The sequence below is a fragment of the Panthera uncia genome, assembly GCF_023721935.1.
Source record: "Panthera uncia isolate 11264 chromosome D3 unlocalized genomic scaffold, Puncia_PCG_1.0 HiC_scaffold_8, whole genome shotgun sequence".
NCBI lineage: Eukaryota > Metazoa > Chordata > Mammalia > Carnivora > Felidae > Panthera > Panthera uncia.
Genome location: NW_026057586.1, coordinates 45,370,653 through 45,514,831, shown reverse-complemented (window position 1 = coordinate 45,514,831; position 144,179 = coordinate 45,370,653). Strand labels below are relative to the sequence as shown.

Genomic DNA, 144,179 nt, shown 5'->3' with positions numbered 1-144,179 from the left:
AATGGATGGATTTTCCTATATTTACTTTCCAATGGAATGAGATATCATAGGTCACTATATATCATTGTCAGTTGCCCTATGTTCTTGCCAATATCTTTGCTCAAAATCCTTGTGAGTACATTTCTAAGTTCTGAGAGCAATAGATAAACACTAATTCTATTTAATATGGTTCAAAAGGGAAAATGTAAATGTAGGAATCCGTCTACATGTATATAAATGCATTGCACTTTACGTTGCAAGAGACAATGTTAATCACATAATTTGATGTTCTTCCACATCTTTTCATTTTTTTTCTGACCCCTCTCTCCTGAGTTGATTCCTTGGCCTTATAATGAGAATGACTCCTGGTGAATACTAGCCATTTGATTCTTTTTTAAAAATATCACTCAATTGCCCTCCTTGGGACTAATAGCATCTTTCCCTACAAATGACTGCTGCAGGTTATTAGGTCATACTTTCTTGGAATATTCTATCCTTCATTTATAACTTTTAAATTAACCCAATTATTTCTAATGGCGAGTTGGAGTATCTTGAACAGCAAAAAAAAAAAAAGAAAGAAAGAAAGAAAAGAAAAGAAAATGTGTTGTTATGTGACTCCATTCATTGTTGAAAGGAGATGGGAAAACTTGCTTCAGTGGAAATTGATCATTAAATCAACACATCCTCCGTGCCCTTTACAGCACCTCCTCCCAAAGGAGGCGTCACCACGCAGAGACTGCCAGGGCCTCCAGCACCCTCTTGCTTCTGCACATCTAACTGAGAAAATGACCACGCAAAAAAGGAACTCAATTTTTAAAAACGTCAATCAACTGATATTACTTCCAATGTAATATGTTCACCCGCACTGCATTAAAAATATATATGCACTAAACCTCCCGTCAGCTAGAAAAGAGGCTAACGAAGTTTCACTCTATTTCAATAAGAGTGAGTCAATTTAGGGGCCTTTGTTGTGTCTAGAGGCAAGATTTTTCTCTTGGGTTATCACAATACCGTGGGTGTCAATCAAAGAGCCACCGTCGGAGGACCAAGAGAATATCAGATGAGATCCATCACCAGGCTGAATTTTGGGCTGTATTTGTAAATGATTTCCTCGGCTGGGTCATCAATCACAAAGTCATCTGCATGGAGAGGATACTTCATTATTGTTCTATGGGGCTCCAATTAAGTAGGACATGACAAACAGCTATCAAGTTGACAACTCATCCAAGTATTCAGCAATTACCACAGCCCGTGGCCATGAGAGAAACGTGGGTCTCTCTGCTTCCTTCTCAGGTGAAGGTTGACGGGAGTGAAAGATTTACTTCAAATAGCCTTCTGAGTGTCTTGCTCCTAACCAAGAAGTCTCCTTGCAAAAGGCCCCTGACTCAACTTCTCATGTGGAATCATCACGAGTGAACGTCAATTTTAAATTCCTCTACGCATGCAGATAGTTTGACACGAACGCAATGACTTCCCGTGCAAAAAGGATAATGATATATTTTCATTCATTCCCAGAGTTCCCATGAAGCTGTAGGCATTGCATCCGAAAGGTAACCAAGTTTAAGTACTGTACTTAGTAGAAGTACAAACCATTGACTTGATTTTCATATTTATGCAGAAGTGTTTAGTCTCTACCACACCACTCCATAGGAATGATAGGTGTTTTCAGATCTTCAGGGGGAACAGCATAGTGGCATTTAAGCTGCCTTTGATTGACTAAGGTGATTTGATTTCCACTAATAACTCACAAGAGCTGTTAGGAAAATTGGATGGTATTTATAATTCTAATTTGTTTTACTCTGTAACTCTAGGAAACATCATTGTGGTAAATAGATTGAAATGTCAGGGTTATCACTTGCCACACAAAGTTTATTTTATTTTTTCCCCACTGAACAAATGCCAGCATCGCGGCCTGCTGAGACCAAGCTTATGTGAACTAGTGATCCAGGCAGCCTTTGGCAGTTCCGAGTGGCCATTTGGCCCGCCGGAGCTTACGCTGCATAGATTCCCCGGGACGGCCTCCAACTTCAGGGTAGTCAGAGACTTCTCAACGCTGCTGGGGCCCCCGTGTCATCCCGCAGCAGCAGGCTGCTTCCTAAGAAGCTGGCTCCTCTCGCCGTTCCAAGAGGGAAACTTGAATGCTGTTTTGGCAGCTTTGCAGCGCCGTTCACTCTCTCCCCGTGGCTGAAGAAACTTTTCGAAAGTGCTAGGAGCACGGTTTGGAATCTTCGTCCAGAACGACTTGGAGGAAAGCTGCTGTGAAAGTTGGGACTGGCTTCTTTGGCGAGCTCTGCTGAGGAGCCAGATGCCATTTTTGTGTGTGATACATGCATACGGGGAACATGGCTCCGAGGACAATGTCCAAGGCGTGACAGCGCTGAGGCTCCAAGAGCTTCGTCATCAACAGACCTTCAGTCCCGTGAGTGTAAATCCGTCTTCCACAAAACGCGGCGATCGGTTTCAGGAATCCTAAATTGCCCTTCACAGTTTGTTTGTTTGTTTGTTTTTTCTCATTCCCCAGTAAATCTGACCAGATGACTTAAGTACATCTTAAAAAGATGTCTTTTTTAAATTGTGTTACCGTTGACTTTGTTAAGGATTCATGTCACATACCTGCGAGACGCCCATTTTCCAAATAAAGAAAGGAGATGCGATGAGAGCAGGTTGGTGAACCAACCAAGATAGAAGAGCAAATCAGATCGTGCCTCTGGCATCATGTTCCATGAGCCAGAAATCAGCTCCCGATGCCTCAGTTTCTGGGTCTGCACAAATGAAGTTTGTAATACCATCTCCTGGCTTGAGTTCATCTGCTTCGTGAGGAATACATTTTTTTAATTCACTTGTTTCATTTTGCTTTTGATTTGGAGGGCTTGCTAGTTTCACTTTGACTTAATTCTGTTTGTTGATTATGTAAAACATATACGTAGATCAAAAGTCAATGCCACAAAACACTGATCCCATCCCCCTGATCTTACACCATCTCCCTAGGGGTAACCATTTTTATTAGCCTTCGGTTTATCCTTTCATTATTTAAGCATAAACTGATATATTCATATCTGCTTACCCTACACCTTTCTTGGATATGAGATAGTTTATCAGACACATTGTTCTGCACTTTGGCGTTTTCATTTAACCAGGAGATCACTTCAAAGCAGTGTATGCATAGACACTCCACATTTATTTTCACAGGTGCATGGTACTCCACTGCGTAATTGTGTAATTGTTCTTTCACCTGAACCCTTGTGGATAGACAGTATAGGTTATTTCTAGTCTTTTGAAATTAAAAGTAGTGCTACAATAAATAGCTTTGTGCACATATGTTCTAATATTTTTGTCAGTTTATTTTGGGGGCAGATTCCTAGAAAGGGGACTTCTAGTCAATGGAAATGTGCACATGATTTAGTTAGCTATTACACAATCCCATCCATTGGGTTTATACCATTTTTTCTTCCTACCAGCAATGTATGAGAATGTCCTATTTCCCCTCAGACTCACCAAGAGAATATTTTCAACATTTTGGATTTTTGCCCATGTGACGTCAGTCTCCCATGTCCTGATTATCAGACCTAGCTCCATATTTTCTGTAAGAAACAATTTATTTCACCATGTGCTCACTTCGGAACGCGGCTTGATGATATTATTATTACTAACCTGGACTCCCTCTTTCATCAAAAGAGCACTTCTTCTCTTGGAATGAAGGGAAGAAAACCCCCCTTCAATGAGTTCAGGTGATAAAAAGGATTGTGAGGCCACACATCCTATTCATTCAACCAAGATTTGCCAGGTACCTACCCTGAACCTACTAGATGCTACTAAAGCATTCAGGGACTGGAATATAGGCCTGTAATGTGGTAAAGTTCTAGAAAAAATGTCTAATGTGCCAATATACAAGCAAAACCATAATAGGTCTCAAGTAATCCCAGGCAAACGTGAGATCCAGTCCTTGCCTAATGGTCTGTGAATAACAACATGATGCTATTTGCTCAACTCTGACATTCTGTGCTGCCCCATCAGAAAGGAAAATGAGGGAATTTTATGGATATGAGAGTTAGATGAAAGAAAAAGAGAAGGGGAAAGGCCAGGTAAATAAGCATGAGATTTCTCCTTCTACTGGGTAGAAGGCTGATTCAACCATATATTGCCATTAGTACCCAGAAGCATCTCGCACATAGAAATTCACCAGTAAATGTTTGTAGTGTGGGGATCAATTTTGTAAAATAGTATTTGTGCATGCTTATTGACACCAAAAGAGAAATATCTCAACTCTTCTTCCTTTAAGCCCCATGACATGAAGCACTTTGCTGATTTTAGTCTTCCAGTTTGAAAAAGGTTCTTCCCATTAATCAACTTCTAGAAATAATAATAGCTGACCTTTGTTGAATGGTTTCTATGTGGGATCACTTCTAAGCCCATAACGTGTGTTATCTCATTTTATCTTCTAAACAACCCTGTGAGGTAAACACAATTATTTCTCCCATTGTACAGATGGGGAAAGTGAGGCACAAAAAGGTTAAGTAACCTACCCACAGAGTTCAGTTCTTATGAGTTCCAAGAATGAGGATCTAGAAATAGCACACTCTTCAATTCACTTGTAAACTGAGACCTGCAAAAGAATCCCTTTGAGAATTTAGAGTTACTATACATAGACTGACCTTCTTATTCCTAAATGGGACTGTCACACCATAGCCAAGTCCCATCATCCTCCTCCTGCTACATCTCCAGGAAGTAACCCCACCCCCTACCCATTCTGTGTGGGTCTTATTCTGAGTTCCCTCTCTGCCTCAGACTTTTGCTTCAACTTGATTTTTTTTTTCATTGTGAAAGGATTCTCTGTCTCCTCTAGTTAATTAACACATCTATCACTTCATGTACTTATCTTTTTTTTTTTTATTTTGGTGAAAACATTTAAGTTCTACTCTCTTAGCAAATTTCAACTACACAACACAGTGTTATCTATTATACTTAATGACGTTTTGCATTAGATTCCTTTTCTCAAACTCTCCCTATTTCTCCTACCCCTCAGCCCCAGGCAACCACTTTTCTACACAGTCCATCTAGTATTTGTCTTTCTCTTTCTGGCTTATTTCACTTAGCACAGTGATAATGTCCTCAAGGTTCATCCATGTTATCACAAATGGCAGGATTTCATTCTTTCCCATGGCTGACTAATATCCCACCGCATACATATGCCACATTTTCTTCATTCATTCATTCACTGATAGATACTTAGGTGCTTTCTATATCTTGGCTATTGTGAATAATGCTGAAATGAAAATGGGCATGCAGATAACTCTTCAATATCCTGTTTTCATTTCCTTTAGATATATACCCAGAAATAGGATTGCTGGATCATATACATGGTAGAGTTCTATATTCAATTTTTTGAGAAACCTCCATACTATTTTCCATAGTGGGTGCACCAATTTCCATTTCCACCAAAAGTATACAAGGGTTCTATTTTCTCCCTGTGGTAGCACTTGGTATCTCTTCTTTTTTTGATAATGGCCATTCTAAAAGGTATGAGGTGATATCTCATTGTGGTTTTGATTTGCATTTTCTTGATGATTAGCGATGTTGAGGACCTTTTCATGTACCTGTTGGCCAGTTAAATATCTTCTTTGGAAAAATGTCTGTGTGGGTTTTGCCCATTTTTTTAAATTGGGTTATTGGGCTTTTTGCTCTTAAATTGTACGAGTGTTTTATGTATTTTGGATGTGAATTCCTTATAGGATATGTAGTTTACAAATATTTTCTTCCATTCCATAGGCTGCCCTTTAATTTCGCTGATGGTTTCCTTTGCTGCTCAGAAGCTTTTTAGTCTGATGTAGTCCTACTTATTTATTTTGGCCTTTGTTGCCTTTGCTTTTGATGTCAAATCCAAAATGATCATTGCCAAGATTGATGCCAAGGAGATTACTCCTTATGTTTTCTTCTAGGAGTTTTAGAATTTCAGGTCTTATGTTCAGGTCTTTAATCCATAAAGTGAGTTGATTCTTAATCTTATTTCTATGCATCCAATTAGTCTATTCACCACTTCCCAGAAGCCTAGGCCTGGGTTTATAGTTTAAAATTCTTCACTATATATTAATAGAAATTACACTGCTCAGCCTTTCAGCTGTTTAAATCACTGTGATGATTTTCCAGGACCCAGCTGTCATTTGCCTTCTCCATATGCCATCTAAGGAGAGATGAGTTGCAAGGTTCTATTGCTGGACCTCCTGCCTTACAATTTGATATCAGTTATGGCATTTGGGTAATGCTGTCAAACAATGATCAAGAAGCTCAGCGTAATATTTATAGGCAAATTACTATTCTTGTTTCTTAATAAGTTGCTCTAAAATATGAGGTCAGGAAAGGGCCACATCATCTTAACCTTTCCAGAAAACATACTGAGTTCTTGATTCTATTTTATTTTACTTTTTTGTGTGAATAATTATCTAATGAAAACCACTGCAGAAACTTTCAACTATATATTCACTCACACTGGTTCTAGAAGAAAAAAAATCAGCCTGATCTCCAACAAAGTTGGTCTAAAGAACTATGCTGATTTTACAGAATAATCTGAAACCTCTTGTGTGATCATGTGCTGTTATTGGCTGCATAACTGTAGCCTTGATACAACGGTTGCAGTAACTACCTGGTCATTTAACATAATCATATTATGGATGTGATACAAAGACACTAAACCTATGCATATAGAAATGATTAAGATATAGATCCTGCCTTAAAATATCTCACTTTCATAGGAGACCTGGCACAAAATCAAAAAGTCATCATATAACAGTTAAATGTTATTAGAAAGTAATGCACAACATTTGTCTCACCATTTTCTACTTGATCATATATGGTTTTTGTAATTGAAAAGTCATTTTCCTTACTTTAAAAAAGCCTTCAGACTTTAATGTGTGCCTCTTGCCCCAGCACTGACTGTCTGGAACTCCAGAAACTTGGTGTCTGAAGTTGAGGGCAGGGCTCATTCATCCTTGCCTGCTCAAGTGGGATAAAAATGCTATTTCCCTTTGAAGTTTGCAACTCTGAGTGCTTGCATCTTCTTATCCTCAAGGCAAAGCAAAAACAAATGAACACAAAGGAAAGGAAGGTTTACATTAACACTGCTGGGCAAAAGTGTGAATCCTTGTAACTGCATGTTTATAATACCACCTAAACACAGCAGTTACATGGACACTGAACGGTGCTGTGGTTTCTTTCACTTATTGAAGGCTTTTATGCCAGGTCATGGGCTGAGGACTTGAGGAAGAGAAGCAGCTCACTTAGCACTGAGGGATAAACAGTTCACCAGAGAGGACCTCTGCCATAAACCCCTAACAGAAAATATTTCTTTTGTTAAAAACATTCTGGCATTCAAAAATCCAAATCCAACATGACCAATTGGGGATGAGGAATAAATCCAAGATGGTGCCATCAACTGTAACATAATTGAATAGCTCATCACCCAATACTTGCTCCAGCATTGTGATGAACTCTTCCAGATAGACTTCATTTTTCACGTATTCTCAGCAAAAACTAAAATCCAGCATAAACCTAGAAAGATTTACAATATTATCTTCTTTTCTCATTTTTCCAGAGAATACTATTTGGCACAGATATTGAGAAAAGTGTGAGTTGCAGAGGCTGGTTTGACAGTTGGTATATGGAAGAGTCTCAAAGAATAAAGTATTTTGATGTAACTGAAGTCACATGAAACTGAATCAACTTCTGGAGTCAGCCTCTTTAATATGGAACTATGGGGTGCCTGGGTGGCTCAGTTGGTTGAGTGTCCAACTTCAGCTCAGGTCATGATCTCATGGTTCGTGAGTTCAAGCCCCATATTGGGCTCTGTGCTGACAGCACAGAGCCTGGAGCCTGCTTCAAGTTCTCTGTCTCTGTCTCTCCCTGTCTCTCAAAAATGAATAAATGTTAAAAAAAATTTTTTAATAAAGAAAATAAAATGTAACTACACGGGATCCTATGCAACAAGTTTTTCCATCAGAAAATTAAAGTAAGCCTTTCATTATGAGCAATGTCCACCAACGTACCCATGAAAGATGATTATTCAACCTCAGTTTGTTGTTGAATCTCCAAATCTATCTCAGAATATATAATGTCCCTCTTCTATCAAATCAGATAGTTTGCTTATCCCATGTTAAATGTTATTTGACATCTAATTTCTCTTCAGATACAAGGAAAGATCCAAACATATATTTCTATTCCAAACAAAAATATATAAGAAATACCTCTTTTTTTCCCAATGGCTATTCTCAGCTCTTTTCTAATCCATATTTGATTCATGCTTCTATTATTATGAATTAGAAATGCACAATCAAATGTATTTAAATTTTATTTTCTATAAACCACTTCAGGCCACAAATTCCAGTGGATCCATGACTATAAAACTCCAATTCTAGGGCAGAGATATCAGAGAAACAGTGGTAGTCAAGACCAGAACTAGACCTAAGATATACATTGCTCTTCTTTGGTGATATAACAGATTGAATCAAAATTAGTCAAATTATTCAAGTAATATTCATTTATTCAATCAATAAATAGTAATTGAACATCTTCTAGTGCAAAGATCTGAGTGAGGGGCTTGGTATAGGACTGTAAATAAGAAGTCGTAATTGTTCAACTTCAAGACATGTATATTCTGCCTGGGAATTCAGATGTTGAATAACTGGTTGCACAATATATTATTTAATTATATTTGAGATTTGGGTCACCAAGAAGAGATACAAAATTTTTAACTGGGGAAACAGACCTAGTTCAAGGCAAAGTAGAAGGTTTTATGTAAGATTCTCTGAAAAACTACTTTGAGCTAAATTTTAGAAGTGAATTAACTAGGAAAAATGAAGGAAAACACATTCCAAGTAGAAGGAGTACCAGGTGCAAAGGGCCTGGGGCAGAAAGGATGATGTACTACTCCAGGATATGAAATAAAGTCAGAGAAATGTGTGCAAGTATTCTACATTATTAAGTTGAAATAAAGAGTATTTTCTTTGGATAAATATTAAGTAAATATGATCATAATGTAGAAATATGATATCTATGCCATCTGGAAGTTTTAGGCCTCTTATTTAGAAATCCAAACCCCAGTTGGTAAAAACAAACAGACAGACAGACAGACAAACCAGGAAAACCATAACTATGGTTTGGAAACAGAACAGATTAATACAAAAATAACTTTATTGAATGCCACTGAATTTTCCTTAGCTCTGCAAAGGCATGTTCCTAACAGAAAACGTCAGAAATCAATCTCTGAGATTGACTTCAAGGTCATAGCTAGATGGCAATATAAACACACTACAGAAGAATAGGTTTTTATTTTCATAAGCATTTAACTGCAAAATGTCCTCAGAGCACTGTAGGTTCAGGGAGAAAAAAGAGATCAACCGTATGTTCCTATTAGGATTCAATGGAGGTTATGCCTTCATTGGGTCCTTTAGCCTCCTGGTGGTTCCTCTCTATTATCAGAGAGGGGGCCTAGCTAAGCCCATATGTAAGTTGTTATCTATGACCATGTGACACCCATAAAAACCAGGCCCCAAGATAAGAATTGTATAATGCTGACTGGAATAATTAGGAATAAACAGCAACCCTCTCATCCCTTGCTTCCAAGAGTATTTGGGGCAAAGTTTTCTAAATTATTGCTCATGTATCAACTTGCCTATGTATATTTCACTCATTCAAGCCAAATGGAGTAGCAGCTATACATTTAGAAGTTTACACACAGTTGAGAGAATTCAAAATTGTTTTATGGAAAAGATAAACATTGAAGCATTGTGTCTTGCCTTACAGCTTTCGGAAACTTCTATGAGACCTTTCCTTTCACCTAATGGTTCACAAGGACACCTGCTGTAGTAGCTCTGTCTCCTAGCAATTTCACATACAATGGCTATAGCTCTCCCACACTGTGCTTCAGGGCTACACTAGAGAGCCCCTAAAACCTTCGGCAGATCTGGTTCCAGCAGGTTACAGGCCCAGAAGAGAAAAACACACAGGCTTAGTCCTTTCCAATCAAAACCCAAATCCACAGCTTCTGCACAATACCATAAAAGCAAGACCATCACACTTGTGAAAAAGTAGAGAATATTGTAATGGGATCATTAAGATCAACCCTAAAGTATGTTCACAAATATCATGACAGCATTGTGGATGCTAATTGCTGTCTGAAAACACCACTCCAGTCTAAGTGCTGGTATTAGACAAGGGTGCATTCTGTCAAATGTTGTTTGGCCCATAATTGAAAGGGTCATTAAAAATTTACTGAAAGGGATACTGGAAACACCATAGAGGACAAAAGGTATGTTGGAAGCTCCAGTCACTGTCAATGATGCCACATCAAGTGACAAGCACCAGGGGTCTAGATATGGAAGAATGGATTTGAAGGCCATGGTGCAGAGTGGTGGTTTTTTGTTGTTGTTTTTTTTTAAATGAATACCAAGCCCAAGGCTGCCTGCCTTTGAGCTCTTCAGCCACACCATGATGAAGCTTCAGTGGTCTCATGCACTGCCCATCTAAGATGGACCTACTGATCTACATCTTATGAATATTTCATCCAGCTACAAATTTGAAAAAAAATCACTAGTCTCTGAATTATTTAATTGTTTTGTGCCAAAGCCTTAAATTATTTTTCCCGTAATAAAATAAAATGTATTGGGTGGGAAACAAGAGTCCAAAGAAACAAAACCAACTCCAGCCCTCACAGCTGAGGTTCCAGCCGTGCTGATTTTCTTTACGACATAAGTGGTCTACTTGGCTGATAGCAACAGAGACTTGGGTCAATACTGTCATTCCCGCCTGCCAGCACTGCAGACTTCAAGCGTTCTCCTTTGAATTAACTTGACCACAGGCTATTTCTTGTAGGTTATAATGAAGAAATTGGCCAAAGTTCCTGCAAGAGATATAATGTTGACATGAATTCTTTAAAACACATAAACAAGCCTTGAAGACTAGAAAGGTCATGGTGAAAGAAGCAAATTTCCTTCCTTTAATATTTATGGGAAGAAAAGAATTCAAATCTGGAAAGTGACTTATGATCATTAGCAATAGGTCAAGAGCAGACTGTTGCATGTGACCATGGGGACCAGACTGGTGACAAGTCTTTGGGAAGGGCTGTGAAGAGATGCTATAAGGTGCTATACTCTGTGTGTGTGTGTGTGTGTGTGTGTGTGTGTGCACCTGCGCTAAAATAGTGATATGGAAGAATTGTAACAAAAAGAACTTATTATATGCTGAAAGTTCACAGAAGGATAGCAGGCTTAAAAGTAGAAAAAGAGGGAGCCAAAAAATCTTTAATCAGAAACAGCCAGCAGGTATTTTCATGATAGTTGCAGAGGATGTTGACAAGGAAAATCCTCAGAGAACTGTAAAGGTCATAGAGATATCCAAAAGAATGGATGCTGTGCCAGACAGACTCTAAAAACAGTCTCCATTGTTCCACCTCCTGGTATTCATGCCTGTGGCATCCTCCCACCATGTGCACAGAGCATTGTGACTTGCTACTAACCAACAGACTCTGGTAAAAGTGATGGCACGTCCATGGCTCCGTGCATGTGATTATGTTATGTAAGATTGTCATGCTTGCCTTGAGAAGAGAGCCTCTCCTTTGCCAGTTTGAAGGAAACCATGCTGGAAAGGCCAATGTGGCAAGGAATGAAAGCAACCTCCAGTGACAGGCAGCAAGAACCTTGGGCCCTCCAGCTAGCAGCCTGCAAGGCACTCAATGCTGGTAGTAGATCATTCCCCAGTCAAGCCACAGATGAGTCTACACCCCAGATGACACCTTGAGAGCAGCCTTGAGAGAGACCCTGAAGCAGAGGATCCAGCTAAATTGTGCTCAGACCCCTGATGTATTGGAACTGTGACATAATAAATCTGTGTTGTTGTAAGAGCCTAAGTTCGTGGTGATATTGTTATGTAGCAACAAATAAATAATACACACCCCTAGGACTTTGACTAGGTTCTTTTATTCCTAAGGGCTCCTCCTTTTTTACCATGTGGTCATCAATTACAAGTGCTACAAAAAGTAAAGATTACTAGAAAGATACAGGGAACCAAATTATATGTGAAAATATCATTGAGGAGACCAATGTGATACATGGTAGAAACTACAGCTCTGGTGCATGTGGATCCCATTTACTCTCCAAGGAGGATGAATTCTGACCTTCGAAAGAAGTGATAGTAATCCATAATCCATGAGACATAAAACAGCATACAGACGTGTCAGCAAATTAGCCTGTGGTACATTAGAAAAAGCTTTGGAGTCAGACAGAGCCAGGCTCAGATCCCAGTTTTGCTCTTTACTAATCTCCATTTCCTCATTGGAACAACTGAAATCATCAAACTAACCCCAAACAGTGCTGAGAAAATGAATAAGGTACATAATATTGGGATGGAAGACAGTAAGCACTCAATAAATACTCATTCTCTTCTCCTTTCTTTTTTTTTTTAACTTTTTAAAATTTTATTTATTTATTTTGAGAGAGAGAGAGAGAGAAAGCACGAGCGGGAGAAGCAGAGAGAAAGGGAGAGACAGAGAATCCCAAAGAGGCCCCTCACTGCCAGCTCAGAGCCCAACCCAGGGCTCGAACTCACGAGCCATGAGATCACAGACTGAGCTGAAATCAAGTGTCGGATGCCTAACCAACTGAGCCACCCAGGCTCCCCTCTTCTTCTTTCTTTATGGCATAAAATTAGTGCATCCTAGATTTTTAGAAAAGAATATTTTTTAATTAGGAAAACTACAACACTAAAATAAAATGTGGACAAAGCAGTATTGGAGGCACTAAAAATCAAAGTCTGATTATATAATAAGGAATAATATTAACAAAAGGGAAACATCCTGAGGAACCAAGGTAATTGCTTAGAGGATCCTCCAATAAGTTCATTTTTAAATAAATCATGTGAATAAAAAAGAAATAAGAGTTATATAATCAGTGATTCAGAGGAGGAAGAAGAGGAGACAATGAAACCAGATGAAGAATGTCACAAAGTCCACACAGGCCAGAAGCTGACTTGGTCTGGTGAAAAGTACAAAGACAAAAAAAGCATTCGTCATACTTGTTTGTACAAAGAGATGAAAAACAAAAAGGATGATGTTTCTGTTTGGGAAGATGGTGCAATATTATCAGGTGATATGAAAAAAATAACTACTTTTACCCTGAAATCATCTTCACTAAGGAGGGGGATCACCAAACAGAGAAGTGAAAAATAAACATAATTAAGACACGACCAAAGAGTAGGATTGTGGAGATGATAGGAAAATTGTATCCTGGCTCAGATAATTACTCCCAGGAGTAAGGGCTTGCAAATGCAACTGGAGAACCACTGTTGGTAATGTTTGAAAAATCCTTTAGAACCAGAGAGGCCAAGGGAAAAAAAAAACTACAAGTAGGCAAAATTTTTAACTTTTAAATAGTAAACACTTCAGAATAAATCTTGAAACTGACACCCAACTAAATTCTCTAATGGACAATTAACTAGGTGGCTTGTAAAGCACTTTGAGAGGAAAACAGGATTACCACTAGGAGCCCAAATGGGTTCACTAAGAAGACGTCAAGCCAAACAAATTTCATTTATTTTCTCACAACATTATAGAATTGGCAAATTAGAAGATCCTGCAGGCATACTTATGAGGTCTGGAAATGATAATTGAAAAAAATATTTTATATTTAGCTTAAAGGGCTTGAGGGGAATGTTGTCTTCATGGGTTTCAAAGACTACCTACCACACAGGGTTAGATCTCAGCTGCATTCTTCAGCCCTCAGCTTAGATGGCTCTTGAGGAAGCTCTATGATCACTGGTTCAGCTTTTAGATCGTCCTATACATTGCTATAGCACACCTGTATTTCCACTATCACAATACTTGTGAGAAGGTATTATGATTGTTCAATTAATTGCCTACCTCTCCAGTGGACTGTGAGATCAATAAAGTCAAGGAAAAGTCTGCCTTTTTTATTATTTTCTCTCCCAAGTCTAGCACTGCACCTGATAAATGGTGGGTGCTCTATAAATACTTGCTACAGGAATAAATGGAGTGAGTAAATAAATGAATAAAAAGTATTTGTATGTTGGGGCTCCTGGGTGGCTCAGTTGGTTAAGCGTCCTACTTCAGCTCAGATCACGATCTTATGGTTTGTGGGTTCAAGCCCCACGTCAGCACAGAGCTTGGAGCCTGCTTCGGATTCTGTGTCTCCCTCTCTCTCTCTGTCCCTCCCCGACTCGTTCTCTCTCTGTCTCTCTCTCTGTCTCTCTCTCTCTCAAAAATAAATAAAAAATGTAAAAAAATATTTGTATGTCACAGACATTATTTTCATCTCAGCATAAGGAAGGACTTCCTTATACTTAGGAATCTTTAAGATTTCTTTATAAATCCCTTATTGTGAAAGTGTTCAAGAATAACCTAAAAAAACAATCATCCATGTGGTATGTGTACAAAGAATGGAAATTCAATTAGAGGATTCTATACTCCCTTCTAACTCTACACTCAAAGCCATATCACTTTTTTTTATAACATAGAGTCAGTCCTCAAGAAAAATCAAAACCTACAACCCCCAAATTCCAGGGGTAAAATAGACATGCAAAACACGAGCTCCTATTCCTTCAGTGTCTGCTATCTGTCCTACAGCAGGGCTTTGCCCAAGCCGACAGTTAAATTCTTGATAAATAAATGGTTACAATATGTATGGATTCTTTCTCAAGTGAAAAGAAGGATTAGATATTCAGTCTGACCACATCATTTCACAAAAAGGAAGTGCAGTCCTAATGGTTTCAGTGACTTCTCAAGAGTCACAAAGCTGTCTGAGGTAAAGCCAAAATATGAACTAGTTTACTGCTATTTCCATTTCTCTGGGTTGCCTTGGAGCTCTTTCCAGAAACAACTGAAGAAAAGAAACCCTGGATCTCAAGAAAACTAGGCCATTTTGAAACATGGTAAACATGTTTATAGTCAAAAACCAAGAGGTTTAATCATCACTGTAATGACTCCAGGAGGGATGTTGCCCAGGACCAGAAGACACAACACAGAGCCGAAGGAAAAGTCAATCACCTTTCATCTCAGTCACTAAGCATCTATCATGGCATTTCCTAAAGTACCTTATGGAAAGACAAAATAATATAATAGTGATAATCATGTCATATTTGAAGGTTCTGTGGCAGTATGTAACCCAAGAATACGGCCCTGTGTGTACTGAAAGATCTGAGTTAACTCAGTGTCTGTCATTCCACAACAGAAGAGAGAGTGGACAAGAAACCATTACTTCGTTACCTTGGCCTAAAAGAATATTAATGTAGATGGTAATAATGGGGATTTTCTGGCCTGGTTCTCCTCTCTGCCTTCATTATATATATACATTCGTTATATATATGCATTATATATATTCATTATATATAGTCATTACACATATTTATTATATATTCATTTTATATATATTCATTGTATGTATGTGTTTATATTATGCAAGTTAGCAATAAGTTTTGGGGGCCTTTCTTTTTTCTATTGGTGGTCTGTATCGATCTAAATCACCACAAAATTGTCAAATCCTCATGCAACTTTATACTCTGTAGCTACAGTCCACAAGTCCAGAGTCAACCAAAAAGATTTATTGAGCAATGACAGGCATTTCGTTTTCTTTTGTTGAACTATTTCATGAGATGAGAGTTGAAGGCTGCATTTGTCCATTCAAAGAATATTCCTGGAGTGCCCATGGCCTGGTTGCCACTGTGATTATATTATGTTGTAAGGTGTGGCCTCTGCCCTCAAGGAGACCATCAGGTACTATGGTATGGCTTCCTTAGACTTCTGTCAGGTTCTGTGGAAGTCCCAACGAGGACACCTAGCTCAGCCTGAGGGAAGCGAGGCCTCCAGAGGAGCTAGTGCTGGAGGTGCCTCTTGAAATAAAATAGAAATTAGCTGGTTGGAAAAGGGGTCAGCAGTTTCTAAGTAGCACTTGCCAAGGCAGGAACTGCGAAGGGTCTCGTGTGGCTGGTTTGGGGCCCATGTTAAAGGAGGGGCTTTAACAACTCTGGTCATTGTGTCGAGACAGAGACAGATGTCAAGGACTTCTTTCTCCCCTTTACCCTATGGCCATTGCCTTGTTTCAGGCTGTCACTGCCTCTCTCTAGAGATATTATAATTTCTTTCTAACAGCTCTCCCTTCTGCCAACCTTTCTTTCCACTTTGCAGTTCATTCTCCACACTTGAGAAGAGGTAGCTTTCCAAAACACAAATCCAAACAGGTCATTCTCCAGCTTCGCCTTTGCCTATGAGATAAAGTCAAATTTCCTAACACAGCACATCAACAATTTACACTCCAGCCTCTTGCCTTTCTAGCTGAATCTCCTGTCTCCTCCCTCCTCATGATTTAAAATGCAGCTAACATGTAAGTACTCAACATACCCTCCCGCGCCATGTCCCCCACACTTCTGACCTTTGTGCATGCATGGTATTTCCTCTGCCCAGAGTGCCTTTTCCTGTAGCAGCCTCCAGCTCACCTTTCAAGGTGCTCTTCAGTAAAGCCTTTCCCAACTTGTTTAGGAAGTTGTCCCTCCATTTTTCCATAGTCCTTTGCACGTATTTCTACTATATCAATTTGCATCCTGTATCGAACCTTTTTCTATATAACTTCCCCACCCACAGGAGTAACCATATCTCAGTTTTCTTTGTTTTATCATTACCCTTCAGAATTAGCCAGTACGGGGGCGCCTGGGTGGCTCAGTTGGTTAAGCGTCTGACTCTTGATTTCAGCTCAGGTCATGTTCTCACGTTTTGTGAGTTCAAGCCCCACGTCGGGCTCTGCACGGGTGGTGCAGAGCCTGCTTGGGGTTCTCTCCCTCTCCCTCTATCTCTGCCTCTCCCCTGCTCATGTGCTATCTCTCTCTCTCTCTCTCTCTCAAAATAAGATAAATATTAAAAAAAAAAAAAAAAAAAAAAAAAAAAAAAAAAAAAAAAAAAAAAAGAATTAGTACCTGGAAAACAACAGGTACTCAGTGTACCTGTTTCCTCATTAAAATTCAAAACCTTCATTAGTTTGACTCTTTATTGAGACCTATCAGCACCATATGTCTGAATGTGGAAAACATGTCTCACCTCTCCCCTTTGACTTACACTTCTGGCAGGCACTGCCCTGTCAGCTACCCATTTATTCCAAACTTTCTTTCCAAAAGCAACAGACAGGCCTCCAGTGCTGTCAAGACTCACGAACCGGGTGAAACACCCTACTGATATGGAGTTACAGACACCTTTGTCAGAAATAATCTGTATGTGTTTTAAACATCTGATGAAATCCGAGTGTGCAAACGAAGGTGACTAATTTGACACATCCTACAATGTTACCACAAATACAAAAAAAGTGCCTTGGGTCAAAGGCCTAAAGTAAGTCCTTCTTACCCTGGGATGAAGCAACGTGTGTAAATGAAAAAAACCCAGGAGGAGTCTTTACACTGTTGTTCCCCAGGAGGAAGGGAAGGGACACTAGTCCCCTCTGTGGGGGATCAGCAAGACTAGCTCACACTGGAGTTCATTCCTGTTCCTTCATGTGAACTGGCTCATAATCCCTTTATCACTCAAAGGAGCATATTTACATGTGATTCGTGTCATAAAAGTTAATTCCAAAGTTCAAATCTTAACTCCAGAATGTGGAAAAACCCTTTGAGATGCTGGTGGTCCAAAAGAATGATGGCTTCTGTAAAAGGTAGAATCAATATTATGAAGAAGAAAAAAAAAATATATATATATATATTATATATATATATGTATATATACGAAGTGAAAATTAATGTACTATTTAAAGGTAATCAGCCTTTCTACAATTATTTCATGGTCATGGATTTTGTGTTGATGCTGGCTAATTAGCCAACTATGAATTATATATGTATATTTTAAGTAAGCGTGTGTGCACGCTAAAGGCTTTTTTCCCCTTTATTTCATTGTGAAGCAAATCATTTGATGTGGCTCTGCATAAAGCTCTAATACACATCAAAAAGCAATCAACAAACTCTTTGAGTACATCAAGCAGGATAATTTAGATGGTTTTTAATCATGATTATGAAAATATAATTAGGTGGTTTCATGTTTGTTGCTGAGTATATGTAGAGGAAAGTGATTCTCCAAATAGAAAATGCGGGCAATATTACACAGAAACCACAAGAGAACGGTAGGCATGAGGCACACGCACGCACGCGCATGCACACACACAGAGAAACCACTGTTTTCTGCTTTCAACATATCAGCAGCTCTTTATATTTAAAAAGAATATCACTTCTTTCAAGGTGCCAAAAGCAATCTTATTTAATAAACTGATTACATAGCAGTAGTTTTAAAAAATGCCTCCCTTTAATATCATCATAAACTTTAGCTGTTGCCTGCAATTGAAAACAAATCCTCCCTGCCATGGCCCCTACACAAAAAGAGGCGGGAGACTCATCAGTGCTCAAGCAGCTCGTGTGTCATTAGTGACCGCTGGGAGTAGGTACAGTCATGGGTCTGCACAGCTAAATGATTGTGCACTCATGGCCTTTCCTAATCCATTCGAAATAAATCTGATATTTATCTATCTCCAATTGCCCAGTTTAGAAGTTGAAAGGATCCGTGAGTCCTCGTGCAGGAGGGTGAATCACACTCAAGCACACACTATTTCATGAGAACCTATCCACGCACCCCCACCTGGACAGGACAGATGACAAGAGGGATTCCACTCCCCCCCCACCCCCCGCCACATGAACTCCCTTCCCCGACTTCCCTGGTGGACGCGCCCAAGCCACATTTCATTTTTTCCCCTGCATGGCCAGAGTTGATTACTGGCTCCATTAGAAAAACCCATCCTTCCTAGACCATTTCGGAAATCACGTACAAGAGCCTCGGGTTGCACTTGGAAGAATTTGGTCACCAGCAAGCCGGCCCCTTTTGTTGAGAAATTCAAAGAGTCACATCACCATGACTTTAACGAAGCCACAATTAGGGTGGCTTTCTTCCAGCACCACGTGTAATCTGTTTTACCACAAAAATGCGAAGTTGCTGTCTGTGCACACAATTTTAGCATTTCTGGTTTTTATGCCATCTTACTTACAAGAAACTCCCAGCTGTTATAATTTGTCTCATCCATCGCTCTCTTGTAGAACCAGCCTTTGTTCCTTTTTTTCAGTGCCAGGGACTTGCTGCGTTTCACCTGATGTGATTTGTCCAGGCATTAATAATGCATCTTCAAGATGCAAGATGCATGAATTCCTTTAGTAACAGATCTGCTGGCAGAGGGCTGTATTATATTGTACAGCTTTGCTGCATAAAGGAAAGGCAAAGGGACAAAGGGAAGGTCATCAGCCTCAGGAGTGAGAAATATTGGTTATTTCAGAACATCATTCCAACCAGCTCATGGTAAGGACATGCTGAGGACGATGAATATTAGACCAACAATTCTTAAAAAAAAAAAAAAAAAAAAATAAAAAAAAAAAAAAAAGCTGTTGCCGAATCTTCAATTTGTCCCCATAGAGGACACTGAGTTGCACAGTTGCGCACACAGATGACAGCTCAGGAAGTCCAGGGTATCTGGCTGTTCTCATATCTGGCTTGGTACACATCAAGGGATATTTCCTATTCATAGGTCCTTACTCTCCCTCAGACCTCAGGGCACACTCCCAACTACCTTCTCAGTGGCCTTGATGCAACTGTCGTTACTGTTACTCGCATGAATTTTTCATCACCTTGCATTTGTGAAGAGCGTGTATTTTCAAGCTGCTTTATAGTCATTAATAAGTTATTTCTCACAATTATCCTGAAAAGTAGGACAGGAATTCTTTTCTCAATCTTACAGTTAAGGGAAAAGTAGTGTGGATGGGTTACAGGCGAGAAGTTCGCAGGGAGTCTGCTTTCCAGAGTTGGAATGAGGACGCGTTTAGAGATCCACCCTGTCTCCTAAACAAAATAGCTGCCTCTGGAGTGGTAATGTGAACAATTTAAGGCAGAATTTAAGGACTCGATTAGGAATAATCAGGTGCTTAGTGGACGCAGCCATAAACTCTACAGGAAAATAACCTTTCTTCAGATGATCGGATTTTGAACTCAAGGCTTTGCAATGCCACCTGACTCCTACATCTTAGATTTTCTTAAGAAACAACGACTCTAGGGGCACCTGGTGGCTCAGTCGGTTAAGCGTCCGACTTTGGCTCAGGTCATGATCTCACAGTTTGTGAGTTCGAGCCCCGCGTTGGGCTCTGTGCTGACAGCTCAGAGCCTGGAGCCTGCTTTGGATTCTGTGTCTCCCTCTCTCTCTGCCCCTCCCCTGTTCATGCTCTGTCTCTCTCTATCTCAAAAATAAATTAAAAAAAAAAAAACATTAAAAAAAAAAGAAACAATGACTTTATCATGTAACGCTGAAATCCAAAAGTTCAGCCAAGGAAACGGGCGCTTGTGCAGGTGACCATTTAAACTTCTGGTGTCCGTGAGGACTTCCGGCAAGATTTGTCAATATACAACCAAACCACGATCTTCGGACCGTCATTACAGTGGGTTCACCTGCCTCCTACATCCACGCTCATCACTGCCGGCAACCCACCCCCCCCAAAAAAAATCTCATTTAATCAATAACATTTGCTTTCAGGGCAGCTCTCCTTTACTGCTGTTCCATCTCTGTCTGGGTTACCATAGCAACTACTCTCAGAGCAGTGTGATACCCAGTTTATACATTTCAGCCCTGTCACATGACTGACTACCTGCTTCTACTTTAATCGTTGCTGGAGGGAATGCTCAAAAAGTGGCTGCTTCCTGCTTCCTGTTGTAGTCCACCAAACTGCCGTCATGTTTTCCATTTCCTCTCACAACCTAGAAAACACGTGTTAATTGTGCTGACTCCCAAAGGAGAAGGGGGGACAGCTCCAGCGGTAGGTGACAGAGCCCCAACGGCAAGAATTAGCAGAGCCTTCCAGGCCCTCACAGCCAAGTTCTTTTTCCCTACAGAGATGCTCTCAGAAGTAGCAGGCCTCCTTTTTAAGATCTTAATTGCAGAATAAAAGATGTTTCTGACCTCATCCTAGCCTGAGATCCATCATCCAGTGGCCCCGTGACCTCCGCACACTCATCCCCATTCATGTAGCCATTTCGTGGGCCCCCTGCAAGACAGCGCCTGGAACTTGGGACTCTGAGGAGCCTCCCTTGTTGCAGCTTTGAGGGGTCCGTTTAAATCACATTATAAACCTAATGAAACACAGCTAATGAAGCACAGATGTCCTATCAGATTTGGAGCTTTGACTCCCTGTAAAAGCCCAGTAAAAATAAATGAAAGGAGCCTTGTATCCATGGAAATGGGCAGCTCACATGTTAATCCTTCCCCCTCACCCATTTATGAGTTCATTACCATTTCTAATTCCAGGGCTTCTGAAAGCATTTGTGGCTTCTGGGTCAGTCATTTCCTGGAAGCTCACATCCCTAGCCTGACCTCTTTGTTCAGAGACATGGGAAAGTAAGCAGGTGCATATTGCTTATCAGTTGCACAAGCTCCTGGCTAGTTTTTTCTGTTTTGAGATGTTGAGATGAATCTAGAGTCCCGTGTCCTCCTGCGACCTAGAAGCTGGCCTTTCATGGACCAGGCTTCCATGTCAGTTGAGAATAACACTAGGGAACTGGAACAAGAATGATCTAATACCAGAGAGTTCTTCTGTCACGGCATGGCTCATGGCCAATATTCATTCCTCCTTTAGATTAAGACACAAATGTTCCCTCATCAGATGGAGATACTTTCAGCCATTGTTACGGTATCTACTATTACTTGCTAAGGTCATGAGGGAAAATGGCAAAAGAGGGGTAAATTCTGTTGGGAAATAAGATTACACTGAATCCAGAGTTCGAGGCACTCCCAGGACAGCAGGCCGAGGCAGGACACTTAACTGAGCTGAGAAACACCATGAGGGCATCAGCTGCCCAGTGGCCAGGAGGTCCATGAGAAGAGAAGACACATTACAAAAAGAAGAAAAGCCAAGTAGGGCACCTTCAGAAATGAAACTTGTCTCCCTTATAGATTCAGCTTGATAAGAATAACGAAGGGGTATAGAACAAGGGACAATGCCCTCTCTGCCCATCAGCAGCCTTGTTTCTTCTTTTGGTTTTTGGTTACTGGGTAACATTCATTCTCTTTCCTCAGGTATTGGCTTTTAGAAACAACCAGTTCATGTGGGAGCCAAAGTGGCTCTCGCAGGGACATTCTTTGGGGACAGCTCTGGGCATCCTTCATTTTTTTAGATTATAGTTTTGAGTTCTTAAATTTTCAAAGATGTCTTCTGAAGGATAAAGTACATATTCTCAACTGAAAAGTAGATATCTGAGCATCAGTTAGTAATACTTTGCATTAACGTATCTTCTTAAAGAGACAGATTTTACATGTCTGTCACTTGATCTGTCCTGGACACGGGGGATGAGAGATGTTATTAGATGAGGAAACTGAGGCACAAAGCAACAGACAGATCTTCCTGGGGCCATGCATTAGTGTCAGCAACAGAACTGAAGCTTCTAATAATAAATTTCAGACCCCAAGTAAGAAAGCATTACAAGCCCTAGACATTGTTTTCAAAACAATCAATTTTGCCCGTCCTAATAGCTGAAAAATGAATGCTTCCTAAAAATGGTCCAAGAAATTAAAGCTTAGGCTTGTGATTATTACAGCGATTTGTCAGTGGTAGTGTATGATTTTTTGGAAGAGTACCAGCTGTATTAGCAAGAGGATAAGAGTGCAGTTCATTTTTCATTTGCCTAATATAGATATCCTTGCCTCGCCAAAGAAAGAGCTAAAAAGAAGTGATAAAGCATCAATGATGCAGCAACATAAGCGACTTCACGGAAAATGATTTAAACCTTCCGCTGCCCGCTAACATGAGAGATTTTTACCACTGATTTATGTGAAGAACTGTCAGAAACAGAAACAAGCCCGAGCAGGAAAAGGGGGGGAAGTTATGGGGGCAGCTAAGACCATTTACCTACTCTCTACCACATGACTCGGTAACTGTGAGGGGTGACATGTGTCACAAAAACCCAACACGGTGACCTGGATGTTGACAGGGAGGGTGTTGAAAGAGCCATCTGCTTATAATGACACAAGGTGAGCGTGTGTCAACAACCTGTTGCTTCAATGCTTCCTTGTCCCAGTTAAGACCAAGTGGCTGGACTGGAGCAGGAAACTCGGCTGCCAGGGGGAGCTGGCGACCAGCTGTCCCAACTTTCTTCGGTTAGCACTATCTCTCCTTCCTCCTCAGCCCTCTTCTCTTCTTCTTTGGGCTTTTATTCAACCCACCCACCCCTGTGACACATTTTGGAGTACATGAGCTCAGCTTCATAAAACATCTTAGAAATTTAAGATGCTTAAATTAGGGCAATTTTCCGTCAACAATTTCCAAAACCACATAAAGACCGAAAGAGTCAGAATTCTTTTTAAGCAACTTTAAGGAATTGTTGACGCTGCAGATTGAGACACTGCCACTACTCGACAGTGGATGCTTTGAAGCGAAGGAGCAGAGGATTTTCAGTTTTGGAGGCCCAAGAATGCACTTTTGCTGTCACGGACGGCCCCAGCCAGAGGGCAGGCACGTGACAAGGAGCCGACAGACTGGGAGCAGAAACCCCCAGTCTTGCATCATTCCCTTTTCCTCATCAACTCTCTCTCCAAAGTTAACAACAGCTGCAAAGCCTTATCTTTGGGGGGGGACGTCTGTAAAGAAGGTAATGCTTGGCGTTTGGGGGGTAAAGTCCCCAGGAATACATCTTAAGTTACTAGCTCTGCATCTTAACATACACACAGGAATGCAATTCGATTCTGTAGAGAAAGTATGTTTCAAAGCACTTTGGCATGTCTTTGCTCATGTGCGTCTTCATGATCCTACAGGGGAAAGAAAACATTTCACAGATGAGCTCCCAGAGCTGAGTGGAGCTTGACGGCCCCACAGAAGCTAGGGGCAGAGGCAGACGAGGACCCATTGCTTAATCCCTGCTCTCAACTCTGCGCTGCCACTTTTTTTCTAAAATTGCATACTCAAATAATAAATCAGTTTTATACTTTGGCCGGGTGTCCCTACTTCTGAAAACTCACAACTAATATATAAGCAAGTAACTAAAATAGCAAACTTCCACACTCCCTATCTTGAAAATGTAGTACTTTATTCCTGGATTAGAACTAAAGCTATTTCTTGCTTTACTCAAAAGTTGTAAATAAATGTTTACCATCATATAATTTTAATAACTATGAATAATTTAACTCAAATTACTAGATCACCATGGGATCACCATCACCATGTCCTGGACTGGAGGCTCTGATATTCAGTCTTGATTTTAGCACCAGGTGATCTCCAGGTACTAATGTTTTCCTTTGTAAAATAAAGAGATTAAACCAATTTATTTGCAAGGTACTTTTCTTGAAGTCTAGATTTTATGAAGCTGAAATCCATCTATTTTTTAGGGCACTAGGTTATCTTCAAAAACGCTATATTGATACGGATCCTGCCTCATTTTCTCCACTAAGAAAACAAGTGGTCTTTCTCCTCTGCTCCTGTTCACAGGACACAGTGTGGAGGAAACTTCAGGTAAGATTGTGGGCATGTGGCCCTATCTATTCTGACAACCCAGAGGCCCCAAACGGAGGCCAGCCAAAGCAGGACTGGGGAGAAGTAAGTGCCTAAAAAGGAGTGGAAATTCACCCACCCAGCAACCCTCCCTTGGAGCATTGTTGTGCCCTTCCCCAAGGCAATCCCTCCCTATTGGCAGCCAGGGGACCACTGGCCTCTAGGCAAAGACCCTGCTTTTTAAATGGACAAAGGACTGTGAACAGAGAGAGGATCTACTCAGCTCTGCACTGGGAAGAACAGCTTTCTGGACACAGAGCCCAGAAGAAAATTATGCCCCAGCACGTACCATTTCATAGAAATAATGAGGGAAATAACAAGTTAGGCTTCAAAGATGACATGAGCTCCTATACCTCCAAAAGTGCTCTCCAATAGTCTGGTGGTGGTGCACTACTCAACAGCAATATCAATAGATACCAACCAATATTCATAGAACGAATCAAGGAAGTGGTTTATCAAGCAAAACTACTAAAGTATATCTGGCAAAATGATTACTTCCATCCTTACGTTTGCCCTGATAAACCCACTCACTCCAAACTACTAGCATCAGATCATTCCTAAAGAAAATACATTTGAATGTGCTCTCTCATTCATTTCTCTCATGTATTAATTTATTCAACAAATGTACACATCACCATCTGTGTGCCAGGCACTATGTTAAGAATGAAAGAAGGAAAGAAGAAATGAGGGTGTCAGCCCTTAGAGGCCATATGGTCCAAGGGAACAAGTGACACCAGCATCGGTACAAGTGCCAAGTACTACAAAGTACAGAGACAACCTAGGAGAAGACAGTTGCTAGAGGTACCTTTGAGAGAGAGGGGAATAAAGAAAAAACCAGCTGCCATTTAGAAGATAAACTGACTTAACCTTATTCCTAGTAAATGGTTTACAGGAAGGAGGAAATGGCTGATTATGAGGAAAAGACCATCAAAAATAATATGGACATGGAAAACTTCAGGTGTCACAGTCTGGCATGTTTAGAGAGGCAGGTGCACAGAAGGTCTGCCATCATGTCGTAATGAGACACTGAGGGAAACTTGAGTTATGGTCATCCTGAATTCACTTATAGAGGAAAATCCTTATCTTTCCATAGTGCACTTACTTGCTTTGTGAGAGCTGAAAATTGGCAGAACATTTAAAGCATTCTGTGATGTGTTCTATGAGTAGTCCGCCTCTGTGGCAGACGGGTGGAGGGTGTGGGCCAAATGGACTCTAGAAAGGAAAATCTGCTGATAACTCCAGGGCTGATTAGGTGGCCGACTTGCACATCCAGTCTTAAGCATACAAGCTACTCTCCCACACCCAGACATTCATGGCCCATGGGTAACATTTGTTGGAGTGGTAATGACGTTTTAGTAGGGCACTGTCACTACTTAGACTAGCACACAGTTGCCAGCAGCGTGTTGGGAAAGCTTTCCTGTTAAAGCTTTATCTACCATTCCTCCTCAGTGTTGATGCATGAAGATGCCCACCATAACCATCCTTACCCATTGTCCACCCTCCATGTCCCCTTCTTCCTGCCACATGTGTCCTTTCTTCCACCCAAAAGGGAAGTTGTTTCTACTGCGGTCTGGGAAGACACATCCTCTGCTGCTTTTGTCTTGCTTTGCTTTTGCTTCCCCTCTCCTAGCTTTTCTCTCCCTCTTTTTCATTCCATTTTTCTTACACTTTATCCCTCATACTTCCTCCCTCTTTTCTCCCCATATCACTGTACCAAGGAGAACTCTTTTTGAAGACCTATTCTTATTCTTTATACCAACACGCAATCTACTGCCTGCATATATTGTTTTAAAAGCAAGGAAGGGGGGTTTAAGTCATAAAAAAAAAATCTAAAACTCTATTTATACATAGCCAAAACAAGTTAAGTAAGGAGCAAAATAAAACCTCTTCTATTTAAATCAAAGTCAGGACAAGAAATTCTGCCAGCAATTATGACCATCACACTGGTGGGCATAGCCAGAGCAAGAAGTATAGAAAAGAAATGAGATGGGGGTCGGGGCAAAGGGGAGCACCTGGGTGGCTCAGTTGGTTAAGCATCCAACTTAAGCTCAGGTCGTGATCTCACAGTTTGTGAGTTCGAGCCCCGTGTCAGGCTCTGTGCTGACAGCTCAGAGCCTGGAGCCTGGTTTGGATTAGGTATCTCCCTCTCTCTCTGCCCTTACCCTCTGTTCATGCTCTCTCTCTCAAAAATAAATAAATATTTTTAAAAATTAAAGAAAAAAAAAAGAAACGAGATGGGAAAACTGAAAGAGAGAGAAAGAAAACTATTTGTGTATGATATGATTATCTAACAGAAATCTAAAAGAATCAACTGGAAAATTATCGTAACTAATGTATGAGATACATAAGATCACCAGATATAAGATCAACATACAGAAACCACTGGTATTTTTATTTATCAACAACGTTCACTTAAAAATATAATGAACAAAAGATCTTACCATGGCAATAACAAAACACTAAGATTAAGCCTAATAATAAATGTGCTAAAAAAGTCAATATTTTGTATGTAAAAATCTCTCCAAATTAATCTAGATATTAAAAATAATCTAGGGGTGGGCACCTAAGTGGTGCAGTCAGTTAAGCATCCAATTCTTTGATCTCGCCTCAGGTCATGATCTCACAGTTTGTGGGTTTGAGCCCCGCATTGGGATCTGTGACATCAGTGCAGAGCCTAATTGGGATTCTGTCTTTCCTTCTCTCTGCCCCTCCCCCACTTGTGCACGCACGTGTGTGTGTGTGTGTGTGTGTGTACTCTCTCTCAAAATAAATAAACTTAAAAAAAATTCTTAAACTAATCTAAATGAACTTGACTTACTTGATTACAAAGTTCACATAAAAGAGAAAAAACTAAAAATATTCAAGAAACCTTAGCAAAAAAATTAAAATGTGAACTTGCACAAATATTAAATACACTATGTAGCTATGTAAATTAAAATGGTGTGGCATTTATGCTTCCAGAGCAACACAAAAGAGTAAACAGGGAGGAATGAATGGAAAAGTCTCACATATATGTGAATCTAATACATAAAATTAATCAAACATTTAAAAACTTTTTTAATGTTTATTTCTGAGACAGAGAGAGACAGAGCATGAGTGGGGGAGGGGCAGAGAGAGAGAGGGAGACACAGAATCAGAAGCAGGATCCAGGCTCTGAGCTGTCAACACAGAGCCTGACACGGGGCTCGAACTCACGGACCGCAAGATCGTGACCTGAGCCGAAGTCGGCCGCTCAACCGACTGAGCCACCCAGGCGTCCTAAGCATTTTAAGTCAGTAAAGAAAGGGCGGGTGCCTGGGTGGCTCAGTTGCTTAAGCATCTGACTCTTGATTTCGGCTCAGGTCATGGTGTCACAGTTCAGGAGTTCTAGCCCGGCGTTAGGCTCTGTGCTGACAGTGCAAAGCCTGCTTGGGATTCTCTCTTTCTACCCCTCCCCTACTCGCTCTCTCTCTCTCTTTCAAAAAAAATAAATAAACATAGATAAATAAACAAATAAATACATAAATAAATCCATAAAGAAAGGGAAGAATATATGCAATTAATAGCACTGGGAAAGTCATTTCTGTACTTTGGAAGAAAACTCTGATTCCTACATCACTCCATATACAAAAATAAATTCCAAGGTAATTCAAGAGCTACACACACACACACACACACACACACACACACACATGCACGCACAAATTAATATAGAGGAAGAAAATATGGAAGACTTTTATAACCTTGGGATTAGGAATATCTTTCTGAGCAAGAAAATAATATTATGTATGTTCTATATAAAGCTCTATAAAGAAAAAGATAAGTAGATTAGAAATTTTTCAATTCTTTTAGATGAAATACACTACAAGCAAAGCTCAAAGGCAAACAAGTAGGAGAAAAAAATTTGCAACATTTGCAATACATGTGTTTCAGACAACAGATGACTTTCTATAATATATAAAGAACTTTTGCAAATCAAAAAAACAAAGCAACCTAAGAGAAAAAAAAAGCGGACAAGGATTAGGTAACATTGACCAAGAGGATATTATTGCCAAGCAATAACCTAAGTGCTTCACATATAGAAACTCAACTAATTTGCATAATGACCCTTCAATCAGATGCTATTAGTGTCTCCATTTTATAGGCAAAAAAACTGAGGTACAGAGAAATTTCATAACTTGCCCTAAGTTTTACAGTTAGTAACCGCTAGAGTCAGTGTTCAAATTTTAAAATTCTGACACCAGAAAAAAATTCACAGAAAACACACACACACACACAAATAGCAGATAGATTTAAGAAAAGCTGTTCAACTTTCAGATCAGTGAAATGCAAACACTAAAACACAAAAAGGTATTTCTATTGGCCAGCTAAAAATTAATCAAATGGGCTAAAAGAACCAACATGGTGAAGAATGTAGGGAAACAGTTACTCATACTGTTACTGGGATGTCCCTTGGTATAACGTTTTCAAGATTAAAATGTTAAATAGGCATTTAGCAGTGTCCCTCAAACTTAAAAGGGCTTACCCTTTGATCCAATAACTCCATTTCTATCCCTTGGAAATACTTGGACATGTGCCCAGAGATGCACATACTGAAAAACTGAAAACAACCTTTATGTCCAACAGTAAGGGAATGGTTAATAAGATGATTACACATCCAATCACTGACTGAATGGAATAGAGTGAAAAAAAAAAGTGATGCATTGTATCTGTATGAACACAATACAACAACAACAAAACTAACACCTGCTACATGCCAGGAACTGTTCTAATCAGTAGAGATAAAGTGGTAACCAAACAGATAGAGTCTCTCCTAATGTTTATGTTTGGGTGGGCAGGTAGACAATAAACAAGCACACCAATGAAGAGCAAAATAATCTGACAGTGTGCTAGTTTTCTATTGCTGCTATAACAAATTACCGCACACCTAGAGGCTTAAATAACACAAATGTATTATCTCGCAGCTCTGTAGGTTACAAGCCCAACCTGAGTCTTGCCCAGAAAGGGCTGCATTTCTTTCCGGAGGCTAAAGGGAAGGATCTGTTTCTTAGGTCATTCAAGTTGTTGGCAGAATTCAGTTCTTGTGATTGTAGGACTGAGGTCCCCATTTCTCTGCCAGCTGTTATCTGAAGGTGATTCCTAGCTTCTAGAAGCCACCTGTATTCCTTGGCAGATGGCCTCTTCCTCCATTTACAAAGCCAACAAACACAGTCAAGTCTCCCTCACACTATGAATCTCTTGTCCTTCTTCTCGCTTACCCAGCCTTCACTTTTAAGGACTTAACGGAATTAGATCGGGTCCCCCAAACATAATGCAGAATAATCTCCCTATCTCAAGGTCTACACCTTTAATCACATCACATTGAGTCCTCTTCGCTATGGAAGGTAACATATTCACAGGTTCCAGGGAGTAGGGTATGAACACCTTTGGAGGGGAAGAGGGCATTATTCTGCCTATTACAAATGGTAATAAACGCTATGAAGAAAACCAAAAGGGTATTATATAAAAGGCGGCATGGGGTAGGGCAGAGCTCATTTAAACTGTTTCACCAAAGAAGACCTCCCTCTGGAAATGGCATCTGAACTAGAAAAGACAGTCATGTGATCACCTGGGGGCAGAGCATTCCAAGTATATATTTAAATATACAGAAAGAGGCACAAAGAGCTACATATGGAACTGTTCACTGGCTACCTCCTGAGAGCAATGGAATTCAGGGGTGACAGAAGATAACAGATTTTACTCATTAATCTATATCCTGATCATTTGTTTGAATGTTTAACTTATGTAATTTTTTAAATTATTAATGTTTGTAAAGACTTAGAAACAAATATATATAGATATAGATATATCTATATCTAGAGAGAGAGAGAGAGATCTTTCTCTTAGACCCAGTTGAAACTAAGACAGTTTAAGATTTAAGTATTGGTAATTAAGTTAAGTAATTCTTTAACATACATATGTAGAAAATAAAAATAAAACCTTGTTGTAGATTCTATGAAAGAAGCAGTTCCGAAAGGGAGTAATAAACGATGCCCTCCCACTCCTGAGTCTAAGGAGGGTATGCTTGCCAATTAGACATTTTCACACATCAGCAACCTTGGAAACTTCTCATGGCTCTAACCTCTTTCTTTTGCTTCTAAGTCCTTCATGTGGTGCTCATTTGCTGAGCGAGAACCCTAGCTACTGCACATTGTCTCGTGTGGTTTTCCAAGGAGATCACTAAAAGCTTCTCTGAGAGGAAGGCAGGCAGAAGAAGTTACTTGAATGGGCTCTAGAGTGTGGCAATCTGTCACAACAAAAAAGTAAGACTGCTGTAGCCCATTCCCACTACTCAAGAAACGAGGGAGAGATCACAGGAGCACATGAGGAAACTCCTATCCAGGAAAGAAGTGGGGTAACCCCTTGGAGTGAAGACTGAAGACCAAAGGGCTCTCCTAGGACACAGGAAGGCAAAGCTTCCAGCAATTTGCTATAATTTCAAGATCCTGGGATACAACTGCAGAAAACAGACTTCTTGGTGGTGGTGGTGGTGGTGGTGTGTGTGTGTGTGTGTGTGTGTGCGCGCGCGCATGAGTACACATGTGGTCATCAAAATTACAATTCACGTAGAGCAAAGGTATTATACTCAGAAGCAGTAAAAAAACAAACTGGTTACAGCTACAAATTCAGGAGTTCATATTTATGGACTAATCACATAGATTTGTTTGTTTGTTTTTTTTTCCAGACACCCTAACTTGTATCAAAGACAGGAATTCTTTGAGCAATATGTTTATAATAGTCTGGTGGGCTCTTCTCTTTGCAGGTCCCTTCATCACCTCAAAAGTGACTAATCCAACACTGAACACATCACTGTCTGCTCACAAGTATTTTCTCCTCCCAGCCCTTCCTGCCTCAGATAAGGATACCTTCTTTTCCTCATCACTCAGGCTTGAGAATTTAGGTTGGTTCGTAACTCTTTCCTCACCTCCAATGGGTCATCCCCCTCAAATCCTTCTAGGAGTGTAAATCATACATAAATAAAAATAACATTTCATTGGCCACCAAATACATTGTCAACAATTATGTCAATTCTTTCCTCTCTGTTCCCTCTGTCACCCTTCTGGTTGAGGATTTTATCCCAGAAAAGTTTATCTGAGCCATTTCCTCAGTGGTCTCCTCCACCCACCGCCTATCACCTCAGACCAATCTTCCTGTATTTCTCTAGCTGGTGAACACAAACACAGCCACATTATCGTCCCATGAGCAAATCATGTTTCTGAGTCTCTTTCAGGTTTGACTGGGGTTCAAAGGCAGGAAGCAGGGCCTTCACACGGTACCACTTCCTATTTCTTTCTGATGTCTCAGGACGGCTTAGCTACATCCACACATTAGCCCCTCACTCCTGGGCCCACACGGTCTCTTCTTCCTGAATGCGGAGATGGAGGAAACACCTGCAGCTAAGGACCCTGAGGAAGGGGTCTGATCCCTTCAGTGCTGGAGGCCATCATGCTCAGTGTCACGTGCCAGTCTAGCTCCCTCCAAGTGTCTTTCTTCCCAGGGGAGTTGGTCAGGCAGGTCTGAGAACTGACCATCTGTCCTCTGCAGCTCAAAGATGAAGCAGGATATGAAACCAAACAGAACCATGCTCATCCAGACCGGAACAAGAACATCTCCAGCCCGTGTTGTCTGTGTTCATGCAGTGAGTCCAAATTCTTTCTCTCAAGAGAGAAGGAGAGAGAGAGAGAGCGAGGAGAAAGAGAGAGAGGGGGAGGGAAGGAGGGAAAACAGAAAGAAAGAAAATCAACAGTGTCCAGAAGCACAGCTCTGACTATACACAGAAACTTAACATTCCCGAATTAAATATCAATTTCTCGTTTATTTCTTCTCACAACAAATATTTTTCAAACACCTACTATGTGCCAAGCACGGAACAAAACAAAGAGGAGCACTGACCTCCAGGAGCTTGAGTTCTGGTGTGGGAAATAGATAATAAAAAAATCAACAAAAGTAAGCAAAGTCACATCAGGCAGTGACAAGTGTATGTAGGAATAAAGAGGGGACTAGGATAGAGGGCACAGGGGCCTCTTTGGAAATGGCAGTCCTGACTGAGTGACATCTGAGCTGTGTTGGCAAAACGGGGCGGAGTCGGCCAAGACTGTGCATTCAAGTCAATGGTGAGTTGACAGTTTTTCCCAGTAGAAATGGGTGGACATGTGCTTCATGTTGCTATTGGTTTGCTGGGGCTGCCGTAATGAAGTGCCACAACAGGAATTTATTGTCTCACAGTTCTGAGGCCAGGAGTCCGAAATCAAGGTGTCAGAAGTGGCATGGCTCCATCAAAAGTTCTGAGGAGGGAGCTTTTCCTGGCCTCTCTCCCAGCTTCTGGTAGTTTCTTGGCTTATGGCAACATAACTCCAATCTTCACATGACGTTCTCCCTGTGTGTATGTCAGTCTCTAAATTTCCCTTTTCATAAGGACACCAGTCATACAGGATTAGGGGCCCATCTTGTCCCCGCGTAGCCTCACCTTCACTAATAATAAGCACATGTGCAAGGACTCTTTCCAAATAAGGTCACATTCTGAGGTACTAGTCATTGGAACTTCAACATATGAATCTGGGGTAGCACAGTGCGACCCATAACAATGTTTCTGTAACAAAGGGGTCCATTCAGGGGGGTGGGGGACAAGATTTCCCCATAATGATCTGACTAACTCTTTCAGACCGGGGCTGTCTCCCCCACACCATCGAACACAGCACTTGATAAATGAATGAATGCTTGTTGATGGTTGATTAATGGTACATTTCAGGCTAAAATTTAAAAATGTGTGTGTTATTGTGTTGAGGTAGTTTGGGATTCGTTTGTGTGCCAGCAACAGCTCTCATGCTTCGCAGATACGAGAGGCTTAAATTGTTTCAGGGTCTGATATGATTAGTAAGTGTTCCCAGAGACCGTGCAGGAACAAAAAGAAGAAAAAAAAAAATAGTTGGCATCTAACGTGGAGCCAGCCCCTTTGTCTCCAGGCCTGGCTCCCAGAGGCAGCAGAGCTAAGGAGCTCAGGAGAGGCTGGCAGAGGTCACATGTGTTGAAGATCCGAGAAGAGATCACGGTGTAAGGACAGCGGTGAGAACGCATCCAGCCAGGCCTCAAGGCAGCTCATCCGCCACGCCCAGCCTGGGGACACACAGCTGCCCTGTCCTACCTCAGAGGGGCAAATTCACCCACATCAGAGAAGCAGCCCTGGGCCGCTGACAGAAACGGGCCAGCAAGGAAGCCGCGGGTTTGGCAAACAAAAAACAACGCCCTAGGCAAAAACAAAGCCAGAGGGAGCCTGGAAAAAGCTTCATTCTGAGGAACCACTCCCTCCCTCAACCAATTTTTTAATCCAATATCAGATTCGAAGCCTGTTCTGAGAACACCACGGCCAACTCCTCCAGCCTAAATTCTCCGTGATTTGAAATTCCTAGAAAGCTTTTCCTTTCCTTTCCAACCGATTTGCTCCCATAGCCTATCCCCCATTGTGGCCAGCTATTTTGTTCTCCAATATTCTTCTTGAGAGCAGCACAGACAAGCACGAGATCTTGGGTAACTTAATGAGGATCTGTGTTACACAGAATTGCCCTTTTAAGTGCCACTGAGTGTTTTCCTGTCTTTTTATCTCGTGAAATGAACTACTCATGACAAGCTACTTTTGACTGTTGAAAAGTACATTTATGTAAGCACATCAATATAAAAATCTCTTATGAAATATACGCTTAATTCATATATTAGTTTCCCACCGACAAGAACTCGTGGACCTGAAGTTAGTTATGCATAAAGGGTCTTCGGAAAAGAACAGGAGCTCTACAGATACAGACAACACAAGGTCAGGCGAAATTGTCAAAAATCTAGTCATAGTTGGGTTAGAGGGTCTAAATTAGAGATTTTATCATTCTTACGTTGACGATAATAATAGCTAGGATTGATTATTGAGTTTTTCTGTGGGGTCGGCTATGTGCTGAGTGTGTTCAACCTGCCTTATCTCAAATCCTTTCAACTCCATCAAAAAATTCACTTCAAAACATTATGTAACTGGTCCATGCTCACAGCTAGTACTGTCAAGAGTTGGGATTCAGACTCTAGTTTGTCTGTCTCCAAACGCTACGCTTAGTCCAACATACTACCTAGATAAAAATGGGGGGTGGGGACTACAATTAAAACTTTAGTCAAAGATTAAACACTATAGGAAAAATACCACTAGTATGTTCCTTTAGAAAGTTGATTTATAAAAGGAACTTCTGTAAAAGGCAGGAAGCAATGCTCCAAAAGGTAAACTGAGGCAGAGGATTCATAGCCACGGCTTTTTAGAACTTTCTTAGAAACACAGTTGCATCAAAAACATCATTTTGCACTGTTTTTGAAGGGAAGTTCTAGAAGCACTGGAGACTTATAATGATAAAAATTACATGATAACCTTTTATGCAACAGGCTTATTGAACACAACATTACGTTAGTGATGCTATTCTAAAAACAACTAGTCGTGCTGGGCTAAATTTTCCAAGAATGCAATTTAAGCCCACAGTAAGGTGTATTATAAAATGAATGGAATACTGTGGTTCAAACGCAGTCCTCCGAATGGTCCATCTGTGGACCTTATCTCACCGATTCTCATTAAACAGTGATTTCATTTCTCTACATCATCACAAGCTCCACTCCTGGGCAGTCATTCAGCGGCCTGGCTGGTCTCACAACACATGCAAATATGAATTAAAGGCGGCCACACAACAAGACAGAGGAGAGTTTGCTGATACCCTTCCCAGTGTGAAGCAAGGGGCCCCAGCCATCACAGATGGGAAAAAGAAATTGGTGGTCCCAGCAGGCCCTCTGTTTATTACCCTGAGGCCTCATTTGGAGTGTGGCAGTCACACACATGTGCGTGCACGCGCGCGCACACACGCGCACACATGCAGATCTAGACCACTCCACCTGCCCCCTCAGTTCCACGCGCTGGGAGGTTAAAGACGTGTTTGGACTCTACGAAAATAAAAATCCCAAAGCCTTTACAGACACCTTGTCACTGACTCTCATTGCTCCCAGTAAGACATATCAGAGTAGGTATGTTTTCCTCATTAGACCTATGGGAAATAGGGAGTATGAAATGTAGCCATTTGTCCAGAGCTGGGAGAAGAATCCAAGACAGAAAACAGAAGTAGAAGTTCTCTGTCCTCTGACCTCCTATACTATGCAGTCTGCACCGTTCTTACAGCCTGACTTCGTCTCTACAATATAGTCCAGTTAGTTGTAAATTTGTCTCTTCTCCCTTATGTGACAATTAGCTCCTTTGGGCGCAGGATGATTTCTATTTGGTTTTGCTTTCTCACCACAACACAGTTCCCTCCAGGGTAACTCCACATGTGAGTAAGGATTGGAATAAGAGGGTAAACAAGATATAGATGGAGATTTTGAATAGATCTGGGCAGCACTGGCAACAGTGGCCGTCAAGCAGGGTAAAGGCTCGGCGTGACTTTGCTTTAGGGTGCGCATGTCTTTCAGATCTGTTTACCACCTGTCATCATGAATGGGGGCAGGGAGCATATGCTAGAAAGAGAGAAAATACACCCAATAATGGTTACTAAAGAAGCTAGTGAGCATCTGTTAAGATGCTCGTGTTTTCTTTTATTTTGTTAAGATTGTGAAGTATATTGGTTTTCTAATGTTAAGTCAATCCTGCCTTCCTGGAATAAACCCCACTTGATCATGGAGAAAAAAAAAAAAAGAAGAAGCTAGTGAGATTTGAAGTGAGGGTGAGGCAGGAGCGTGACATGAGAGGCATTGGTCTCGACCCACCTCCTGGGAGGTGTGAAGTACTCACCCTTTCAGTTCCTGGGGCCCGTGTGGTCCTGAGCTAATGTCAGCCCAGAAGGAAACCTCGTGGAGGGGTCACATGTTCCACCTGCTCAGATTAGCCCAACCCTGGTCCAGGCAGAGGTCTGAACCAGAAGTAGTCAAAGTCTGCAGGTGTTTATCATTCTTTGCTAAAGGCCCGGAATGGAAGTATCAGCTGCCAGCCACGTGGTAAGTCATCTTGGCCCTTCTAGCCCAGCCAAGCCATGGATGACGATAGCCTGAGTCAACTTCATGGGACTAGGAGAACCTCCCAGGAGCAGGAAAACCTCCCAGAAGAGCCCAAACAACCCACAGCATCATCATAATAAAATGGCAGCTATTTGAAGCCGGAAGTTTTAAAGTGCTATGTAACGAAGCACCCAGACACCCAGAACACTAAGCCTCATGCCAAAATGAAACAAGATTTTGCAAGTCAAATCTTGTTTGTGAGGGAAGGGGATAGAGTCTTGCACTGAAGAGTGAGTGTATTCTGCATCTGAAGTTATATTAATTATTGGAGGTAGAGTGCAGACTAAGGTAACTACTCTTTAAAGATGCCCCTTCCCCAGTGAATCATACCTCCTGATCTTGTATAGTCCCTTGCACAGTGAATGTGTGAGCAGTACAAAATGTGGCAGAAGGTATTTGGTGTGACCCCCGAAGTTATTATGTCATGAGAAACCTTATGACTTTTGCTCTAGGGGAAGCCATCCACTGTGTTACAAGTCCAACAACCCTGAGAGCACCATGCTAAGGAGAGGTCCCATGGGAAGAAAGAAAGATGGCTGGCCAGCCCTTTTAACTGACATCAAAAACATGGGAGTGAAGAAGTCATGTGGGTATCTGGTCCAGTCAAGCCTTCAAATGATTCCAGCTTCAACTGTGTCTGACTTCAACCACATGAGACACATGTGACTTCAATCAGGCAAGAGCCCTTGAGCTGAGCCCTGTCAATCCACAGAACTTGGAAAGGCGATATGAAATTATTCTTAAGCCAATAAGTTTTGGGTTATTTTGTTGTGCAGCAATAGGTAACAGAAAAATTAGGTCTGTACAATATAAACATCTCAAACCTTTTGGTTCTTTCTTACACAAACAACATTTTCTATTTGGGACAAAGGCAAAGTCTGATATATCCTCCATGTGACCAAAATGTCAAAACAAATCATTCCTATACAGGGTCATAAGAAGAAAACGAAGCAGAGAGAATGACATTCTACCATATATCAAAAGAACTTATGACATCTAGGAGCTATTTCTAGGAGCAGTGAAAATGGGACAACTAGACATTTGGGTTAAAGAACCAACTGGTCCAAAATTACTTGCACCTGTGTAGGAGGTCCCACATGGGAAGCCCACACTAGGTGAGGATGGAATCATTAGACCTTAGTCCACTGTGGCCCAGTGGAATTATAAGAAATTTCCCCCAGATAACTTACAGATTACAAACCCAACAAATCATGCAACATCAAAGAAGTTCCTAAATTATGTAGAAGACTAGATTATATTGGAGAGTTGAATGAACTAAAGGAGCCGCTGCGGGAAAAGAGTTGCTAGGTGGTTTAAGAAAAAGAAATAAGCTTAGGAACCATGCCAGCCATGAGGGAGATGGGGTCAGGGGCCTACACACCACAGCAGAGCTCCCTCTCCAGCCAAGACTTGGGTCTGTCACCTATTGTCATTTACCTCTCGGTCAGGTGCATATGTGTTCTTTCACTTCCACCCATCCCCAATTTTCTTATACATTTCCAATACCAGAGATACATACCCATCTTAGTAAAGGTACTTTACTATATGTATTACCATAGGTGATTTAATTCTTTAACTTCATAGAGAGGCATCGTATAATAATTAGAAGATGGGCTCTGGAGTCAGACTGACCTGAATTTGTAATCCTGCTCTGCCACTTACTAGCTGCAAGAACATGACTAAGCTATTTCACCTCTGTGAGCCTCAGTTTCCCCGCTGGTAAGGTGAGGATAATACCAGTGCGTACATAATGGGATTCCTGAGACTATTCAATGCATGGAAAATGCTTAGGCCACTGAATATAGTTCAATATTAGGTATTAAAATATTCTTTTTTTAATATCTATTTTTGTGAGAGAGGGAGAGAGAGTGTGCAAGCAGGGGAGGGGCAGAGAAAGAAGGAGATATAGAATCCGAAGCAGGGTCCAGGCTCTGAGCTGTCAGCACAGAGCCCAATGCAGGGCTTGAACTCATGAACCACAAGATCATGACCTGAATCAAAGTCAGATGCTTAACTGACTGAGCCACCCTGGGGCCCCAAGTATTACATTCTTCTTGAAAAATCATGTATTTCTTCCTTCTTCCCACCTCCTCCTAGGATTTGTATATGCTGAACTAAAATGACTGAAAGAGACCCGTTTCAGCCTAATTCCCCACAGGGTTGTCAGCCAAGGCCCAGAGAAGATTTCATTATTTTGCAGATACTTCATCCTAAGTCTGTGAAGGTGACTTTCACCCTCCACTCTCTTTCTGCTCCACCCTCAGCCTCCTGAGAGGCAGCAAAGAGCCAGAGAGTGCAGGAGGACTGACAGCCAGCACAAGAAGAAGTGAGACTCTAGGGGTGCCTGGGTGGCTCAGTCGGTTAAGCGTCTGACTCCTGCTCAGGTCATGATCTCACAGTACGAGCCCTGCATCAGGCTCTGTACTGATGGCTCAGAGCCTGGATCCTGTGTCTCCCTCTCTCTAACCCTCCCCCGCTCATTCTCTCTCTCTCTCTCTCTCTCTCTCTCTCTCTCTCTCTCTCTCAAATAAATAAACATTAAAAAAAAGAAGAAATGAGACTCTGGAGGTGTCAAGCCAAGGAGGTGAGGGGCAGGAGATGGCTCTGGGAGGGAGGACAGAGAAGAGAGAGGAAGTCACATGAGAAAGACATTCTCATGGACCAGGGCCCAGCCCAGTGAGGCAAACAGTTGGAAGCAAAGGCAGTGGAACAGAGCAGAAAAGCCACCCAAATCTCTAGCTCCTTTCAGGGCTTCAAAATGATTTAGAATATATTATTAAAATCCCAAATATGAGACCTCTCAGATCTTGGAGTGGGTCCTTGGCTGACTAATAGCAAGATCACATGCAACAAAGGTCACGCTATCTATGCCCTCCACACGGGGATGGCTGGGGCATGCTGTTTTCTATATAGGGCAAAGCACAAATCAAAAAAAAAAGTCATTTTCAGACTACAAATCATAATTTGGAGAGGAAATGGGAAACCTACTAACTGACTTTATTTGCTGCAAAGGAAATAGGATATCCCTGATAAACATTCTTCTGTAGCCTCATGGTGTCTAGCTAATGCTGGCGGTACCAGCAGGAAGAGCCTTCTTGCTCCCACTCCAGCCAGGTGTTCTCAGTCATTTCCCAGCCTCAGGCCAGCCATGCTTGGGCAAGCCCCAAGGGAACAATGGACAAGTTGCGGGGTAGTCTTCTCAGCTGTTAGCTTCTGGTCACTGGTCTTAAATATGCTCTGTGGCTTTGCTCAAAACTCCTGCACAGCCTATAAATTTCTGGCTTATAGCCAGTGTATCAGTCAGCTTATGCTTCTATAACAAAATACCATAAACTGGGTAGTTTAAACAACAGAAATTGATTTTCTCACAGTGGTGGAGGCTGGAAGTGGCAGATCAAGGTGCCAGCCAAGTCAGTTCCTGGTGAGGACTCTCCAGCTTGTAGACAGTGCCTTCTCATGTGTCAGAGGGAGAGAGTTCTCTCTCTCTCTCTCTCTCTCTCTCTCCCTCTTCTTATAAAACCACAGTTTTATCAGATCAGGGCCCCATTATTATGACCTAAGTAACTTTAAATACCTCCTAAAGACTCTATCTTCAGAAACAGTCACATTGGGTAAGCCAACATATGAATTTCGAGAGGACACAAACATCCAGCCCCGAGCACCCAGACCGACTGGATGTCTGTCAGCCTTTCTCTAAACCTCTATATTCTGCCCATCCATGGCTGATCCCAGGCTTCTTTGCCTCTCTAGGGTGCTGGGTCCTTCACTACCAAGAGGACGAAGGGAAAAGCTGAAGAGCATTTATCAATAAACTCAAATTCTCACATGAGACAGTGGTTTGGCATCACCAAGGACTTTCCCTTGATTCCTCGACAAGCGTTGTTAGCCTCTTTTTCTAGATGAGGCTACAAGGCCAAGAGATGTTAAATGGCATGTACAAAGTTACACAGCCAGCAAGTAGCAGAGCAGAACTGAGAGGCGAGGTCTGCTGAAGCCCAGTGTCTAGACAATCCACAAAATACTTCACCCTCCTGTCTGTCAGTACTGCCACTGCTGAGGTGCTGCACCTCCTCATTTCTCACTAGGAAACTGGCATGACTTCCTCATTCACCTTCCTGGCTCCTGTGCTACTCACTGCCGATTGCCTATTGGGGCACACTCCAATTATACTTACGGTATTTCTCTTCTTAAAAATTTAGAAGCAGTGACACAGCACCAACAAGCACGCCCAGTGCCCCGAGACTGGTTTCTAAATACCATTCTTCAATACAAGGAACCAAAGTCCTTTGGAGAAATGGCTGATTCTAGAGCTGAGATAGGATACCATATAAGGTAAGATACAATAGAGTCTGGAGCACCCAGCAATGCCAGAAAGCACAGATGTGACCAAAACACACACAGAGACACACACTCACAGTGATGGGAGCACGTCAGAACAACAGAGGAGACAACCTGAAAGCATTCCCAATGGCCAAAGCTAGAATAATTAAAGAAAAAAATGATAACAATAGTATTGGTTATGACAAAAAATTGACTGAAATAATAAATATCCATGGGTCCATGATGATATAAGTGACTGAATAAATAAATAAGTGGGGGAGAAGGGACAAATCTCCCTTACAGAAGACTCTCCAATAATAAAAAATAAAAGAAATGAGAGAAACAGAAAATCGCCATTCGAACACCATAGTAATTGTTGCTGCAGGCAAGACTCTCTGATGAATATTAAAATTAGAAGGTGAACCGTTACGGAGAAACAAGATTTTGTGTAGCCTCAAATTATCTTCCCTATAATATTTACTAATTACTGTGGTGGTTTGAATACATTCTTTGATACTCTTCTCTCCAGGAAGTGCAGCTTAATCCCCCTCCCTATGAGTATGAGCTGGACTTAGTCCCTTCTAAAGACTGATGTCTTAGTCAGTGTGGGCTGCTACAATAGAATATCATAAGTAGGTGGCTCAGAAACAACAGGACCTTACTTCTCACAATTCTAGAGGCTGGACGTCTAAGATCTAAGTGCCAGCAGTTTGGGTGCCTGGTAAGAGCCCACTTCTGGTCCATAGACAGCTGTGTTCTCACTGTGTCCTCACATGAAAGAATGGGCAAGGGAGCTCACTGGGGTCTCTTTTATAAGGACAGTAATCACATTCATGAAGCCTCTACCCTCTTGACCTAATCACCTTCCAAAGGCCCATCTCCTAATACCACCACATTGGGCATTAGGGATTCAACATAATGAATTCCGGGGGACATGAACATTCATTGCATAACGAATGAAAAGGAAAAAACAATAACATTTCAATGGAGTAATCTAACAGATACCCTTTTACCAAGAGGTAAAGGTCAACATCACCAGTAATAAGAAATGTTGATCTCGGGGCAGCTGGGTGGCTCAGTCTGTTAAGCGTCAGACTTCGGCTCAGGTCATGATCTCACTGTCCGCGAGTTCAAGCCCTGTATCAGGCTCTGTGCTGACACCTCAGGCTTGGAGCCTGCTTCAGATTCTGTGTGTGTGTGTGTGTGTGTGTGTGTGTGTGTGTCTGCTCCTCCCCCACGTGCACTCTGTTTCTCTACCAAAAATAAATAAACATTAAAAAATTAAACAAGAAAAAACAAAGAAATGTTGCTCTCATGTATCCCTCGATGTGATGCACTGAGAGGGCACTTCACCTCTCTGGTATTCTTCCCCAAAATCCATAATCCCTGTCTAATCATGAAAAAATACCAGGTGAACCGAAATCAAGGATATTCTCCAAATACCTGACCCACACTCTTCAAGAAGGTCAAGGTCACGAGAACAAGGAAAGACTGAGAAACTTTCACAGTTGGAGGAAAGTATGAAGATGTGACAACTAAAGGCAGGATGGGGGCCTGGACTCAGTCCTAGTATAGAAAAAGGATAGTAGTGGGGCAAATAGTGAGATGGGAATAATATTTATGATTTAGTTTTTAAAAAACAAGCAAAACATCTTATAGTGTCTAAACAGCATACACACTCCCGAGCTGGGGGCACAAGACCCTCTGCGCGTAATTCAGCTGCCCCTTTGCCCCCTCTTGCCACCTCCCAGCCTGCTCTCCACAGCTCTCCACAACTCAGCTACACCCAGCTGAAGGGGGCCCCTGAGTAAGCCAAGCCAGTCACAACTTCTTGACTTTGCCCTTATTTCACTGTCTGCCTGCAATGGCTTCTCCCCTCTGCTCCGCATACCTACCCATCTATTCATCTGATCGTTATCTTTCCTTAAAGTTCAACCCAAGAATTTCTTCCTCGCTGAATCCTTCTCTGACTATCCCGTCATCCCAGGGGCCAATCTCTCCCACCCTCTTTCTCTTTCATGGACACCCGGAAACCTATACCTACATTTATCAGTATCTGTAATATTTTAGTGCGTTTCTTTAAACGACTGTATCTTCCTCTCCTGGGGAATAAAAACCCTTTGAGGGTAACTTGACCTTATTCATTTTGTATAGCCTTGGAGTTTAGCACATGCTTTCTACATATTGGATGGATTAATGAATGAAAAAAAATAAATGAATTAATGAGGAATGAACAAACCCACACTAGAAATATTTTGGATAGAAATGACAGATGTGGGGGCGCCTGGGTGGCGCAGTCGGTTAAGCGTCCGACTTCAGCCAGGTCACGATCTCGCGGTCCGTGAGTTTGAGCCCCGCGTCAGGCTCTGGGCTGATGACTCAGAGCCTGGAGCCTGTTTCTGATTCTGTGTCTCCCTCTCTCTCTGCCCCTCCCCTGTTCATGCTCTGTCTCTCTCTGTCCCAAAAATAAATAAAAAACGTTGAAAAAAAAAATTAAAAAAAAAAAAAAAGAAATGACAGATGTGTAAATTCATCTCAGCTTTGCAGACAAGTTTGAACAAAATTTTCATTCAAAATTCATTCATTTCAAAATGAACAAAATTTTCATTCAAAATTTCAAAATGCTTTATAGGAATACATACATCCATTCTTTTGAATTTTCATTCAAAATTCATTCATTTCAAAATGAACAAAATTTTCATTCAAAATTTCAAAATGCTTTATAGGAATACATACATCCATTCTTAAAATATATCTTGAGGTCACCAGACATCTGGATGGAGAGCCAAAACCTGCCACAAACAAGCCCACCTCATGGAGGGCCCGGACCCTGGAGCTCACCTCTGGACGTTCCTCATTTCCAGTTTCTCAGTCGGTTCAATTAAACTAGTCCCACACATGGGGCACCTGGATGGCTCAATCAGTGAAGCATCTGACTCTTTATTTTGGCTCAGGTCATGATCTCACGGTTAGTGCCTGCTAGGGAGCCTGTCTGTCTGTCTGTCTGTCTCTCTCTCTCTCTCATTCTCTCTCACAAATAAATAAACTTTAAAAATATAAATAAAAAATAAAATAGCCCTACACAGAGCCACACTGGGCCTCCTTTAAATGCAGAGCCTTCATTTCATCAAGTCTGTACCTCGAAGTTAAATACCTTTCAAAACTCTGCCAAGTCAACTGAGTTGCTTCCTAACGTGCTTGCAGAGTAAGACTCCTTTTCTGTGGCATCCTTCACCAAACTCGTCATGTGAAGTTTCCTTGCACTGCCATCAACCTGGGCATCTTCATGAACTGTGTCTCCCCTCTGGCGGTGTGAGCATTTCAGTAACTACACAACAATACATCTTCATTAATTGTAGGAATTTGCACTCTCATTTGAATGTTGATGACATGGCTTTCTGTGCTTTTGTTCACACACTACCTAGTGGGAAAAAAAAACCCATGATAGAAGCTGTGTTTCTCAAGGTGTGTTACACACTAGGGTAGTTCTAAAGTTAAGCAAGGGTTCTTTGAGCAGGAAGATGATTAAGTATGGGTTGGGTTGGATTGAAGAGATGAGATTCATTGATATAGCTATCATCAATAAATTCAACTATTAAGCACCGAATGCATGCATACATACAAAGCATTGTGCTAAAATTGTGGTATATGTACAAAGGTTAACACTGTTTCTACCCTGAGAGGAGATATTTAGAGACAGAGACCACCTATATCCCTTTAAAAAGATGACTAATGGGAATGAAAGCTGGTGCAGCCACTCTGGAAAACAGTATGGAGGTTCCTCAAAAAACTAAAAATAGAACTACCCTATGACCCAGCAATTGCACTACTAGGCATTTATCCAAGGCATACAGGTGTGCTGTTTCGAAGGGACATATGCACTCCCATGTTTATAGCAGCACTATCAACAATAGCCAAAGTATGGAAAGAGCCCAAATGTCCATCGATGGACAAATGGATAAAGAAGATGTGATATATATATATATATATATATATATATATATATACACACACACACACACACACACACACACACACATACATACAATGGAGTATTACTCAGCAATCAAAAAGAATGAAATCTTGCCATTTGCAACTATGTGGATGGAGCTGTAGGGTATTATGCTAAGTGAAATTAGAGAAAGACAAAAATCGTATGATTTCACTCATATGAGGACTTTAAGAGACAAAACAGATGAACATAAGGGAAGGGAAACAAAAATAATATAAAAAGAGGGAGGGGGACAAAACAGAAGAGACTCATAAATATGGAGAACAAACTGAGGGTTACTGAAGGGGTTGTGGGAGGGGTGATGGGCTAAATGGGTAAGGGGCACTAAGGAATCTACTCCTGAAATCATTGTTGCACTATATGCTAACTAATTTGGATGGAAATTTTGAAAAATTAAAAATAAAATTTAAAAAAAAGATGACTAACACTACAAAAAAATATGGATAAACCTCAAAGATCCCTAACTCCCCTTTCTCAGGGGGTGCTAGTTACTAAAGTTAGGTCCCGGGACATCATCTTGACAGAATGGGATTGAAACGTTGATTGCAAGAGTACCTGCCTATGTATGACCAGGGCCTAGCACTTAGAACGTGTCCCCCAGGCCCAGTCTGGCCATCAGAGAACTAGCTTCACACTCTAGTTCTTTCCCACTGCCTCAGAAACAGGGAACTTTTCCCACATTAGATAATTCTTTCCTAGAACGTAGGTAGAGGAGAGGGTGACTAGTTACTGTTTGCTCAACTACCTTATCTAACTCAGAAGGAAAAGTTCAATAAATCTTCCGGTTGGGCCCCCCCTAGTTGGGTCAGCCCTGTTCACCATTACAAAATTATCTTTTGACTTATAAAATATTTTGAATCAACACAGGATCACTATCTGAATCTTCAGTATTATGACTCTAACATCTACCTTTTCCAAATAGAGGGGGAAAAGCACACCCAAAAAGGGAGCTATTCACATACAAGCATTCCTTTTCATCTCAGCCTCCAAGTTTCAATAGTTGCAAACAGAACTTTAAGAAAATACTCTATAACATTGATAAATAAGTGCTAGAGGAGTTGAGAGAAGGGGAGTTTAGAGAGAAGTTGAGATTTCAGGTTAGCTATGAAAAACAAGTAGGCTTAAAACGGTAATGAGAAGGGCAACAGATATTCTGGGCAGGCAGAGGCAAAGGCACAGGCAGAAATGCATATGGCAGGCTCATTGCACTCCTAGACTTGCCAAAGCAGAGGCTGCGTGTAGAGGCAATGGGAGATGTGGTTAGAGAGTCAGGTTGATGGCATATGGTGAGGGTTTGCAGTGTCAGGAAAGAGATTTTCCTCTGTAAATGTGGGAATGGAAACCATTTATAATCTGTGTTCAGAAGGGAGACATGTTGGGAGCAATATCTTAGAAGGCAGAAATATGCTGCCTGGATTAGAAGGAAAGACCTTAGAAGGCAGAAGAAAGTAGCAGAGACTTTGCTTTAATAGTCTGAGTAGAAAGGAAGGGGTACATGAGAAAATGCTGTGAAGGAAATTAACAAGATGTAAGCACAGATGGGGCATGGAAAGAAAGAGGAGAGGGGCGCCTGGGTGGCTCAGTCAGTTAAGCATCTGACTTCAGCTCAGGTCATGATCTCACGGTTCGTGGGTTTGAACCCCGCGTTGGGCTCTGTGCTGACAGCTCAGAGTCTGGAGCCTGCTTCGGATTCTGTGTCTTTCTGCTTCTCCCCTGCTCATTCTCTCTCTCTTTCTCTCTCATAAATAAATAAATAAATAAATAAATAAAAGAAAGAAAGAAAGAAAGAAAGAAAGAAAGAAAGAAAGAGGAGACAAGGTGGTTCCCAAAGGATCCTGGAGAATAGCCACATCATCTAAAGAGAAGATTAAATACTCTGGGGCCAACTTTCCCTTCTGTCTGTCATACTGGCTGCGGGAATTTAGGGAAATTACTTACCTTTTCTGTATCTCGGTTTCATCATCTGTGAAATGAGGACAATGATAACATCTACCTCATAAACTGTTGTGACATCAAATGAACTACAATATATAAAACATTGAGAATAGTGCCTGGCACTCAGAAAACAGGAGCAAGTAGACGCTGCTCTGGTGCTTTTGTTACAGAAAAATCAAGACTAATAGCAATAGGGCTAAAAACAAATCCCTTCAGAAATTGCTCTGGTGAGAATAGAGAGATATACTCAGAAATGGAATATATTCCAGTAAGTCATTTTTCCCATTGAATGGCAAATCATATTTACCACCAGGGTACGAAGTTCCCCTTTCCTCTCCCCTGCCCTCCTACTAATATTTCCCTAGCTACCCTCAAGGGTCCAAGCCTCCTAACAGATCCACCCTAAAATTTCAAACCCTAGTTTACTTAAATGGCAATGAAATTTCATTTGGAACACTTACTGTTTGGAAGGGGATTGTAAAATCATATTTTAAGTACAGAAGCATTGCTTTAAATGCAGAAGCCTCCAAGGGAGACACTTTCCAAAGGACATTGTTGCTCTGAATATTATATAATTGGGGCATCTAAGGATGAAAATAAATCCTAGGAACATTTGCCCCTTATCCTGTCTCAGACAAGGGCATTGCCAAAGCTCTCAGTCACCATTTTCCCAACTGCAAAGTTAAGCTAAAAATATAAATATTACCCTAACAGGAATTGTATTTGAGAGAAAAGGAACAAGAGAAAAAGAGTGAATAAAGAAAAAAGAGGACATATATTTAGAAACTATTACACATGATTAGATTGTTGGAAGGGAGGAATTGTGGCATCTTAATGCAAGGAAGAAGTTGGAAATTGGGAACACTGACCTTAATGTCTTCACAACTGAGCCACAATTTGGCTTGAAACAAATTGCTTAATCTTTACCTGATTTAGCTTATTCTAGACATTGTGAGACTTCCCTAATGTCTGATTCCCTAGGTTCTTTAAGTGATAGGTGACTTGAGTAAAGGCACATGTTCATTCATCTGGTTTTCATTTTATTTTATATTTATTTTATTTTATTTTATTTTACTTTACTTTATTTTTTGAGACAGAGAGAGAGAGTGCGTGTGAGCAGGGAAGAGGGAGAGGGAGAGGGAGAGAGAGAGAATCTTAAGCAGGCTCTATATCCAGCCTAGAATCTGACGCAGGGCTCAATTGCACAACCCTGGGATCCTGACCTGAGCCGAAATCAAGAGTTGGATGCTTAACTGACTGAGCCACCCAAGCACCCCTGGTTTTCACTTGAATATACTAATGATGAAGGCAGTAAGAATCAGTACTAATGCCATATCCAAGGAGCTCAAGGTCCACTCCAAACACCATCGTTACTCTCAATATTTCTGCTACTTTTGTTCCACGTTTTGCCACCACTGGTAGTACCAGCTGGTCCTAATTTATCCAATGTCAAAAAGCCTCCCTACTTTAGACATAAACCTTGCAGTTGATATTTGATCTATCTGTCTATCTATCTATCTATCTATCTATCTATCTATCTATCTATGTACCTACCGATTTTATTTTTAAGCAATCTCCACATCCAACATGGGGCTCAAACTCACAACCCCAAGCCAAAGTCACGCACTCCACCGACTGAGACAGCCAGGCACCCCTTGCAGTTGATGTTTTAAAAGGTTGCAAAGTAAAATCTGTCTATCCAATAGTTGGAGAAAAGAGAGAAGTGATGTTTAAGGCAGGTTGCCAAATGATTTTCATCTTAAATGGAGGCATCACACTTCAAGGTAAACTCATCATTTGATGGCTGACCAGGTCTGTACAGGTTCTTGCTAGTGTGTGTCATCATGTCTGTGGCCTCAGCCTCCCCAACCCTCCACCAAAAGGCTAATAATGTCCCTCATTACCACCCTGTTTCCTGAGCCAGATCTTCCTAAGGCTAAAAGTGTATCAATTGTCTTAGCACGTCCTGCTGTTCCAGCACTACCCTGGATTAGCCACAGACCACCAATGACTACTGGGCTCACACATTCTCCCTAAACTCCTTTGTTGTTCATTAGTCAAACCTCAGTCTCTAGATTTCCCAAAACTCCTTAGTGTCAGCTCTGAGTTGTAGCTCTCCCGTCAAGCCCCCAAGCCTACCTTACATGGGTACAATCCATAAACCCCACGATTCTAACCAGTTATCTTTCCTCGTTGCCCAGACTAGACTAAACAATGGATGTCTCATCAGTAACTTATGAAGCCATATGACCAGTTTCCACGGGGTCTAACTCTGCCTAGAATCCTATCATGGCTCTAGAGACGGGGGAATTCTGAAACACTTGAAATTAGTTCCAATTAGCCCAGAGGGATGGTGGTTCTAATAGAATTACATTATTTTAGAGACTAAAATAGTTTTACACACACCTCTAAGTTTGAGACTGAAGTCCCTCCTCCCCATACACACATCCCAGCACCCATTCTTCCAGGACTGGCCTGGGTTTCTAACAATTGGCTGGCATTCTGCTGCCAATGGACAGACCTCTCAGGTGCCAAATGACTACCATCAGACTCCATGTTTGAATAGCCTTGCAGTAGCTACTCCCTATACCACAAATTGTACCAAAGCATTTTCTCTGCCATCTTTCCCATCGTGGGAAGGGCAACCCAACCCTCTTGCTACTTGACTTCTTCCTAAAACCTGAGTATAGCCTGCTTTAACTGATGGCCCCTCTCCCTAGGGAGAAACAAGGATACATTCACATATACAGGAAAATATGTTTTAGCCACAGGGGGATCCCTGACCCACCAGAGGCCAAAGCATAGGCTTTAGATTAAGAGCTCCTGCCTTCAAATATGATTTAACACATGCTCAGTTCATCTTGCTCATCCAACAGCTGAGAAGGAGAGAGGACACCCACAGCTCCAAGCCGCGGATGGTAACACCGAAGCTGCAAAGAAGTCATCTGCGTTGGCTGCCCCCAAAGATCTAAGAATGATGACTTCCCCAAGTTCTGAGCCAATATTTTATGCCCCTGACATTAACTCATTCAACAAATATTTATTGTGCATATACCATATGTCAAATCCTATTCCAGATACTAGGGATACAACAGAGACCTGCAAAGACCCTACTCTCAGGGAGTCACAGTGAACTAGAAAGGTCGACATTGAACAAATGTTAATGTCTACAAGGCAAAAGAAGTGTGGGCACTTCCCATAGGTGGACCCAACCTAGATAGCAAGTTCTTCTTCATATCTAACCGATATTCATCTTGTATCATCCAAGCCCATTTTTCCTTGACATCGAGAATAATCATGTCTTTTGTGAAAATCTTCATAAAATGGTTATTCTCATGAAATCATCCCTTATTCTTCTCTTCTCTTCTCTTGATTAAACAGCTCCAGACCCCTTAACATTGCCTCACAGGACATATTTCCTTGCCTTTAATAATAACTTTCCTTGCATTGGTGCAGACCTTTACCATTTATAGGGCACTTTGCAGTTTACAGAGCACTTCCGCATCATTATCACACTTGGATCCTTACAACGGCCCCACAAGGAAGGTACTGCAGATATTTGCTGAGCACCAAGTATGCCCAAGGCACTGTTCTAGGACTATGGGGGCACCTGTGCTACTTTACGCTTGTCCCCGCTGAAATTTATCCCAGTTTTGTGGAGCCATTTTCTCAATGAGTCAAGGCCATTTTGAATTTTATTTCTGTCTTGCAGAGCAATAACAACCCCACCTAATTTAGTGCCAGCTGCAAATTTAATGAGCATACTCTTAATTCCTTCATCCAGGCCATCAATATAGTTATTGAGCAGGATAGATCCTGACCCCAATACCTCTGGGATAGCACTCAATATGTCCCCCCCCCCAAATTGATACAAGGCCATTGATAACTCCCCCTGGGCTGAAGCCTTCCAGCATCTAGCAGAAGTGAAGACAGGAACATACTTTTATAACATGGCCAAGACAATGCCTAATTTTTAAAAAAATCAAAATCTTTACTAAAATTGAGATAGATCCCATCTATCGATTCCCCTGGTGTATATAGCCTTTCACAATCATGGAAGGAAATTAAATTGGCCTTGCACTATTTGCTCTTTACAAAGCTTTACTGATTGCTACTTAGTACTTTATGTTCTTTCAGGTGCTATCCAATTGATTATTTGATGATTTATTCCAAGATCATCCCAGGTATTGATGTTGAGCTCACAGGTCTGAAATTTCCAGGGTCATCCTGTCTTTCTCTCAGAGATGGGCACCTCATTTACCCTTTTGCTATCCTGAGGGGCTTTTCCAATCCTCTGTGATTTGGGGGGAAACACTGGCTAATAGTCCTAAGATGAAAGTTGAAAATTCATTCAGTTTCCTACAGGGCAAGCCATCAGGTCCTGCTGACTCGAGCATATTAGGTTTTTCTAAGTTTTCTAACTATGTCATCGCTTTGGCCTTCTATCCTCCTATTACAACTGGGACTTATTCTAGGTGGCAATTTATAGCTGATATTATCTTCCCCCTGGAGGAGGGGAGTGAAGAGGACACTGTAAAAAATAAAATAAATAACATAAAAAGCTCTACCTTTTCACACTGTCTTCTGCATTAGCACATCAGGCAGAGACAGTGCCATCTGTTTGAATCCCATTTCCTTTTTCTCTTCTTGGCCATACAGGAAGACTGCACTTCCCAGCCTCCTCTGCAGTTGAAGTGTGTGGGGTCACAGGATTGGGATTGGGCCAATCTAATGATGAAGGAATGATAGCTGCCATTTTCAGGCCTGGACACAAAATTGTCTGCATGACCCTCTGTGCTTTCTCTTCCCCTCTGCCAACAGCCATGAACATGGCATGTTGATGAGGTAGCAACACAAAAGCAATGGAGATTGGACACCTGAATAATGCCCAGGAGTGCTGCATTGGGTAACTGACACAAAGAAGAGATGCATTCTGGTGCTATGAAACCATTAACTACTAGGAAGGTGTGTGTGTGTGTGTGTGTGTGTGTGTGTGTGTGTGTGTGTGTGTGTTTGATGCAAGATCTCCCTCTCTATCGTCTTCTCACACAACCTGAGTTATGCCTTTTGAGATCATACAGGGGACATTTCTTTGTCATTTACATGGTAAAATGTTATCTGAGTGTCCTTTTTGGACTACTGAAATATTTAAAGAATACCTTTTCTCATTTTCCATTATCTTTCCTAGGTATATATATTTTTTATTTTAACCTTGCCAACCAGTCATACTATTTTATACATTTATGTACATGTTAATTCACTTGAGGAGACCTTGCCAAAGGACATTCATCCATCATGTGCTGCACAAAGAAGAAAATGACAAGATCAACATTTTTAAGTTCTAGAGAATTAGAATAGGTTAGTTATCTTCATATGTGTGTGTTTTCATTTGAGAACGCTCTGTAACATTGTTCAATAGGATGTTGTTTTAATCCATGTTCTAAACACAGTCACAGTGTATTTATCCGTTCCCCTGTTCATAAATGGACATTTCGGTTATTTCCAATTTATCTCTCTTACTATACCACCGATTGCTCTCCAAAGTGGTTGCCCCACTTTTCTTTCCTACAGGTCAAGTTGTGTATGCAAACTCCTATTTTGCAATTCTTTCATCCACACGTGGTGCTGTTAAGACAGTTTGATTTTCGCCAGGTCTTATAGATCTTACTGTTTAAGTTTGTATTCCATTCTATTTAGTCTTCATTTGTGTCCTTCAGTAGGTTTTAAGATTTTTCCAGAAGGTGTTGTTTATATTGTTCATATGAATTCTAAGACATTTTATAGCTTTGTTGACCATATAAGTGAGATGTTTTGTACTATTACAGCTTCTATTTGAAAAGTGGAAATACTGTTGCTAGTATTCAGAAATGGCATTGACTTTTGTGCAGTTAATAATCCTCCAAAAGGAAACAGGCTTTTCAACAAACAACCTGGAAAAACATATAGTGAGGAAAACTTAAACAGTTTTAGAGTATTTTGTAGTATTTTCATTCGCTAATATAGGGCTCAGCATTCATTCATTCCACAAACATTATTTAATGTCTACTGGGTCCTAGAGCCTGTGCTTCACAATGAGACAATGCCAGTGAGAATAAGACAGGCCATGCTGGCAGCTCATGGCCCTTCAGACAACCTAAGAGCACTCAAAACAAAAACAAAAACAAAAACAAAAACAAAAACAAAAACAAAAACAAAAAAAGCAAACAAACAAAAAGGGAAATGAGATCTCTTTTATATTTACTGAGAATCCATGTTCTCTGATTACAGAAATCCAGTTGCTCTTAGAATTCCAACGCTTCCTCTGAATTTTCCAAACACAAAGTATTGGGGCATCTGGGGGGCTCAGTGAGTTAAGTGTCCGACTTCAGCTCAGGTCATGATCTCAAAGTCCACGACTTCAAGCCCCACATCGGGCTCTGTGCTGACAGCTCAGAGCCTGGAGCCTGCTTTGGATCTGTGCCTCCCTGTCTCTCTGCCCCTCCCCTGATCGCACTCTGTCTCTGTCTCAAAAATAGACAAACATTTTTTTAAAAACTGAATTTTCCAAACAGAAGTATCTACATTTGCTTCTTTCTGCTACGTGATGTCACTGCAAGAAATTGAACCTCCACTCACTCATAGATGGTACTGGCTTATATAATCGCAACACACTGCTTTTCACCATACCAGCCCTCTCATACCCACACCAGTCTAAACCTCACCAAGTACTAGTACTTGGGCTTTCTCTTCTACATCACCATTGCCTCTGGCTCACTGAAGAGTAGGGGACAGGGAGACTGTCACCCTCAGGCCCATCCGAGTGCAATTCAACAAAGTCTCTGGGCACAGGTACGTCTCCTTTTACTGGACGATTCATAGGCGATGTGCAGGCAGCAGGCACTAGACGACCCTCACATGATAGACCCAAGAACTGCAAATCCAATTCTTCCCAGTTCCCCCACTCAGGCCATTGGCTACAATCTCTTACATCCAAGGAAACTTCTGCAGGATTGGCTCACTCCAGGGACTTCTCTGATAATGCCACTGATGGTACTCAACAGTATCTCAATAAACTCACCATGGGCTACCCCCCATTTCCCACCCTCCCTCCCTTCAGGGCATAAATTTATGCTCCTTTACCCTATGAGGAAATGTTTCCTGGGAAAAAAAAATATCGAAGAGATAAGAGAGAGAGAGAGAGAGAATGAGAATCAGAAGATAACACAAAAAGGAAATACTATTTAATTGGTGTCACTGCCCTGCCCCCACCCAATTCTTCCAAGATGAACTGATTTTCCCTGTATCCTTTTTCCAATCGATTGTTATGCCATAAAATCTGTCCTCAGCTTTCCTCCTCTAGTGATTCTTAAGAGAGCCCATCTTGAAAGTCAAATAGACTGAGTATTGAGTCTGTCTTCTTCTATCACAATCCCAAATCCCCTCAAGGAAATGTGGCTACTTTTGACAAAGCAGAGGATGAATCATAGGTCATAAAATGTAAGAGTAAAAACATACAGATTAAAACTCAAAGGTATGATCATTCCTACACAGTAAAGCTGAGAGGCAAGAAAACATAGAGTTACGGAGTCAGACTACCTGTATTTAAAATCCCAATTCTGCCATTTATTCACATGGAATTTTGAGCACGTTACTCAATGTCTCTGTGCCTCACTTTCTTTATTTGTAAAGTGAAGCTGATAATAATCAACCTCAAGGCGGTATTTAAATAAAGTCAACACATGTTAAGCACTCAAAACAATGCCAGACACATAGCAAACACTCAAATACTAGCCATTGTTATAAAATTTAAAAGGACTCATGACTAGTTCACATTCAGTTAATCACACAGCATCTAGAGTCTGGAAGCTTATCTCCCTACTCCCATGATTTGGTCATGCCTGAAGACTGGCTGATCGTCATCTTGGAGCTCCATATCCCCAGTAAGCTGCCCTGCATTCAGCTGCCTACCTCTTTGATGCTTGGTTACCAAGAAATGTATGGTCCAGAGGTCTCTCTAGGCAATTTCACACTCTAATTACTGGTTAGCATTTCAACGAGAAATCTCTTTCTGGTCTCCTGCCATGGAGATACCCACATGGCTCACTGCCTCACTTCCTCTAGGTCTCCACTTAAATGTCACTTCCATGAAGTTGTCTCTTAAAAAACATTAAAACAACAACAACAACAACAAAACCCTGCCTACTCTGTTCTGTTTTTCCCCCATAGCACTTACTATTACCTAACATTTTGCATATATGTCTCCTTCTTTGTTTATTGTCTCTCACATTCTACCAGAACAAGAGATGTAAGACAGCAGAGATTTTTGTCTATTTTATTCACCACTGCATCCCCAGCACCTAATACAATGCCTGGCACACAGTAAATCCCAATAAATACTTGTTGAATGAATGGATGAATGAATTCTGATGAACCCTCAAAGATTCCTGCTGCCTTTCTCCTTAAAACCCAGAGATAACAACTAGTTTCATGTTAATCTATTTGTAATGGATGCCCAGATCATCCATTTAGATTGATTATGAGGCAGAAAACTGCTGTGATTGATGACTAATGGCTGCCAAGGGATTTGAAGGAGAAATGGTGACATATCCTCCATGTATTTTTCATCTTTAGTCAAGGCTAAACCCACCCCAGCCATTCATTCTATGCTTTCTCACTTCTAGACCTCACTTGGTCTTGCTTGTCCTTACCAGGGAAAGAGAAGTTACCTCCTCAGCAGAAGGCGTCCCAAGATCTCTCTTACCATCCAACCACTAGGAAGGGAAGATAGTGTTCTTCTCTCTTAAGGGGCCGACCTACGATTGGCCCTGAGCCCATTACTTCTGCCCTGAACATGACCTTCAAACTTATCTCTCTGGCTCCTCCTGATCCAACTCTACCTGACACTCCTCCTCCCATAAAAGTTGCCCTCCTACTACAGCAAATCACCATATTTTCTTGGAGAATCTATGTTGGTTGACTCACAACCAAATTTCTTTTCTCTGGAAGTAGAATGAGACATAGGAAAGGCCCCGAGTTCCTCTTTAGCTCCTCAACATTGCGTGTCTGTGTGTGTGTGTGTGTGTGTGTGTGTGTGTGTGTGTGGAGGGGAAGGGAGATAGAGTACTCTGAAATCTGATATACAAGCATGCACACACAACGCTTAGCATATGGTTACAGAAGGCTCATCAATTCCACTACAGCACTTTAAAATGCAGATTCCAAGACCCCAACCCAGAAATTCTAAGTAGGTCTGGAAGAGAGTCCAGGAGTTTGCATTTTAAAAGTTTTTATTTTTTTTAATGTTTATTTATTTTTGAGAGAGAGAGCATGAGCAGGGGAGGAGCAGAGAGAGAGAGGTGGACACAGAATCTGAAGCAGGCTCCAGGCTCTGAGCTGTCAGCACAGAGCCCAATGAGGGGCTCGAACTCATGAGCTGTGAGATCATGACCTGAGCCAAAGTCAGACGCCCAATAGACTGAGCCACCCAGGTGCCCCAGGAGTTTGCATTTTAAACAAAACCCCAGGGTTATTATAATGCAGATCATTTTTAAAACACTTTGGGAAACACTGCCCAAGAGTTCCACAGACAGCAGATTAAAAACCCAAGGCCATGGGAATGACAAATGAATGAATTTCAAGAAGCGTTTTTTAATGAGGGCCATGGCTCTTCTCATCCTTATTCCCAGTTTCTGGTCAAATGTCATCTGCTCAGAGGACTTCCATGACCAACTTATAGTCACTCTCCCAGCTGCTTTATTCCTATATTCATCCAATTACACTTGACCCTTGAACAATGTGGACGTTAAGGGCACCAACACCCTCCCCGTGTAGTCAAAAATCTGTGTATAACTTTTGAATCTCCAAAAACTTAACTACTAATAGCCTACTATTGATTAGAAGTTTTGGTGATAACATGAACTGTCAATTCACACATTATTTTGTATGTTATATATATTACATACTATATTCTTACAACGAAGTAATCCAGAGACATAGAATTTTATTAAGAAAATCATAAGAAAGAGAAATACAGGGGCACCTGGATGGCTCAGTCAGTTGAGTGTCCGACTCCTGATTTCAGTTCAGGTCAGGATCTCATGGTGGGTCATGAGATCAAACCCCTTGTCCAGCTACACACTGAGCACAGAGCCTGCTTGGAATTTTCTCTCTCCCTCTCTCTCTGCTCCTCCCCTGCTCACACACACACACACACTCTCTCTCTCTCTCTCTCTCTCTCTCTCTCTCTCTCTCAAAATAAATAAACTTTATTTTAAAAAGATGGGGCACCTGGATAGCTCAGTTGGTTGAGCCTCTGACTCTTGATTTCAGCTCAGGTCATGATCTCGGGAATTGTGAGATTAGGCCCCACACTGGGCTCTGGGCTGACTATAGAGCCTGCCTGGGATTCTCTCTCCCTCTCTCTTTGCCCATCCCCCTGCTTGCATGCATGTGTATGCACTCTCTCTCAGGATAAATAAACATTTAAATAATAATAATAATAATAATAATAATAATGCTAAATAAATAATAATTTTAAAAAAGAAAAAGAAATACATTTGTAGTACTATATTGTATTTATCAAAAACAATCTGCATATAAATGGACCTGAGCAGTTCAAACACGTGTTGTTCAATGATCAACTATACTAATTAGGCTCTTCTCTGAGAGCCATGCAAGCTTTATGGGAACAGGGAATTGTTACCCTCTTATTGTATCCCCAGAACTTAGAACAATACCACAGTAGGTGCACAATAAATGACGAATTAAACAGTGAACGCACTTATGAATGAACAAGTCTCTTAAGTTCATAAAATTATTCAGTTTTTCACCCAGAAGAATAACTGACAGATACAAGGCCTGGTGTTGTCTGGGAACATCAGTGGAACCATGGCAGAATTATGAGGCTCAGAGAATGCTCTGCCTTTGGTCAGTTCCATTGGCCCTGGGGTAACTGATTTTGCTGAAGATCTGTGCTAAACAGTGGAAATGGCAGCATACAACTGCATCCCACCCTCCAAAGCCACCCCCTGACACCGGGTCCACCATTAACGCACCAAGAAAATCAAACACTGATCATCCAGAATGACTCGACTGTCACAGAAAGGGGAAACATGCTTTAACTTCTCCTGGGTGCCACCAATAGTATTTCCTTTTTATTTTATCTTCTGATTCATTCTCTCTCTCTCTTTCTTTCTCTCTCTTTCTGTCTCTCTCTTAACTTATCTCTTGGATTTTTTTCTTCCCCAGGAAAACTTTCTCAAAAACTCAAAAAAAAAAAAAAAAAAGAAAAGAAAAATGTTCCAGACCTCAGTATAGGTTTACACCCTGAGAATTTGTTATTCATGAAGCAGGCCTTTGAAGTCTCATTTCTCAGGATTGATGCTTTATCTTTAAACAGTTAACATGCACATTGGCTCAAAGGGCCCTGACAATCACTTAGGAATAACTGAGACATTTGTGTCTGGGCAAGGTCTCCCCTACACAGGGAACCTTTTGTAAATATTAGTTACTAGAACCGTAACACTAATAGATGTAGTTAATAATTATCACAATGTGCCAAAACTGCACAGTTTGCTCCCTGATTACAATATTAAATTGCTATTGAGCTGTGGTATTCGCTTCAGGCAATACTAGTAAGAACCCCCCAAAGACCCTGGCTGGCCTCGCTGTACAAAAATGGAAAATGTTCCGCAGCACACAATGCTCAGGCAGCAGTGGGCTTTGCCAGAAAACAAACACGAAACTCAGACAATAGAAGGAAAGTTTTATCAGAGCTGAAGTGTCCTTTCACTTGGGAACTGTCATCTCTCAAAAAGAAAAACACGCACACACTTGATAGCGGCTTCCAAGGCGAGCCATTACTATGGGCACAGTGACTCGCAGTGCAGATAGAGACCACTGCACGGCCAGAGCTCCAAGGCTTTGTTTTATTTGCATCCGATTACGTCTAGAGATAAGCTGAGCCAGCTCTGAAAAGTTGAGGGCCCCTCAGAATGCGAACAGGCTTCTGTCCCTGGGAGCAGCGAGGGGATTTTCCTTTCTCACACACCCCCTCCTCTCTGCCTGACAGGTCAAGTGGCCTGGACAATAGGGCAAAGCGACTGAGAGCGAAACTGCAATTTAATTGAGAGGTGTCATTAGCTCCGCGACTGCACATTCAAAAGCGGACACAATGGGGGCACCTGTCGCATGCAACACACACCATCCCACTTCTCACCCACCCCCATACTGCCATCCCACCTCCACATTTGCAATTTCAGAGACCCACCGTGGGTAAATGAGTACTTAGCAGTCAGTGTGCATGCACAGCCGCCCAGCGTGTGCAAACAGAAGGCTGGTCTGCCCACTTCAGGGACACAGGCGCATATCGGGGTACGCCCACTGCCCAGGCTGAACTCAGCACACGCTGCCTTACAGGAATTAAGGCCCCTGACGGCAGCATGGTGACGAGAAAAAGAATGGTGGCTATTAAGCAATTAATTAAAAGAGATTCAGCAGGAAGGATGCCGCTCGTGCCTTGACCCCATCGGGCCGGGCAAACGTGGAAAGAACCAGCAAAATGCTTTTGTGCCAACTAAAAGAGGTTACACGAAGAGCCATCTGCAGTCTCCTCAGCAGCTGTGGCGTCTCTGGCCTGCACAGGCAGACACAGTAATGGATGTTCCTGGCACAGAGGACACAGTAAGGGGATGCTCCGTCCCTACCCCTCATGCAGTCGGGCTACCTGCTCCAGATTACCAAGGTATCCTGGGCTGGGTCCCTTCCGTAGGCTAGGAACGACACCCTGGTGTCAGCCTGCAGCCCAATGGGCAATTCAAGCCGCCACATCACCTGTGACACTAAAGATCCCCAGGGGAAACAGTTGGGTGGGGAGGGGGTCCAGAAGGCGGAAGTGTTTATCATGCAGAGTCCAAGAAAGAAGCCCAGGCATGTTGACTCTTGGCAAACCTGATGGATATTAAACATAAAGGACTTGATATTTTCAAAAAGTCTTTCCATTCTCCTAATTTCCAATATACTCGTTCATTGTGATTTTTGTTCACATTAATCTATTCTTTACGAACTCCTCCAGGATAAATAAGGTTCCTACCCACTTTCACCATTCACAAAGCCCCATTTGACAGATGAAGAACGTGAGTCTCAGAGAGCTTCAGTAATTTATCAGCAGTGTAAGTACTGGAAGTGGAATTAGAATGTACATTGTATAAAGCCAGAGTTTGGACTCTTACTGCCATTAACTCACTTTGCCGAAGTATTATTAGCTTGAACTCAGGGATCTATTCTGAGATGAGACCTTCTATATAGATCCCCAACTTTATATTGATTTCTTGTCTTCTAATAGTGGTTTTGGGGAGGAGCTATAGGTAGCACTACTCATATGTGTTCCTTCTGCCCCAAACCTCACATGGGCTTTCTTGAAAATAATCATCAGGAGCTACTTGGCATGTTGTTCCCTTCAGATTCACAGGCTCGTTAGGGTGGAAAACAAAAGACAAAGAAAATCGAACTTCCATTGCTTATCTTCTTTTATTAGGCTGTGGTTGGTAGCTGACAATGAGATTTGGAGAGGTGCAGAATAGAGTAGATGAAATCATATGGTGAGCAAGACCTCCTTATTTCCTGGCAATGGGAGACTGATGATACTGGGACAGCAGCTCAGGAGACAAAGCTGCCTACCGTGGAAGGCACCCATCCGCTCGCTCTTTCAGTCAGTCAATCAGCTGGTCCTGCAAGCAGTTCTAAGCGTCTTTTGTGCACCAGACACTGTGCTAGATTCTGAGGATAAAGGACAGGAGTGATAATAACAATGGCAGTAATAATAACCACAGCAGCTAACATTTGGTGGAAGCTTATTTGGTACGAGACACTTGTGCTAAGAGACTTCATATGCATTAGTGTTATCCCTGCTTGATGTACAGAGTGGATAGCAACGCGCCCAAGTCACACAGCTTCGTAAATGGTGAAAATGACTAAGAATCTTATATTCATCTTTGAGGAATTTATAAAAGGTAGACTAGTGTGGAGAAAAATCACAATGAACAAGTATATTTTTGGAAATAAAGAGAATGGAGAGGCCTTTTAAAAATATAAAGTCCTTTATGGTTAATATCCATCAGGTTTGCCAAGTACCAGAGACTGGTAGGCTTATGAAGAACAGAAATTTATTTCTCACGGTTCTGGTGGCTGGAAGTCTCAGATCAGGCTGCCAGCACAGTCAAGTTCTGATGAGGGCCCTCTTCTGGGTTGCACACTGCTGACTTCTCATTGTATCCTCACGTGGCTAGCTCTCCAGGGTCTTTTTTACAAGGCACTAATCCCAACCATGTAGGCTCTGCCCTCATGATCCAATCACCTCCCAAAGGCTCCGCTTCCTAATATCATCACATTGGGGGTTAGGATTTCAACGTATGAATGGGGGGGGGGGACACACAAACATTCAGTATGTAATGAATGGAGTATGAAAAGGGAAAAATAATAACACTGCAGGGGACTCATCTGACAGACACCACCCTAACCAAGTAGTCAAGGTCAACATCACCAGTAATAAGTCATGCTGATCCCATGTACCCTTTGATATTATGCACTAAGGGGTACTTCAATCCATTGCACAAGGCTTTGGGGAAATTTAAATGAAAAGATGCATGTAGAGAACTTAGGACAGAGCCTAACACATAAAAGTCTGGTTATTTTTTAGTCTAATTGATCACTCTCTACACTGAATTCTGAGCAAACTGAGAAACAGAGTCGGGCCTCCAAATGGAAGCAAAGCTTAGTTCTGCAAACGGTGAAACTGGATTGGAGAAGCCTGATTGACTTGAGGTCAAATTGGGCTTTCTACTCCTCCTAGCTCCAAGCCAATTGACACCTTGAGATCCACAAAGGGAGAATGATACCTATACTTCAGCAACACAGAAACAGACCTTTCTCCTCCTTCCATTAGTCATGGTGCAACAGGCCCCTAATGTTCCACTTCTCTGTTTTTCTGCTCCTCACTGCAATAGGCATTTGAGCTGAGTCTTCCCGATCTTAACCTTCTTTTTTTTTTTATTTTTTAAAATGTTTTTATTTATTTTTGAGACAGAGAAAGACAGAGCATGAGCAGGGGAGGGGCAGAGAGAGAGGGAGAACAGAATCTGAACCAGGCTCCAGGCTCTGAGCTGTCACCACAGAGCCCAAGGCAGGGCTCAAACTCACAGACTGTGAGATCATGACCTGAGCTGAAGTCGGACGCTCAACCGACTGAGCCACCCAGGTGCCCCTCTTAACCTTCTTTTTAAGCTGAGTCTATTCCTCCTCTCTCACATCTAAGACTAAATCCCACAGCCTTCCTTCCTTTTGCTTCCCTTTTTCTTTCTAGCCCAGCTATTTATCTCTCTTACCCATTCTTGCATATTCTCTTGGTGCCCCCGTAAGGAAAGAAATAAAGTCAAAGATTTCTTGGTGGGTCTGAAAAAGGCATCCATTGCTCAAACTAATCTTGACCATGCTCTATTCCCTAATTTGAACAATCCTGCATCAGGAAATACCTCCCTACCAGACAACAATTATCCCAGGACTACACACAATCTGTTGTTTCTCTCCTTATTTCCAGTTGGTGTGTCTATCTACCCTCCCTATCTCTTATCTCTTTTCCTTCCATAGATTTCCCAGGAACCTTCCCTGGGGGGGATAAACAACAGCTGTATTTCCCACCTACAATCCCTGTGCTACCGTGAAACTCATTTAATTCTGATTACAATTTTCAATGCTCATCTCTTTAGTCTTCCTATCTCAAATCTGTCCAAAAAGTCCCATCTCCAAGCTTCCCCTTGACTTTTATTTCTACTCCCCATCCACAGCACTAAGAAGAGTGACAATACGGGCTTCTTGACTCCCTGGGCCTCTTGACTCTGAGATCTTGCTGCCCTCCTCTGTTGGACCTCTTTGTACCCTAGGCACTCCCCAGGTTCAAAAGCTCTCTTAGTCCCCCTGTGGCAAGCAAAATGCTTGGCTATATTTCCTTTCCCTTTTCCATTTGTCTAGCATGGTATTAGAGGTGCTTGCCAACATCTTTAGAATAAGACCGAACTGCGTTTCTTCTAAAATCGTCCGGGAGGCAGACATTCCAGGGCACAGAGAGACTTAGAGACCAGAGGCCAATCTCTGCAGGCCTGAACCATTCATTGACTGACTCCAAGGCTACTCCATACATGCTGTGTCACTACCACTCTGTCCTTGATTCCACACAGACTACTCAACGTTTAGATATCATTCATGAGTTTTAGCCTTCTGCTCTTGAGTTAAATGCTTTCAGACACCTACCCAAGCTGGACTCCCTCCCTTTGAGGGCAGCAGGCATGGAGGGCTGGTCCACAATCAGATCACTCCTGCCAAGTGGGGCAGCAGGTGGATGTGCTCTGGTCCTCTCTATAAAACTTCCTGAGCAAGAAATGATAGGTCAGAAATGATTAGAGGCATCCAATCACTGGGGGTAAGTTTTATAAACTGACCTCAAAGATCAAGCTACCACAATTTTTGAATGCTTGGCAAGCATTGGATTAGCCATAGGTTATAATGATATAAAATTTACCTTCTGGGAAAAGTGCATTCACATTTTGAATGTGCTTTAACTTGAGAACAATAACTAACTGTCCCAATGTATCACTTCCTTCTTTCTCTGGAGAAGAGGAAACACTGAATCACCAAATATATGGCAGGAGTTAAGGGGGAGTCAGGCCTGCAGAGGAGAATTTGGCCCAGAGTCTCCTAGATCTCCTGGACTCCAGGATCTCAGCCTATGTCCTCCTTTCAGATCCCTCTTATCCAGCCTCCAAGACCCGGTCTTTTGTTACAATCTAATGGATCTCATTTTTCCTTTTCTTACCTGCCTAGCTTAGGCTATTCAATCTCAACTTTTTCTTGAGGAAATTCTTCTCTTTCTTAGATCTAATAAAAATGACTTTATTTTTCTTTCAATCTCCCACTGTTCCTGTTCCTGTTCCTACTTTTTAGATGAAAGCCTGCTTTTAAATATACCCAGTTCCTCCTGGAGAGTCTCAGCAAACCTGAATCCCTAAGACCTACATGAGGCTTTTTAAATGTTCTTTTATTAAGAAGATGAGATTGTGATAATTCCATTGAGCTTTTCTTCCACCTAACTTAAGAGGATGACATCTCTGTATTGTAAGGACCCATTCTTCTTTACAAATTCATTAACAGAATCCTGCCTGGGTCTGCACGCCAGGTTGGTTCCTTGTAATCCACAATCATGATAGAAGGTTGCATAATTGACAGGGGAAGTCAATTTGAGACCATGTTGGGTAAAGAAGGACAATGACTTCAATAGCACATGAGCAAACTACATGATACCAGGAGGATAGTATTGCCATTGTCCTCACTTTGACCATAAAAGTGGTTAGAAGTCAAAACAAGTTAAATAGGATTCAAGGAAGCCAATCAGTGACTGCTACCAATCCCTTTATACTAAAGGCTAGAACCATACACATCAGTGTTCCTAAGTCCTGATCTGCAGAGAAACATGCAAAGAAAACAAAGATGTTGTTACTTATCAATGCCAAAAAACCTATACAACCAAAAAATAATGTTTGTTTTACATCCAGTGCACCTGCTAAGGTCAAAAACAGCAACCTGGCTCTCATAGCCTGTGCCCCATAAAAATAGACATGCACATGTGACTGCCAGCAATAAAGACGTCACAAATTACAAAGAAAAATCTGAGAGACCAACCCTTTCCAAAGCCTTCTTCCAAACCACACCACCAGCTGCCTTAATTTCCTTGCATAATGTTTAGGTCCCCAAGTGGGTGTCCAGTGTCTCGTCTTGAGGCTTCCAGACTTCATATAATAGACAGGAGTTTGAGAAGGCTACTCAATTGCACATCCTCTCTATTCTGAATTCTGAATCAATTTAAAAGTCAAAGATCAAAATACTGATTTTATTACCAACACAAAGAATGAGACAGCTCAATACTTACTGAAAAGGAACAAGCTCCAAGAATACAGAGTCACATTTTAAAAGCTAGGTGCATAACTGTATATAGTACATGTCACCTCAGTGCATGCATGTATACATGACCAGACACCAAATCTGGCTTTTTGCATCATCCCATTGATCTAGATTTTAAACTCTGCATGTGGAAATTTGGAAAAACAGAGTAGACCATGAACTAGGCAGTCACTTTGAAAGATTATGGCTTGGGGCACCTGGGTGGCTCAGTCGGTTGAGCGTCTGACTTCGGCTCGGTCATGATCTCGCCATTTCTGAGTTTGAGCCCCTCGTTGGGCTTTGTGCTGACAGCTCAGAGCCTGGAGCCTGTTTCAGATTCTGTGTCTCCTCTCTCTCTCTCTGCCCCTCCCCCTCTCACTCTCACTCTCTCTCTCTCTCTCAAAAAAAAAATTTTTTTAAACAATTAAAAAAATAAAATAAATTAAAGGTTATGGCTCAACTCACCCCCTGTTCAGCACAGAGCACTAAATAAAGCACATACACATGCAGCCACCTGTAAGCTATTAACCCCTTCCAATAAAGAAATAGTGACCATCACATTCTTGATACCTCACCATTCACGTATGTCTCCTATTTCCATTGAAATCCACCAGTTAGAGGGGTGGAGAGAAGAGAGAAGGTTACTTCTCAATACTATGTTCCCACATAGGGGAGTTAAACAGGTGTATAATAACAAACTTGAACTTAGTTGGTACACACCGGTCCTTGATACAAGCAGCCAGATTACAGGTATCTGATCAAGCACAGTAGTTCAATGGATGCCTGTCCTTACGGTCTAATGCAGGGATCGGCAAACTTTTTCTTAAAGGGCCAGATAACAAATATTTTAGGCTTTGGGGGCCATACGGTCCTTGTCAAAATTACTCAACTCTCTCATTACAGGAAGAAAGCAGCCATAGACAATACATGTGTGAATGACTGTAGCTCCATTCCAATCACACTTTATTTACAAAAACAGATGACCATAATTTGCTGACCCACGATGGGACCTGTTAAGCAGGACGATCCCCTTCTTTATCTAAGTACTCTGGTGCAAAAATTAGAAATATTTCCAGACCATCATAGTGACTTCTAACTGATTTCCAGCTGCAGCGTCTTCCCATTGATTCATCCTATACACTCCACCATCGTTACACCTCCAAAATTCAACCCTGATTACATAACTACCCTGAATAAAAACTTTCCGTATCTCCTAGTTGTTTCAAGAATGAAATCCAATCTCTTCATCTTGGCTTACAAAACAATCCCTGTCTAGTTACAAACTACCCATAAAGTCTTTCCTCCATATGTTAGCCTCCAACTCTACTAAAGTTTTGAACATTCTCCAAATATGCTATACTCTTCTCTGTCTCCAAATCTTTTCACATACTACCTCAGTCAGAGTAATTAATTCCAACTACCATAACAGACAAGCTTATTAACACAATAAAATTTCACCGATTTCAAAATACTACTACCAATTACAGGCATACCTTGGACATATGGCAGGTTCAGTTCCAGACCACTACAATAAGGCGAATATCACAATAAAGAGATAGTCTTCACTGACTATCTTATATGAATTTATAACAAATTAATTTTTTGATTTCCCAGTACACATAAGTTGTTTACACTACACTCTAGTATAGTAGGTATACGATAGCATTATTATTAAAATTGCACACACATACCATAATTTAAAAGACTTTCTTGCTAAAAGTGCTCATCATCATCTGAGCTTTCAGCGAGTCATAATCTTTTCATTAGTAGAGAGTCTTGTCTCCATGTTGACGGCTGCTGACTGATCAGGGTGGTGGTTGCTAAAGGCTGGGTGGCCGTGGCAATTTCTTAAAATAAGACAACAGTCAAGTCTGCTGCATCCATTGACTCATCCTTTCATGAACAGTTTTTCTGTAGCATGCAATACTGTTTGATAGCATTTCATCCACAGTAGAACTTCTTTCAATATGGGAATCAACCCTCTCAAACTTTGCCTCTGCTTTATCAACCATGTTTATGGAATACTCTAAATCCTTTATTGTCATTACAGTAATCTTCACAGCAGGGCGCCTGGGTGGCTCAGCTGGGTTAAGTGTCCAACTTTTGATCTTGGCTCAGGTCATGATTTCATGGTTTGTGAGACAAAGTCCCACGTCAGGCTCTGACATCCTGGAGCCTGCTTGGGGTTCTCTCTTGCCTTCTCTCTCTACCCCTCACCCCTCTCAAAATAAATAAACAGACATTTAAAAAATAATAATCTTCACAGCATCTTCACCAGGAGTAGTTTCCATCTCAAGAAACGACTTTCTTTGTTCATCCACAAGAAGCAACTTCTCATCCATTCAAATTTTATCATGAGATTTCAATTCAGTCACATCCTCAGGCTCCACTTCTAATTCTGGTTCTCTTGCTATTTCCACCACATCCTCAGTAACTTCCTCCACTGAAGTCTGGAACCCCTCAAAGTCCTCCATGACTATGGAATCCACTTCTTCCAAACTCCTGTTAATGCTAATATTTTGACCTGCTCCCATGAATTATGGGTGTTCTTAATGGCAGCTTGAATTGTGAATCTTTTCCAGAAGGTTCTCCATTGACTTTGCCCATATCCATCAGAGGAATCACGATCTATGGTAACAATAACCTTACAAAATAGTAAGACTGGAAATAATAAAATTTTAAACTTATATTATTAATAGTATAATTCAATTACTTATTAGATAATAATCTCTAATTATTTAAAGATAAGACTTGAAAGTCAAAATTACTCCTGATCATGGGCTGCAGAATGGATACTGTGTGAGCAGGCATGAAAACCACATTCATCTTGGGGTGCCTGGGGGGCTCAGTTGGTTAAGTGTCTGACTTCAGCTCAGGTGATGATCTCATGGTTCACGAGTTCAAGGTCCACTTTGGGCTCTCTGCTGTCAGCATGAAGCCTGCTTCAAATTATCTGTTCCCTTCTCCCTTGGCCCTTCCCCCACTCATGCACACTCTCTCTCACTCAAAAATAAATAAACACTTAAAAAAAAGGGAAGAAAACCACATTCATCTCATTGTATATCTCCATCAGAGCCCTTGGGTGACCACGTGCATCATTAATGAGCAGTAATATTTTGAAAGGAATCTTTTTTTTTTTTGAGCAGTAGTTCTCAGCAGTAGGCTTAAAATATTCAGTAAACCATGTTGTAACCAGCTGTGCTATCATCCAGGTCTGGTTTTCCCATCTATAGAGTGCAGGCATTGTAGATTTAGTGTAATTTTAGGACTTTAGAATTTAGAGGATGGTAAATGAGCATTGACTTCAACTTGAGGTCACAGCTGTATTAGTTCCTAACAAGAGTCTGCCTGTCCTTTGAAGCTTTGAAACCAGGTATTGAGTTTTTCTCTCTAGCTATGAAAATATTAGATGGTATCTTCTTCCAAAAGAAAGCTGTTTGTCTACAATGAAAATCTGTTTAGTGTAGCCGCCTTCATTAATTATCGTCTATCTATCATTAATCTATCTTCTAGATCTTCTAGATAACTTGCTGCAGTTTCTACATCATCATGTGCTGTTTCACCTTGTACTCTGATGTTATAGAGACAGCTTCTTTCCTCCAACCTCATGAACCAACCTCTGCTAGCTTCAGACTTTTCTTCTGCAGCTTCCTCACCTCTCTCAGCCTTCGCAGACTTGAAGAGAGTTAGGGCCCTGCTCTGGATTAGGCTTGGGCTTAAGACAACGTTGTAGCTGACTGGATCTTCTATCCAGATCACTCAAACTTTCTCCATATCAGAAATAAAGCTGTTTTGCTTTCTTATCATTGGTGCATTCACTGGGTTAGCACTTTTAATGTCCTTCAAAAACTTCTCCTTTGCATTCGCAACTTGGCCAACTAGTACAAAAGGCCTAGCTTTCAGCTTATCTTTTGACATGCCTATGCTTAATCACTATGCTTAATCTCACTATGGTTAATCACTGCTAGTTTTTGATTTAAAATGAGAGAGGTGCAACTCTTCCAATCACTTGAGTATGTAAAGGCCATTGTAGGGTTATTAATGGGCCTAATTTCAATATTGTTGTGTCCCAGGGAACAGGGAGACCTGAAGAAGGTGAGAGAGACAAGGAATGGCCAGTTGGTCAGTGGAGCAGTCAGAATACACACAATATTTATTGGTTAAGTCTGCCATCTTGTATGGGCATGGTTCATGGCATGCTAAACAATTACAATATTAACTCAAAGATCATTGATTGGACGGTGACTACACTTATGGTGAGCACTAAGTAATTTATACACATTTCAAACCACCATATTGTACACCTGAAACTAATAAAATGTTATAATGTCAACTATACTTCATAATGAATAAATATATGCATACCTGTGTGTGCATATATATATATAGATAGATAGGTATGTGTGCATATATATATATATATATATGATGTTTCAGCAGAATTAGACAAACTAAAACTAGATTAGGAATTAGAAAAACATTTTGTTGGTATGAAAAGGCAAAGATTGGTAAATGAAAAAGTAGACTACAAAACAGCATGTGTATTATGACCTGATTTTAAATTAACAATGCACAAGTATTGGGGCACCTGGGTGGCTCAGTCGGTTAAGTGTCCACCTTCAGCTCAGGTCATGATCTCACAGCTCGTGAGTTCTAGCCCCACATCAGGCTCTGTGCTGACAGCTCAGAGCCGGGAGCCTGCTTCCGATTCTTTCTCCCTCTCCCTCTGCCCCTCCCCTGCTCATGCTCTGTCTCTCTCTCTCTCTCTCAAAAGTAAGTAAACATTAAAAAAATTAATGAGGGGCGCCTGGGTGGCGCAGTCGGTTAAGCGTCCGACTTCAGCCAGGTCACGATCTCGCGGTCCATGAGTTTGAGCCCCGCGTCAGGCTCTGGGCTGATGGCTCGGAGCCTGGAGCCTGTTTCCGATTCTGTGTCTCCCTCTCTCTCTGCCCCTCCCCCGTTCATGCTCTGTCTCTCTCTGTCTCAAAAATAAAAAAAAATAAAAAAAAAAATTAATGAAAAATAATGCACAAGTATTTTAACACACACATAGATGATGTATAGGATATGCATATAAACATAATATGCATAAAAAGATCTGTATTTACGCTAATGCTTAGTGTAAATATCTTGCGTGTTTATTTTATCATTCTTGTGATCTATATTTTCTAACTTTCTACAAGACATTTATAATAATTACCTTAATCAGCTGGTTAAGAAATGTCATTAGTAATAATGAGATGACTTGTGCTGCTTTTGGTGAGATATCAAAGGGTTGTGAGAATTTTAATAAATGTGATGATTTAATTACATTTTAAAGACCACTGATTACGGATCACCACACCAGATATAATAATAACGAACATTTTGAAATATGGCAAGAATCATCAAAATGTGACACAGAAACACAAAGTGAGCAGTTGCTGTTAGAAAAATGGTGCCGACACACTTGCTTAGTTCAAGGCTGCCACAAACCCTCAATTTATAAAAAAACAAACAAAAAAAACAAAAAAACACAATACCTGCAAAGTGCAGTAAAACAAATGCCATAAAATGAGGTACGCCTGTATGTGGCAGCAGAAGACAGAAATGCGCAAGGCACGCCAACAGTTAAATGACTAGGATACTAAGTGATGCATCATTTCTGCTCGCAATTCCTGTCACTAAGATTCAGTCACATGGACCCAATCCAACTGCAAGGAAACTGACAAATATAGGGATGCACGTGAACAATTAGTGAGTACAAACGTCCTGCCACATACACTATGCCCTTTGCTTTGCTTTCCTCTTCTCTTACCTTTCTACTTCCTTTCCTAGTAAACACCCTGTCATCGTCCAGACTCTGATCAAATGACACCTTCCTGACCTCTTCAAATAGTATTTCACGTTCCCTATGCTCCCATAAGTGTTAATATAAATATCTATTGTTCATGTATTATCCCACTTTACGATTATTTGCCTGCGCATCTAACTCCAATTCAGAAGACCAAAAGAATACTGTTCTCATCAGTGACTTCTCACTTCCCAGCACCAGGCTAGGTTCCCATAAACACACAGTACATATTTGATATATGAATGAATGAATGAATGAATGAATTCACCAACAAGGGTTGTAGAAGGGTTTGCCCCTGGAAACAAAAAAGCAAAGAGGGCTGACTTTCTCATAAATCTTCATCCATGGGTCTGAGTTACTAGTTAAGGATGAACTACTTACGGTAAAGGAGCTCTCAGTAAGGATGATTCCTGGACCAAATTTATTAAAGTGGAAAATATCTAGAAGAGCCACATGATTATAGTGTACCCGGTAAAGTTTAAAACAATATAATATTCTGATTCTGGAACTGAAAGACTTGAAGAGCTTCCAGTTAGGAGCAGGCATTGTTGCCAAGATGCACTATCCTCGGGCTTTCCTCTGAGAAAATGGGAGAGGTAGACAGTGGTGCAAATATTTCCAGGCGGCCAGCCAAGTTAGTAATCCCAGGCCTGTGTGTATGTCCTGAGACTGACTGTCGTTTCTCAACCAGACATTCGAGTCCCCTCCCATGTCTAATCATGCCTGTCTTACAGCTTCAAAATAAAGACCAAATTCAGAAAAAGTCAGTGGAGTCCATCCTATTTCCAAAGTACCCAAGAGAAGTCTCGGGTACTAGAAAAGTCTCTACCTCGCATTTTCGGTAGCATGCTGCATTCTGACTGAGGTTAGGTAACCACAACAAAAAGCAAAACGAATGACTTCAGTGCAAAGTTTGCCCAGGGCCAAGCCAAGAGGTAGGATATTTCTGTTGGATTACAATCAACAGAAGCCTTAAACTGTTGTGGGTATTGTTCAGAATTCCAGAGATAAGTGTAATACGTTGAAGGACTCTTAAAATTGTTTTCAAGCTCTTGATATTTCAGTTGAACAGTCTGGTTGGCTGCCTTTTATCCCCCCTGCACCAAAGAATTCATTAAGGAATCTTAGTCATGAATTTGGGGCTAGTGTAAAACAGCTGCCTTAATATCAGTGCCTTGCGATGTATAAGTTCACCATTTTCCTAGGAGGATCGAGAATCATATTAGCTGTGACTCCCCTAAACATACCTCTCAATGAAACCGTGCCATTAGCACCAAAAATTCCAGCAGACTGACTAGCTGTGGGCAACATCTCATCTCGCTGACAAAATCTGCCATCGGCCTCGATTAGCTGGGAGAGCCTGTCTCATCAGAAAAGCTCCATGACAAATCTACTTCTGGTGCCGATGTTAAAGCACTGCCATCAGGACCACAGTCAAAATGCATTTGAGTTCCGGACCCGTGTGAAAACTTATCACTGAAGTAGACTCCTTGCTGAGGGACAGGAGCTTCCCTGCACTGAGGGTGAAAATTGGTTCCATGGGGAAAGCTTCAAAGCCATGCCAGCCATTAAAATGTGACTGGACACATCAGGAAAGCAGAGGGGTTGAAGTGCTGTGTGGGGATGCCACAGGAAGCTGGTAAAGAACTCGCTCCAGAAAATGGCCAGGTGACCATGCGTTCATTCTTGGGACAAGGAAGCACTGGGGCCAGAGCTTCATTACGGTTAGGCTGTTTCCCATACCAATTACTGGAGTGTTTACCTTGTTTGGACTAACTTCACGTCAAAAATTAACAATGCCAGTGTGGATTGCCAGTCTGAGATGTGCTAGGGCTTGCTACCCAGAAGGAAAATAACGATTCTATAGTCTTGAATCGGGAAAGCACTTTAAATTTCTCAGAATGAGAAACAGAAGCTGCTGGAAAGTGTCATAAAACAGGCACGCAGGCTCATGCCACATGTGGTAAGAGCCTCTGGCTCTCAGTGGTTCTCAAAGTGTGGTCAGGACGGCGGCATCGACATCACTCACAAACTTGTTAGAAATGCAGAATGGCTGGCCCCCACCTGGACCTACTGATCCCGAAACAGTGGCAGTGGGGCCCGGCAATCCGTGTTTGCACAGTGCCTGGGTGATCCTGATGCCAGCTCAAGTCAGCTATCCATCGCTCTGGAGAATACAGAGGGATCTTCACAGTCAGCAACTAATCCAGCCACCCACTCAACTGATGACCTTACTACAGAAGTCTCTTAATCTTGCTGTCCTTCCATCCTATTCCATTCAGAAAATGGCTGTCATTTCAACCACCCTGGTCCAAACCTGCTGCCTTACCCAACTCCCTAGCTACATAATCAGAAGAACCTATGCTGAACACCTTGTTTCTTCTGAAGGGGCTCTGGGGATGCCAAGATGTACTCTGACCTTGGTTTGCATAAATCTAGGTTGTCTGAGGAAATGAACAGAACATGGTTGTTTTGTTTTGTTTTCTTAACTTGAGCTGGGTTCCAGGATGGAAAAAACTGAAAGGTTCCAGACAACTGTCCATCTAGATCAAGAGTTGGCCAAACCTGGCTGGCTGCCTATTTTGTAAGTAAACTTTTATTGGAGCACAGCCACACCCACTCATTACATACTGTCTAAAGGCTACTTTCATGCTACAGTAGCAAAGTTGAAGAGTTGTGACAGAGACCCAGTAGCTTGCAAAGACTATAACATTTGCTCTTTGACCCTTTCCAGAAAACATTTTCAGACCACTGATCTAGATACATAATCAGCCCACATTGAACAGGAACTCAGAATGAGAGGTGGTAGGTATGGGGTCCTGAGCTGGGAGGAGCAGAGGCTTCAGGGACAAAGCAAAGGGGCCTCTGCCGGGAAACCACAGTGTTCCAGTGCCTGGGAGCCCCAGGCCTGAATCTGTGGACAGGTGCAAGGCCCCCAAAAGATAATTGGACTTATAAAAAGGCCCTCTAATGATTCTGCACAAACTAGTCCACAGACCACACTTTGAGAAATGGGGAATGACCTGGCTTTTCAGATGTACAAAGACTTAAGCATATCCTGGTACTCTTACAAAGTTCATCAAATAAAAATCTGGTCTAAACAGAATAAAATAGAGAACGTAGAATTGGACCCACAAATATATGGCCAACTAATCTTTGACAAAGCAGGAAAGAGTATCCAGTGGAAAAGAGTCTCTTTAGCAAGTGGTGCTGGGAGAACTGGACAGCAACATGCAGAAGAATGAAACTAGACCACTTTCTTACACCATTCACAAAAATAACCTCAAAATGGATGAAAGACCTAAATGTGAGACAGGAAACCATCAAAACCCTAGAGGAGAAAACGGGCAACAACCTCTTTGACCTCAGCCACAGCAATTTCTTGTTTGACATGTCTCCAAAGGCAAGGGAATTAAAAGCAAAAATGAACTACTGGGACCTCATCAAGATAAAAAGCTTCTGCACTGCAAAGGAAACAATCAACAAAACTGAAAGGCAATCGATGGAATAGGAAAAGGTATTTGCGAATGACATATTGGATAACGGGTTAGTACCCAAAATCTATTTAAAAAACTACCAAACTCAACACCTGAAAAACAAATAATCCAGTGAAGAAATGGGCAGAAGACATGAAGAGACACTTTTCTAAAGAAGACATCCAGATAGCCAACAGACACATGAAAAAAATGCTCAACTTCACTCATCATCAGGGAAATATACAAATCAAAACCACACTGAGATACCACCTCACACTGGTCAGAATGGCTAAAATTAACAACTCAGGAAGCAACAGATGCTGGCAAGGATGTGGAGAAATGTGCACCATTAGTGGGAATGCAAAGTGGTGCAAACTGGAAAACAGTGTGGAGGTTCCTCAGAATATTAAAAGTAGATCTACCCTACAACCCATCAATAGCACTAGTAGGAATTTATCCAAAGAATACAAGAGTGCTGATTCATAGGGGCACATGTATCCCAATGTTTATAGCAGCACTTTCAACAATGGCCAAATTATGGAAAGAGCCTAAATGTCCATCAACTGATGAATGGATAAAGAAAATGTGGTTTATATATACAATGGAATACTACTTGGCAATAAGAAAGAATGAAATCCTGCCATTTGCAGCAACATGGATGGAATTGGAGTGAATTAAGTCAGTCAGAGAAAGACAAATATCATGTTTTCACTCATATGTGGAACTGAAGAAACTTAACAGAAGATCATGGGGGAAGGGAAAGGGGAAAAATAGTTACAAACAGAGAGGGAGGGAGGCAAACCATAAGAGACTCTTAAATACAGAGAACTGAGGGTTGATGGGGGTGGGGGGGGAGGGGAGAGGGGAAAATGGGCAATGTGCATTGCGGAGGGCATTTGTTGGGATGAGCACTGGATGTTGTATGCAAGCGATGAATGATGGGAATCCACCCCCCAAAACCAAGAGCATGCTGTATACACTGTATGTTAGCCAATATGGCAATAAATTATATTGTTAAAAATCTGGAAAAAAAAATCTGGTCTGAACCCCATAATTTCAGCTGTGACTTTTTTTGCACTTTCTAACAGATTTGGCAAGGGGGTGAGAGGATAAATTTAAACTTCCAGGCTCTTTTAATTAATTTAGGCTAGAATGTGTGTGATTACTCATTTAACATTCTTCTCTAAATTTATACTGCTAATATTTCAGGTCCATACTTGTAAAGATAATTTTAAATTTATAGAACCCAACTTCCAAAAGACCAGAAAGCTAAATGGAGTTTTAACTTGTACCACTGCATAAACAAATGCTTGTTCCAAATGGAACCTTTAGGAATTCTGGAATCAGGAAGTTCTAATCTCTCAAAAAAGCAGATGGGCAGATAGCTTGCACATGGCAAGGGAGTTTTCAGGGTATACTGAGAAAACTGATGGATACATCCAAGGTAACAAAGGAAATTTTGAAATTGTCAACTTTATAAACAAATGCAAAACTGTTTAGAATTCCAGAGTCTTTCTGAAAAGAACTTTTGTTCCAAAACTAAGGTATTTTTTAATGCTTTCTTTTTATTGTAAAAGCTACGTAACCCCATTATAGAAAATATACAAAACAGTAAAGAAAACCTACCCATGATCCCACCATCCTAACACAATCACTGTTACTAAAGAGAGAAAATTCTTGAAATGTAAAATTTGAAAGAATCTGTTTTTCTGGTAGGGAAAGACCGGTTTCTAAATTGTTGAAGAGCTAATGAAACCTCACAGCTCAGTGATAACAATAACCAAGACCCAATTAAGTATTAGCTCCTCATAGCATCCATCTACATGGCCTCCATACAGTCCCCTCCTACCTCGGCCTTCAAGGTCCACTGCCACCCCTTTCTTCTGTTCTATTCTTTCTCCCTGATTTCTCTTTCTGTCTTCCTTTCTTAATGGCAGTAATTACAGCGAACATTTATTGATCCTTGTGCTGGGCACTTTCCATGGATTATTTCAGTTAGTCTCAAGAACCCTGTGCATAGGTACCGTGTGATACCCTCATGTTACCAATGAGAATCTAGAAGTGGTGTGATAAATTGTGGCTATTACGGTTCCAAATTTGGTCACAACTTCCTATATGCATGCCTCTTCAAAATGTAGAGTCTATATCTATAAATTTTAAATCTGGGCTTGGTCACATGACTTGCTCTAGTCAATGAGATAATAGCAAATGCGATACAAGTCAAGGTTTGAAAGATGCTTGCTCATCAGATCTTATCATCTCTTGCTGCTGGGAGCTTTCAGCCACCATATAAAGAAACCCAGGCTAGTTTGTTAGATGAAAAGAAATACCTTGAGGGAGGGCCCCATCTAAGGCACCAGACCTATGTTGAGCCAGCCAATACTATGAAGAACAAAAATAAGTTGTCCCAGCTAAACCCAGGTAAATTGTCAACCCATAAAATCATGACCAATACGTGATGATTTTTTTTAAGCCACTAAATTTGGATAGTTTGTTACACGGTCAAAGCTAACTGACACAAGCTGTTTGCCCAAAGTCACACAGCCAGGACTAAGAATCAAACCCAGATGGTTTTTAGTCTAGAGTCTAAGAGCTTAACCCCATGTTATACTGTGGAACTCCCATGAATCTAGTCAGTACCATGGGCAGAGTCCATGCTCAACAGTGATGGTGTCCCCTTAAAGATAACAATAATGAGGAGTTTCTGTCAAGATGGGCCCATCCCACATGTTGCCATTAGTAGCTCATTTCTAAATTCAGACCAGAGACACCTGGGAAATAATTAGCTTCAGTGTTTCTGTCCTCCCATAACAAATTTGAGGGCAACTCTTTATTTTTGCTAAAGTTAAACAGTTTGTGGCAACAAATGTTACTTATACTTTTCTAGGAATAGAAATGTATTTACTTTTAATCAGTTGGGGACTCATTAGTGAAGCTGTCTTTATCTCCCTGAGCCTTTGCCTTCTTAGCTTGGGTTTTGCTTTTTTTTTTTTCTTTTGGCCCTGTATTAGTGTTTTGTTTGTTTTCTACAGAACTGCCTGAAATAAACTCTAATGGGTTGAACAAATCAGAAGAGAAACAATGTCAACTGCAACACAAGAGTCAACCCTTATAACCTACTTCTTTTCACAACCCTTCCCTATGCCTAACAGAAATGAATGAATAGCTGATTATTAAAAGTAAAAAGTCTGTTACCCAAATAATCGAGCTGTATGAAGCATTAATCTGGTGCAGAACTACTAATAATGAGACACTATGGAAAAGACTATTCACCAAAGCATTTCTTTTAAATGCAAAGCTCTTAAAATATCTTTCCACAATAATAGACTCTTAAAAGATCTGCAGATGTAGGAATAAAGTAAATGAACTATTTTGACACATAATAAACAGAGGTCATACAGAAAAGCAAATTTGGTATACCAAATTTGAAAACAATTTTCACTACAACTGAAATGATCACTTCTGGCTTTTTCCTCTTATCTTCCTTACCTGTAAAATCAGTCTTGTAACCTTTGTGTGTGTGTGTGTGTGTGTGTGTGTGTGTGTGTGTGTGTAATGATCAACACCAGTATTTCAGATAGTATGACTTAGAAAAAGTCTTTCTGTGAAATTACAATGGTTCTTAAGCAGTTATTAATTTGGGGGGGTCTGCCCAGAATTCTACTATCCACCCCCCAAAACACACACACACACACACACACACACACACACACACACACCCCTACACACAATTTCAATGGCATCTGTCACTTGCAGACAGAGCTTCCCTTGGCCCCTGCCCAATCCAAGGAGCCAGTTAGTTGTGATGGTATGTTTGGGGTCTTCCTCACCAGCAAATGAAGTGTGGACATAGTCTGTGGCTCTGGGCTCATCATCCATGTACCTTGGAGATGGATTTAGGCAACCAGGCACTTCTGGGAGCATCTGGTCAGGGTTCCCCTGCTTATCCGTTTTGTATGCCCTAACTAGCCCTTTTCACTAGTTTCTGGTGCCCAGTTTTTCCTCTAGGTCTCAGGGAGGAAATACAATCTATCCCTGCAGCACAGTGGGGAGAGTGAAGCCTGGCCCTCTCACTGGGTTCTTGAGGCCGGAAGCTGGTCTTCTTCATTCTTGCACATTATCTCTGATCTACTTCTGGATGACCTAGATGGGCTCCCAACAGATGGTAAGAGCCACCATCTCCCAGAAGTCCTTCTTCTCCCATTATACTCTCTCCCTTACCTCGGACTCTTACATACACCCGCTAAGACTTAAATATGTTCAACCCATTGGGATCCAGTATGCTGGACAGTCGGTCCTTCCCTAGGAAGAAAGTTGGGATTGGTTCTATGGAGACTTCCCCTGGCTTCTTGTCTGTGCTTGTTCTAGCAGTTCTAGACCCACACACTTCTACATGGCCAAGAGGGGAAAATGTTGCACCATTTCAGAGGAAGAAATCTGCTTAGAAACCCCACAGAGCATGAAGATAGCTTAACGTGAGTGAACTTCCCCCAGGTATCGTTAAAAAGAAAAGAGTATTCATTAGCCCTAGCTTCTTTATCCAGTTTTTTCTGCCAATTCCCAAGAAGAAAAGGTCATTTGGGCCAGGAAGAAACTCACCTTTTTTTTTTTCTTCTAGATTTTGACTGAAAGTTTTTCTTCTGAGCCCTTCCCCATCATGTGTTTATTTGCATCTATACAGCTCTCTGCCGAAGCACCCATGAGAAAGTAACCACTTGGCGTGGAATCTGCACCACATTTAATTATAGAATTGCCTTCCTTGCATTCACTCCATCTCTTGTATATCTAAATGAATGCTGTGCCTTTCAAGGATTCATTCATAAAATTTGTATCTCATAACCAGGTTGTATGGCTATTTTAAAAGGAGAGAGTTACGTTGGTAGAGATGAATCCATTTTTCTTACCAAGTTTTCTACCTTTTCCTAACCTCATTCAGAAGAAGATGAAGGGCGCTGGGTGGCTCGGTCAGTTAAGTGTCTGACTCTTGGTTTCGGCTCAAGTCATGATCTCAGGGTTCTTGAGTTCAAGCCCCACATAGAGCTCCATTCTGTCAGCACAGAGCTTGCTCTTGCTCTCTCTCTCCCTCTCACTCTCTCTGTCTCTCTCAAAATAAATACATAAACTTAATTTTTAAAAAAAAAAGACTAAAATGTTAAAAAAAAAAAAAAAAAGAGGTGGGGGGAGATCATTGACATCAGCTTGGCTGTTGAAATACCTGATCCCATTAACTGTGTTTTGGCAGATTCTTTACACTTCAAAACCCAGAACCTGGTACCTTTTCTCAATTGTAAACCATAAACTACTCAAGAAACCATGAGCTTCTTTTCTTTTCAGTGAAGTGTACTTTGGTCCTATTAAAAGCTCTCTAAGAGACAAATTTTCCTTTAAGCCCAATTTACATGGAATGAAGCGCCTTGGGCAGCGTGTTGTTGGAATTCATTCAGGACCATGTTTGCCTGCAAAAGGGCATTTACTCTTGACATTTTTGGAGATATTCATTTTACAACCCAATTTTCACACTCAAATAATCACCATCTGTGTTGTCCAGTTAAAAACGATCAAGGAAAGCAAGGGCAAGTTATTTCCTCCTTCATTTTGTTCTTTTTTCCCCTTTTGTTTGTTTTGTTTTAAGTGGTGAGCGCATAATTAAGCCTACTATTATTCCATTCCTAAGGACTGTTGTTTTATACAAAAAGAGGCAGCAAGAGAGAAAGGGAGAGAAGAAGGACACCCGGTGAAGAGTAAAATGCACTTAAGCCCTAGCAAGCTTCTTCGTGAATAATAATATGATCATTATTATTATTTCAACTTTGTCAAAATTTTGTTATGTTGTTCTACCACTTTGGTTCCGCATTTCACCCTAATCTGCCAAGTCAGAAAGAAAATTCATCTTTATCCCAATTTGAGATTCTTCAGCGTCTGAAAACCAACTTAGTCTACATATCATATTTGGTTTATAACTCTGTACACTTCAAAAATATTCTAATGGCATCTTAATTTTATAATACTCTTGGGTTCTAATCTGAGGAATGCATCTCTGAATGAAGCAAAAGATACCCCAGGAGCCCCTAGAGTCCTGTACCGCCCCTTTTACAACACTCATCACATTACAAATGATTTGTTCTTACTACCTGTTAAGTCCTATTGTAATAAATACTATGTCTGTTTTATCTACTCCTGGAGGGAGAGGGCCTCTTCACATTCTGTTTGGCACCTTCAGTGCACCCTATAAGCTTTTGTTAATTCAATTAAGTCAATGAATGAATGTTGACTTCTCTTCCTTTTCTTTCATAAAAGGGACTCTGAGTTCTGAGCCCATCATCCCATAAAAATCTCCATCACAAGAATAATTATCCTTCATAAACCAAAAAAAAAAAAAAAAAAAAAGGAGAGCACTCAAAATATATCTTCTATAAAAGTCAGAAAGGTTCCCTAAAAAAATACATTTTTTTATATTAGAGTTTATCCTGAGGGAAAAAAAATGTTAAACATGGAAAAATGGGTATTCTAAGCAATTACGGAGTTTCATGAAACTTTCCTGTTTTAGCTAGTTCAACAACACTTAAGGCTCAGTCTGGTCAAGAATATTTTTCAGTGGATTCGTAAGAGGATGTTAACATAAGCTGAACGAAAAAGAGCAAATACAGAATTCAGTCTATCGCCACTCTGCATGAAGTGTTCCCAGGACTTGGTGACCATTCACACAGTAAACAGATATTACACCAAGGCGGGCAAGTCGCAGATGGAAACCATGCGGGCTCGTAGTGGAATAACACAGTTTATCTCCACAGGTGAGAGTGAGTGCCGATGGGAGTAAATACCGTATGTCTCCAAATTTAAACCGAACACATATTAAGAGGCCTGTTTTGATCTTTGTTGGCCGAAAAACAAAGATGTTGGACAACCGGAATAAGTAAGTCCCTGTCTGTTCTCTGAGAGGGTAGAGTGTTTCAGACTCCGTGTCGCTCCATTGTGATGGACCCCTGTGCGAGCACATCTGGAGAGGCAAAGGCGTTTAACATCTGTGCTCCTGGAAATTAGAGTGACTGTTGAAACCACATCAGTGACCACGCGTGGGTTGCTATTAGTAAGCCACGTGGCTTATTTTAGCTATTATTTTTACTGTCTTATACCTAGGTTAGTATTTTCCTCACAAAAGCTAATTCCTATGGTATCAGGCCACTAAGTAGTACTTCCGTAGGCACTGGCTAAATCTGGAAAAAGTGGATCCAAATTAACTGGACTTTCTAGCAACCCTTCATAAGACAAAAGCAAATGCCTCCATTCATGAAGTTTAGCCTCACGCCAAACTTACTCCATACGAACATTCAGCACTTAGGCTCACAACACCTCCCTCTATAACCTCCATAACAGACAAACATCAGAGAAAACGCACTGATGCTCTCAGATTTTAAAATACAGATTCATACCACAGAGAGGGACTCCGTTTGCCAATGTTTATATGCCATTTTTCTGGCAAGATGAGGCTCGCGGGTAAGAGCAAAGGTGAATCAGAATAGAAATGACCTCTTGGATCGGGGTCTGGTGGTCTCGATGGCCTTCTAGGAGGTTCTCCACCATCTTGTGCTATGAATGTTCACAGTAACAAAATATGCTTTTTTCCTGGATGAATGATTCACTCATTTGAGATATAAAAACCAGACACCATCTTATTAGTGTACTCGGGGCATGCTGGCTAGTGTAACAAATAAGCTCCCACATGTTAATGAACTTGACACAACAGAATTCATTTCTCATCTACCTAACAGTCCGATGAGGGTTTTCTTGGCCACACACATGGTGTTTAGGGACCCAGGCCCTTCCATGTGTGTTGCCACCATCCCCTAGGGCTTTGGAGACCTCTGCTTCCAGCCAAGGGAGGAAGAAGAGAGATAACTGAGAAAACCCTACTTACCTGAAAGTCTCAGCCTGAAGGTGACTATATATCTGCTTTTACTCATGTTTTATTGGCTAGAACAAGTCACATGGCCACTTGTGGATGCAAGAGAAGCTGCACAGTGAACTCCACATCATCAAAGGAGGGACACAAGTTTAATTTTGATAAACCATCCATGACACGGGTTTCCTCACTAGTTCCCAAGACATTTAACCTTTGGCGGGGTCTTTTGGGGACAGAGAGTAAGCAGACTCTAGGGTTGTTATACCTTCCATCCCTCCACCCGCAAAATGTCTTGGGGACCAGATTCACTTGGAAACGGGTAGTCTTAAGTAACGCTTCAAAAAGTGGTCAAATGTCCAAAATGTACCTTGACCAATTTCTGCTGGCTGCTCTTCAGAACTCTGGAATAACGGCTGCAGCTGAAGTTATGCATTTTACATTGTTCTGTACCTGAACTTGGAAGCCCTTGTAATGAAAGCATCCTGCAAATAAAAAAGGGATCATTAGTTATTGGTTCGGGGTAGCTATAAAGAAAAGGTACTTGCTTTTACTCGTTTCCACAAAAGAGCTTCTCAAGCCCTAATGTCACTTGGCCCAATTAAATATATAAATGGCAAGGGGCCAAGTTAATTATAGCTCTAGGGACTTGGACTAGGCCAGGCTAGAAACAGAGTAACAAGAAGAATGGCCAAAGCTTACACTTTGCTTTGAATCCAAACAAAGCCTTTGCCTTCACTTGCCCTTAAGGGGAATATTCTGATCTGGAGGTGAGGTGGAAGCGTCCTGAAGAGCTTTGGCTCTTGATCCTTATTATGGAAAAATTGGATGAATATTAACCAAACCTGAAAAGAGGACGAGCTGAAATAAGACTCATTAGAGTGTACTGAGAGGCAGATGCAAAATGTTAGCCATTCAAACTCTTCATGTCCCACAAGAAAGGTCACAAATAGAGAGTTTCTGAGCGAGCCACTCTCCTAGGAAAATCTCCCAGGAAAAGTGCAATGATATATAAGGGATATTTGCATTTGAGTAAATGCTGATCCTTTCCATCTGGCTAGACAGTCTTAGAAAGCATCTTGGAAGTTCTGCCCCGCACCCCTTCTGCTAATTAGGCTGCTCTATGCATCAAGAGCTCTGCCCTGAAGGAGTGTCAGCAAAGCAGTTAGTGCGTCCAGATGTGGACACTTCCTTAAAGGTGAAGTACAACAGGGGGAAAAGATTAATCTGCAATGCACTGAAGTCAGACTCTGGGTAACCCAGCGATGTGTTAAATGAAAAGGAAAAGATGCTGTTGAATTTTATCTCCAAGTGGTGTCATTATTTCCAACTAACTTACTCCTTCAGGCAACCCAGATAGTTTGTTTTCCTGAAGCCCTTTTCTCAACGTTGCACACACCCTCCTCTTGCTAGACCCTGGAGAGGAATGACAGCAGCTGAAAAAACATTCCATCCCGGGGAAAGGGAAAGAAGGGCTGGTGATTACTGAGCGGGTAAGGCTGGCAGGTCGTCACACGAGGCGCAGGGCTCAGTCTGCATCCGGGAAAGGGGCCCGGGGTTGGGAGCAAAGACCGCTTTCATGGTTTGACAAGTCGCGGAGGGTTAAAGTTCAGGAAGGTTTGCTCAGAACAGCAGAAAATAAAATTCTTAATGCTATGTATAGTGTAGCTAGAATGTGATATTTCCTTCCACTTGTTAAATTGGGATTTTTGTTTTATGTGCTTTGGATTTAGCTCCTGGGTGCTCTCTGCTTAGTTTAAAAGGGTTTTCATCTCCACATTGTCATACATGGAAAAAATATACTGAGGCAGTGCACCGTACATCGTGACTTTTATTTTGCTGTCAGACTGCAAGTTACAATATACCTGTGTGCATTAAAGACTCGGGGGCTTTAAAAAGGGAAAGGATCCCTTCATACGCCATACAAAGAGAGCTACAGCCCAAGAGGGAAGAGCTGGAAACCACCACCGCCTTCTTACCTACATCAACCACACAGCCCGGGTTTTGGCAACAGCTCCGATTGCTTGTCACCGCATTCCTTTCAATAAGGGCCATTTATTAAAAGCACAACTAAGGAAGTTTTTGTCCAATGGCATGGACTGACTGGGGGGGTGGGGAGTTCATTCCAGAAACATACTCATCATATTTATATATTAGGTGCCTGTAAGCTTGGAGTTGCTTTGTGTTCTTTTTTAGGAACGGTGATGACTACTGGGGTCTATCCTCAGTGCCCTGGTTCCCCATGATGCCAACAGCATGCTTGTCCAGCAGCTGCAATAGAGACGGATGCTGTCAGACCCCAGGCCAAAGCCCTAACGCTGGCCATGTGCTCACTGCCTGCACGAACGGCTCCACGTAAACATGGCACGTCTGGGGGCTTGAGCAGATGCTGCTTGGGTCTGGACATGTTTTTATTATTCGCAGCCTTATCCTAGCCATACAGTTAGCTCCTTGGCGGGGGACAGCAAGAAACTCTGTGGGAGGCCAGGGATCATCAACATCCCCCCCCACCCCAAAACACCGTGGGAGCTAGAAACTTCTCATGCACCACCAGTGTACTTTCCCCAAGACATGTTAGAGCTGATGCTTGGCATGGACTGCAGGCAGCCTCTGGGTATCGCTCAACCTTGGAGTTTTGTCAGAGATGTCACAGACAAGGGGGTCATGTGCACAAAGCAGGTCCTTGACCTGGTGTTAAAATGAGGGGAGCTGAGCAAGATGAATTCAGTCGGAGTTTAAACAAAGAACTGGCGATCTGTCAGTCATCTAAGTTCATAAAACCAACTTACAAATAAGTATCCATCTCAGACAGCAAGCTACAAGTTACCAGTCTTTTCTGTTCTCCAGTAAGGTTTTCAAGAAAGATAAACTATTTGCAAGGAGGAAGAAGGAGTGAGCACTTTGAAGCAGAATAGGACAGTGGCAACAAGAGGAAAGAAGGAAGATGTACTTTAAAAAAGAAATCTTTATTTCTGTTGAAAGAGAGTCTGAAACTTATTTTTTACACCATTCCCCTGGCTTTTGGATTGAAAGGTACCCAAAAGAGAGCAACACCTAGTGCAGAGCTGAGAGTACTTTTATTTACACCAGCAGGCTGTTTAGAACTCCCATTTTATTCGTGGCAATTTGATTGTTTGGTCACGCCTCCTAATAAGTGAAATGTTACACTGGAGTATTTGTTTAAACCTCGCAGCTTCAGATACAGTAAGTTGCTGAATGATGTTTGCTAATGGCACACATTCGATAATTCCTATAATGTGAAATCTCAGCCAGATTTAATGTTTAATTTCCCTGGGATTCACTCTGAAATTATTACAGACATTATGTATTCTGTTCCCTGGACTTGGAATTAATTTCAAAACAGAGTAAAAGTGCATCCATTTGGGTGCCTTGTGGGAGTTCAGATCAGTAACATTCCATTTCTCCCGAAGTTTCTGAAGTTTAAAATACCTTTTCACTTTATTGCATTTGATCCGAGTTCAGTAGCTTCACGGCACAGTCACCCAGCGCTGCGTTTTGTTTTTGTTTGTGATCTGGATGTGCCGTTGCTTGATGAGTTTCATCCTCTTGAAAAACTGTATTGATATTCCAAGGCTTCATCTGCCTAACTCGAAGGTGCCTTGGTATGGTTATCCTGATACAAATTTTTTACCAACAAGCAACGATCTGGCAAGAAAAATCATTAAACAGCTCCACCTACATCTTTTTATGGATGTCTGCCACAGAAACGGAATTCACGGCCGGCATTGCTTTGATTAATCAATCAATACATTGGCTACACTTCCAATACCTGGCCCTAGTAGAAAGCCCAGAGGCTGGAAAACCTCCAAACGTTATAGAATAAAACAACCCGACCTATGCTAGGTTGTGATCCAAAAATTCCCAGACAATAAATCTTTAATTTGCTACCCTGGCAACTCTCACCAAATCTGAATTAAAAGAATATTTTCCATGCAGAGCGTTGAAAGGACTTGCCTCCTGAATAGTTATAAAAGTTTAACCTTTAGCTGAGGCACACTTCCTACAGTCCAAAAGGAAACTGAGTGAAGAAAAAGACATCAAGGGATTAATTCACAAGTTTTACCCCAAAATGAATGGCAGCTGTTTGGGAGTTCAATTGCACTGATGTCCCATTAGGTTCGAAACATCCTGAGCCTTGCAACTATCTCACAGATTTCATAAAACCTTGTTAGTAAAAACTTCACCTCCCCAGTCTGGTCTCAAGCATTGAACTCACACACCTAAGCTACCCTATAACGGCTTCAAATGAGCTCCTAGGCAGCAAAGGATGTCATGTGGTTGGTTCTTCCCAGGATTTTTCATTTCTGTCAGATAGATCTTATTTTAATCAGCTCTCCCTCCCCCACCACGGGAGGAGGGCTGGTGAGAGGCAGTGGCTGTGGTTCTGATTTCAAGTGAACAGAACAATGGATTAAGTGTGGTCCGGGAGTCTGCTGGCAGAGGTAGAACACAGGCTTTGGAAATGTGTAGCTGCTCTTCAAATTTAAACCTTCAGACGGTGGAAGAATTTTAAAGCCTAAAGATGTTTAGAGATCATCCAGAGGTCTACTCATATTTCTCAACTAAGAAAATTGCAACCTAAAGGGAGAAGCCGTGAGCCCAAAGTCCCACAGTGCAATCGTGGGGGCGCCAGCGGGCAAGGGGGCAGTGCCCTCTGGGTGCTGCACAGACCCCTCTGTCTCCATCGTTCCCCTGCCCTGGCCCATGATTCTTATTTCTCTGCCATCTCCTCCAGACCGAGCTCACAGGAGGCCAGAGCAATGGCCTTCTTGCCTCTGTATCCTCAGCACATAGTTCGGGACTGGAAATGGAGACTTACGGTGAGGAGGTTTTTCTTTTCCTTTCCCTCCCCCCACCAAACAAAAAATAGCTTTATCTTTTTCTTATTATATTCGTATCTTAGCATAAATTCTCGTAGTTTAAACAAAGAAAGAGGAAGGAAAGTTTAAAGGAAAAAATCAGAACTGCCAGGAAGTTCACCAGCCACCTATGCCCACTGTTAGTATTCCAGTGATAACCATCATGAAGACGTTCTGTATCTATCTATAATAATATTCACCTGGTGCCCCAATGGAATTAAGCTCCTGTTTAGTCCCCTACTTCTCCCCCTTAACAATATGGTGGGAGGTCCTGCAAAGTCGGTGAGGACAGATTTACACCACCAACTTGAACCACAGTACAGGGTTCTCTTACACGGATATACCATCGTGGATTTACCATCATGGATTTGTTCTTCTTTTGGAGCTGTCAATCATTTCTCTTTCTTCATTACCAGAAATAATTCTAGTAAATATCCTTATGCAGGCAATTGTGAAGTTTTAAAATTTTGGTACATGTTACAAAATTACCTTCCAGAAATGTTGTAGCAATTTGCACCTCATAACAATTTATTAAGATGTGCATTTCTCCACACCCTTACCAATACTGGGAGTATCTGTCATTACCTGTTCTAATATTTTGGCAAAAAATATATTTCAACTTCGAGTCTGGGAGATTATTAAATGAGGTTTTGCATTTGTAAGGATTTGAGAGCCTATCAGTCCCCCAGCATCAGGCTATGCCTTGGGGCCATAAAAGTGCATAAAACAGACATGGTCCCTGTCCATGTATAGTTTATTAATTCTTGGAGATTAGGATGATGAAAAATAAATAAGTAATTATCAATTGCAAAAAGGTCTATGAAGGAAAGCAGCATTGTGTTGTGATAAAATGTAGTGCTGGAGACAACGTGAGTTAGAAGAGTTCCACCTCAGGAAATGACAGCAGAGTCCAAACATGACATATAAGAAGGAGCCAGTCAAGGAAAGAGCAAGGTTGAGGGCCTTCAAGGGAAGGGAGCAGCAGATGCAACACGCTTGAAGAATGAAGAGCAGTACATGGCATGCCTAGGAAATGATGAAAGGCCAATATGGTTAGGAAACAGGAAAGAGAAATAGAATGGCATGCAGTCAAGTCAGGTTGACTTGGAAAGGGGGCCAGAAGTCAGGTCATGTAGGGCCTACAGGGTTTGGAGGACTTTGAATTGTATGTAAGTACAGTAAGAAGCCACTGAAGGTTCCGAAGCAGGGAACTAGCATGACCTAGTTTATGTGTTTCAAAGCCCACATGGAAAATGGACGGGAAGGGACATGGGGAGCAGTCGAGAGAGCCATTAAGCAATTGCTGCAGTAGAGCAGGTGCAAGCCAGGGTTGGATCCATGGAGACAGGGAGGAGAGACAGGCTGATGATATATTTTGGAGTGGGAACTAGTGACTAGTGATGGGTAGGAAGTGGAGTTTAAATCAGGGAAAGGATGTCTGATGTGAGCAGCTGAATAAATGATGATATCATTTGCTAAGGAAGTCTTGATTTGGTGGAAAATCCAGGATTCCATATTAACATTATTTGTCACAGTAAAAATCAGAAACAAACTTTAAAAACTATACAGTAATTGCAATGATTAAATAAATAATGGTATAAACATAAGTTATGCCCTTCAAGAAAATCATGATTCTGAAGAACAATTATACAAGAAAATGTTCATAATATGTTAAGTGGGGGAAAAAAACACATTGATGTTTATGATCTACAAAAACATAGGTATAGATAGGGGCATAGATTAGAGACAGAGGTAGAGGGGGAAAGTGTGGAATGAGAGGCACCGAAATGCTCATAATGGTTATATCTTGATGGTGGGATTATAAGTACTATTTATTATTTTCTCTACACTTCTCTTTATTTTCCAAATTTTCTCAAATAAACAGGTCTTACTAATCATCATCACACCGAAAAGTCATTAAAAATCATCAGTTTATGGGGCGCCTGGGTGGCTTGGTCGGTTAAGCGTCCGACTTCAGCTCAGGTCATGATCTCACGGTCCGTGAGTTCGAGCCCTGCGTCGGGCTCTGTGCTGACCGCTCAGAGCCTGGAGCCTGTTTCGGATTCTGTGTCTCCCTCTCTCTGACCCTCCCCCATTCATGCTCTGTCTCTCTCTGTCTCAAAAATAAATAAACGTTAAAAAAAAAAATTTAAAAAAAAATCATCAGTTTACCTACAGCTAGATACCATCTAGATTTGGGTCAAGTCATGACTAAACCAAATAACCCAGTGGAAACAGATCAAGCACACAGTCGTGCTGTCATGCCTTAGCTGAAGGCCTTGAAGATTATCACTGCTTTTTCACTTGCAGACATACATTTTGCCAAATGAAATATGTGTATGTTTCCAGGCTCATTCATGGAAGACTTAAGACTAGAATTCAAGTCTCCCAATTCACACGCAAGAGCTTTTCCCACAGTACTGAACCCATCACAGCACCAGGCATGCTCACCTGATCTTATCGTAGACGCTGAGACCAGTCAACAATTTTGAGACTCCCTCTGGGCCATCCTTGTTCACAGGCAGAGGAGGAGACCACCAAGATCATACAATTTCAGGGACACCTGGCATTTCCATCCGTCTCCTGCCCTCTTCCACCTATTTAGCTAATACCCAAGATTCTTTTCACAAGGATCAGTTCACTTTATTCCACAGTTAGAAATAAGGCTTAAAGAGTATATATCCCTGGAAGGGGTAATCTCTTGGTTTAAATTCACCCTAGGTGTCAGATTTCTTATCAAATACTCCCCTGAGAAAAGGATTTGAAAGGGCCACCTGAATGCTGGATATCTAAAAGTTAGGGATTTTCAGAACAAGGGGATCCAGAGGGGGTGAGACTTGGGAGAAATGGTAAAGGGAATAAATATTTCACAAATATGTCTGTGTACTGGCCACTTGGCTAGTAGCTGTACAAACCCTGTGTCTAACCCCACCATCCCAGCAAAGCAGGATTATTATTGCCAGTTGACAGTCTTTCATTCAACAGATGTTCATTCAACATGTGCTACGTGTGCTCGGCACTCTCATAGTCCCTGGGAATACTGCAAAAATCGAAACAGGCAAAGTCCCTGCTCTCGTGGAGCTAATTCAGGGTATGTAGGGGAAACAGACAACACGTATTTTAAAAATGAATGTACAGTAGAGCAGATGGTGATAAGTGCTAAGAAGAAAATTAACGCAGAGAAAGAGGAGAGCAAGTGAGAGGCAATAAAAAATATGTCAAGATCATACAGCCAGCAGGTGCCTGAGTTAGGACCAAACTCAGGTCTGCTCTCACCGAATTGCTCCCCTGTGAGGTACTGCCTCCCTAGAAAGTGCATCCTATCGGGGCGCCTGGGTGGTTCAGTCAGCTAAACATCTAACCAGCTCAGGTCATGATCTCATGGCTCATGAGTTCGAGCCCCACATTGGGCTCACTGCTGTCAGTGCAGAGCCTCTGTCTTCCTCTCTCTCTGCCCTCCCGGCTCCTGCGCTCTCTAAAATGTAAACATTTAAAACAAGAAGAAAGAAAGCAAGCACATCTTATCCGAAAATGCGGCCCAGTATTACTCTGCCACCAACCCCCAAATATCCTAATTGGTAAACAACTGGTAGCCTATTGTGAGTCAAGTAAAATCTATTTACTGGTAATTGTTCAACACAATTGGTTTTTGCTTGTGCATGAATTTAAATCTTCTTCAACTGCAATGACTTTCAAAAACAAAAGCAAAAACCTCAGCCCATAAATGAAATGGAGTAACTATCCCCTGAAATTTTTGGAGCCCCAGACACCACTAAGTACAGGCAACATCAATTTCTTCTCTTATAAAATAGAAAACAAAAATGTGAGTACAATGTAAACCTCAGTCTCATGAGGGGTCCCCCCTCCTCTTTTTTTTCTTATTCTATTAAAATGTTTTTTCCCTATGCCAAGGACAAAAAAAGTTCTAGTGCAAAGACTAGGGAGAAAAAATGAGGCAAAGGTTGGTATTTTGTTGTTCAACGCATCTTTGCGTGTCTATAAAAATCCATCTTCAAAACATCTCACCTGCTAAATATAAGGCATTCAAAATACATAGTTTAAACCCATCTGTGGCATAATACCGTGGAAAGGTCAGCCCACCTGGAGTTTCCAGCTTCTTTGCGGACAAATATGGCCTGATCATGAGCGGGGTGAGAGAATCTAAGCCTCTACTGTATCTTAGCAAAGAGAAGAGCAGGGGCAAACAGAGAGAATGTTAATTTTCATCAAGAGAAAATCAAACTTGTCCAAGAACTTTATTGGCAGAAGTGAAATTAGTTTTTCTATAGCAAATAGTTAGTGGAGTTGAGGGATTAGTCTATTGCCCGAGAAGGGAAGTAAACCCACTGGCTTTCAGAGGCATCTCTGTTCTCAATAATGCATTTAACTCTCAAAAACAAATAAGATTTGTTTCTGCACTTTCACTTTAAAAAAAAAAAAAAACAACAACAGCCAAGACTAGATTATCTAAAATTCTCCCTTGCTAAAAATCAAATTATTAAAGAAAGTTTCCTAAATTCATAAGGCTCAAGACAACTCTTAATACTTTTATCGTAAAGTGTCAGCCTGGGCCAAGCCTTCCTCGATTCAAACAAAATTCACTGTAAACAGCAACAGACACAGGACCTTTCAGTTGAGAGACTGCAGCAATACTTAAGTTACTTCCTACTGTGGTCCAGGGGCCCGGCACATACAGGCCATTTTTTTGCAGAGAAGCAAAATAGGATTATTGAAACTCTCAAGGTTAAGGTAGTAAAAATGGTGTTGCAGAATGCCACGACTTTGGACCACCTTGTTAATATTCCCGCAAAATACATCATCATAGCTTGTGGTGATGTGGAGTACCATGATGGCCAGGAAGAAAATAGTGTCAGTGCTGGGGGTAGGGGAAGAAGGCATGAAATTCTGATCGCCAGATTTCTAGTTAAGAGATCCTGTGAATTTACTAAGGTGTTGCATGAAGCAAGGCTCCAGCCAATTGGCAAATACAATCACTAGACTCATTATTCCATAATTATGAAAACTCTCCACTTGTTCTGAACTTTGAGTGGTTGGCATCAGAAAACCTGAGATCTCTGTATCTCCTCTTGACATCTCCCCTCATCTAAGCAGATGAATGGATTGGGATGCAGGAAATGGGAGACACAAAGGATCAGCCAATGATGTAGAGGAGGGAATGTGGCCAGAGCTCTATTCCACGGAGAGTTTTGCCGGTTCCCTAGCGAAGAGAGGCTGGAGTTGATCTCACTGGCACTTTATCATCGTTTTCATCTGTGGTACAGGTACTTAATTTTAAATGAACTAGTTGGTAAACTGTAAATTGCACACTCCAGAGAATAGGTTCTGCCGATCTCAACAAATCCTTTTGTTCTTTTTCAAAGTAAGAGAACACCTTCAGCTATTGTTAAAATCCCAAGTGAGCCATCAGGTTAGTGGGTATCCTTGCAAGGTGCCTTAACATCTTTTTTTTTCTTTCCTGCTTCAGTGTGCTCCACTGAAGGGTACAGCTGTTAAGGTAATGCACGTGAAGGGATTTTATAAACTCTCCCAATACTTACATATCGTTGACATTGTTGCTATTCCTGCTTCGCAATACCCTCCGTTCCAAAGGCCACCCGATATCCAGTAAGAACTGCACACATTAAGGGGCCTTTCAAGCCCATCAGCTTCACATGCTTGTATACCACCCCCAACCTCAATACTGTGTTCACGCATACAGCAACGGAATATAGCCTGTCTGAGTAATATTCACTGGGGGTTATAAAGTAATAACATACCCGTCTGTGGTGATACTCATTTACCTTGAAGAAAGTGCACACATAGACACACACAAGTGTATACCTTTTTTCAAAAAAAAAAAAAAAACCCTAATAATTTGAAAGTAGGCATTCAATATCTGATGTTTAAAAAAAAAAGTCTTCATTTTTACCTGGTCTCCTATTTTAATTGCCTCCAAAGCTGTTTTCCACTTTGATTGCACAGTTTTACCTAGCAAAGCTGTCCCCATAAATACAGCTGAAATCAGTGGGCAGAAGTAATGAGTATGGGAATTCCTCATCTTATAACTAACTTCTTCTGTTCCCTTCTTGAGGTTTGAGATGACAGAAGAGGCCCCCAAAACTACAGAGAATAAATCATTATGAATCAACATATTACTTTTGTTGGTATTTCTAGCGCTGTGATCTACCAGCTACCCATAGTGGGATTTTAAAAAGTTTCTTCCAAGAATTTCATTCTCCTTTGTCTCCAGAATAAATAGAGTGCAGTGCAGAATAAGTGCAAATGGGATTTTGAAATTCGTCCCCAAACCACATGACTAGGAAGTCTCTTTCTTTCTTTTGGTAAACAACACTTTCACATCAGAGTGACTGAAGGGCCATGCATGCATTTTTTCTCTCACTTGAAATGTCATTTTTTTTAAGTTTGTTTATTTATTTGGAGAGAGAGAGAGAGAGAGAGAGAGAGAGAGAGAGAATAAGCAGGGGAAGGGCAGAGAAAGAGGGAGACAGATCCTAAGCAGGATCCGCACTGACAGCAGAGAGCAAGATGTGGGGCTCAAACTCACAAACCGTGAGATCATGACCTGAGTCGAAGTCAGACGCTTAACCGACTGAGCCACCCAGGTGCCCCTGAAATGTCATTTTAACTTGATCTCATCTGATAGGAAGAGTCATTTACGGTGTGGTAGTGTAAGGAACATTGTATCACAGTAACAACTTCTGTGACCCTGGTTACACCTGGCCCAGGACAGAAGTTGATTTGTTTCCAGTTTGAACACATGTGTGGAAACTGAACGGCTTGCTGTTTTCATTGGTGTGGCCCCTGATGGCTTCTGACTCCCTAGAACCTATCACTTTTACCCTAAGAAGGCGACATGTTGGCATATGAACTACATATAGGTAATATTTAGTTTCCAGGAATCCTGTAGGGTCAAGGGTTCAGGTAAAAGATGTTCTGTGCAACTAAAGGGGAAAAATACGTAAATATATATGAAATTTGAATATATTATATACTATACACGCATGCACAGGAGTAATTTTATTCCCATCTTAATCCCACCTACAAAGATTTTCTTTCAAAATCCCAAATCTCTGTTCTCTAGAGTTGATGTCCATCTGTTTTCATTTCTTCACCAAGAGGTCAAACTCCTTAGCCTGACACGTAAGGCCTTCCATGATATGTCCCTAGGTTTCAGTTCAACTCCATCCAATCCTTGCCCTATACGTATCATAATTCCAGCCAAACTGCACTATTCTGGGCTCTATGGGAAACCGAGATGCTTCCAAGTCTTTAAATGTCATACACACACCTATAATAGTCTGTCTTCTAGCTTCTCCCATTAAAATCCTACACAACTTTAAGGCACAATTCAAATACACCTAGTTGGTGAAGCATTTCCTAATTTCCCGATTAGGCATTTTCTTTCTAAACCCCCATAGTAAGAGAAACAACACCTCTCTCAAAAACATTTCCTTGTCTTTGAAGAAAGTGAGAGAAAAACACACCTTGACATTCAGATGAAGAAAGGAAACAGACTATAGCTCCGTTTGCTGTTTTACAACTGTTTCGTTTAATCCCCACACGATCCCACAAGGCGGGTATCATTATCCTCATTTAACAGATGATGAAACTGAGGCTGACAGAATTTCTTTTTTCCCCCAGCTTTATTGAGGCATGGGTTGACAAATATAAGTTGTATGTATTCAAGGTATACAATATCATATTTTGATTTTTATGTACATTGTGTCATGATTACCACAATCAGGTTAATTAACATATCCATCACCTGACATATTTATTATTTTTTGTGTTTGTGGAGAGAACCCTTGAGATGTACTTTCTTAGCAAATTTCAAGTATTCGCTACATTAGTATTAACTATAGTCACCAGGCTGTACATTAGGTCTCCGGAACTCAGTCATCTTCTAACTGAAAGTTTGCACCCTTTGACCAACATCTCCCTATTTGCTCTACCCTCCAGCCCCTGTTAACCATCATCCTACTCTCTGGTTCTGAGTTTGACTTTTTAGCTCTCACATAGAAGTGAGATTATACAGTAGTTGTCTTTTTTGTGTCTGGCTTATTTCACTCACAGTAATGTCCTCCAAGTTCATCTCTGCTGCCACAAGTGGCAGGATTTCTTTCTTCTTTAGGGCTGAATAATATTCCATGGGATGTATATGTCACATCTTTATCCATTCATCCATCCAGAGACATGTAGGTGTTTCATATCTTGGCTATCGTGAATAATGATGCAATAAACATGGGGGTACAGATATCTCTTTAAGATGGTGATTTCGGGGCGCCTGGGTGGCGCAGTCGGTTAAGCATCCGACTTCAGCTCAGGTCACGATCTCACGGTCCGTGAGTTCGAGCCCCGCGTCGAGCTCTGGGCTGATGGCTCAGAGCCTGGAGCCTGCTTCCAATTCTGTGTCTCCCTCTCTCTCTGCCCCTCCCCCGTTCATGCTCTGTCTCTCTCTGTCTCAAAAATAAATAAACGTAAAAAAAAAAAAAATTAAAAAAAAAAAAAAAGATGGTGATTTCATTTCCTTTAGATAAACCCCAGAAGTAGGATTGTTGTATTATATGGTAGCTCCATTTTTAATTTTTGAGGAAGCTCCATCCTGTTTCCCAGCGTGGCTGCACCAGTTTGCATTCCTACCCATAGTGCATGAGGGTTCCTTCCTCAAAGAGCTTGTTTGAATGAAACCTTTGCTGTTGAACTTAAAGACACATGCTTTCCACCAAACAAATCTATCTCACATTACTCATATTTATACACCTTAGAATTTTGATGACGTATTGGCTTGAATCTAGCTTTTTGCAAATATTTCTTTTCTTCCTTACTGGAGCAGCCATTTGTGTTGTTGTGTTGTTGTTGTTGTTAAGAGAAGAAAAGAAGCCATCTGTATTTCACCTTTGTTCCCCAGTCCCTTGCACAGTAAGTGTCTTGCTCAAATATTTATTTAATTAATACACTATCTTTCAAAGGGAAAATTTTTTCAAAAGAAAAGGATAAAGATAAATGTCTCTATCTGTTCATCTTAAGAACACCGAAAAGAAACTAAATGATAAGAAATCTTTCTTAGAAATTTGGCTACTTAAAAAAAAAAAAAAAAAAATTGGGCTACTTTGAAATTACAAAGAGAAGACAATTATTTTGGATAATAACAACAGCTCAAATTATCTGAATCCTGATTATGTGCCTGACACCGGACAAGCATTTAATTCTTATACCTGCCCTGAAGGAGGTAGCATGATTCCCATCCTACAAATGAGAACCCAGAGAAAGACCAAGGTTAGCAAGGAGAAGAACCAGGATTTCAACGCAACCAGAAGGTGGCGCTCTTAAACACTGCTCCATCTCACCTCTGCTTCTATCGGCCTATTTAATATTCACTCTCAGACAGGACCCCGTTTTTCCTCGGCCTCCCTACAACAGAAGGCTTCTGGCTCCACTGACATCTGTCTCACATCTATATTGTCATGATTCCTTAAATAAGTTCCCCTCTTCAGAGGACAGAAGCCCTGAGTACCAATGGAAGGGGGAAAAAAGTGCTATCTTTTTCTTCTGTAGAGAAATGTGAATGACAGTGATTCTGAGGAATCGGTTCTGCTTCCGGCCACAGTAACAATACCCGTACTACAATCGGTACTTCCCCGTGTAAGCAGCATGACCCCTAGTGGGTGCCAGTGGTAAGTATCTGGATATTAGTACCGGTACAAACACAAAAGGTGTATTTACAATAGGTGGGTAGAAAAATAAGTCACGATGTCGTGATTACAGCTATATTAATTAAGGAGGCCACTATGAAATAAAATACAAAGGGAAAGTAACAAAATGTAAAAGATATTTCATATGTTTAAATGATTAATATAATTTTAGTATGATATATTAAATATATTAATATACCATATTAGAATATAATATTTGAGACCCAATTCTAAAGTATGTTTTTATAATTTCTTTCATTTACAGTCTTTGGCTTCCATAACTCAAATTAAATTCTCTCAATCTTTGACAACATACCTTCAACAAAGATAGCTTGCACTAGAGTGTTTTCAAGAAAGGATTAAAAATGGTGAGGTTGGGACATTTTCAGTTTGTCTAGATAAAATACTCTCATGAATCCATCATTTTAAAACATCCCAGTCCACACTCAATGTTACTTGTAATTTCACTGATGTTTAATTTATTTTACTACATTATTACAGTTTAATTAAACACCAGACAGGACCTTCACTGGGATCGCTCCCTCTTCCTATCCTGCAATGTTGAGGTCTTGTATTTTGAAGTCAAACAACAAAAGGAATAGTCAAAGGAAGAGTGTTCTGTGTTTCATTTCAATAACTGGGTCATATTCACTTCCTTTTTTACTACCGACAGACGATCTATTAGTCCCCCATCTCCCAACTTTCTTTAAAAAAAAAAAAAAGTAAATAGTAATTCTTATTAACAGCAGTGGCACCTGCACTGGGGTGGGCAAATCTGGTCACCAGCCGGTCCCCCTGCTGTTTTACTCAGCTGGCAACATGCTCTCGACCCTGGCGGCTGCTCCTGCTTTGTTGTTCCTTCCAGGCAAACAGGAACTTCATGAATGTTTAGAAATTCTTTTTTCTGAACCAAACTTTGGTTTCAGAAAGGAACAATGAAATTCACAACAGATGATAAACTTTTATACATGTGTTTAATTGCATAAGAAATACACGAATACCATCCTATAAAAATTTTAAACAATACAGAACTGTCTAAATTGTGAACACCCTTTTTCTCCCCCTCCCTACCCATCTCACTATCCCCCCGCCAAAGCATGGAGAAATTGGGGGCATCCTCTTCCCAGAATTAAATATAAAACTGGACAACTTTACTAAAAACAACTACTTTAGATCACTGGAAAATGGTCAAAGACAAAAAAACAACTCATGACGTTTGTTAGATTTGCTTCCAATCCCTCATTATATACACAAATAAACGGTTTGAGTTTGCTTAAGTTTACAAAAACGAGACCCTTTTAAATGTGTTGCCCTGAAATTCTTTTGCTTCACGTTATGTACTGACAAGATTTCTGTGTTGGAACCTACAGACCTCTTTTGACCTTTTAATTGTTCTATGGCATTGAACAATTGGATGTATCACCAATTTATTGGGTCGTTTCCCTATTGATTTAAGGTTGTTTCTAACATGTTCTTATTACAAACAATCCTGTAATGAACACTGTGAACTATCTCGGTAAACAGAGGCAAGAATTTCTGTTGGCTAGATACCTAAAGGGGAAACTCTTAAGCCAAAGACTGTGCTAATATTAAATTTTGGAAGACGGTGCCAAATTCTGTCAAAAAGGCAGGAATATTTAAAAAGTTCTCAGGCCTTTGAGAACTAATCCTAAATGCTAGCACTGGAAGGATTCTTAAAATTGCCCCGTCAAAAAGCTTTGTACTTTAGTGCAATACTGAGACTTACAGAATTGATGTGACTGGTCCAGGGTCATGCAATCAAACTCCAGTCCAGGGTTTTTGGTTTCCCAGCCCAGGACATTGTTTCCTACAACGGATCTTCTGGGGCAAAAATTAGACTTGAATTTTGGAGTAATTCTTTCCAGCAAAATGAAGATGTTTCACAAATAATTGAAAACATGTTCTTTTCCTTTGGATTTTTCAGTAGTATTGAGAACAAGTCGGATTTGTATTACAAATCAAACATTCAGAGTGGCAATATAACTCTACAAAGCATTCAGGCAAGTAGGTTCTATATTAAAAACAATGCTGTAAGAGAAACATGCAAAATGGAATCTGATTTCCTTATTAAATGACGTTAGAAAAGGAGCCTGCAGTCCTATCTCCAGATGCCCATTGTTTTATGAAAAATGTACAAAGCGCCATACTAAGCTACTCAACTTATTGCTGCATGACCAATCACCTGAGACGTACTAACAAAGACCATTTTATTACATCCTCAAGGCAGGAGTCTGGAAAGGGTACAACCAAGGTCTCTCGTCTCTGCTCCACAGTGTCTGGGACCTCTACTGGGAAGACTCAAACTCTGGGGTGATTCGGCAGCAAAGCATGGTCCCTATGCTTCTTTATGGCACAGAGATTGGGTTCCAGGAGCAAATGTCCCAAGACTCACGTTCCAGTAATGGCGGTGTGAGAAGATCGGGCGAGCGCCCGTCACAAAAATAAGTGTAAAACTGAACAACCTCATCAAAACAATCATTTCAAGTCACCAGAAAATAACCAAAGGTAGACAAAAACTTGAGAAGTGTTTACTCCTGAAAACTTCCACTGAGTTGGGTCAGTTTGGCGATTCAGTGGCATTCTTGCCTCGGGGCATCCCCAGCTCAGGTGATAAAGCCCTCAGCTTTACCTGCTGGAAGTGGTGGTCTGGGTGGATGGGCAGATAACCTAGAAGGAGGCACTATTAGAAGCAAGAGAAGCTTAGAAAGGCAGAGATAAAGTCTCCAATCATTACTGGCTAATGCATACTTGCTCAAGGAAAACCCCAGAAAGCCCAGCAAAAACTGCAAGCCCAGGGGATATGTGCACAGACATGGGTGGCAGTGGGACCTTAGAGGCAATCTGGACATCCCTCACTAAAGGAACAGATAAGCACGTGTGGAGAAGAAGATGGAAGCTACAGTCTAGATGTATATATGTACAACAAAATGGATAAATCTTAACATATTTGAGGGATAATAATAATTATAATAATAATAGTATCAAGTGACACTTAACATGGGATTTCCTAGAAGCCCCATGAATTGGGGACTTTTCTAATATACTTCTATATATTAACTCTTTTAATCGTCATACCCCTAAAAGGCAGTCTACCAGCCAGGATTCAAACAGAGAAGTATATAGCCACTAAGACACTTACAATAGGAAATTGACTTTCACAAATGTGGGGTTGGCTAAGCAAGTCTGAGATCCACAGGCTGTCGGGAAGGGAAGTTCATGGGCAGACTCAAATTCATGGGCGCAGATGGAAGTTCTCATCAACTGGCAGGCAGGAAGGGAAGATCACAAGAGGATGGAACCTCATTGGCACGGGCTGAAGCTTCATCCAAACGCACAATCTCTTCTGTGAGAGCATGGTAGGCAGAGTTCTAAGAATGCCTTTCACCTCTGTACAGTCACCTCCTTTTGAGGGTGCAGGGAATCCATGAATGTGAGGAGATATCGCTCCCATGGTGATGCGATGTTATCATATATGGCAAAAGGGAGATTATCTGGGTGGGCCTGATCTAATCACACGAGACCTTTAAAAGCAGTTTTCTCTGGCTGGTAACAGATGAGGAAGTGAAAGACTTCAAGCCCAGGAGTGACTGCTGGCTTTAAATATGGAAGGGGCCACATGCCAAGGACTATGAGTGTCCTCCAGGGACTGAGAGTTGCTCTCAAGCAACAGCCAGAAAGAAAGTGAAGCCCTCCACTTTGTGGCCACACAGATCTGAATCTGAATAGACTCCTCCCCACAGCCTCCAGATGAGACACCCACCCAGACAACACCTTAGACTTCAGCCTGATGAGACCCTGAGCAGAGAATCCAGTCGAACTGTCTGTACTTATCTAAAAAACTGTGGAGTAATAAATGAGTGTGTTTTAAGCTGCAAAGTTGTGATAATTTGTTTGGCAGGCTTATGGACTGAATGCTTGTATCCCCCCAAAACTCCTATGTTGAAGCTCTAATCCCCAATGTGGGACTGGAGTGTGAGAATTAAGGTTAAATGAGGGCATAAGGGTAGTGCCCTGATTCAATCATATTAATGTCCTTCTAACACAAACCCCCTCCTTTATCTCTCCCCCTCCCTCTCCCTCTCCGTCTCTCTCTATATATATAAATATAGACCCACACACGCACACGTAAATGGCAAGAGTGGACATCCTGGTCTTCAGTCTTTTTATCACTGAATATGATGTTAGTTATAAGTTTTTCATAGATACTCTTTATCAGATTGGGGAAGTTCTCTTCCATTCCTAATTGAGTGTTTTTATCATGGAAATGTATCAAATTTTGTCAAATTATTTTTTTGCATCTAATAAGATAGCCATGTGGTTTTTTCCCTTTTCTATTTATGTAGTGGATTACATCTTCCTTTCATGGAATTGATCCCACTCGGTCATTGTATATAATACTTTTTTTTTTTTATATTGCTGAATTGGGGTTGCTAGTATTTTAAGATTTTGTTGTGCCTATATTCAGTATAGATCCTTCTCTGTAGTGTTTTCTTTTTCTGTTTGGTTTTTGTATCAGGGCATACTGCTTAGAAATTTGGGGGAGATTTTTGCCACAGTTCTATTTGCCATAATTCATTGCTTGTCATAGTCATATTCAGATTACCTATTTTTTTCTCAAGTCACTTTCAGTAGTGTATGTCTTTCCAGGAATACATACATTTCACCTAAATTACTTAATTTATTGACATACAGTTGTCCATAGTATTCCTTTATAATCCTTTTTTATTCGTTTAGGTTGAAGTTCCATCTTTCATTCCAGATTTAATAATTTGAATCTTCTCTCTTTTTCTTGGTCACTCTAGCTAGAGCTTTACCAATTTTGTCAATCTTCTCAAAGAACCAACTTTTGGTTTCACTGATTATCTTTTTTCTTAAGATTATGTATTTATTTTGAGAGAGAGAGAGAGAGAGAGCAAGCAGGGGAGGAGCAGAGAGAGGGAGAGAGAAAATCCCAAGCAGGCTCCATGCTTTCAGTCCAGAGCCTGATGTTGGGGCTCGAACTCACATGAGATTGAGCCCCAGGTTGGGCTCAATGTGGAGCTTGGAGCCTACTTGGGATTCTTTCTCTCTTCCTCTCTCTCTGCCCCTTGCTTGCTTGTATGTGTGCATGCACATACTCTCTTTTTGTCTCTCAAAATAAATAAACTTAAAAAAAATATTCCACGTGCATTTGAGAACAATGTGCATCCTGCTGTTGTTGGGTAGATGTCTATTAGGAGCAGTTGGCTTATGGTGTTATTCAAGGCTTCATTTCATTACTGATTTTCTGCTTGTTGTTCTGCCCACAGCTGGAAGTGGGGAGCTGAAGACTCCAACTATTATTGTTGAATTGTCAATTCTTCCTTCAGTTTTGTCAGTTTTTGCTTTACATACTTTGGGACTGTGTGTGTGTGTGTGTGTGTCTGTGTACACAAGCATACATACAAATATGTGTGTATATACTTTTTTATGTTTATTTTTGAAAGAGTGCAAGTGGGTGAGGGGCAGAGAGAGAGGGAGACAGAATCCAAAGCAGGCTCCAGGCTCTGAGCTGTCAGCACAAAGCCCAATACGGGGCCGGAACTCATGAGCTGTGAGATCATGACCCGAACCAAAGTCAGATGCTCAACCGACTGAGCCACCCAGGTGCCCTGTATGTGTATACTTTTTGATAAGACTTTGTCATCACACCTTCCATTACTTCTTTTAGTATCATTTCCTTTAGTTCTTTAAACATATTTATGCTGATTTAAAGTCTTTGCCAAGTCCAACATCTGGGTCCTCTCAAAGGCTACTTCTATTGCCTGCTCTTTTTCCCGCATACAAATCACATTGTCCTGTTTATTTGCATGTTTCATGATTTTTTGTTGAAAACTGGACATTTTGGACAATAGACTGTATCAACTCTGCATATTGATTTCCCACCACCACCTCTCTGGGTCTGTCTTGTATTTATTGCTGTTTATTTGTTTAGTGACTCGATTGGCCTGTTCCTTTGAAGTTTATTTTCCCCACAGTGTACAGCCTCTAATGTCACTTCTCAGAAGGAACATTGTTGGAGACACCTACAGTCACCCTGAAGTGACAGTTGTTTTATCGGGACTCTCTGTGACTGTGTCATTTCTTGATTTTTTTTTTTTAGCTTCCTGTGCATCTGCCTCTATTTCTATCACACTCAGCTATTAGGCTCCACAAATTTCTAGCTGGGGTCTGTATTGTTTTCAACAATGCCCTTTGCCACAAACTGTTCCACAGTCCAATTCAGTTAAACCAGATCTCTTTGCAGAGACAGCCTTGGAGGCCAGTCTTTGAAGATTGTTCCAGTCCCAGAAGAGCTCTTTTTAGCTATCTCTTTCTCTATATCGTTCAGTTATACTTCTAGCTGTACTTCAGGTTAGCCTGTTGCTGCCATGGGGTTATCCAACCCCTCACAACTGCTTACTACCAAACTTCCCATTGGTTTTGATAGCACCCTTACATTTGAACTTTACCACATTCTATTCCAAACAAAACCAATGCCCTTAGGAAGAGCTATGGCATGTCTGTTCCCATAGCCTGCCCTTCTCTGGCAAAACTTCCATGCCACTGCTCTGGAGCTGAAGGGAGGGACAAGATCCTGCTTCCATTGGACTCACATCCCTGTTCTGTGAGTGATGCATTGGAAGAGAACAGTGGCCCTGGTTTTCTTGATTTGCTTCTCTCCTGACCTAGAACCTTGACCTTATGAATGAAGGCTCTGGTGTTCTACACCTGCTGGGGACAGAGCGTCTGTGACCTGCACCTGGGGGTGAGCAATGACAAATTTTGACAGCTTTCTCCTCCAAGGAAGAAACTGTAGCCCTAGGCTGAGAACTGGGGCGGTGGAAGCCCTTCTTGGCCACACACACTCAGAGTGGAGCTTCTATCACACTGAGCTGTGACGGGAGGGATGGCCTGTGACTCAAATGCCACAGAGTCCTTCTTACAGAGATTTAGTAGATTTCCTTAAGTAACTATTTCCCCATTTGCTATATGCCCTTAGGACAATTTCCAGAAACTTTAAATGGTTGTTTTTCACATTTTTCATGAGTTAGAGTTGGGGAACTGAGATCAGTGGAGCCTGCCACATTAGAAGTGTTGCTTCTGTATTTCTTTAACGGAAATTTGCCTACAGCCAAGAGACCCCTGGAAGGATAAACTGCCAAACCAGGAGACTCAAAGAGAGACCTATGGTTGGAAGCCACCAGGACTGACTTGCAGAGCTGTGAAGACCACACTCTGCTCACCAAGCCATACGCCCATGGAGCTGTGTCAACCCAGAAGAAGTAGTACATTTTCCTTATAGGAAATGTGTACAGGCAGAGGGGTATCTTTTTCTAAATCACACAAAGGCACCAATGGACTTGCACAGCCCCAGAAGCTACAGAGACTTCAGCTGAGGGGTTATGTAGGATGAGTCAACCATCCAGAGCAGTAGTTCCCAATTTTGACTGTTCATTAGGATCACTTGGGGAGCCATTGAAAAATACCAATGCGAGGGTCCCACCTAGACCAATTAAATCAAACTCTCTTAGGATGGGGCCCAGCCATCAGTATTTTTAATAGCCCCTCAGGGTGTTCTAATGTACAGTCAAGATTGAGAAGCACTGATCTAGAGCCTGGAGCCAGGGGAATGGGATTCTTTGTGCCCAAACACCTCAAGAGGATGTAAGCGGATGACGGGGTTCCAGTGCTGGCAGCTATAAAATGCTCTGAGTAAATAGTGAGTAAAATTGGCAAAGTCAGTCAAATTACAGGACATAATTTCTGTCCTGACCGAAATGGCTGAAGTTGTCCTCAAATAATAAAGAAAAAGAGGCAGCGACACCATGAAGATAGTTTCCACACTCCCACCTATCTGTCCTAATTGATACAGTTCATTCAAGCCAGGCCGCTTATGTCCCCTTGTAGTCATGATGACATCTACGTGTCATGATGACATCTACAATGGCAGGCTTTGCCCATTCCTTTGGCCACACTCTACTCCACACTATTCTTGGCATGACAGGATCAGAGGCTGCCCTTACAGAGGCATTAATTCCCAAATGCCAGAGAATACAGTGCCTTCTTCTCAAGGACAGGCTGCTGTGCTTTAACAAAAGGGACTCTACTTAGTTTCCAGTATGTTCTGCCGAAAAAATACTCACTACTGTGTAAAAATAAATAACCAAAAAAAAAAAAAAAAAAAAAAAAAGCTGGTGATGAGAGAATTTATGAACTGTTGGGATGGTCTATGTCATTTGTGGGCCCTCCTCATCTCGGATGTCCAGGCTTGTAGGTAGTCCTCTCCGTGCTCTACAAATGTTTTGTCCCCTCCCTTCCTTCTTTCAAAGACCCAGGACTCACCCAGAAAGAACCCTAGGACAGTAAAATTGGAAAGCTGTTGGAGGAGATCTTCTAAACAGCAAAGGGCATATACATGGCTTATGTGACCCACTCCCCCTTCCTTTCAGGCCACAGATATCAGAGATTTAATCACAGTGCTCTCTAGCTGTTGACTTTAGCGAGTTACTGCATCTCTGAGTCTTGTCCGGAAATGAGAGAACTAATACCTACCTGACTTATTGGATTAAATAATCTCAATGATCCACTCTGAAGTCTGCAAGGCATATATCAGGTACTCGCACTACTCTTGCTCCCCACCTCAACACGCACACATGCATATGTGCACACACACGCGCCAAGTATACACGCACTCACGTGCACACATGTGCACACACAGGCACACACATACACACTCTCTCCCAGGACAGGAAAATAGACAAAGCCTGAGGGAAGAAATGACTTGCTACTTAGTGACAGTTACTAGTTAGCGACAGTTACTACTATCCAATGAAGGGAACTCGATTAATGAAAAATAACAATCTCAACTCAGGATAAATGGCTTTTAAGTGTTACCTGGATAGGTCTAATGAAAAATACACTCTTCCAATGTGTCTGTATCATTTTAAATGTCCTGAGGTATCCCACACAACTGCCCATTCAGAGAAACACGCTAGAGGCCACTGTGTGGGAAGAGGCTGCACCGTGCAGACTTTGCTTGTACAATACAAGGAAAAGTACTGGATTCCTGGGCCTGGCAATGAAGTTTCTTGGAAGGAATGATTAAAAAAGACATTTCTCTCAGTGGCCTTAGTTGGGCCCCCTCTCTTATCTTTCAGTGCCTGGCACAGAAGGAAGTGCCCCCAGGAATTCTAAAGTCATCAGGAGACCCATACATATCTTGAACAGCCTTCCCACTCTCTTCCCCTGCCTTACCCCCTGCATTTTTCCATCTCCCCAGCCCTCCTGTTTTCTCCATTTTTTTTTTAAACTTCTTTATATTTATTCTAGCAGTAGCCTGCCATGCAATAAAAGAATGGGGGAAATCTCATTAAAATTATATCAAAAAGAAAAAGATGGAGGAGAGCTTGGGATTCCTGCAATCTACACACAATAACCTAATCAACCAGAACACACAGGTTAAATGGAGTCCACCCTATGGTGAGCCCAGATGATTAAACCCCCTCCCAGGGAATTGCTACCTTCAGGATAACTGGTGCTGAGCCATATTAAAATGCAGCCATGAAAATACCTCACATTTTAGAGCACTTTTAACCTTCCCACTCACTTTCACAACTATTTATCTTACTGACTTCAGCTCAAGGGCCCCGGGGAGGCAAGAAAAGCTATTGCTATTATCCCGTTTTGATAGTTAAGGCAAAGGAGGCAGCGAGGTTTCTCCGAGGTCACCTGGTTAGCGATGGGAGACGCCAGGCTAAGAGCTCAGTCTCGGTTAAAATGGACCCGGGTCAAAAAGATAGCAGATGAGTGACCTAAAAATGGCACTGGCACCTTCCTCTCCCTCAGCTTCTTGTTTTAATTCGACACAAACCTGGGTAAGTGAGAGAACACGGTGTTTGCCCGATACTGAAAGCCAGGGTCCTCATATCCGTTTTGGCCGGGAAACACGGGGGCAGCCCGAAGATCAGAAATCCTCTGTGCAGGGCCACGATCTGTACACTGAATAAACAAATGTCTTACTAAGTTTGCGCTGATCTCTTTCAAAGTTAATTTGTACTAGTTTTGGTCAGGGCATATTTTCTCAATCAAAGAATATTAAAAGTAGAATGAATGGGTGGGTGAGTGGGGTGGGAGGACACTGGGGAGGTTTGAAAAAAACATTTTAGCACTAAAAAGAGGCCCCAGATTCTAAAGGGTTGGAAAGCACCACTTCAGACTATTTCTTTGCTGACCCTCCACTCAGAATTCACCAGTTCTGATTTCCATTCCTTCAGGGGCCTGATCTCTGTTTTAAAATGATAGTAAGCTAATATGATAATATAATACGTATTAATAATTTAATGCTTACCCTTCTTAGGTAATATATGTGCATTTTAAAATGGGCCTTTTTAGACAACACGCTTTAATCCAAAGCAAACTTACCGAACCACTGTTCCTTAGCGCTGACCTCTCACCTGAATTCCAGACCTGTAAATTCTCAGCTTACTAAACATCTCCACTTGAACCTCCCAGAGGCATCGAAACTCAATATGTCCAAAATTGATCCCGCACTTCTATTCTTTATCTCAGTCAGTGACAACAGCAACCACCCATTTATCAAAGCCAGAGACCTGGGAGCTCTTCCAGGCTTTCCTGCTACTCACCCCCAGCCAGTACCTGGGTGAATGCCTGCAACTCCACATTTCCCAAAGTGGGTTCTGGGAATGTCCTGTCCAAGAGGCAGAATAATTTCCCTGATCGAATAAGTTTAGAAAACACTAAGTCAGACAAAACTAAACCTTTATTATAGGACTTAACAGTTTCTAATATGCTGCCTTGCACTACCAATATCCACAGGGAAAATACACCGCCCAGGGTTTCCCAAACTCATTTGCCCAGGGGACCCTTGCAAAACCTCTGCAGAGTATCTTGCCGAATCTGTGTATTTTAGAACATGCTTTGAGAAATGGCGTAAGATGAGATATATTTGAAGTGTGCTTTATTATCACAATGTCTCATGTAGATTCTGTGATGTAGACGAGTTGTGTTATATCAGCATCCATATTTGAGAAAAAAAAACAAAAACACCCTGAAAGGCATTACATGATTTGAAAGTCAGAAATGTGCAAGAAAATATGTCTTTCCAGATATTTATGGGGACACTGTAGTAAAAACACGACTATTATTTTGAGGGCACTTTTCATGAAATGTGTCTATGCGTTAGAACAGGAGAGTATTTGCAGGTGCCTGGGTGGCTCAGTTGGTTAAGCGTCTGACTTTGGCTCAGGTCATGATCTCACAGCTCGAGGGTTCAAGCCGTGCATCGGGCTCTGCACTGACAGCCCGGAGCCGAGCCTGCTTCAGATTCTGTGTCTTCCTCTCGCTCTGCCCCTTCCCCCGCTCTCTCTCTCTCTCTCTCTCTTTCTCTCTCTCTCTCAAAATAAATAAACATAATTTTAAAAAATTTTAAAAAGAAGGGGAGAAAGTTCAAAAGGATAGAGGCCCAACAAATGGCCAACGGCAGTCACCTCTGGGACGGGTTGTTAAAGGGGGAGAAGAGAAGCCTGTGCAGGCTCATTCTCATGTCTGCATCGTTGGACTTTGTTATAGCAAGCATACGTTACTTTTGTAATTTGTTTTCCTGAAAAATCAATACAGAAAAAAATAAATAAATAAAATGCCTGGTACACTAAGTGCTATCTTTAAAAATCAATCTGAAAGAATAAAAATGCAAGAAGAGCCAAGACATTCCTTAAAAAGTAGAATAATGTGTGAGAAGTTGTCTTACCAATTATTATAATGTCCTTAAAGCTGTAGTCATTTTTAAAATGAGATGGTGGCATGGGTATAGAGGCAGACAGATGACTGAAATCGCATATAAATGCCATACATAGAATCAAGGAGATATGAAAATGTGGTGTAGAATTAAGGTGGCATTTCAAAGCAGTGGGACAAGATAAAACCAGTAAATTTTATGAAAGCAATAGATTAGCTATTTCCCAAATAAATATGCTTGCATTCCTAACTTATTTTCGTACCAAAATAGATTCCAGATGGATCAAAGATTTAAAACTTATGCATGAAGCCATGAAAATAATAGAAGAAAATGTGGATGATTATTTTGGTTTGAAGGAAGCATCTTTAAACTTTTTTTTTTAAGAAGAAATGATAAAATCCAAAGATTTTATTTACAATCAAAAGATCATATGTCTGACAACAGAAAAATTCTCTAAAGCAATGATCGTCGCAAGGTTAAAATACAAACAATATGCAGAAGAAAATGTTCCCAACATATATGACAGAGAGCTAACATTTTAATGTATAAAGCCCTCTTGCAAATCATGCAGAAAAACCTGCCTGCTGGTTGATCCCAAAAGTGATAAGCCCCAATTTTTGAAACTTAACCTTAATCAAAATTAAAGTTAAAATCGGAGGTCACAAGCTTTAATAATAAGAATACTGAGAGAAAATTGAGAAAACAAATCACTGAGCAAGGTTTGAACATTTTATTATAAAGATAAGGAAGAAACTGCAGGATATTTAAAACTCAGATACTTATATTTTAAAACTCAGATACTTATATTTAAAACTCAGGTGCTTATATTTAAAACTCGGGTGCTTATATTTAAAACTCAGATAAAGATAAGGAAGAAACTGCAGGACATTTAAAACTCAGATACTTATATTTAAAACTCAGGTACTTATATTTAAAACTCAGGTACTTATATTTAAAACTTAGGTAAAGATAAGGAAGAAACTGTAGGATATTTACAACTCAAAGAAATTAAGAATGTAAATACTACCCAGGTTGGAGTGAAAGTTCTTTCTTATCATCTTTATACTTAATCAGTGTCTTGTCATAAAATTGAACCCTAGGTGGGCCATTTGCAAGAAGGTCTTCTATGAGGTGCTAGTTCATAAATAATATTTTATTGCTACATAACCTTTCAATTTGAGATTTCATAAGCTTATTTGCTTGTTAGAGGAAACTTTATTCATTGTTCATTTGTTATACGGGAATGAATTTAAATGCATCCAACAATGTAATATTTAACCCAGTGATTCTTTATTTTATTGACATTATTTTAAATATTTCGAATAGCAAAAAAAGAAAGGGAGGAAAGGAGGGAGAGTGAGAAGAGGAAGAAGGAAAAGAAAAGGAAAAAAAAAGAAGGAAAGTTTGTTCTAATTTTGCTGCAGTGGAAAACCACCTCTCTTTCTCCTTTATAAATTATAATCACAATGCAAGTAAAAAAGAATGGTAGTTACAGCCAAAACTATGCATTTCAATTTTGTCCTCAACACGCTTTAATGGGAAAATAGACAACACTGTAACAGTCAGGATTTCTCTTGGTGGAAAGCTACTAAAAAAACCAACATCGTCTAAGCAATAAATACATTTAATTACTTCACATGATAAGTGATAGGAAATTCTAGAGATTGTTTCAGTCTCTCACTGATGTCAACGTGTTAAGTCGCTATCTCTAGGATTCTCTTGCAAAGTTACTTCCTTAAAAAGAAAATCCAAAGCATCTGAAAAGCTTCTTCAGCTGGGACGCCCCCTACAGGCTGAATCATATCCCCTGGGGCTCTCAGTGCTCACCTATTGTCATGCTTGTCACACTGATCTGTGATTCTTAGTTTCCAAGACAGTCTTCCCCATGAGGCAGTGAGGGGACGCCCATCTGATTTCTAGCACCAAACAAGCGTCTGGTACTCGTGGAAGTCCCTCAATAATTGCTCTTTGCATGAAGGAATACTATAGACACACTCTTAAGCAAGTGGAAGGAGGGAAGCCCATGCCTTTTCAGCATATCCCCTAGGTGCTGCTTAGAACCTTGCAAATAAGTGAGATAAAACAGGGAACTATTCCATTTTACGGTAAGGGAACTCCAAAGGTCTAAAGCCAAAGGCAGTGGAATCATTCAGAATATCAACCGGCAACCCACGTGTCATGAGACCAGAAAGGAGTGTCCACAGAGACACTGGCATTGCCATGTTGGGTCCAGTTCAAACCCTGAAAAATTGAACTCAATGTTATCCACTTCTCACATCCAAGACAATGTATAAAACATTTGGGGCATCCTTCATTCTCTTCCTTTGGGTCTCACAAGACACCCTCTCCCTGCAAAACTAGGCTTTCTCTTTTTTACTCCACTTTCTTCCTTGCTACCCAGCCCTAGAGAGTCCTTTACTGACCCTCTGGGAGGGAATTCTCCTCCAACTTAATTAGCAGCATTACTTCTGTCATGAGAACCTTAGGAGAATCTTAACTCGTGACAGGGTTAACACAGATTTAGGTTTTGGAAACACAAAAACCAGAGACAAGAGTCTACGGCAGATGTGGAGGGACTGCCAGTGTGAGTAAGACGGAGAAATAAACATCGGCACAAAATTATTTTCTCACCAGATTTGTTGTGCTAGTGTAATGTTTGAAAAGGAAACTTTTTCTTCTCACCAGTGCCCTCCACAAACTATGTGTCTCTCTGTTCCAAATCGAGTGTATCAGAATAGTAATTCTCTCAAGCAAGATGTCCCATGCTAATGCAGGTGCTAGCTTCTCCAGACCCAGTAGGTGAGCCCTTTTTTTTGGAGCAAATTTCCCGCCTCACTTATCTGGGGGTCACTTAATCTAGGAGACCCGCGGCTTCTCCCTTCGGCATTTAGAGCCCCATCCACCAGAAGGAGTCAGTCTGGCCACAAGCAAGACTATTTTATGCCAAGGTAAGCCTCCCTGGGCTTCTTTCCTGTCAGCATTTGACTTCAGGATGGTGGGTGCTGTGGGTGGCAAGTTCCCAGCTCAATCTGCAACCTTCCTCTTCAGCTGTGGCTGGGTGGTGCCTAGTGTAAGAGGTGAAGTAATTCTCACCTGATTCTCAAGTCTCCTAAGGCAAGAAGCCAAGGGTCAAGATGAGAATCTGTCTCTCTCTTCCCAAGACCTCCTCAATCCTGAGGTTTGTTATTGCCAGCTCTGTTTCTCTACAGTCTACCAGGAAAAAGTTCACTTTTTTTTTTTTTTCCACAAGAAAAAGAAAAAGAGGAATTTGTGTTTCCCCATCTTCTTGGAATTACCTTTAAAACACTGACCTTCAGAGTCAGCATTCTGCAGATTTACTCCAGAGTCCTTTCTGCTTCATGGCACATCCTTCCCAGGCCCTAGGCCCCCACAACAAGGTGTGTGCCTCTGTGTGTGTTGTGTAGGGCCGGCTCTGGGGAAGAGAGATTCTGCCTCCTTCCCCCTGAGCCTGAGAAGTAGCCCTTGGGACTCCTTACCAGTTGTCCCCACCAGCCCTGTCATAACTAACTGGGATAGAGTCATAAACTCACTTCGCCCTCCCTTTCTAGTAGATTCTCCTGAGAAGAAATAACTTAATCTTTTCTGTGGCTCCAAATAAAGCTCCCTCCTTCTGCTTTCTACCCACGGCAACCCTTACTTTCCTTCTACCCTCTGCTACCTTTTCTGGGTCTGGCCCTGGGGTGTGAAGCAGCCTGTCTCTTGCAAACTTGGCATCTTCATGAAGGTCCACCTGCGTCTCCAAACTCCATGGTTACTTCCGTGCCTACCACTTCCCTACCTGAATCATGGCCTCTGGCTCAAAATGGTTGCCCTCTAGCTTGAGGGATTATAATCAGTCTCCCACATATTCCTTGGGAAGCTTAGATACCCTACATCGGGTCCCACTCAAGGCAGGTACGAATTGTGGTTTATGACTCTTCATCTTCATAAACTCTTTATTTTTATATTAACTCACTTAATTTCTATATTAATACCACATTCTTCCAGGGTGGTAGAAGAATGTAATACTGCATTCTTCTCAGCCCCACTCAATATGGAAATGAGCCTCTCCTCAGGGTTGTGTTTAAATTCTAAGGAGGCCTCAGACAGTGCTAATGTGTTGAGTTCTCACAGGAAGCCATGAAGTGTTTGTTCTTAATTCTTTTGTGGTCCCTTGGGTCCTTGGCTCTCTCCACAGCTGCTGGGGCACAGGAACCCTTTGCTCTTTAGGTGTCATCTTGTGGCTCAAGAATCTCTGCAAATCTGTGAGTGGTCTTTGAGGGCTGACAGTCTTGCCCCTTCCCCTGGTGTCACCCGGGAAGCAGGGCACTGAGCATTCACTCCAGCACGCACCAACATATCTGCTCGCATCCCATCTGCTGACCCTCCCTTCCACAAAGAAACTTCTTTCTTTGCAAAGAAATCTTCCCCTAGCTCAAGAGAAAGCCCTCTCTCCTCAAACCCTATTTTATCCAACTCTACCTATACCCCAAATCTTCTCGATTATTCCCAGGGCTTAAATTTTAGAAACCAAAGGCACTTCCTCTTTTCTCTTTGACACCTTGTCACATCCCTTCCTTGAGGTGATGACTCTACAGGACTTATTTAATTGGGTGGGGCAGTAGAGGGAAACAGGAGAATCATAACAGGAGAGAAAGAAAAAGAAAAACATCAGTTAATAGTTTTAAATGCCAGCACATTTTCATCTGCTATTACCTGATCTGGAACTGTCTTGTTCATAAATCTCAGAAGACATTAGTGACTGAAAGCTGCCTTCCCTGCAGGCTATTTTCCTATGTTCTCAGATCGTGAGCCTTGCTCTCTGCTTATCTCCATCCTGGAAGTATGTTTCACGTGATCATCAATAAGCCTGGACCCATCTTTATAGCAACTATCTCTGTCTCCATTATTCCACATAGGCATTCTTCTGCCCACAGCTCCTGAACCACTTCACATTTCATTAGGTGCTTCATCAGGAAGGGAAGAAAGAAGTGGGGGAGCTCAAAAGGACCACCTTCATTTGCTGATTTCTTTGTTTTGCACCAAAAAGCATCTCTGCATCTCAGATGGTGTGTTCAAGCTCAGCCAAGAGAAGCCCCTCCTGTCAATTCCGATTCCACTCCATTTCCCGGCATACACAGTTGAGTGAGCTGTTTAAGTGGGGTTGTTACGAGATGAAATGAATTTGCATTTGCATTACATATTCTTTCAATTATTTATGGGTTGGGGTAACCCATATCAGTGACTTTTCCCCTCTACCCTCCTGAATCATCAAGAGAAAGCAGAAAGAAAAGTAACTCAGCACTTTTTGCAAGGCCTGATGGTGATTACTGCTTACTGTGCTGAACAGACCTTCATTAGGAGCTCGTACCCTGGCTTCTTACTGCAGCCTTTCAGACCTTCGAAGATCTTTAGGTCTAGGGCCACCACTCTATGGAGCTGGAGAAGACCAAGTGTGATTTGTGAGACCCTACCAGGTATCAGGTGCTCTACCCTCCTGAAATCCCCAATACTAAAGTCGCCGCTTCCAGAAAAAGTCTTAATTATTCACTGTATGAGTGATTTGGCAGGGTGCGGGGCGGGGGTCGGGGGTGGGGGGGGGGGGGTGGGGGGGGGGCGGGAGAGGGGGGGGGGGGTGGAGCTTGGGGCACGGCCAGTAAAGGTCACTGGTAGAACGTATGTTTGTGGCCGGCATGCCACAGGGAGTCTCCCCTAATTTCCTCCCATTAGCAGCTTAGCCAGCCATCACCTGGGAAGTCTCAGAGAATCTGGCCCTTCATCGGGGGAGTTTTTGTAAATACCTTCAGGACTATACTCCTATTACTCCTATCGCTGAAAGGGTGGGGTTGACTATCCATTTATTCAGCCACAGACTGAATTCAGCCATTATTCATGCACAGACTCCCAAGAATGTAAAAAACAGGCCCTTACTTTAGAAAATGAACAAAACGTCTCCTCAGTTAAACCTAAGAGGCTGAGCACAAAGGAATCGAGGCATTTATCTCCTTTTTCCAGAGCTGGAACTAGTCACCAAATCCATATTCTTAAGCCAGTCCTCTCCTGATTTAGTCCATTTTCACATCACTTGTTTCCATCAAAGTCTATGCTGTCATTTTGGTGATTTTCTTAGTTGTTTTTTGTGTTGTTTTGTTTTTTGTTTTTTTAATAAAGAAGGGCTATATTGGAAAATCGAGGTGGTATATCATTAAAAAACATATACAAATTTATAAAGAACTGGTATGGCAACTAAAATTAGATTACAGAATAAAAGCTGAGAGGAAATTGTTTTAAAAAAAATTCAGCTGACTAAATTTTAAATATCTGATTGGCTTTATTTAACAATTCATGAGCTGGGCAGCATTGCATCAAGTAGACAGAAAGGAGCTCTGAGGAGCCATACAGAATGGAAGACTTTCATAGGCAGAAGGGAGTGGGACAAGGAAGTTATACTAGCAAAAAGCAGATTGCTTGTGACAAGGTCACCTTCCTTTAGGACACAGAGGTAAGGGAGGTTTGGAGGGTCTACCAGATACATTATCTCACTAATGCTGATCAGGTTGTTCCTGATTGACTGGTTAAAGATTCCATTCCTGGGAGAAGTTAAACTGTAATTAAGCATCAATTCTTGGTTTTGTGACATGGGGCTTAGCATAAGTGACTCCATTTTGGATCTGTTGTCTTAGTTTTAACAAAATGAACACGAACACAATTAAAGGGCAGCATTTGGAGGTCCTTTAATTGCATGGTAATTGGGAGTCAAAGCAGAATCTATTTAGAATCCACAAGGCCTATTAGGAGTCCAGAGAACCAATAGCAAGTCAACCAAAATGAGGAAAAGAAATCAGACTTTAATTGTAAACAGAAGACTAATCATTAGCTGTTCCCTTTCCCTAGAGTAAGTCATGGATAGTTGCCTGACATTTTACATTTTACTTTAAGTAATAAAAAAAAAAAAAAAATACACAAGTAGCCTACTCATTAGCAGGTTTTTCTGTATTAGCGGTCATCAGAAATCTAGCAAAAGTCCAAGATTAAAAAATATTTTCCCAATTCCTCCATGATAGCTTACTCTCCAAACTGTCCTGTATCTACTCCAGGTCCATGAGCCCCACTTTGCATATGTGCTTGACAGCTCACCCTTGGCTTTATGCCAAGTCACCACCTGACATGAAGATCAATTACATGTGCATTGAAAATACAGTTAACTGACTCTTAGAAATGCGTCTCATTCTAAGTAGCAAAGAACTCTGTTCAATAGCTGCCATGTTCATGTGATAGATATAAATAAGGTCGGCATAAGCCACAACTACATACATATCAATACAGGATCAGATGATCCTGATTGGTTAACATCTTTCAATAACCATGCTTATTACTTGGTAGTCAAATATAATTTTTTAATCCTTAAATTAATCTGGCCATAAAACCTCTAACTGTATTAGGGTTCCATTAGCCTAACACATTAGAGTGACTGTTGTGGAGTTAAAAATTCAATTATCACAGACATGGTTGAAATGGCAGATTATGCTGAGAACTACCAACTGCTAATATATGGAAAACTACCCCAATATCTTTATTTTCTTTCCTAAATTAACTTTATTTTCTTTCCTAAATTAACTTTATTATCTTTCCTTTTATTTTACTCTTATACCCTGAAATTCCTTTGTCCTAGGGACATTTCTGTGGTAAAAGGAAAATAAATAAATAAATAAATAAATAAATAAATAAATAAAATAGATCTACTTTTTTTAAATTTTTTTTTTTTAACTTTTATTTATTTTTGAGACACAGAGAGACAGAGCATGAACTGGGGAGGGTCAGAAAGAGGGAGACACAGAATCTGAAACAGGCTCCAGGCTCTGAGCTGTCAGCACAGAGCCCGACGCGGGGCTCGAACTCACGGACCGTGAGATCATGACCTGAGCCGAAGTCGGACGCCCAACCGACCAAGCCACCCAGGCGCCCCTAGATCTACTTTTTTTATTTTAGTTTTAATTTTATTTAAATTATTTATTGTGAGGTTGGGGCAAAAGTTTGTACCCCACGAGCTTCATGTTATACAGTTTTAAAGAGACTGCATTAAGTTTTCCATCCATCAATAAGCACCAGGTAGGTATAAGGTACTGTGACAGGCATTAGAGAGGCTATAAAAATGTACAAAAGTGGCAGAGGACTAATATAATAGAACAAAACCACTGGAACTCAAAGGAGGATTGAAGGCTTCCAGAGAAAGGATCAGGAAAGACTTCACGGTGGAGACACAGAACAAGAACTAGGCAGAGAAGAGCGAAAAGACTTCCCCCGTAGCAAACACTCCATTCATTCACTTCTGACTTGTGGTGAAAAATGTCATGGGTGAGGACAGGAGGCAGATACACTCAAGAACGCCACCATGACTACCAGCAGACTGGCTAAATAACATGTGACCCAGTTCAGGGCTGCAGGAGAGATCTGGCTCTTGGAGTACGGCGGATGATTCACGAAGTCCCCGGAGGCCAGCCTGAGGAGTCTGGGTTTCACTTCAGGGCAACATGAAGCCATTAGATTTTTACAACCAAGACAGGAACGTCAGCGGCAGGTTTAACTTGAGAGAAACTGGAGTCAAAGAAACAAGGCAGAAGCTGCAGGGGATGTTTCTGGACATCAAGACATGTTAGAGCTAGTGTTACTGACTTGGAAGGCACGCAGAGATGGCATTCAAAGCCACAGATTTGCAAGAGATGATCTAGAGGGGAAGATCATGTATGTAGACTAGAGCAACAAGGGAATCAGTGCAAAGAAACCACACTGGAGAATGCAAAATTGAAGGCAACGACAGTGATCAGGAACAGGAGAACTGGGGGATGTGGTGTCTCAGGCACCCAGAAAGCAGAGTTCCAGGAAACAAGGTGTGAACAACATAGCTTATGCTACAGAGAGGTCTCACGGTATAGAAACTGAAAGTGAGCAATTAGGAGTACTTAAATACCCAAATGCAAGTAGTTTGGTAGTTTTGTCAGGGCAGAAGCCAGAATATTGTGGATTTTAAAGAATGAGTGTAAGGGAGAAAGAGGCAAAAGCCAGACAGCATATCTTTTCTAGAAATAGGGCTATAACGAGCTCCAGTGAGGGACAGCGGTGTCCTGGTCAAAGACAGAATTATTTAAAATAGGAGAGATCTGGGAGCATTGATATATTTTGGGGAGGGAGCCAGAGGAAGGGAAAAATTAAGGATACAGGGGAAAAAATGAATGAATTGATACAGTTAAAAGGTATAATCTAGGAAGTACTCCATAAGAAGTAATAAGTAGAGGGAAAAAAATGCCATGGCTTTCCAGCACCCCTAAAACCCACTACTGCGGAGTCAGGCACAACATCAACATGTAGAGAAAAAAAGATGAAACAAATATAGGAAATTCCAATCCAGGCCAAGAAAATAAGAAATAAAACACAGTTTTCCAGCATGTCATGATGAGAAGCCTCACCCAGAGCGACCTGAAGAACACTCCAGAATGATGTCTGCATACACACCGAGTGCCTCCACTGCCCAAGCACTGCAGATGTTCCTGATGATAAACGGACTTCTGAGATGCGCATTAGCCTCCGTTTTCAAAGACTGGCCCTTGTAGGCGCCCCTGGAAAATGAGGAGGGGCTTCCCGGCTGTGGGTTTGTGGAAGTTACAGGAAGCATGAGGAAGGGTGTATGTACACTTAAAAAAGCAATAAAGGATAGGCTGCCTCAGTTCATCTCCCCTTGGCCAAACTGATATAATTCTTGATGGCATTTTAATTAATTAAGTAAAGGAGAATTAGAATGAGCAAGTAAAATTCAGTATGTGATGCAAATGACTTCCAGTAAATTCCTCAAAAATTTCACTGAGAGAGATGCAGATCTCTCAAATGAAGAAAGTTTACTGTTGAATTTCTAGGGTGCATGCTTTGAGGAGAGCCTTCATCCCTAGAAAATCTCCAGTAACCACGACTTTCCAAAGGGCATCTCCCCACAGACCACTGAGCAAGGTTATGTCGTAAAAGACTCAGGCTGAGGAGGCCTACAGAGAGAGCTGCAGGCTCTCCAAATTATCCCAGGGCCTCTTGGCGTGGCCTATTAGAAGGTTAATCCTAATTCCTGTAAATGAACCAGATTTGAAAATAGGTGTTTAGGAACAGAAGCAGCCCCAGTGCCACGGCTCACAAAGCAGACGGGCAAGTACCATGTTCAGCCCACCGTTCAATGATAATAGGTTTACCAAGCGAAATAAATGCTAAATTGGGGATAGGGGAGAGCATTTTACCCTATTTGACCTCTTAGGAAAGTCACCCAGGGTGTCCTGAGGGGAGCAGAGCACATAGGAGGGAAATGCCAGCATGCCCCCTATCTGCGTTGATGATCCCTCCTTACAGAACTGAAACAGAAGAAAGAAAATGTTGCCAATTACTTCTACAAGTATTTTACTTGTTTTTATTTTACCTATTGAAGCCAGTCAGTGTTTGTCTCCTGCTTGGTCTCCACCGCTAACACACAGAGCTGTGCAGTGGGCAGCGTCAGTTCCTCCAGATCTCTCCCAGCCCATGTCCCTGAGCCCCTCCTCTGTCCCCACAGGCCACAGATACACAAGGACACACCCAGCAATCCCAGCAGCTCTTCTCAACGAGAGGCTAAGCAGGAAGGATGTGGGTGGAATAAATCATAATTTAGGAGGTCTAAAGTTCCACATTGCGTTGCATTGTGTATTTTACCAACCCCCAAAATCTGCTTTTAAAAAATGTTTAAGTCTGTCTATGAAAAAAGAAAATTATATGGATTATTAATTCTGTTTATGCCTTTTTGCATAAAGATCATTGGTTTTTCAGACCACTGGTTCTGCACACGCATACACACATCACATTTTAACAGCCTGCGTGCACTCCTTCGCAAATGTTAATGTCTCTTTGTTAATGGGAATTCCTACAGTGGGAGTGTATATATATATATATATATATATATACACACACACACACACACACATATACATATATGTATATGTATATATGTATACATATATGTATATACATATACGTATATACATATATGTATATGTATATATGCATACATATATGTATATACATATACGTATATACATATATGTATATATACACACATATATATACATATATATATACACATACATGTATGCACTGTATACAGGTTTTGAGCGATTTTTGCCCTCCTGATTCCCATCATTTTCCAAAATAATATTTTCCCTAGTTGCAAATGGAATATGTGTTTATTATAGAAAATTTAGAAAGGAAAGGAAAGCACAAAGAAGAAAATAAAAATCATTCATAAGCCCTAACCCAGAGCTCATCATTTTGGTGCATATACTTCTAATCTGGTATTCTATGCATAAATATACTTTTTGCCTCCAAAATAGTATTACATTATATACAGCTTTTTTATAAACAGCTTTTTTCACTTACTATGTCATACACATTTTTCTATACCATTAAATATCCTTCCAAGCATAATTTTCCAAAATTACATAATATGCCACACAACGCATATACCTAATGTTATTCAACCATCCCCTATTGTTGGGTATTTAAGTTGTTGCCAACATTTTGTTATCATTAGCCAAATTACGTTGAACATCCTTTTAGCTTTGCTTAAATCAAGAATTATTTCCTTTGGGAAAAATCCTGTAAATTGAGTTGCTGAGTCATCGGGATTGGGCAATTATTAAGGCTTTCTCTATATTGTAAAATTGCTTTTCAGAAAGATTATACCAATTTACATCCCTATCAGTGGTATAGCAAAGGACATCTTCCCCTGTTTTCCAACACTAGGTTTCCCATTATTTTGATATCCTGTCGTTTTGGAATAGAACTTGTTCTAACCCTTGTCTTTAAGGCAGTAAGTGAATGGCATGATTAGAGTTAAATATGTTCCCACGATGTCTTTCGTAATCCTGTCAGGCAAAACTGGCCGTCGACACATTAAATCTGATCACTGAACACTATTCTAATGTGTTTCCCACATCCTCACTTTCTATGGCTAATCTGTTCTTTTTCATCCACATAAAATGTTTCTGATCAGATATCTAAATGCTCTTAAGTAAAAATAAAGGCAATTTCAAACAGTTGGGGATAGAGATTCCAAATATGGTTCTATAAAATGTAATGAGGTTTTGAATTGTAAAACTCTCAGTCGAGGGGAGAGTTCTCGGCAATGACCGTGATGCTAGCAGGAAGATCTAAAGAGTAAACAGCTCAGATCCCTGAACGGACCTCTGAGGGATGAAAGCTGGGTAAAAGCTAGCAGGAGTGAACAGAACAATATCAGAGTAAATAGACTGTACCGATTCCAAGAGATAAGATTGATGAAATCCAGTGTAGCACTAATATATGCCACCCACATAGTTATATAAATAGGATTGTGGAAGAGAGCTTATGGAAATATGTGCCGAAAGAAAGAAAGAAAGAAAGAAAGAAAGAAAGAAAATAAATAAAATAAAATAAAATAAAATAAAATAAAATACAGCCTATGTCAGGCTATGGCAGTGGGCTTGCTTTATGTAATGAACAAACTATCTCCCCAAAGAATTATCCTGAAACTGGATCTGAGCCTGGTTGGGTAATATAAAATGGGATGCACTGAAAATAATTTGTTTTAACTAGCAATCCTAGTACATATTAAGCTATGATCTACATCCAATTTCTCGTTTAAAACAGTTTGGAGCTCAATAATTAGTATGAAAGGTAACTTCCAGAAATGTTTGACAGGAAAACCCATTATTTCTGTATGAGGCTGCCACCTGGCCTCCATGTCCACCAAAGTAGTAAATGAGTCCCAGAATGCTTAGGAAAAGCTGACACACTGAACTAATCTTTAATTTATTGATTTGCTACTTCACTGAAAAAAAGTAGTATATCAATAAATGGCGTTAGTTAAGAAGTTGAGGTCCAAGAAGAAATGGTGAGGGTTTGCTGGAATACAATGAGTGCATCAAGGTTTATAGAAAATAAAAATCAGGAGATTCTGGGAGAAAATTGATGTCTGGTAAGGACACAAGGGCATCAAACAACATAAAGTTTAAGATCAACAAACTTGAAGATCTATTTTATAATGCCCTTCCTTTTTTTTCTTCCTTCCTATCTATACAAAATTAAAAAAACCAACAGCGATAAACTGGAAATCTTCAGATAAACTAATCTAAAAACAGTAAGTGGAATGAATAATTTAGAACTCTAGAATCCAGCAAAATATGACTTTGTAACTTATGACTTTATCCTTAATTATAATGATCAATTAAAGAAATCTCTGTATGAAAATTAAAAATAGGGAATCCTAAAATGATAAAACTAAAAAGGAAAGTAAAAGAGAAAAGGCAATGATGTAAAATTAAAATAATCCTTAATTCTGAAGATGAAAATGGTCCCTGAACATATTTAAATTACTTCTTGCTCTTGCAGGCTCATATTAGTCTTTCAGAAGAAGAAATTGTAAAAATTTTCCTTTATACCAAGAGAAAATGTTGCTGAAACACATTTTCTGAGTGTCTATGGTATGACATATTAATAATTTGGAGATGTGCAAAGTGATTTCTTCTTAATAAAGATGGGAAGCTGACTTAATTGATAAGTTTTGATTAGTGAAGCAGACTGAACCATGATGCCATTCCCCAATACAATTATTAAAATTTTTGTATATTCTTTTCTAACATTTTTTATTTGAATTAATGTTTCTTCAATAGTTGTTATCACAGGGTACATAAAATTGTGTGTCCTTTTTCCACTTAATAGTATGTCAGAAGCATTTTTTTAAGTTTATTTATTTATTTTGAGAGAGAAAGAGAGAGAGTTGAAGGGGCAAGGATAGAGGGAGGAGAGAGAGGATCACAAGCAGAGCCCAGTGCAGGGCTTGAATTCATGAAGCGTGAGATCATGACCTGGGCCAAAATCGAGAGTCGGACGCTTAACCACCTGGGGACTGAGCCACCCAGGCGCCCCATCAGAAGCATTTTAATATGACAGCATGACAACTACCAAATAAATACATGACAGTGTATCGTGATTTTTTAGTTTTTTATTTGTTGTTATTTTGTCAGACATCTTAATTACACTGATGTATCGCTACACTAGGAAAACCACTGTGACGGATATCCTAATACATAAGGTTTTGACTGCCTGTGTAGACAGAGCTCCCCTTTCAGTGTCCATGCCCCCTTGCCATGTAACTGTGAGTGTCCACTCTGACTCCAAAGTCAGCCATAAGACTTGCTTAGCAAGTAGGATATCAGCAACCTTGAGGCATGCAAGTGCTTGCACATTACAGCCTGCTCCCTTGCTCTCCTGGGAATCAGATCTCCATATAACAAGCCCAGGCTAGCTTGCTGGTTGATAGGACACATGACCCAGCTGCTCCCAGTCTTTCTGCCAACCTGCCAACTACTAGACACACGAGTAGAGCCATCCTGGATCACCCAGCCACCTCACCACTGAACACGGAGATTTCAGCAAAAGCCTTGTTGAAATCAGCAGAGCTGGTCCAGACAAGAAGATCCATAGAATCATGAGCCAAATAAATGGTTATTATTTCAAGCTACTTTGTTTTGGAGTGGTTCATTATACAGCAAAAGCCTACTAATGCAGACTTTTTTGGCATTTTTTTTTTAAGTTTATTAAAAAAAACTCCAGGGGAGGGGGAGAGAGAGAGAGAATCCCAAGCTGACAGCATGGAGCCAGACTCAGGGCTGGATCTCACAAACCACGAGATCATGGCCTGAGCCGAAATCAAGAGTCAGACGCTTAACCAACTGAGCCACTTACGTGTCCCTTTTTTCTGTATTTCTTTATGTTACTTTCCCAGAAATGAATTAACTAAGTCGAAGGGCAAGCACAATGACTATTCAATGACTGATAAGCAGTCTACCTTCCCAACATTCAGTAGCCCCAAGAAATGAAGTTACATAATTAGCCATTATGTAACTATTATCTGAATGGTTCCTATAGTGGTCAAAGACTCTTCTTCAGTGAACCAGAATGTGATATTTAAGAAGTCAGTGGGCTGAAGGAGAACACTTGGCTGGAATTTCCTTAAGACCCAAAATTTGAACCTCTGATCCCAATAAAGAGACACGGGTCCCAGGTCCCACGAGTAATGTGCTAAGTTTCCTGTCCTTGGTCATCCTTACTCCCAGGTTTGATGAGGTCCATTCCATGACAGAAGAACCATCTGTCTCTTTCTTTCACTCGTTCATTCAAAATATAATTATTTAAAGTTTATTAGCTAATGAATCAGGTGTTGGGAGGTAGCAAGAAAATGGTTCTTACCTTCCAGATACTTAGTGTTCTAGAGGAGAAGAGAAGAGTCTAGCCACACAGATCCTGGCAGTAATCTCTGGACTTTCTATTAAAATATGTCCTGAAGCACATTCTGTTTACAGTCACCCAGCTCCCACCTTGATCCTAATTGCATTTCTCTTGACTTCAGTAGTAAAGTAAAACGATTTAGACCAAAAATAATTTTTGCATTAAATACGTGTTGAAATGATAAAATCTTGGATATACTGAGTTAAGTAAAATATGTTAATAAAAATAATGTCACCTGTTTGTCTTTAGTTTTTTATGTTATCTAAAAATTTTAATGCATGGTTCACATCTGTGGCTTATATATTTCTATTGGTCAATGTTGCCCTAGATACTTTCAAAGCCCAGGTGAAAAGGATGCCTATTTAAACTGAGCAGTAAGAAATTAATTGAATGAACTTAACTACAACCTGGGTAGAGGCAAAGACTCACGTCAAATAATGAGACTGGGTCAAAATATGGATATGGAGTTCTCCACCTGACACAGAAACTTGGAAGATTAGCTAAGCCTTGAGTTGGTAACACAGAATCATCACAGAGGCATGTAACCCTCAAGTCCTACATCTCATCTCCTACCTCTGACCACATCCTGGCCATAATTTGTCAACCTAATAACCAACCTCACCTCACCCACTAGAGGGAATCTTCTAATGGGTACATATGTTTTCCAGATTGGGAAAGGCTAGGATGAAATATAAATATAATGAAATAAATCAAGACCGGAGTAGTAACAATTTTGTGTAATATTCAGGAGAAAGTTTTATCATTAGGATAATCAGCACATATCCAGTATTAAAGTATTTTTAAGAGAATCTGGCATATTAGGGAATCTGACAAGTTATTTCTTATGCTTCTAACATAACATGTGCAAATAATTTCAGAAAGATAAAACATGGTAAATAATATTGTGACAATTCAGAGAATGTTTTACTATTTGTTTTGCTATGTTTGTAAACTTAATGTAGTAGATTTACAAGAGATTTTTAAGTGTTTGGGAGATTTCTCCTTGTTAGAGTCAATAATCTTCCCTGTCAGGCATTCAAAACTGTATAAAAGACATAAAATCAATCACTATTAAATATATTGGTACATTTTTTGATGCTTAAGGAATTTAATTAAATTAGATTTGTGTATAGGACTGGTTGTTTAAGGACTTCTGGTCTTTCAATTTGAGTAAATTAAATAATAATAATCTAAGAAACAGTGGAGTTATTTGCTTTTATTTTAATCAATTTTTATATAGAATACAATATTTGTAAGTTAAAATCAAAAGCTTAATAAATAGATTCAACTTTTTGAAATTTTGTACATTGTTTACTTAAAAACTCAAGTATTACAAATAGTTCTTTTTATGCACAAAAGCCCCACTCAGGACATGAAAAAAATCATGCACAGCAGCAAGGGAAGGTATCCAAAATTTGTGGGGGAAAGCCAAGTCCATCCTTGTGCTGAAATTATACTTGCTTCCTGGGTAATGTTTCCATAGAGAATTTAAAAGGTAGTCCTGGGGTGCCTGGGTGGTTCAGTCAGATAAGCATCTGGCTTCAGCTCAGGTCATGATCTCACAATTTCTGAGTTTGAGCCCCACGTTGGGCTCTGTGCTGACAGCTCGGAGCCTGGAGCCTGCTTCGGATTCTTTGTCTCCCTCTCTCTCCACACCCTCCCCTGTTTGCAATCTCTCTCTCTCTCTCTCTCAAAAATAAATATTAAAAAAATAAAACATAAATAAAAGGGAGTCTTATATGAGGTTAAAAAGCGTTGTAATGGGGGGGTCATCTCAGACTCTGTATCTGTCTTACGAGGTCAGAACATCCCCATGCTTGGAAGCATTTGCCTGGTTATGCCCACAAAACTTAGCTGTGGGTTGCGTGCAAGCTCTCCATGAGCACCCCTTCAGCCAAGGGGACCGCATTGGGTCAGCGGTGCTGGATTGCGCCTACAGTGAAGCATTCCATCTTTGGCAGAGGCCTCCAACAGTACCTTCCTATTGCCTTGAACTTGGAATAAAGAGACAGTAAAAACCAAGCATGGGGTAGCATGAAGTCCTGAAATTCCTCTCTCACTATTGAAAGAACCAGGGTTGGGCTTATTGCAGAAAGAGGACTCAGTCCTAATTCTGGCAGTCCCTAAAATATCTTCTGTAGGTCCACACTGGCAACCACGTTGAAATGCTGGTCCAAATGTGCTTTGTACTTTGATGCCCCATATTTTCCTTTCAGAGAGAAGCCAGAAATAAGGCTGAAAACACAATGTGGGAGTAAAGTTGCAGAGGGCCATAAACTAAGACCGAAGGGCATTGACTTTATTTAGAAGGCAGTGATGAGTTGGCCAAGAGTTTAAAACAGGCAAGTAAACTTATCCAAAAAAAAAAAAAAAACTTTAAAAAGATGAGTCTTTCCAGTCGCACACATTCATGCAGAGCCTGGAGGGAAGAGACCGGGTAGGATATATTGCAAGAGCTACTCAAGATCTGAACTAGTGTTGTGTAAGCTGTAGGGCAACTAATTTATAGTCCTAACCAGGATACTTTTGTGAGAGAAAGAGAGAAATAGCGGAATGGGGGTGTTTGGTGTAAAATTCAACTGTCCTGAGCAAACTGGGTTGTATGGTCACTCTAGCCACTGGGAAGGCAAAGGAAGAAATATAAAAGAGAAATGTGCAGGAAAAAAAAGGAAAAAGCTTAGTGATTTCCCAGATTCGAGAGGTCAAAGAGAAGAAAGAATAAAACAGAATGCTGAGCTCTAGGTAACTTGGAGAATCCTGGCACTATTCACAGAAACAGGACACACATGGGTGCCAGGTAGGGGAGGAGGTAACCAGGTAGAGATGTGGAGCAAACAACAAATGCTAGATTAAAACTGACCAGGTCAGCAGATAGAAATATGGGACTCATCTCCATAAGGAGGGAGACAAAAGAAGACAGAGAAAGACAGTCTTGGGAATAGACTTCTGTAGAAGAAAAGGAAGGGTAGTCACTGAAGGGGGTCAAAAAAAAAAGGGGGGTCAGAGACACATAAGGAGGAAAATCAGGCATTATCACCAAAACAAAGGCTTTCAAGAGAGTTTAGAGAAAACAGGAGAACAATGGACCAGGCACTTCAGGAAGCCACCAGTTTGAGATTAAGCCAAAACTACGGGAATAGCAATCTGGGAGTTACCAATGGACATCAAGAACATCTCTTTAGAGACCTGGGAGGTAAAGCTACATTGCAAGAAGGTAAGTTAGTGAGTGGTGGTATGAAACTAGAAAGACGGAGAAGAGACTCTATCGTTTTGTAAATGTTTTGATAATAAAAGGAGAAAGACGGAAGGGTGCTGGGAGGGATGATCCAACCCTGTCCAGAAAATATATTTCCAACAGCAAAATTCTAAAGCTAAATTCAAGTTCTCTACCCAGGTAAGAACTATGTGAAAACCACCTGATTCTCTTGGGCTCTGTCCATTCATTTTGGAGAGAGCCCAACAGAGCCCATATAATAACCTGCAGCATGTTAACTTCTGTTTGAAGTCTCTCAGTGATTGTAAATTCTGGATCAATTGTTTCGGTTGAATTCAAGTCAAGTGGTTCTTTGTGTTACTGGAATTTTGTCAAAAATCTCATCTCTCATTCAAATTTCCATTTTATGTTACTGAGAAGGCTGTCGATTTAGGTATATTCCATCTTAGAAATATAATTTTAATTTGTAACTTGGAAAGTAAAAGTTTACTTTCATCTTAAAAAAAGGTAGAGAAGGGGGAAGAGAGGATGGTGGGAAGAACAGAGCGAGGAATGGCAACTCACTTCATATATACAGGAAGGTATATAAAAATCCCTCTAGATTTGTTCCTTTGAAGACTTGGTCATTTCGTTAATCAAGACAATACTCGAAGAAAATTTAAGTTTACTTATGTTATTGATTGTTTGGTGTTTTGCCCCCCAGTCCCCAATCTCCGGCCCCTTTCCCTGCACCTGTCTAGCTCACAGTCATGATCAGGTTACAGCTGAACATCACTTTGCCATCGCTGCCCTTTAAACCTGGTTGGGATAACATGCCATATGGGATTTTCATAATCCTCAACATCCTTTATTGCAATTATTTATTTATTGTCTGTCTTCCCCACCAGCCAATAGTCTAAGAGATGAAAACCATAGCTCTCTTGTATATAGCTGTATCAATATTTTGCATAGTGTCTAGCATAAAGTAGTGAATAACAGTAAGTGAATAAATACATAAAGCTCTGAAAAATGTGATCATCTATCAATCCCGGTTTTATCTCCTGTTTCTGACAGATTACAGCACTGTTTGTTTCATTTGCAGTATCAAAGATCATAGTACTTTGGAGCAACAGTGATATTTAAAGATGATCTGGTTTAAACACTTATTTTTAGCAACAGGTTTTGTTTTTTTTTTTTCAAAACACAATCTTCTAAAGACACTAATTTCTAAGTGGGATAAAGTAGAGCTGCTCTGGTTGAAACACAGGTTGAGAAAACGAGAGCCTGTCTGTTCTGCCTCTCATTTCCAACAAAGTGCAGCCACACACACCTAACACAGCTCCACAGAAAGTTGGGACTTAATGGATGACAATTTGAAAACCGTGAGACTGCATTAATATCCACAATATATTAAAAGCACCTGGAAAGCACCAAGAAAAATGACAACTTAATCAATGGGGGGGGGGCAGTTTATGAAAACTGGAAAAGAGATTAGTAATGGCCAATAAAGATATGTAAAGATGATGGAACTCTACCAATCAGGAAAGTGTAGGTTGAACTGACAAGAAAAAAGACTTTACATATACTACTAGTAAGGTGCAAAGTATTTATATGATCAAGAAGGTAAAAAAGCATTGTTATGGAGGTGGAAATTGAGCGGCAATTCCAATCTTAAATTGTATTTGGCCTTTGACCCGGAAAAATTACTTCTAAGAATCCATTCTACAGAAATTCCAAACATGTACATAGACAAACATCTTTGAACATATCTTTGTGCTTTTATTTTTAGATGCAAATTTCAACCTTTGTTGTATTTCTTGTTGCAAAAGTTTGCAAAAAAGTGTGGGCAAAATGCCAAGTTTAGAACAACTTTTTCCAGGGCACTGGGTGGCTCAGTCTGTTAAGCATCTGGCTCTTGATTTCAGCTCAGGTCATGATCTCACAGTTTATGAGTTCGACCCCCATGTCAGGCTCTACACTGACACAGCAGAGCCTGCTTGGGATTCTCTGTCTCCCTCTCTCTCTTCCCCTCCCCCACTCATTCTCATTCTCTCTCTCTCTCTCTCTCTCTCTCTCTCTCTCTCTCCCTCTCTTTTTCTCTCTCTCTCTCAAAAATAAATAAACATTTAAAAAAAGAACATTTTCCTTCTGGTCAATAAGTTCTAACTTAAAAACAAGGTAGGTTTTTATATTTAAACAGTTATTTTCTCGGAATATTAAAATCTACTTATTGAAACATGTATCAGTTTACTTCTCCCAAAAATAAAATTGTGTGGTATCTGTCAGGTATATAAACACTTCTTTTTTTTTTTAATTTTTTTAATGTTTATTTATTTTTCAGAGAGAGAGATACAGAGTGCGAGCAGGGGAGGGGCTGAGAGAGAGGGAGACACAGAATGTGAAGCAGGCTCCAGGCTCTGAGCTGTCAGCACAGAGCCCGATGCAGGGCTTGAACTCACAAACGGTGAGATCATGACCTGAGCCAAAGTAGGCCGCTTAACACACTGAGCCACCCACGTGCCCCCATAAACACTTTATTAAATTTTTTTTTTTTCAACGTTTTTTATTTATTTTTGGGACAGAGAGAGACAAAGCATGAACGGGGGAGGGGCAGAGAGAGAGGGAGACACAGAATCGGAAACATGCTCCAGGCTGCGAGATCGTGACCTGGCTGAAGTCGGACGCTTAACCGACTGCGCCACCCAGGCGCCCCCATAAACACTTTAAAACAAAAGAAAAACTTACACCTCCCAAATTTTCATATAAATATAAAATCTTCCAAATGAGTCAGATAAATGTGTTTTAGAACAGTTCTTCATTATACCAGTGCCATGAAACACAATCAATTTCCAAACTGTAATTCACATCCAATGCACAACATTTTTTGTTAGAGGCATACTTGGTAGCACTCTTTTTTTTTTTTCCAATTTTTTAACGTTTACTCATTTCTGAGAGACAGAGAGAGACAAAGTGTGAGTAGGGGAGGGGTAGAGAGAGAGGGAGACACAGAATCCGAAGCAGGCTCCAGGCTGTGAGCTGTCAGCCCAGAGCCAGACGTGGGGCTCGAACTCAGGAGCCGTGAAATCATGACCTGAGCTGACGCCTGACTGAGCCACCCAGGTGCCCCAGCACTCTTTCTTTTTTATTTTGAAATGTATTATTGAAGCATAGTCGACATACAATGTGTTATTAGTTTCAGGTGCACAACGTAGTGATTCAACAATTTTGTACATTACTCAGTGCCCACCATGATACTTGCAGTCACCATCTGTCACCATACAGTGTGATCACACTATTATTGACTAGATTCCCTATGCTGTACTTTTCATCTTTGTGACTTATTTTGTAACTGGAAGTTTGTACCTCTTAATCCCCTTCACCTATGTCTCTCATTTCTCCACCCGCCACCCCTTGGCAAACACCAATTTGCTCTCTGTGATTAAGAGTCTGTTTTGTTTGTTTGTTTGTGCATTTGTTTTGTTTTACAGATTCTACATATAAGTGAAATCTTATGGTATTTGGCTTTTTTCGTCTATTCTTGTGCATTATTTTTAATTAAAAATCTTTAGCAAGAACCTCAATGACTATCAGTAGAAGAAGATTAAAATAAATCATAATAGTCTCACCATGGAACATTATGAAATCATTTTTTTAAATGGTAGATAATAAAAACAATAAAAGTAATAGCTGATAAGGGTGCGTGGAATGTTAAATTGGAAGTTTTAACCAAGGCACCAAGATGCAGTAAATATCGCACACCAAAGTCAGTACAAATTGAATTTTCAATAAAAAATAATTTTTTTAATGTTTATTTATTTATTTTGAGAGAGAGAGTGAGCAGGGAAGGGACAGGGAGAAGGAGAGACAGAGAATCTCAAGCAGGCTCCACTCTGTCAGTAAGAAGCCCTACATGGATGGGGCGCCTGGGTGGCTCAGTCGGTTAAGCGTCTGACTTCAGCCCAGGTCATGATCGCACGGCTTGTGAGTTCGAGCCCCACATCAGGCTCCAGAGTCTGGAGCCTGCTTCAGAGTCTGTGTCTCCCTCTCTCTCTGCCCCTCCCCTGCTCACGTTGTCTCTCAAAAATAAATAAGTGTTAAAAAAAATTAAAAAAAAAAAAAAAAGAAGCCCTACATGGGGCTCAGTCTCATGAACCGCGAGATCATGACCTGAGCTGAAAACAAAAGTCAGACACTTAACCAACTGAGCCCTCAATAAAAATAATTTTAAAAACCTATTACTCGACTTGCAAACATCTCACCCTATTCAAAGATACAAAGGGATCAATTTATGGGAAATTAAGAGGATCTGAAGAATACTTCTTTTCTGAAAGCCACTGGTGTACAATGAGTACCACACCAAGGGGGAGCATCTGAGGTGCTCACTGTATATCTCAAGTTAAGAGAGAGGGGCTCCAGAGAGACTGCTCCGAGAAAGAGAGAAACATCTGAGGTTAGCGGGATGGAAGATACAGTGACGTGGGGTCTGATCCCATCTGAGAAATCAAAAAGGAGAGGCAGGCTGTCTAGCTTCTGACGGATGAATTGAAGGAGAGGTGGCTGTTGGGGGTGTCTGCACCGCCAGAGTTTATGGAAGCAGGAAGACTTCAGTGATTCCCAAAGGCCAGATGTGCGCTGTGAGGGAGAAACAACCAGCCTGATGTCTTTTTGGGGCCTAACTGGGCCATCTGAGAGGGTGGGCGGCTAGGCCTCGGCACAGAGAAGCTGAGGGCAGCCATGTATTTCTAAGGACCGCATATGGGAAAGCAGCCAGCTGAAGGCCAGTTCGTCATTCTTGTCAAGGGAAATACAGGTGGGAAGCCCCTAGTGGCTGGGGATATCCCCAAAGAAGCCATGCAAACATCCATAAGAAAAAAAGAGTCCATTGTGGAAAGCTGCCAGATTCAGAAAGCACAAAATCATCCACCCATGAAATAGCTTTCCTGTGTCCTCACTGCCACTCCTTCTCCCTGCCTCAACCCTGGAAGTGTCAGAGACCAAAGAAGATGGCAGGAGAGGTTTAGGAGGGTAAGATGGAGAAAGAAGAACCTGAACTCAACCCACCTTTCCCAGGAGTGGCTTCCCACATACAGCAGGTCCTAGCCAGATGAGGAGCGGGGTTTACGGTTTAGCTGGAAGTCAAGTGAGTGAGGCAAATTTATTTCTCACAAGGTCTTGACACTGTGTTTACAACTTTAAATGACTTCAGGATCTTTTTTTTTTTTTTTTAATTTTTTTAACGTTTATTCATTTTTGAGAGACAGACAGAGACAGAGAGCAAGCAGGGGTGGGGCAGAGAGAGAGGGAGACACAGAATCTGAAGTAGGCTCCAGGCTCCAAGCTGTCAGCACAGAGCCCGACGCGGGGCTCAAACTCATGAACCGTAAGATCATGACCTGAGCCGAAGTTGGATGCCTAACCTACTGAGCCCCCAGGCGCCCCTAAATGACTTCAGGATCTTTTATTACCTGAGGATGGTCAAAGAGTTGTGGACTCCCAGAACTTTCCCCCAGTAGCAGGGGAAACAACATCCTCCACTGAATAAAGTTTAAATGGTCAAGAGATAATGAACAAATTGCTTTCTGATATAGCCCTGTGTGCTCCATGTACAGATGCATTAACATTTATCAAGTGCTAATTTGGCCCAGCACAGTGCTGAACACTTCATTGCATTTTTTATCACTTAAACTATAGATGCTGTCAGAGAAATAAGACACCAAGTTAATAAAGAAAACTACAGGACAATAAAATCCCATTTAAATTAAAAATAAAACAAGCAGTGTGTGTGTGTGTGTGTGTGTGTGTGTGTGTGTGTGTGAAGAGAGAGAGAGATTTGTTTTAAGGAATTGTCTTATGCTATTGTGGAGTCCGGTGAATCCAAAATCTGATGAGGGGAAGCTGGCAGGCCAGAGACTCACGGAAGAGTTGCAGTTCGAATCCCAAGGCCGTCTGCTGGCAGAATTCCTTCTTGCTCAGAGAATGTCAGTCTTTGTTCTAATTAAGACTTTCAGCTGATGGGATGAGGCTCACCCACATCAGGGAGGGTAATCTGCTTTACTCAAAGTCCACCAAGATAAATGTTACTCTCATCCAAAAAACACCTTCATAGGAACATTCAGAATAATGTTTGACCAAATTTCTATCTGGGCACCATGGCCCAGCCAAGTTGGTACACAAAATTAACCATCAAAGAAGGATACACACCAGACTTCTGATAGTGAGTGGGTACCTCTGGGGCAAGGAGCAAATAGAAAAGGAAATCGGGCGGGATTTTCACTTCTTATTCTATCGGTTTACACTATCCACCCCTAACCCCGAATAAGGAGGAAAGCATCCTGCTCCTGCTCCCACATTACAGGCAATGACACTCTGAACCTTCTCTGGCTAAGCCTTTTCCAGGGCTAGGTACTTTCAGGGCCAAGGATATATGCCTACCCGGGGTCCTTGCCCACAATAACAGACTGCACTTCAGACACCTGGGACTCTGGGATGCCCTGGCTGGGGCTCTTTCTCAAATCTGCCCTCTCCAGGGCAAATGGCTGCATTAGTGTGTGCTCCCCTAGCCCTGAGAGGGGACAAGGGGCAGGTGTTTGCGGGGCTGAGGGATGGGAGTTGAGGATAGCATCAGATGTGCAGACGGGGTTTCCGTACACATGCCCAGGGCCCCTTGCAGTGGGAAGAGAAGCTGGGTGGAGCGATGGGCCAGGGCCAGCTCTGCCCACTTCAGAGAACTCTGAGGAGTCCACTTGAACCCCACCTTCCGTTTGTTAGAGTGATATATTTGTCAACGGGAAACGTAATTTCAAACCAACTCTTCTCCCAACTCAGAACCCTTTCCTACAAAGGTAGTAGAGAAAGAAAAGAGTTTTATGCTGAATAAGTATGGAGTCAGAATGGGATGTGCATCACAGGCAACATGCCAGGAAACTGAGGGACAGAAAGAAATCTCACCCATGCATATAACCAGGCAGACACAACCTACTACCTACATGTTCTCAAGATAAACAGCACCTACTCCTCAGGTCAGAGGACTTGACAGCGCCATTTATTACCCACAGTTCATGACTAAATTCACCTGGTAACTGGGGTAACCATCTGTGTTAGCTAACTGGTATTATACAAAGGAAAAATAAACTTCTATCTTCATGATAGAAGGTAGCTTTGCAACGGGGAGCAAGGTGGCCACTAAAGTTAAGTGCCTACCCTCCCACAGAAACAGTGGGGGTGCTTTCTTCCTGGATGATCATGTTTCATTTTTTTTTTAAGTTTATTTATTTATTTTGAGAGAGAGGGTGCAAATGGGAGAGAGGCTGAGAGAGAGGAAGAGAGAATTCCAAGCTGACAGAGAGGAGTCCAACACAGGGCTCGAACTCATGAACCGTGAGATCATGACCTGAGCCGAAACCAAGAGTCAGACACTTAACTGACTGAGGCACCCAGGGATGGTCACATTTCAAAGACAGGGCTTCCCAGTCCTTGACAAAACATTCCTGGGTCATAAAGATGCTCACAGGAGACTTATTTAGCTTATAAAAAGATTTACGTCCATTTCAAAGAGACAGAGAGAAAGAACTTCAGTAATGAGTTTTCTGAAGTAAATTCTCTCAGAAAAAGGAAAGAAGGGAAATCTCCTCCTTATTTTTTTAAAAGTTTATTTATTTTGAGAGAGAGAGAGGGAGGGAGGGAGGGAGGGAGGGGCAGAGAGAGAGAATCCCAAGCAGACTCTGTGCTGTCAGTGCAGAGCCCCACAAAGGACTCAAACCCACGAACTGTAAGATCATGACTTGAGCCAAATCAAGAGTCAGACACAACCAACTGAGCCACGCAGGCGCCCCCTCTCTTCCTTATTTTTAACAGGAAGAATCAAGCCTCTTATTTTTAACATTTGTCCTTACAATAGAATATATTTTACTCAGTAGTTTGTTACTTTAAAATCTTGGCGCGCCTGGGTGTCTCAGTTGGTTAAGCAGCCAACTCTTGATTTTGGCTCAGATCATGATCTCACGGGGTTCGTGAGTTCAAGTTCACATTGGGCTTTGCATTCACTGCATGGAGCCTCCTTCAGATCCTCTATCTCCCTCTTCCTGCCCCCCCAAAAGTAAAATAAATGTTCAAAAACATTAAAACGTAAGTAAATAAAATCTTTAGATATTCACACATATTACATATGGAGCTCTATTTCTTTTCTTATTTTTTTTAATTTTTAACGTTTATTTATTTATGAGACAGAGACATACACACAAAGAGTGCTAGCAGGGAAGGGCCAGAGAGAGAGAGGGAGACACAGAATCCAAAGCAGGCTCCAGGCTCTGAGCTGTCAGCACAGAGCCCGACGTGGAGCTCGAACTCACGAACTGTGAGATCATGACCTGAGCCGAGGTCAGACACTTAACCGACTGAGCCACCCAGGTGCCCCACTATTTATTTTCTTGCCAGGACCTGCAAATATTAGAATCAAGTCTTCCAGTCTACGGCTTGTATTTTTTTTCTAATAACAATAATGTATTGCTTTGGTCATTTTTAAATGATTTTTTTTTTTAATTTTAAAAAAGCTGATAGAATTGAGCAACTTGCTCAGTTGGGGTGACTCTGGAACTTAGTGACAGAACTAACCAGTCCTCCTGGTAAACTTGAGCCCAATTTCCACTGAGCCATGCTACTTCCCATTCACTCAGACCACTTACTATGACTTCAGGCTATCTTGACATATCTTAATACATCTTGATATAGCCTAAGAGCTAAACAGCAGCAAGGACCTGAAAAAAACTTCATGTTGAATTTGAATACTCAAAACTTTGAAAAGCACATAATTGTTGTCTAAGAAGCTAGTCCTCAATCAATAGGTCAGAAGAGGTCATTTTGCACTTCCAGAACTAAAGATTTCTTAAAACTCACATGCCCGCTTCCCACCCCCACCACAGCTCCAAGATTCCTATAAATCCTGAAGGCTCACACTCCCCCGAGCCACTGTGGCTGACTTCCTCTTCCTCTAACTCACCATTTCGCCTGCACTGCCCTTCCCCTGCTTCCCTCTGCCCTGCACCAAACTAAACATGAAATTCATCCTGGTGCTCATGAAGACTTCATGCTACTGGACTTCACTGAGGGTCACCTTTCTCCTTGAAATTCAGCTCCCCGTCCTATTTGTCATTCCCCTGTTCATCATACATGCAAACATACACACACACACACACACACACACACACAGGCTCAAGACTCCCGTTCTCCCCTCCTGATTCTCTGTTCTCTGCCCCTTCTCTCAAAACTCAATTCATTTCCTTATGCAAAGCGGCTTAGGTCTCACCCACAAGTCAGCTGCTACCTTTGTTTACATCCAAGACTGGAAGGACTATCTGCGTAGCATACAAGAAAGAGAAGAGGCTTCATAATTTCATGTTCTTCTTTCTCCATCAGGGGAAGGGAGTAGCACAGAGATTTTTTTTCTCCCCACTGTATCAATTAGGATGATTTCAGCTGTAAGTAATAGAAAAATCAACTCAAAATGATTTAGACAGAAAGGACTTATTGTATCATGTAACAAGAAGTCTAGGGATTGACTTCAAGGGCACAAGCCCCTCCATCTTTTTTGCTCTGTCATCCTCAGCTTACTGGCTTGGTCCTTAGAGCTGTCTGTCTCGTTATGGGCACAACGTAGTTGCCATAGTTCCAGAAGTCAAATATAGATAGACAAAACAGTGTCAGACTGTAAAACTCACATTTTCTTCCATAAGTCTCTTTTTATCTGTAAGGAAATGCCATCCAGCATCTCACTGATTAGAACCGGTCACGCGTGTCCCCCCTAAAATAGTTTGGCAAAAGAACTGAATTATCAAAACAGGCTTAAACCCATCACGATTTGCCTCCTGGGACTGAGAAGGGGCCATTTCCTAAGCACTTCTGTTCTGGTTATCTATTACTACATGACAAACCATCCAAAAATTTGATGGCTTAAAACAATTTACTATTATTTCTCATAGTTTTGTGAACTGACTGGACTCAGCTGGGCATTTCTGGGGGCACTCTGCGGCTACAGTCAGAAAATGACTGGGGTTGGAGTCTTCTGAAGGCTCAACTGGCTGGATGTTCTCCAAGATGGCTTCCTTGCTCACATATCTGGTCCTTCAGGCCTCTCTGTCAAGCAGAATAGCCCAAACTTCTTACATGGCAGCCGCAAAAGACAGGGAGCAGGACTGCCAGTCCTTTTTAATACTAAATCTGGAACTAGCCATATTCTATAGGTCAAATCAGTCCAGCCCAGATTCTAGTGGCTCCAACTTTTCAGTGTGCTAATGACAGGTGTGCACAAAGAGGGAAGGAATTCATGGCAACCATCTTTGGAGTCAAGTTACCACTGGATTTCTGACCAACATCCAAATAAAACTGGGATCCTGTTGACAAGTAAAAGGTGGAAAAACAGGCATTGAGTAGGCAACCACTGTAGCTTTTATTTGGTTAAATCATCTCTGTGGAGAAGAGGCATGTTTGTAATCCATGCTAATCATGGAGCTCCATTATGGATCTCAAACCAGAATACCCATTCACAAAGAACTACAGAGACTCAATCACTCACTCAGTATTGCTACCATAATTTGTTTTAATCATAAGATATTTTGCCTTATAGAAATGTAGAGATCATCTTATCCAACAATTTTACAGATTTAGAGGCAAGGATTCAGATAAATCATATGCCACATCCAAGATACCCATAACCAGCAGAGCCAGGACATTGACCACAAAGCCTCGGGCATTTCCCAGTTCCCCATTCTGCCTTAACAATATAGAGTTCCCACTTTCAATTGTGCAGTAGAGTTAAAAGAGCGGATTTGGTGTCAGAGACCAAGTTTATGTCCAGCTTTGTGTTACACAGACCTTTAGTAGCCCCTCAATATTCAGCCTCACCTTTTCCATAGTAAAAGACCTAATTTTATTTACAGCATGTGCTTAATTAAAACACTGCTTAATTAAAACACTGCTTTTTAGATAGGTACAGCCATGTGACAAAGTTCTGGCCAATAACATTTAAGAACAAGTGTGTGCCTTTCAGGAAGCCTCTTTGCGAGCTGGCCTTTGCCCATGGCTTTTTCCTTCCCCCTTTCTGCCCTTCCTCCACTGTGATGTCTGACTCCAGTGTGGCAGATGGAGTGTAAACAGCCATTTTGGATTACACAAAGGCCACACCCTAGGGAAGAGGGCTCCTGACAACTCAGTACAGCCACCCATTCGTGATTTTGGATCCCCCCCCCCCAAAATTTTCTCCATCTTGACTTTCCCAATCTCCACGTGTAGCATTGCCACCTTCCCAGACAAAAACCACTCGTACTTTGGCATCATCTCCAGCTCCCCTATTTGTCACCAGATAGCAAATCCTTCACCACATCCTTCTGATTCCTCACTGCCTGATTTGACTCTTGCCTCCTGGCCTGGCTCTGCCTGAGCAGCTATCTGATTGGTAGTGATAGTGCATCTGACAAGGCCGAAAAGAAACAGCAGGGTTGGAACCTTCCTCCGATGAATCCACAGTCCTACAAAAGAGACAGTATGCCCTTCGTTCGTTTGGTCACTCAACTTTTGTTCCATGTGTGTTTTGAGCCAGGACGTGAGGTGGTGCCAAAATACAAGAGAGGTGATCAAGACATTTCCCCTACCCTCAAGGACTACCCCTTCTAGCGGAGAAGAGCATCATGGATAAATGGGAACCAGAAACAAATAACTAGATGAAAATTTATTTTCAAGAAGAAAGTCCCCAAGCTAAGTTTTTGTTTGCCATTCAAGGAAGAACAATGCAAACACCACCCAGAATCTCTTAGGCCCAGTCTACACATTTGGAAGAGGGTCCCATAGAGCCCATGTAATAACCTACAGCACGCTAACTTCTGTTATAATCTCTTAGTGGTTGCAAAACGCCATCTATCGTTTTAGCTAAATGGGATTTGGGTGATTACATTCCTTCCAGCTCTAAATTTCTATGTTCTATGAAATACATAACTAATGACAGTTACAGCTACCCAGACACATATATATATAAGTGCTTAGAGTGTCAGGCATGTCTGGAGATGAGTGAGTTAATCTAGGAGGGTTTGACAGAGGAACAACCCACAGAGCATTCCAGTAGGAATGAGAGTGTGTTCCTGTCAATAATACTTTCACGTGAAGAACAGCCACTATCAGAATCCTCGCTGTGCTTAATACAAAAAAGTTACCACATATCATTAGAAAATGAGGCAATGCTAGTTAATAAAATATTATGGTTTCACTGCACATATTTATCTTCCATACACCTACTGTTTCTAAAAATGGATTTGCAATCACTTACAATGAAAAACAGGAGGATTTTGTAAAGGATGGGTGTGAATGACCTGTAACAGAGGGACTAAGTCAGAAAGACTGGATGGATTGAGTATTTACCTCTGTGCTTCCTGGTGGCAGCTACGGCAAAATGTAAAACATCCTGGATTACAGAGCTCTCATTAACTGATAAGAAGAAGGATATCAGTTCACCAGGATCTCTTTTTCTTTCTCCCATCCCTGCACCCTGGCTCTGACAACCGTCAGTCTGTTCTCTGTATCTATGGGCCCTTTTGTTTTGGGGGTTGGACTGGCTTGTTTTTGTTTCTTAGATTCCAAAGATAAGGGAGATCATACAGCATTTGTCTTTCTCTGTCTGATTTATTTCACTCAGCATAATGCCCTTAAGGTCCATCCACATTGTCACAAACAGCAAGAGTTCATTCTTTGTTTGTGGCTGCATAATACTCCATTTTTACACACACACACACACGCACACACACACACGCACACCACAACTTCTTTATCCAATCATCCATCGATGAACTCTTAGGTTGTTTCTGTGTCTTCACTATTGTCAATAATATTGCAGTGAACATGGGGACACATGTATCTTTTTTGAATTAGTGTTTTTGTTTTCTTCAGATAAATACCTGAAGCAGTGGAATTGCTGAATCATACGGTAGTTCTATTTTTTTTGTGTGAGAAACCTCCATGCTATTTTCCACGGGGGCTGCACCAATTTACATTTCCACCAGCAGTGCTGCAGAAAAGGTTCCCTTTTCTCCACACCCTGGCCAACACTTGCTATTTCTTGTCTTTTTGATAGCAGCATTCTACCTGGCATGAAGCGGTATCTCATTGTGGCTTTGGCTTTTTCCCTGGTCATTAACGATGTTGAGCATCTTTTCATGTACCTATAGGCCATTTGTATGTCTTCTTCAGAAAAATGTCTATCCAGATCTTCCACCCATTTACAAAGGACCTCTTTTTTAATTCTGTGGCGTATTTATTGTATAGAGATTTATGAAAGGGACACTGAATACTTTGAGAATACATTCAAGAGTAGATTTGCAAACACTTTAAATCAGTGCTCAATAAAACACTAAAACACAGAATCAAGTTATAGTCTGGGTAGGACTACCTAATATAATGTGGCTGCGAACTACAGAAACCTATTTTTGGAAGGAATGAAAGTCCAGTGCTAGAGACTCTTGTAACACTGAATGTCCTAAGCTTAATTGCCTATTGTCACTTTGCACAGATATACTTCTGTGTGGCCTGGAACTCTGCAACAGGACTTTGAGGGGTTCTCTGAATTCTCAGTCAACAATTGCTGACCACTTGACCAAAGTATGACAAACCAGTCCACTAAGTGCTGCTACCCAGGATCACAAAGAATTCTCTGACAGAAATAGCCCTCATTCTCAGCTGGCTCATCCCAAACTCTGAGTGCCCTGAATTCCACTGAACACCACTGGCAGCACTGGATGGCCTTCCCAAATGGCCCAGGTACATTTCCACAATGCCACATGACAGACGGGGCTGCTGACGCTTCCTCATTCTCTGTCCAAAAGTTCAAGAGCACAGATTCCTCTAGTCCTCCAAGTGGATGCTGCTTTGTCCCTCTGACATCTCTGGTTTGGTCCAACCTTGATCAGCAGACATCTGCCCAGGGGCTACCTAGCTTCTCATCACTAAGGAAGGAGCAACAGTGCACAGCCCCCAATGCTATTCAAAGAACAAGGACTCCGGAGACCAAAAGCAAACCTTCCAGAGTAAGACAGGATTCCAGCAACTGCTTGCCAAACTTGGGTTACCCAAGAGTTTTCTGGAGGATTTAAAACCTACTTCTTACCCTGAATCCCCAGATTCCCCTAGATCCACATATCACACGCAGAAAACTCCAGAGGGCTTTAAGCTTCTTTCCCTAAATCGCTCTGGGTCTCAATGATCCAAAGGACAGCCAGCAGAGGAGTGCAGGATAGAAAGTTGTGTCTTTGTATGTGCCCCTTCCACTTGGATGGACCTGCCTCTCTCTTATTCATCTTTCAAAATCTTGTTCATCCTTCAAAACCTGGGCCAGGCATTATCACTTCTGGAAACACTTCCCTGACAATTCCTTCTCTTTATCAGAACGAATCACTCCCAGCTCTACACTTTTTCTTCACTTAGTACAGACTCCATGATTGCCTCTATCATTTCATGTATGTATTTCTCGTGTTCAACTCTAAACTCCACAAAGGCAGAGGTGTTTACCCTTCTTTGTAATCCTCAGTGCTAGCAGAGGCTTATTATTTTCAAGGAGCCCAAGTAAGGTTTGTTGAACTACCTGATCAAGAGTTTCAAGCAATTCCAAGTGTTATATTCAGGGTTTGCTGGGCTCCAAGATGGCCTGGGTAAGGTCTTCCTACTTTCAGTGGAGTCTACCATACTTCAAATTAGATTCTTAAGAGTTGTGAGAGCTGATCTTTTATAATGCAAGACCTGTGCTGGTGACAAATCGGGATAAGGAGGGACTGTATGCTCACTGATGTTACAGAACTTGTAGAACGAAAGTGTTTTGAAATATTTTCTCTATTGTTCCTTGCTTCCCCCCATTCTCACCCTAGGCCCACTGAATTCTTCCACCTTTATAGTACTGGGAGTCTCTTTTCTTCTCAGATCATGGTAAAAAGTCTCTCAGTAGGAACTGACAAAGATTCTTTGCTTGAGCAAACTTCAGTCAGGCTCCTGAACCTTCTCCTGGGTCCATCTGTGATCCTTCTTGTGAAATCTAGTTTAAGCAAGAACCCTCTACCCTTGATATCTGATCACCCTCGACATCTGATGGAGTTCCCCACCCTCCACCACCCACCAGGTGATGGCTGATCACCCTGGCCTGACTGTATGTAGCAAGCATCCTATTAGGTCAGGTTAGCCAGAACTCTCCTTTGCTCTGATGTTTCCTCTCAGTAACTTCCCAATCACTGCCCCCCACCCCCATCCCAGCCTGCTCTTTGGCTATAAACTCCCACTGCCCATGCCGTATTCAAAGATAAGCCCAATCTCTCTCCCCTACAGCAAAGTGCACTGGACCTACACCTATGCCAGTGCACTGGACCTACACCTACAATGATGGTCTGGAATAGAGTCTGTCTGGCCATCTTTTACAAGTTTTTATTGACTATTTTTTTCTTTAATAGAACCAGTAGGGAAAGCTTCTTGAAGGTACCAAACTATTTTCAGGTAAAAAGAACATCTACTACCTTAAATCCAAGGAGAAAGGTTCAAATGCATATGTGCAAAAGTGGGTTTCTCTGTTCTTAGAAGAAAATGTGGGGTGACTGGGTGGCTCAGTCGGTTGAGTGTCCAACTCTTGATCTTGGTTCAGGTCATGATCTCAGGATCATGGGATCCAGCTCTGCATTGAGCTCAGCACTGAGCATGGAGCCTGCTTGGGATTCTTTCTCTCTCTCTCACTCTCTCTCTCTCTCTCTCTGTCTCTCTCAAATTAAATTAAAAAAAAAAAAGAAAAGAAAAAGAGAAAGAAAGGAAATGTTCCTTTCTCAGCCAAGAATGAGAGAAAAGTAACCACACCGGGGTGGGGTGAGGGAGCATTAGAGAAGAAAACTGCTGGATCCAAGGGCACTGAGCCCACCCTCGTGTTCCTGTGCTCAAGGACCCCCAGCTGACAGCAGCCAACAGTGCACCCAGGCATTCTCTGGGTTGGCATGATCTCATAAAGGTGTGCGAATTTTGCCTATCTTCCTTCCCCCACCCATCATTTTAAACAACCCTTGTCCCACGAAGGTCTAGGATGTTAGCAAGCTCCTCTCAGAATGGGGGGTGAATGTGAATCATCACGTTCTGGGTGATGGCGAAAAGGGAAAGCCCCCTAACAGGCAGAGACCATACAAAATCATTCGAAAATCAGCCACCCATCAGCACAGCTGTGGCACACATCATCCCCCACAACAACAGCCTTACAATTCTGCAGTGTTCTGAAATACGGAACCTTCCCGTATTAGACATCAGACAACTCAGCCCCAAGGTTCCACTGGTCCCTCCAGGACTCTAGTTAAATCATCTATGGCTTGAGGAAGGAGCCACAGTCTCTGTCCCCAGGCAATGCAGTCACTCCTGTTTTTATGATTGTGAAGAGTCCCTCAGCTACACTCACCCAGCTCCAGCTCATACCCCAAGTGCTACCATTGTTAGGACTGGGGATGGGGGGCGGGTACTCACTTCAAAAATGTGCTTGAAGTTAAAATCTAACCTAAAATATACATTTTTTTACTTGGCGACTGAGGCATAAAATGGAATCATGTGGGATCAGGAAGTGGCAGAGTAGAACAAAGAAACAATACCAACAACACAGAAATTAGTGTTTTCTGAGCTCTGGGAAACACATGTTTGAGAAAGTTAATTCCCTGGGAAGTACTTGCTTCTATGTTGTAGTTTTTTTTTTTCTGTTCTACTCTACCACTTCCTTATCCCATGTGACTCTGTTTCATGGCTCAGTCACTGAAAAGAAAATGTATATTTTAATTTTGAAGTGTGAATTCTAAAACATCTTTGAAGTGTGCATTGGTGCAACAAAGCCGAATCCCTGGGCCTGACAGATCAGCAACAGAGGTGAGAGGATTGAAAAGAAAGTTGAGAGCACAAAGAGTTGATTCAGCAAGAAAATTCTGGATGGCATGAGGTGGCGAGAATAAAATTAGTGGCAAACTAACTTACTGTGTTGCTCAAAATCAGGTAAATATTAAGACCACCAAAAACAAAATAATTCAGGCACCTCTAGAAAGCAGGTGGTAGCAATTAACAGGAGAACAAAGGAGCGGGGTTTGGGTTTTTTGCATTGATTTTTCTGCAAGAAAAGCACTGCAGTGCTTGAGCCCAATTAAAAGAATTCTGATGTTAATCGCTTCACTTGCGAGGAAGAAT

The 144,179-nt window shown here is 41.3% G+C and overlaps 1 long non-coding RNA gene across 1 annotated transcript; it reads right to left on the bottom strand.

Moving 5' to 3' along the window:
* Positions 1-60,021: 60,021 nt before the first annotated feature.
* On the bottom strand, positions 60,022-106,682 carry LOC125914763 (uncharacterized). The gene is made up of 3 exons (XR_007455417.1): positions 106,562-106,682; positions 82,447-82,561; positions 60,022-60,661 (listed from the first exon to the last, which is right to left on the bottom strand). It is a non-coding gene; the product is annotated as an uncharacterized LOC125914763 (long non-coding RNA).
* Between the last annotated feature and the right edge of the window lie 37,497 nt (positions 106,683-144,179).